This window comes from Octopus bimaculoides, chromosome 7 (assembly GCF_046866305.1).
Source record: "Octopus bimaculoides isolate indiv1 chromosome 7, ASM4686630v1, whole genome shotgun sequence".
NCBI lineage: Eukaryota > Metazoa > Mollusca > Cephalopoda > Octopoda > Octopodidae > Octopus > Octopus bimaculoides.
Genome location: NC_142934.1, coordinates 35,675,344 through 35,780,343, shown reverse-complemented (window position 1 = coordinate 35,780,343; position 105,000 = coordinate 35,675,344). Strand labels below are relative to the sequence as shown.

Sequence of the window (105,000 nt, the reverse complement as noted above, 5' to 3'; positions counted from 1 at the left end):
GTTACCAGCGTAGCACTAAAAGAAATGTTTCTACCACGAAGGCTTTGATATGACGTAATGCAATTCTATTGGTTGATGGTCTTGTTGTACAGGTTTATTTACAGCCAACGGCTGCACGTTAATGTTGTAAGGTGACGAGGGCTGTCACACCCAATAATTTAGGCACGTTCCGCTGACACCTTCAGTATTCCTTTCGTTTGACGTCCTAAATCAGGCGTTTAAATCTACGTTGTTTTTTTCTGCCTGTTCCCATTAGCTGTGTTGAAATAAATCCATTGAAAATTTTTCGAAGGAAGTTAGTTCTGAAATAGGCTAGCGTCCTGTGCAGTGGATAGGTGAACTGACGACTAGTTGAAATCGATGGAACCTTTCAAACAAAAGATCTTCAAGCAAAGCAATATCTAACAGCTACAAGTGCAAAGGGAAGTGACACCTGTCACATGAAATATTTTCCTATTTGAACCAAAAACAAAATTTAAAGATCTCAGATGTATGAGAGTTAACCTTGAGTATAATTCTCAGTTCTCTCCTACTCATCATTCCAGTTCAGGCTATAACAGAGGAATTCAAGACTCGGAACTGCTATATGCTGATGATCTGGCTCTCTTTCCTGATTCTGTTACAGAACTAGAAAAATTCCTGGTGTGGAAGCAAAACCTGGAAGTAAAGAGCCTTAAGGTTAACTTAGCAATCAATAAGGTTCAAGTACGTAGACCCTAGCCCCATCAGGTAAATGGCCCAGCTTGATATATAGGAAAGGGCTATGCAAGAATTTTATATGGCGCATCAAGTGTGAGCTATGGACACACAAGAGGTGCAGTGGCGTAATAGGAAAGTTATCAGAAAAAGTAGTGTATGTAGAAGATACACAGGATCCATAATGACTACAGATACTAAGATAACTGATTTCTTAAAGTGCTCCAGAGTCTCTTTAAAGAGAGAGTGGATAATTTCAGCTACCTAGGGGACTAATTAGCTGTGGCAAAGGATATACAGAAAGTGTAATTGTTAGAATAGAATGGAGGAAGATCAGAAAGTTTTCACCTCCAGTGACAACAAAAAGTCCCTGTATCTCTCTCTCTCTCTGAGTGAAAGGAAGATTGTATGATGCTTGTGTGTGAACAGCAATGCAACATGGTTGTGAGGAATGAAGCTAGTAAGCTCTGCTGGATGTGCAATGTCAGTGTACATGTGCGGTAGAGTGCTAGTGTATTGCAAGAAAAGTTAGGCACAACACGAATGAATGCAATGTGCAAAAGAGAAGACTGCACTGGTTTAGGCATGTAGTGCATATTAATACGGATAGTTGCATAAAGAAGTGTTGATCATTTAAAGTAGAAGGAAGTTGTTGAAGAGGGAGACTCAGGAAGACATGGGACAAAGTACTGAAGGCCAATCTCAAGACACTGAGCTTTAGAAAAGAGATGACAAAGGACTGAGATATCTGGTGCCTTGCTGTACTAAAAAAGAACTGTCCATCACAGCAGAATTGATATCCTAAACCACCTTGGTTAATGCTTGGATGTGCGGGGTTCTGTTCTATGCTCACCTGCATCATCTCTATCCTGTCAACCTTCCCCACCACACATATACCTTTTATCCCCAAACACTCATCACCTATCTATCACCTGAGAGCAGAATAGATGCATACTACTTCCCCCCTACTTCTTTAGTTACTTCCTTCCCCACCCCCACCACAAACTACTTTCGTTTCCTGTTATTCCCCCCTGTCCCCACCTACTGTCTCTACCAATCACCTCCTCTCTATGACCTTTGTCCTCTGTGTTGTTCTCCATCATTAGCACCTCACTTATTCTGCTATCACCCTCAATGCTCTCAAATACCTACCACAACCCCCGCTCTTGGGACTCTCCTATATTTCACTCCATCATTTGACTCAGTCACCTCAACCCTGCCAACCCACCCAGTCCAGACCTCTGTATCACTCCACTTATTCTCACCACATCCAATGTCCCTTGAAAACATGTCCCAACACATTGTCACCACCTTCATCTTTCTCACTGTTGCTCTCATTATCTTACTCTAACACACCCTCTCACTTTATCCTACTCTCTAACTCATTCTCCTTTCTTTTTCAACTGGAGTATTCATGTATCTACTCTACAGCAGGACAATTACCTCTGTTCCTCTTTACCTCTAGTCTCTCATCAACTGACACAATGCCACCACACCCTCACTACAACTCCCTCCTCCCTGCTAAGCAGATTTTTGTCTTGTAAGTTACTCAGTGACCCTGTCATATACAGAGATTTATAATAGTGTAAAATACAATTATGGGCACAGAGGCTTCTGTGCTGAAGAAAGATATGCTGGTTCCACATAAAAAGTACTGGTGCTGGTACCAGGTCAACATCACCAGGGCTGATTCCATGTAAAAAGCACTAGTGCTGATGCCACATAAAAAAAACACTGGTGCTAGTGCCTCATAAAAAGCACCCAATACACTCTGTAAAGTGGTTGCTTTAGGAAGGGCATCCAGTGATAGAAACCATACCAAAACAGACAATGGAGCCTGGTATGACCCCCAGCCTTACCAACCCTTGTCAAAGCATCCAACCCATGCCAGCATGGAAAGCAGACGTTAAATGATGATGAGGATGATGGCGATGATGAAGGTTATAAATATATATATATATATATATATATATATATATATATTAGAAATATCACATTTCTAAATCTCTCAGAGAGATTCAAGCAGTAGTGATGCGATAAAGTTGTAGTATATTGTCAACTTAATGTGACAATCCCAATAAGGGAATATACTACTGCTGTTTAGCCCTAGGAAGCTGGACCACTTCCTGTCGGCCTTGACACAATTACTGTGTCCTTATGTTTGCGAGGAGGAGACAAACTCCTCCACCCAGCCTAGCCAGCATTCAGGGACATGTTTCTGAGTCTTTGCTCGTCATCAGCCTGAAGTAGCATGACCAGCTGGTTGATAAATTTTTATTATGATCACTAAGGATCGAATACAAAGATGGGTACAATACAGAACAAACAAATAAACAAAATGTATGAGTTTGTATGATCAGTTAAATATTAATAATTGTCTTTATATTTACAATTCATATGTTCGTTGACCTTTTTTTTTCCCCCTTTCAATTATACAGACATACATATGCATACACACACACACCTATATATATATATATATATATATATATACACACATATACACATATATACATACATACACACACACATACATACACACACATACACACACATACATACATACACACACATGTATATATATTTTATAATAAAAAGATTGGGTTTTTCAACCCGGCAGCCTATAAGGCCCAGCAGCTCACCTTTTATTTTTTTGATGATTAGTTTGGGTGACACCTACCTTTTTCACCACTTCCTTCCATCTCTGTTCATATACTCTAGCTGACAGGGTTCTCTTTTCCAGCCCTATCTTGCTCTTCAGATGGTATTTGAAGTAAGTCAGCAATCCAGGGCCGGGCATGTAGTACCCTGTCACCAAACCTTCCATTCTTGTCCTCCATATGCACTCTTTCAACACTGCTACCGTACAGAAAAAGCAAGCCTCACCTTCCTTTGAGAGTCCAGTTGGCGGTATCATCTTTATCATAGACCCAGCCGACAGCTGTACTCGTCCCAGATGCGACAACACGTGTTCTACATAAATTATCAAGCTGGAGAGCTGCCGACAATGTACAAAAGCATGTAGGACAGTTTCACTGTCCTGCTCGCATCTTGGACATGTCGGTGACACTGCTAAACCGTGCCTGGATAACTTCTCGCGAACAGGTAGAGCATTTCTGTAACACTGCCAAGTCAGAGATTTTTGGAAATTATCCAAGTACTCCGACTTGAAGGTTTTGCAAAACAGCTTGTTAAGTTGGTTCTCGTCGAACCCCAGAGCCTCTCCTAGGACGTCATCATTTTTCCCCTCCACTAGCCCTCTGTAGAATACCGAGGTGGTATTCCCGCAGCCAGCCTTGCCCGTCTTGTAGATAAGCCAGAGTGCCTGACGGCACTCCTTCTGCCATAAAGTCAGATTACGTCCTCTAATGAGACCAGGTTTAAATCTTTCAAGCGAGGCCGGTCGCGGTAAGAACTCCTCCGCCAACGGACTCCACACCTTATCACCCTCCAGGTGGCAACAGAGATGTCTCAGCCTCAACGCATGTCTGCGCATCATTAGCCAGGGCATCCCCAAACCACCCTTTAGCGGTTCCTAGCAGCAAACGGAGCACCTCACAAGTGGCTTTCCCCCCCTCCACAAAAAGCAGAAGAGGAGTCGTACCAGCTTGCTTAGCCAAAAATCGGGGCAAGGCACCACGGACAGGCGGTAGGTGATTACAGATGCTATAAACACCTGCACCACCTCCACTCTACCCTTCAAGGACAGAAACTTTTCGGACCACTTCCGTACTATGGCTTCCACCTTGTTCACTACCTCGCTCCAATTCTTCTCTGTCTGGGAGTCTGAACCAAACCAAACTCCAAGCAACTTAACAGGACCATCTGTCCAGTGTCCAACGACACTGGACGATAACGGCTTGTTCCTCCAGGTGCCGAGGCGCAAACTGATGGACTTGTCCTTGTTAACTTTTGCTCCTGCCACCGCTTCGTATCTTCGGAGAGCCTCTTCTACACGAGGTAGTTGTGCTTCTTTAGACACGATGAGAGTAACGTCATCAGCATAAGCAGAAGTGAACTTACCGCATCCAATCTCATTAGGGATGTTGCCCAACTTCTCCAGCCTCCGCAGCAATGACTCCAGGGCCAAGACGTACAGGACCGGGGACAAGGGACACCCTTGATGAACAGACCGCTTGATCGAAAACGGCTCCGTTAGGTAACCGTTTATCTGGATGGTGGACTTGATGCCGCTGTACATAGCGGAGATCCACCCACGAAAGCCTGGGCCCAGCCCAGCCGCTTCGAGGACGGCCACCAGGTACCGATGGTCTACCCTATCGAATGCTTTACTTTGGTCTAAGTGGACCAATGCCCCTCCTTTGCCGGTTAATTTCCCAACCCTGTCTAAGGTGTAGCGGAGAAGGTGAAGGTTGTCCTGGATTTACCTGCCTGGGATTGCACAGGTTTGTGTCTTCCCGACAAGCTTCTCCATGACAGCCGTCAACCTTTTAGCTAACACCTTGGCCAAAATCTTTAACTCTACGTTTAGTAGAGTTATGGGCCTGTAATTACTAATGCTATCCCCCTTGCTTGGGTCCTTCTGGATCAGCGTCACAACTCCCCGGCTTACAGAACTGGGAATTCTCCCATTCTGCTGCCAGTTTGCATAGACGCTTGCCAGGACATCCCCAAACAAGTCCGGCATTAAACGATAAAACTCGTAGGGCAGACCATCCAGTCCCGGAGACTTTTCCCCAGCGCACTCAGCCAGCACCCTTCTTACCTCCGCGGGAGTGATCGGGCCCTCACAGCATTCCGCCTCACGTGCCGAGAGTCGAGGCCCGCCAGCTAGGAAGTCCCTTAAGGGCTCCCCGCGCTCAAGCGGACTGCTCTCCCCGAACACCCGAGCGAAATGCTGGTGAAAGGCCTTTTGCATCTCCTCCTGTCCATAGATCCTGCGTCCCTGCTCGTCAGTTAAAGACTTAATGCAGGACTTCTTGCCCTTCTGACTCTCCACACGACGAGCCCATCTGGCTACGTTGATACCTTCTCGTTTCCCAGCGCGTAACTTAGCTCTGACTCAGCACCCTTCGTGTTTGGCATTGAGGTGACGGTACAAGACCATTCTCGCCGCCGTCACTTTGGATGCGGAGCCAGATTCCATTGCCTCATCTAGACTCTTGACTAAGTCACCCTCTATTCTAGTCCTATCTAAACTTAGCTGATTGCTAAATCTAATGGACTCAAGACAGATGGCTCTCTTGAGGGCGTGCCACCATCTATTATTAATGATGGTGCCACATAATGCCCTCTGCACTAACTCCTTAATCCGGGTACGGAAAGCTACACAAGTCAAAATAGACTTGTTCATTTTCCAATACCCAGGTCCCTGTCTATGGCACTTATCTATATGCACCTCACACGTCACAAGTTTATGATCCGAGTAAGGCAGAATACAAAAATGTGGACAGCTAAAGCTATGCTTATCTCTTTCTTTAACAAAAATTCTGTCTATGTACGATCTGAGTGAGCCATCGTTATTACTCCACGTCCACTGTGGAACGCTTGGCTCATCCAGTCGGTAGTGGTCTACTAGATTGAAACTCTCTAGTAGACCCTTGAGGCAAGGATTCCCTTTCCTATCGGTGGAGCCTAGACTATCGACGCGCGCATCGAGAATAGTGTTGAAGTCCCCTAGCAAAATTATGGTTTCAGACGTCAATAAAAAGTACTCCAGGTTCCGAAAAAAATCCGACTGCCCCTGTCCGTTAGGAGCGTAGGCAGCCACCATTCTGAAGGACTGCTTACTTTCATGTGTCACATCTAGGACGACCAGCCTACCTTCTGGGTCCAGAAAGACAGTATGTATCTGTAACTCCAAGTTTTTCTTGATAAGGACTGCCACGCCTGCACCTCCCCTCCGGCTCGGAGAAATAAATTTCTCGTAACCATTGAGGAGGGGTGAGAACGCTTCAGGTCCCTTCATCTTGGACTCGGTGATCACAGCCACATCTGTTCTATGTGAAATGAGGTCGTGCAGAAAACAAGCTTGTTTCCATTTCGACCTCATTCCACGCACATTTAAACTACCCAACTTAATCATTGGAAAAAATAAAGGTAAAAATAAGCACTTACGGTTGTGAGAGGGAGCATGGCACTTTTTGTTTGCCAACCTCCCCTACTCCTCCCGCTTCTACTGGGCCCTTTCTCGGGGTTGCCACCAAGCTCTGGGTTGGGGTAGCTGCCGGGCTGACAATCAATTTGCCTTCCTTGACGTTGTTGGAGACGTCTATTATTAGTTTATTTGTGACATGGTCTTGAAAGAGTCTTTCTCTGTAGTCCTCTTCGCAGACCTTCGCGTAGCGGTATTGATCGTCCTCCGTGCCACTATCCTGTCTGTTTTTTTTAAGCCTTTCAATGCAGGGTGAGGGGGGTCTTGAAATTCTGCCCTATGAGCGTTGTACCAGCGGGATAGGAGTGGGAAGTTTTTTTTTCTTCTGTCTGTAGGTTTGTTGATGATGCTGATTTTTTTTTTTTTGTGTTTGGGGAGGGGAATCTGGTGTGTGTTGTTTCTTCCTTTTGTTTGTAACTGTTTTAAATCCCATTTGTGTTGGTTCACTTTCTACCTCTGCAACTATTTTCTCAGTCATCCTCACATTTTCTTGTTCTTGTTTTTTTTTTCTTCAGTCTTCTTACTTTCAACTGCAACAGTGACTGTTGTTTCTTTGCTTTCCTCGTCCGCTTTCGAAGGAGGGGCGTCACTTGCTTTAGCAGTGTTTTGTTTTTTTGTGCAGGTCGAGCGAACGTGACCCTTTTGTCCACACTTAAAACATCTGGGTCGACGTCCCTTCACTGACACGCGAATGGTATGCCCCTCCCCCACAGACACCCTGTCGGGCAAATTTTCGTAGGTATTATTTTCCGCTTGGACTACAATCTCAAGCGACTGACCTCGCCAACCGGTTGCTTCCTTTCTCCTCGTGCTCAGAATCTCGATATTTTCCTCAACATCGAAAATTACGGCTGCTGCCGCCCATATTACATCATATCCAAATGGTATATCCTCCACTGTCACACGTGCTGTTCGTTTTCCCATGCAAGTGGGCAGCAACATAATTATTTCAGTTTTCAAAGTTTCTGTTGAAACTTCTTTCGCCACTTCAGCCGAGTCGAAGTGAACTTCAATTGTTGCACTTCTTACACCGCGGTTGACGTGGCGAATTTTTGACCAAATTGGTGCCAAACACATCTCTACAAGTTCGTTATGAGCCTCTGCAATTTTTTTTTCCTTTATATTATAAACTTTATAGACCACAATTTTTTCTTTTATTGCGTTGACTGTCTCGGCGGGTGGAATCAGCTTTGTTTCACCATCCACCTTCTGAATATACTTTCTAAATGCGTATAAACTTTCCTTAGACATTTTCCTCTCGATGGTATTTCCTCCAACAGCCTGTGAGAAACTTGGTTTTCCTTTTTGAATACGTCCTCCCTCCATGGGAAGGTCACCTTCAGCTGACAATATGGTAGCCATACTTGTCACAAGGACAAGAAAAAAACAACAAAAAATTTTACAGGTAATTTTCAGCCCCGTAGGGCGAAAATAGCTGTATACAAACAGTTAATAAAATTACAGTTATAATACACTGAAGAAACAAACGGAAACGAACTCACACAGTAGCAGCAACAAAAATGTTGATTCAAAAATCAAAATATTCTCTCTAGCACAAGGAAAAAATGACCAGCTGGTTGAAGAAGTCTGTCAAGCTCTTGCAATATATTCACTGGTTACCAAAATTAGAAATATCACATTTCTAAATCTCTCAGAGAGATTTAAGCAGTAGTGATGCGATAAAGTTGTTGTATATTGTCAACTTAATGTGACAATCCCAATAAGGGATATAATCAATCAGGCATTCATAACTCTGAAAAAAACACACTCCTAAAAAATTTTTGGTGCTGTAATATCTAAGGTGGTGAACTGACAGAATCGTTAGCACATCAGGCAAAATGCTTTGCAGTATTTCATCTGCCACTACATTCTGAGTTCAAATTCCGCTAAGGTTGACTTTTCAGGGTCGATTAAAGAAGTACCAGTTACACACTGGAGTCGATGTAATCAACTTAATCCCTTTGTCTGTCCTTGTTTGTCCCCTCTATGTTTAACCTCCTGTGGACAATAAAGAAATAAATATTTAATGTAGTCATTGGTTATGGCTGGTGAGAAAGTTACCACTAGTTTCACATCTAACATTCTCTTAGCAATGGAGGCAAACACATCAGACCTTCTGGCCAGAAGTACATAACCTCTTAAATAATGGAGATAAGACTACACTCTTGGTCAACCAGGGTTGTGAAAAACGCCCTAAAAACGGAAGATTCTTGAACCACCTGGACCGCAACTCAACAGGAGCAGATTATACAAACTTTGCTTGGCTGAGAGTGCAAGGATCCTAAAAAAATTCACTTGACCCAAAGGTCTTCTTAAATTCCAGAAGTGGGATGTTTAGTTGATGACTTCATGAGAGAAAATTTTCATTGAAGACATGGAATTCTCTGCTTGTGAACTATTGAACGGATATCATACATAAACTGACCTTTTCCAGTCACAACTGGAATTGGTCATAGGAAGATAACTCCATCTTGTCCACAAAGGGTTTTCACTTCAAAGAATTTCATTTCAGGATGTTTTTTTCACAACTCTAGTTGACCAAGACTGTTTTCTTACCTCCATCAGTAATGAGGTTTTGTACCTCCAGCCAGCAGGTCTGATGAGTCTATATTGCTAAGAGTATAATAAATGTAAAACCAATAAAAACTTTTGGACTCTCCGTAACCAACAACTACATGAAATATATATTTACATATCATGGGACAGTACAGCACCCACATCAGTGGCAGACCATAAAAGGGAAATCACCTATTCCATCCATAGACTGGAGTGGCACCTTGGGCGAGTGCTAACAACCCTTTAGCCTCTCATGCCAGGAATACAGTGAAGATGTCAGTTGTACTGCCCACCCTGGAAGAGGAAGCCCCTAGAAAAGATGGGGTAAAGAAACAAAACCTCAGAACAAAACCTGGCTGGTTCACATAGGCCAATAGGACTTCACTCCAGTGGTAGAAATTAGAAGAAAATGAAGACGACTGTAGCAACATCAAACATGTGCACTATGCTTGACAGAGACTCCATGCCTGAATAGAGGACAGCCCTACTTGCAAAACAATTGTACCAGTAAAATGTAAACATTGCAACACTCCAAGAAACCAGGATCAAAGAGCAGGGCCAACTGCAAGAGAAGGGTTACACCTTCTTCTGGAAAGAAAAGACACAATCATAGATTTTGCTATCAATAACAAGACCACCAAAGGCTACCTTTTCTCCCATTAGCTGTCTGAGAGAGGATGACAACCCTGCAGACACCAATTATGAATAACTGACACCTGACCCTCGTCAACAAGTATGCTCCAAAATAACCTACCCAGAGGAGGAGAAAGAGGCATTCTACCAAGAGCTGACAAGAATTGTAAGCAAGGTTCCTCACCAATACAAGTTGCTGATTATAGGTTACTTCAATGTTAGGGTGGGAGCAATGGACAATTGCAAATGAGAATGCAGGTATACCCATATCATGTGATTTCAATCCCTGAAATATTCCTCTTAGATCTCCTCAGTGGGTATTGCTGCCTGTAACAATGCACTGCAGAAATGACAGGTTTCTACTCATGGTTATAAGACTATTGTAGATAGTGGAACATTGTGTTTCGTTCTTGAGCATAAATTCATGTGGAATCCAAATTCCCTCTTTGAATGTTTTCACAATTTGCTTGAGATGTTCATGGATAGTGGAACATGACACATTAAATTTTTGCACCAAATTTCTAGTGCTTTGATGTGGATCTGATGCAATAGTCTCATTCAAAAGGTTAGCATTCAGATTAGGTCATCTTCCAGCATGAGGCTTTTTGGATATGTCACAATTACCATCTTTAAACCTTTTAAACCACAGCTGACATGTATGAGCTTTCACTGCAACCAGATACATTTCACAAATGCATTTCATTGCAATGGTGAATATTTACTTATAAGTAAGTAAATAAATACTTATATCTGTCACATACCTGTGATAAATGTAAGACAGAAATAGACAAAATAAATAAATAAAACTATATAAAAGGCATGGATACGAAGGGCATGGATATGAAGCGAACCCATACATACACACATGAAACTTCATGGATGGCCATAACAATGTCAACAACACAACTAACACGGTCAGCAGCAGCGGTGCTAGCGATGGCATTAACAACAACTACCACCATGATGACAACTTTGCGGGCAAACACACATACACAAAGAAATACAGGAACTGTACCATTTTTTAAAATTCAGGTCTTAGAACAGCAGCAGCACAATGGGGTGGAAGGATGGGGCTGAAGGGAAGGCCACATTGCTGCTAAAAACTATGACACACAAACAAGGACACAAACACATACACACATAAGGATATACATCTTAGAAGAACAGAATAGAATAAATGGAACAAGAACACACACACAAAAGAAAAGTGTCGCTGAAGAGGTCACAGATATGTGACGAAAGATTTCTGGACAATGAACATGAGTTAAAATAATAAAATAAGAATAGTAATAAACAAGTGAAGAAAAAATTATGTAGTGTGTATGTTTATTTGGAAAATGAAAAAAAAAAAACCATCCCAAAATACAACAATAATATACATTATTTACATTTGACGGATATTTGTTCTCATCTTGTTTGTTATTAACACAACGTTTCAACTGACATACCCTCCAGCCTTCTTCAGGTGTCTTGGGAAAATTTCGAACCTGGGTTCTCATTCCTAAGGTATTTTTCAATGTTATTATTATTATTATCATTATTATTATTATTATTCAGGTCACTGCCTGGAATCAAACTTGGAATCTTGGGGTTAGTAGCCTGCACTCTTAACCACTACGCCATTATGCCCGTGGGCAATTATGGAGTGAATTTTTAGGGCTTATAACTCTAATATTTTAACAAACAAGATGAGGACAAATATCCGTCAAATGTAAATAATGTAAATAATGTACATAATTCCTCATCTCTTAAATATAGAACTGTAGAACAATAATATAGTTGGCAAAAAAACCAAAAGGCAAATATATAAATAAGGAAGAGAAAGTAGGAGACAGCAAGAGTAAGAGCAGGAGAGGGATGGCAGGTATACTCGCAAGGATTGGCGATCAGGGCATAGCTAGGATGGTCGAGTAAGGAAGACAGAGATGAATGGTGACAGGTGCTGGAGGAGTATTGCCAAGAAGTTACGAACAGATAGTGGAGGCGGGGAATACTGTGACTGGTGAGAATCTAGGTATATAGAGGGTGAGGGGTGGGGGAAGCCAAGATACAGTGAGCAGGATAGTGAGGACTGGATTGGGGAGTGGGAGATAATCCTAGTGTACGAAGAGGAAATGTGAGGAAGAGAATGGAAACAGTTTGCGAAAGGATGTAGTTTGGTTTGTTGGGTAGGGTGTGTGAAAATGTTATTATGTGTGGGTGGAACGCTTCTAGAACTCAGGTTTGCTGACGTGGGTAGGTTTTCTCTAGATGCAGAATAAACAACCCACCTTCTTACTTCCCATTCTTACCTATTAGATGTTCTATCTACAATAGTTTCATCTTCATCTCATCAAAATTACATCACCAAACTAACAAGATATTGGCCTGTTGGGATATGACTGAAAACTACCTGGAATTTCTTCTCCAATTTTGCTACAGATTCTGCAATAAGAGTGAGGTCATCAGCATATAGTAGTTCCCATGGGCACCAGTTTTGAATTCCTCTGTTATGGCCTGGAGGACTATGATGAATAGGAGTAGTGATGAATAGCCCTAGTGAACCCCTACCTGCATGCTAAATAAAGCCAAAAAGTTTTCTGTCATATCCCAACAAGCCAAAATCTTGTTAGTTTGGTGATGTAATTTTGAGATGAAGATGAAAGTATTACAGATAGAGCATCTAATAGGTAAGAATGGGAAGTAAGAAGGAGGGTTGTTTATTCTGCAGGGATCAGATGGTTTCTATATTTGTATAAACAGCAAACACACTTGTATTAAGCAAGACAATACAGTTGTGGAAGGGATACATGTGAAGGAAGAAGCAAAATAAAAGATTCCATTGAATGTGCAACGTTAACATGCAATTCAATTTCATGCAAGGAAGATGGTGAACCTGTAATATAAATGAATGAGGAAGTGTTGTGTGCCAAGGAATACGTGAGAAGTGGCAAAATCATGTCTAAGAATTTCGATTTAAAAAATGAGATGACACAGGATTAACACAAGTAATGATGTACTTTATTGCACTGATGATGATGATGATGAGGAGGAGGAGGAGGAGGAGAAGGAGGAGGAGGAGGAGGAGGAGGAGGAGGAGGAGGAGGGAAGAGCTTGTCTTTGCAAAAAGAGAGTGAAAGAGTTTGTTTCTTTATAGTTGAATATTGGTAGATAATGAACGAAATACTGAAGAAACATGTAATTCCAAATATTGGGAGAATTCAGAGAGTGAGTGTAGGAAGATGACATTGGTTAACTTTGTACCCCTGACCCCACCTCTCGTCTATTTGTTAATTATCTTCCCGCTTCCATCCATTCCCCCATTCACTTTAGCCATCTCGGATCTTTTCCCTTTGAATGGCAGATCAAGAAATTAATTTTTTGTAACTAAGCACTTTCAAACTTCAGACACTAGTAGAATGTGTCATATAAAACATCTTTTACTCTTAGTGTTGTTGAGAAAAGTTTATATTTTTAAAGTTATTTCATGTTAAAGTAGTCATGTTTCAGTAATTTCAACCAAGCAATGACATGTATTCAGCTGAACAAAATTACTGCGGTTGTTTGTCAACAACAACTATTGGCAGTGTATATTTTGTTTGTCACTGTTATTTATGACATTGTGCATTTGTACTGGTTTTAGCTTTAGGGTGTTAGGGTTAGGGTTAGGGTTTTAGAGTTAGGGTTAGGGTTAAGATTTAGGGTTAGGGTTTTAAGGTTAGGGTTAGGGTTAAGGTTTTTAGGGTTATGGTTAGGATTGGGGTTTTAGTCTGTGTGCACGTACAAGTGTGAGAAGCTACTCTTGAGTGCTACTGCTAACATGTAACTCAGTACATCGTGTTGCATGATTGGGTTGTTGGGGATGAAGCTGACATTACCAAGCATGTATGGTAAGTAAGGTGGCTTTTGGATACCCTGTGGGATGAAAGACAAGACCAGTAAAAGGGCAGATGAACTTAGGAGAGTCAACAGTCATCCAATTAAAATCATCAGGAGTGACTTGTAGCTGTTGTTACAGTATCCTTCTAGGAGAGGGAAACACAGCTGTAAAATCTGATTTAATGCAATTACTGATCATCTTGCTTTGGCCTGTCACTGGGTACCAATCAGAGACTCAGTCAGCAGTGCTCGTTTTGTGCAAGCATTTATCACTTTAATCCAATGACGTACAGATGTCTCTTTATGGTGACCTCATTTGTCATTTGACATTCCATCTATTGGAAATCCTATGGTGATGGAAGAGTGGTGATGTGTGGAACCTAACCAGTTGGAAGTGCAGATACAAATCTGTACATAGATAACAAGTTTTATCCTAACGTTGTTGTGTCTTCCTGCAATGGGGACCAAGTCCTGTGGACCTTCTTGTAATTGAGCACCCTTTTTTTTAGGAAGGTGCTAGAAAAGGTGCACTAAACACTGCCTGTCACATTGATGCTGGTTAGCTTCCTGCAATTAGAGGTAGTTCATTTAAGCAGGAACAGGAAAAATGTAAAACATACTAAAATATTTGCAAAAGACTCAGTTAAACTCAATATTTGTTCCTGGAATGTTAGATCCACCTGAACCAAATGTCATCTAATTGTCCTGAATGAAGATCAGTACTTGCACATAGGTATTGCAGCTTTGTCTGAAAAATGTCTCTCCAAGGAAGATTAACTTACTGAAGTATCATCAGGCTACACACTCTTCTGGGTTGGCAAATTAAAAAGTAAACAGAGAGTGTGGTGTCAGTTCTGTGATCAGAATAACTTTGGTAGAGCATTTAAAGTGTCCTTTTAGAATCACTGGTTGCATAATAAAGCTTTGCTTTCCTTTTTCCTGGAGACAGTATGTGACAATCTTGTCAGTTTATGCTCCAACTCTCCAAGCCAATGAAGAAACTATCTTGACTTAGTACAAAATCTTCATACTGCTATTATATCTACACTGGTTGATGAAAAATTGATCGTTCTTGGCAGTTTCAATGAATGAGCTCATAAAGTCTATAAAACAAGGGATGTATTTGGCTATCATGGTGTCATTAAAGTGAATGCTAATGGTTTGAAGTTACTTAGATTTTGTCATTTGCATAGAAAAACTTCATCAAAAATTTTAGCTCAGGATTACATGGACTCAACTGAGATCTAAGAATGGCCACATAATTTTTGTTATCATTCAGAAATGTGACCATAGCAATCTATGTAATGTGCAAATGATGCAAAACACAAAATGTGACACAGATCATAGGATAGTGTGAAGAAAGTTTAAATTTGAATCTGTAAAACAAATTCATGTTAGTGGGGTGCAGACTTCAAAGTACATTGATATTACAAAATTGAAACTGACAGAGATGTATGTGAAACCTTAAACAAACAACTAGATAGTCTTGACTTTGATAGAATATGCAAGAACTTTAAAAGTCAAGTGTACTCATTGGGAACCAATGTACAGGATGGTATCAAAAAGTCCCTGGACTAATTATGTTTAATAAAAAATAACTTATTCACCTGAATTTTAACATCATCTCCTTCAAAACAGTCACCTTGTGCAGCAATACACTGGTCCCGGCTTTCTTGCTGCTTTTGGAATCCAACCTGGAAGTCGTTTTCTGTTAGTGAATCATGGACCTTCTGCAATTCACTCTTCATCACAATAATGGTGTTAAAACAGTGACCTTTGAGCTACATTTTTTCATCTTGGGGAAGAGTGGGAAGTCCACAGGTACTAAATCTAGCAAATAGGGCAGGTGCAGAAGCGATACCATATTGTTTTTGGTGAGAAACTCATGAGTGAAGAGAGCTCAGTGACAGAGTACTTTGTTGTCACGAAGAATCCAATTCTTCATGCTCCACAGATCTGGTCACTTTCACCAAATGTCCTCTGTTGAACACTTCAAAATGTTGCAGTAAAAATCTCAGTTGATGGTCTGGCCCTGCACAATACTATGGATGTCGAAAAAAGATGATGAGCATGCTCTTGATTGAGCTGCAGCTCTGTTGTACCTGCTTCGGTCATGGAGATGAAGGGCCCTTCCGTTGTGACAACTGCTGCTTCATCTCAGGGTTGTATCCGTAGACCCAACTCTTGTTACTGTTGATCATTCTTGACATGAAGGATGGGTCATCAGTGGCACACTGACAGAGATCTTGACAGACTTTGATGTGATGTTCTTTCTGCTCAATGGTCAGGAGGTGAGGGACAAACTTTTTTTTTTAATTAACTTTTTATTTCCAGTTTTCCCTGTTATAATATGAAACAGCATGGCCAGGGGACCATGAAGTTTTGTATAAAACAAATGGAGAACAGGACTTCTTTTTTTTTTTTTTGTAAGAGAAAGAAAAAGATAAAGAAACAAAAAAAACCTAATAAATAAGATAAAAAGAAAACAAATCAAGAGAAGAGAGAACAGAATGAATAAAAAATAAATAAATAGAAGAAAATAAAATAGACTACACGCTTAATTATCAATCACTCATAAAATCTTATTACAGTTCTACAAGAAGTAATACTAGAGGACTACCATGTGTTTACAAACTCAAGGTAGAGCCTCCATTTTTTATAAAATTCATCTTGCTTGTTTTCTTTGTATGATCTGTTTCTTTCAATTAGATTCTGTCATGCACAAAGTTTCTAAAATGTTTGAAGGTGAGAATGGTTTTTGACACTTTGCTTTTAAATATAAAAAATTTTGCTAATAATTGTGGGTCAAGCTTCATGTTGCGAACATGTATGCACTTTTCATACAGCAAATCTAAGAAGCGTTGCCAGAAGACTTGTACACATTCACAATACCAGAAAAGGTGTGACACCATCTCCACCTCATGTTGACAAAAAGTGCACAGGTTGCTTTTGGCAAGTTTAATCTTGAATAATAGGGAATTAGTTGCTAAAATATTGTGTATAATTCTAAACTGGAACCATCGTAACTTAGTATCTGTTGTTGTCTTAATAGGTAGTAAAAATATTTTTTCCCCATTCCAGTTCAGCAAGTATACACTCTTCCCATTTGTGTTTGAATAGTAAACAAGTTTCAATATTGTTTAAAACATAGTAGTATCGTTTGGCTCCTTTCCTAAAAGACATGAGCTTTTGAATAGCTGTATTATCCTCTAAATGTTGGAAAGCAGTAGGTTTGCTTATTTTAAACTTTTTTTGGTAGCTTTTAATCACCCTGATAAGCCCATTATACTGGAGAAAATTTGTATCTTGTTAAAATAAATTCTGGAATTCTTCCAGGGTACGGTAAGATCCATCTAAATTGATAAAGTCACGAATCTTGCTAACACTTCTCTCAAACCACGCAGGAAAGAAGATTGCCTCTTTACCGACCCTTAAGTTTTATTAAAGTAAATTGGTTCTGTTATGAATTCATCAAATGAATTAGGTTCCATCGTATTTGTAAACTTGTCAAAGGCAGAAATATAATCATGCCAAAAATCATTCCTGATAGAGTTAGCTAGTTTGCTCAGGAAAACGTTACCAAATACAGCTAAATTTTTCAGTTTTGTGGAGGAAGCATGGCATAAGAGTTTCCATTTGGATTCATAGGGAATGTCCATCAACTTTCTCATCCAGGATAGTTTTAAAGAGTTGACATAAACAAAAGCTTCTACCATACCATACTTTAACAGGCTTACAAGCAACAGCTCTCTTAATTTTTTCTGGTTTCCCACTCCAGAGAAATTTAAATAATATTTTATTTAGTTCCTGAAGAAATTTACCCAGTGGATTTAGTAGAGTAAGAAAGAGGCAGTTCAATTTTGAAATGAGTAGTGATTTTATAACCGCTATTCTACCCATTGGTATAATTATTCTTTTGATCCATCTGTTTCAAATAACTTATTTTCAAAATTCTTTTTGGCCATGTCCTTTAAATCTATTGAGAATATTACACATAGAAGCTTGAAGTGATTTGGGTTCCATTTTATATTTAAATTAGGTAAGTATCTGACTACACTACCCCTTCTTGAACCTATCCATATCACCTGAGACTTATCATAGTTAATTTTAAGTCCGGATATATCAGCGAAGAAATTCAAGGTGTCTGCTATAGCTTCAAAAACTCTTGTGAACCGTCTCAAATGAACTCTGTATTGTCAACATATTGCATTAACAAATATTCCCCCCTCATCAACTGTAATTCCTTTAATATCTTGGGTTTTTCTTATTAGACCAGCCAAGACCTCAACACATAGGATAAAAATATATGGAGAGAGGATCACTCTGTCTACATCCCCGCTCAACAGGGAACCAAGGAAACAATGTACCATTAATTAATAGGCAAGATCTAGCTCCATTGTACAGAATATTGAACCATTTACAGATGTCATCACCAAAGCTAAAAAAAGCTAGTGTCTTGTTTATAAATGACCATGAAACAGAATCGAATGCCTTCTCAAAATCTATTAAAAACAACATTCCCAGTATGATTCTGTGTAGTTCATCAGATCATATATCAATCTTACATTGTCCCCAATGTATCTATTAGATATGAATCCTGTTTGAACAGTACTAATCAACTTTGGAAGGATACTTTTAAACCTCTCAGCAATAACAGATGAAAGTAGTTTGTAAGCAGTATTGAGAAGTGAAATAGGTCTCCAGTTCTTCAAAAAAACACTTGGGCTTATCTCCTTTTGGAATATAGGTAATAATACCTTACTTCTGTGTCACTAACAGATAACCCTTAGCAAAGCTATAGTTGAATGACCTCAACAAAAACAGAGATAAATCCTTCCAAAAGAATTTATTAAAATCATAGGTGAACCCATCCGAACCTGGACTTTTATTGTTCTTTGTCTTTTTCAAACATTTCAAAAGTTCATCATGAGTTATTGGGCCTCCCAAGGAGTTAGAATCTCCTTTACTAAGCCTATATAAGTCCCCTTCAGAAAAAGTTCAAGATCACAATCTTTTAACACATGTTCCTTAGAAGAATACAATCTTTCATAAAATGATGTTGCTTCAAGAACAATATCCTTTGTATTTTCTATAGTAGATCCATTATCTAACTCTAATTGGGCCATGCCTTTACTTACAAAATTCTTGTTTTCTAGATTGCAAAAACAACGGCTAACCTTCTCCCCTTCATCTATCCACTTGGCCTTTAATCAACACCCTTGATTTTGTCTTTAAGAATCTCTCTCCTAATTCTTTTCTTTTTTCTTCAAGTTTTTCAATTTCTACCAAATTGGTTCTCAGTTGCTTGATATCATCTAGTAGATTTTGTTCTTTTACTCTAAATTTTTTAAAGAATGAGGTGTATGAAATAGTTTTCCCTCTGATTTCCATTAACAGAGTTTCCAAAAACAAGTAATCATCTATAATAAATTCAATCTCAGATATATTAACTGAACTAGTATCTCTGTCTAGATCTAAAGCAGGGGCGTATTGCTTAACCACACTGCTGATGGTTTCCTTCACCACTGACATGTATTTGGGATCTCTTAAAAGGGAGTTATTAAATTTCCAATATGTAGTTTTACAGTCTTCTTTGAAAAATTTTATTTTGATGTCTATAATAGAATGGTCTAATCTGTACCCAACCTTTATAGAGGATTGGCAAATGAATGAATACAAATTCTGTGACACCAGGAAGAAATCTAGCCTTGCTTGTCTAATAGGCTTTGAACGTCTCCATGTATAGCCTTGTGTTTCTGAATTATGATCTCTCCAAATATCTACAAGGTCAAGGTCCCCTATCATATCTACCACTTGCTTTCTAGCTTTAGGATTATTTATATGCTGATAATTGGAAGTATCTATAGACTGTTGCAAACAGAGATTAAAATCCCCAGCTATAACACAATGAGAGTTTCCAAAGGGCTTAATTCTATCCATCACCATAGCATAAAACTGTGGATCATCTATATTTGGACCATATAAGGTTACTAGAATTATTTTTCTCTCACAAAAAGCTATGCTTAACATCAAGAGATTGCCTTTGTCATCCCTGAAACTGTCGTATACCTTATAATCAATACTATTAGAAAATAAGATGGCTACTCCCCTTGACTGTTCTTTATTACTATTAATTATTGCCTCAGCACCTCATTCACTTCTAATGACAGGTTCTTTTTCTTTCAAAAAGTGGGTATCTTGCAAGAAGTATATTTTATAGTCTTTCCCACTCAGAAAATACAAAACATACTTTCTTTTTTTATGATCATTAAGGCCCTTACAGTTGACGGAACATATGGTTATATTTTGGTCATCCGTTTAGTATAAAAAATAAATAAATACTGATGCTTGAACAGAGATGTGTCGATATCTGCTGCCTCCAAGAAGTAAGGTGGAGAGGAGGTTCCGCTAGGTTCCTCACAGGCAAAGAACACAAGTACAAAATTTTCTGAGCAGGGAACACAGATGGGATCGGGGGGCGTGGGTATACTTCTTGCAGAAAAATGGGTTGATAAGGTAATCGAGATAGCCAGAGTATACGACAGAATACTTCAGATTAGATTAGTCCTTCACCATGGGTTAGCAACCATTATCTTGGCCTATGCCCCTCAGCCTGGGCTACCCGATGGACAGAAAGACCGATTTTATGAAACCCTCTAGCAGACTACCTTGTCGACGAATGACAGGGACCTTCTCTTTGTGGCTGGTGACTTCAATGGTCATGTTGGTCAACATTCAGGGGGCTTCCATGGCATACATGGAGGCTATGGTTTTGGTTCCCGCAATGAGGAGGGAACCAGGCTGCTGGAGTTCTGTGATGCAAACGATCTTATGGTTTGCAATACTAACTTCAAGAAACCTGCCAGTTACCTAGTTACCTACTGTTCTGGCAGTTACCTAGTTACCTACTGTTCTTGACTAAATCCTCATCAGGAAAAGGGAAAGATAGCTGCTTGTAAATGCCAAAACCTTCCCAGGCAAAGAATGTACCCCACAACATAGACTAGTAGTTAGTGACTTCAGGATCAGGGCTAAGTGGTTGCCCAGAAGACGACCAGCATGGAGGAGAAGGGTCTGGAAGCTCAAAGATCCTGCGAATGGACAGAGATTTAGAGACTTATTACTCAAAGCCTTTGACGAAATAGAGGGGGATATAGCTTCACACCATGTAGAAGACAACTGGAGATTTCTACGGGACAACCTGCTGAGGGCCAGTGACCAGATCTGTGGATAGTGCAAAGTCCCCTCTCAACCCAAAATAACGTGGTGGTGGAACAATGTTGTTGACAGGGCTATTAGACAAAAGAAACAGGCTTCGAAAGACTGGAAGAACGGTGGTAGCAGGGAATTGTATCAGACTGCCAGAAGGGAAGCTAGGCGACAGGTTTATTTAGCCAGAGGGGAAGCAGATAAGAGGCTGCAAAGAAAGAGGTTTGGAGACACCACTACGAAAGATTGCTCAATAAAGAGAAAGAATGGGAGAAAGAGAGTCTGCCGAATGTCGACCCAACAGAGGGACCAGCTATCTGAGTTGACAGTACCATGGTAGATAAAGCAATTAAGAATATGAAGACAGGGAAAGCCCCCGGTCCATCAGGAATCACTGCAGAGATGCTCAAAATATCTGGCAGTGCTGGCTATAGCCTAATCACCCGTATTGTTAACCAGGTAATACATGAAGGAGTCATACTCAATGACTGGTGTAGCAGCACCATAGTCAACTGCTACAAAGGTAAAGGTGATACTTTAGATACGAATAATTACAGAGGTATCAGGTTGTTAGATCAGGTAATGAAAGTCACAGAGAGGGTCATAGCCCAACGAATTAGGGAGAGAGTCAGTTTAGATGAGATGCAGTTTGGGTTTGTGCCAGAGAAAAGCACTACTAATGCTATATTTCTGGTAAGACAGCAGCAGGAGAAATACCTAGCCAAAGATAAACCTCTGTACCTGGCTTTCGTTGACATGGAGAAAGCCTCTGACAGGGTCCCCCGATCCCTTATCTGGTGGTCAATGAGGAAACTAGCGATAGAAGAATGGTTAGTGAGAGCTGTGCGAGCCATGTACAGAGATGCTGTCAGTAAGGTGAGGGCTGGCAACGAGTACAGTGAAGAATTCCGGGTAGAGGTAGGGGTCCACCAAGGTTCTGTCCTCAGCCTCCTCCTATTTATCATAGTCCTCCAGGTGATAACAGAGGAATTCAAGATGGGATGTACCTGGGAGCTCCTCTATGCTGATGACCTTGCACTAATTGCTGAGTCACTATCAGAACTAGAGGAGAAGTTTCAGGTGTAGAAGCAAGGACTAGAATCGAAGAGCCTTAGAGTCAACCTAGCTAAAACCAAAGTCCTAATAAGTAGGAAGGTAGACAAAAGACAAACCCCTTCAGGTAGATGGCCCTGCTCGATCTGTAGAAAAGGTGTAGGTAGAAACTCTACAAGATGTACCCAGTGCAAGCTATGGACACATAAGAGGTGCAGCAATATCAAAGGAAGGTTAACTAGGAAGTTAGTTTTTGTATGTAGCAGATGTTTAGGAGCAATAAACACTGTAAATGCGCAGAAAACAACTTCTGCCACATTCTAGGGAGAAAAACTAGACGTAGTCAATAGCTTCCGCTATCTAGGTGACCAAGTTAGTAGTGGGGAAGGGTGTGCTGAAAGTGTAGCTGCTAGAATAAGAATAGCCTGGGCAAAGTTCATAGACCTCCTACCTCTGCTGGTGACAAAGGCCTCTCACTCAGAGTAAAAGGCAAACTGTATGACGCATGTGTATGAACAGCCATGCTACATGGCAGTAAAACATGGGCCGTGACTGATGATGACATGCGTAAGCTCGCAAGGAATGAAGCCAGTATGCTCCGATGGATGTGTAATGTCAGTGTGCATGCTCGACAGAGTGTAAGTACCTTGAGAGAAAAGTTGGACCTAAGAAGCATCAGTTGTGGTGTGCAAGAGAGACGATTGTGCTGGTATGGTCATGTGGTGAGAATGGATGAAGATAGCTGTGTGAAAAAGTGCCACACCCTAGCGGTTGAGGGAACCTGTGGAAGAGGTAGGCCCAGGAAGACCTGGGATGAGGTGGTGAAGCACGACCTTCGAACATTAGGCCTCACCGAGGCAATGACTTCTGACCGAGACCTTTAGAAATATGTTGTACGTGAGAAGGCTCGGTAAGCCAAGTGAGACCAAAATCCAAGGCCTCTGCCAGGGATGTAGCCAGCCCACTTATGCGTAACATTCCTTCTTTGGACACTAAACTCCGCTTGTGAAGACCTGTTGAGGCAAGTGAAATTGAAATCGAACTAAATTCGACGACTGGCACCCATGCCAATGTCATCTCCTTCATTGGACACTAAACTTGGCTTGCGAAGATCTTTTGGGGCAAGCGAAAGCAAAATCGTGATGGCACCTGTACCAGTGGAGTGCTAAGAGCACCGTTTGAGCATGATCGTTGCCAGAGCAGCTGTCTGGTTTCTGTGCCAGTGGCATGTAAATAGCACCATTTGAGCGTGATCATTACCAGCATTGCCTTCCTGGCACTTGTGCTGGTAGCACATGAAAAGACATTCGAGCGAGATCGTTGCCAGTGCCCCTGGACTGGCTCTTGTGTGGGTGCCACATAAAATACACCATTTTGAGTGTGGCCATTGCCAGTACTGCCGGACTGGCCTTCGTGCCGGTGGCACGTAAAAGCACCTGCTACACTCTTAGAGTGGTTGGTGTTAGGAAGGGCATCCAGCTGTAGAAACTCTGCCAAATCAGATTGGAGCCTGGTGTAGCCATCTTGTTCTCCAGTCCTCAGTCAAATCATCCAACCCATGCTAGCATGGAAAGCAGATGTTAAACAATGATGATGGCCTAACTTCCATCAAGCCTTCTAGTCCACAATACCCTATTCTTAGAAAATATTTTAACCAGAGCATTATTTTTCTTCATGACACATAACAACTTGTTTAAGTACCATTGAATAGTATTCAAGATATGAAAATGATAATCTGACCTTATTCTTAAGAAAAATATAACAAATGACAGTTCCCAAGTTCAAAGCTTCCTTTTCAAAAGAGATGTGTATCAATAATGTACGTTTTATCTAGGGAGGTTTTTTCTGGGTGTTGTGCCTTGTGAGGTATTTCTATTGAAATAAGTATAGAGATGTTTCGTAAAAGTTCTCTGTAATGGTCCTATGTCATTTGGATGTCTTTCTTTTAAATCTATGTATGACATGTTGTCTATGTATATAAATTTTATATTTTCCGGTATGTTTGGGAGTGTTGGGGCTTCACATGGAGATATGTTTTTATTTTTGCTTATCGTTTGTACTAAGTAAGTGTTGTTTGTATTGAATGCATTTATGTTTATAACTGTATCTGCGGGTAGCGGGTTGGGCCTTTGAGTTTTGTGTGTGTGGGATGTGCATGTAGGTGTTTCAGTACTTTGTGTGGTGGAGTGTGTGGGAGAGTTGTTCATCCTCTTGTGTCTTTTTTTAACCTCCCTTCATTCATTCTCCACTTCTTCAGATGTTGTTGAAGTTGTTTTCTCAGGGACATCTCCTTTTAGTTGTTTTATAACAGTATTGATCGTCTCTTTTGGGGTATCTATGTCTTCTTCAGTTTTTGGGGGATCACTGTTTGTAAAGGATTCTGTTGGAACTGTGTCTTGTGTGCATTCAGTTTTGATATGTCCTTTCATGCCGCACAGGTAGCATCTTGGCTTTCGCCCATCCACTAATACTTTTAGAGCAGTTTTGTCTGGTAGGAAAATTTGATCTGGCAGTTCATCTAAATCTTGCTGAGTGGCCTGAATTACGAGTTCTAGGCCTTAGCCCCACCAATCCTGCTGGCGCAGCTTGGTGGCTTGAAGGATGGTAATTTTATCCTTCAAATTCATTAATACAGCTGCCATCAGCCACATCATGTCAATTTCCGGCAGTATCTTCCCTATTTTAACTTCTGACGTCCTCTTGCCTAAATATGTTGGCAGCAGCACTAATTCAGTTGATTTTGAGGGAGATGTTGAATGCATCTTCTCTTCATCCTCAGAAGCGAATTTTACTTCAACAATTCCGGAGCGCTTTCCTCTGTTTAAGTACGTTATCTTATTCCTTATCAGCTGTAGGCATTTTTCTATTGACTCCATTTGTAGCTTTATCAATTTTTTTTGTTTTAAGAGACCAAGTTTTGTATACAATTGTTTGATTCTTCGTAATGTGAATTACATCACTAGGCGGGTTGAGACTTACATTTGTTCCTTCCTTTTTGCTTATACACATATATTTTTCCAGAACGTCTGGGCCGACCTGCAGAATTTCACACTAATACTGGCTACAGATGCAAAGTTAGCATTGTTATTATCAGTTTCCGAGTTGGCTTCTTTTTGCATTTCTTTTTCATGTATATTCTCCCTTTCCCTCGCTACACAACCTGGGAGAGACAGGGTACATTTCCAGATATAGCTTGTCTGCTTGCATCTTGTTTTCTTGTTCAGTATTCATTTGTAGAAAAAAAAAACATCCCTTTAACAGAGGAAAAAAAACATGACCCTGCTTACTTAGGTAGTATGTCGAAAAAGACACTGCAAACAGTAAATAATGGTAACAAATCAACAATTCTTAACAGAGCAGCAGAAAAACATGTCCACTGGTATAGCCGTTACGTCCATGTTCCAGTGGGGGACAAACTTGGCAGAGACACACCACATGTTTACTTCAGACATTAGGATTGCCTGCCAGGACCCATATATGATAAGACCAACATCAGCAATGTTGTTGATTGCCCTTCAATGTTCCTCATGCACAAGCTGATGAAGTTTCTCCACTTTTCACTCATCATCTTTCAGGGATGTTCTTCTGCTTTTGAAGTGCCTGTGCCACTCAAAACATTGCGTATAACCAATTGCCTCATCACAGTAAGCTTGCTGAAGCATGTTCAATGTCTCTGTAGCAGATTTCCTATGTTTAGCACAAAATTGCATGTTGATTTTTCGTTCCAACTTCCTGTCCATGACAAAATTGCAGACTACAGCATACATGTGATCACTAAAGCAAATTTCACAACTTGTGAAGTAATCACAGCAATGCCACTTGGCACACTGCCTCATGAAGGTGACTGCTAGCTCTCACTGCACAGACAACTATGTGCTGCCATCTGTTGGCATGCTACAGAACTAGTCCAGGAATTTTGTGATATCACCTCATATTTGGTATTAGAATAAAGAAGTATAAGGACTGGTTTGATGATTATGATGCGACTATCAACCAGCTACTGAAAAACCAAGCAAGCTCTTCAAGAAAAGATTTTGAAATAGTGCCCTTTGGTACAGCCTATTGCAGAGAAGACTTTTAAGGGGAACAAAGCAATGATACAATGGGACCTATGAAGAGCTAAAATGAGTGGTGCTCAAAGTCCTTTTCAGAGATTCAAACAGTCTATGATGCAAAGGATTTGAAGCTGTTCTATGGTGTTCTACATGAAGTGTTTGGTCCATCAATTTCTATCGTAGTACTTCTGAAGTTCAAGGGCAACACTACTTTCATCAAAGAACAAGCAAAAATCCTGCATGAACACTTCACTGATTTAGACTACCCATCAGTAGTCAATGATAATGTTATAGATGCAGAAATACATCAACGGATTTAGACAGCTTCTATAGCCTTTGGCCAAGACCAAACTAAGCATTTACAAGACATCCATACTAATGGCCCTATTATAATAGCAGAATGAGGTGAAAAGAAAGATAAAAGCAAAATGAGAACAGTTTGATTATTTGAACATGAAGATTTGATGTAAGATGAAACTTTATTTATTAATAAAGTAAAAATGAAAAGATGTAATCATAAAAAACAGTTGGCTTTTTTTTTCCATGATAGGTAAACTGGAAAATAATTTCTTTATCCTGTTTCCTTTCCATTATTTTGAGTTCTTCAACACAAAGACTTTACAAACAGTAAGAATCTACATTTAGTGTTTAGGCAATCCCATAAGGAAGATTCAGTGGCTTCAGTATCAAACATTAAATTGTTTCCTTCAAAGGGCTGCAAAAACAAAGAAGCCCCAGGGTTCAGCTTGTATATGCTAAATTTACAGCCAAAGTTGAAAATTTTATCACAGAATTTAAACAAATTGAAGAAATGTTGTGTAGTTGGAAATAACATTTTCTTGTTGCTAAAAATTTTTTTTTTTTTTTAAATATAAATTTCTTCTTAGCCTCTTCCTTTTTACTTATTGGGCCTCTTGAAATATCAGCAACTTAATATATGCAATGGACTTTATCAAACTGAGGTACCATAAAAGTAAATGGAAAGCACATCTCAGAATAAACATAGAATGTTCCTTAAGCAGTAAAACTTTCTGTGGAGCTGTCAACAGATGTTATATATTTCTGTGTAATATCAAGTTAGTCTGTAAATGCTGAGTTTGAGTTCTTACCACCCCCTTTCTGCTCATAAAGTTTAAAAAGCAAGTCTCGATATATTGACTAATTATGACAATAATATCTTAGTTTCCAAATTCCTGACTAATAAAAGATGTTGATAATTCATTTCTTAGTTGTCTTTGGCATTTTCCGAGGAGGCTCCCATCTCAGACAAGAAGGATCAACCATCAACACAGGTTTACGATACTGTGCACTTTTCAAATGTTCCTCAACTAATTTAGGAGTGACACAAATCACATGCTGTCCTTTCCAATATTTCACCATGTTTAATGACTGTAAAGTACTGATTATATCATTCTGTGTTATACTTGTCATTTGACTGCAATAGGAACAAAAAAGAACATTATACAACAAAGACAAAGAAGAGATAATATAGTGAAGGTAAAGGCTGAAGTAAGATAAATCAAGAAAACATTCTTCTAATTATTATCCATATTATCAGATTAATAATAACTTTCTAAGAGTTTTTCCACTGTTGTTACTGACATTTAAAATTCTACAGTGTGTCCATTTTCTTGCCATTTTTGTGAAAGAACAAATGAAGTTGGTCTTACTGCATCAATTATTTTCTATGCCCAGATGTCTTTTCCTTTTCTTAATTATTCAATCACAGCCTTTTACAGATGGAACTTATTACTAGTTCTTGCTCTACATGATCTAAGTTTGAACATGAAAATTTACATTGAAAATATTAAAAATTCCTAGTTGGACTTGCTCAACAAAGCATGTAAGACGATATTGGAAAAAAAAAAAACAACATAGAAATCAATATTCAGACTGCATCCTTCATGTTTTTGTTTTGATTAATAAATCTTTTACTATCTTCACATTTCCTTTCATTGCTTTTGAGTACAAGATGTTATTTCTAATGAAAAGTTTCTATATTTTTAAACACAGTGCTTCTATTCTATGACATTAGAAATAAATATTCTGATTTCAAACCTAGCTTAGGGAATTGTATATAAGTAGGTTGCTTGAGATTGGACTGATTAAAAGCCAAAGACAAGTAAAGGTTAACAAATTTTAGAAATTTTAAAATTACTATTAATATTTTAATTATACAATGAGCATTATTTTTTCAGCAATCACATTAAATTTTACCTGAGATCTTTAATTGATAAAGTCCCACGAAAATCTCGTAAGTTTTCAAGAAGGACCCATGACCAGTAACTTCGATAACTCAGTTTTCCAAGGTCTGACAATGGTTTTTCAGGTGACCCAACTGTCATCTCAAGCTTGGATAATTCATAACCTAGAAATACAAAGAGTAATTTTAAAAACTTAGCAATATTTGACACAGCTTAAGTTGTTAGCTACCTATGCATTCCAACTAGCACTGTGATTTCACTGCAGGTTAGGTATGTGGCAGATAGGTAAGTTAAACTGAATCACTAGATGCATGTAAAAAGGGAAGACCTTGTGTAGTTGTTTGACCTGTTACCATTAGCAGTCAAATCTCTCTCAAATCACACTTAATCATTTAAAAAAAGACTGACACATTAGAGAATATTCCTAGATACACTATGAATGAAAACCACACAGGATAGTCATGGCCAGAGTGCCTTCAATCCTATATTTGCTCAATCAAGGCTGATCAGACATTAAAGAACACATTTGCAACACACAGGGACCTACTCTTCAGTTGTTTGACAAGGTAGAAATATAGAAAGTGTCCTCTCTGTTGGCTTGTTTCATTATTTTTATATAAGCATATACTCATATAAAATACTTACCATATTATATATCATGTATAGTATTATATCATGTCATATCATCATACTCATACTTAAATACTGTTTATATCGGGAATAAGTACTTATCCATTCTCACAACATAAATTCAACTTACAATTTGTTTTTGAACTGTCTGGAATCCTTTCCTTTAACCACATATTTACATCATATTTTCAACAATCAGCATCCACCTTTCCAACATAGTTTCTATTCTATTCTATCTCTAAACTCACTATCTTACATTCTGAAATAGTTTATCTTTTTTGATTCTTTTTAAAGCAACCATTGCAGCACTTACATCCATCCACTACCTCATTCTTTTTATTTCCTTCCTTTACCTCTTCTTCCATTCACTGTCTCTTATTCTTTCTATTTCCTTCCTGCTCTCTTTTTATTATTTGCTGATTTGTCTTTTCCCGCAACAAAAAACTAAACCAAATTCCTGTTTTCATTGTTGCATGTCAACATAATGCTATTTATTTTCATTGCTACATGTCAAATATACATTAACAATGAAATGTGCTAAACTAAACAGTACTGAAGTACCATATGTTTTAAGTCATAAATCTTAATTCAACAAACCTCACAATTACATGAAACAGTTTCTACATACAGCCACCCATTAAACACTTCATTCAATTAACTCCTTTCATGCAAAAAAAGTGAAAGAGAGAGAGAAGGGGCCCCAGAGGGTATATAGGTGGTGAAATCCCCCAGTTGGGAAAAGGAAGTTCAATAGCACACTACCATACATCACCATGGATTGGGTTCTTTATTGATTAGTAGCATTAGAACATCTTGGTCTTTCAGTGGATAGAGTAAGATACCTATTTTGTTGTTTATTAAAGATGCTCTTGACATTGGTCAAAATAATTTCTAATCCTTCCCTTGTGCATAAACCACACAGTTGCCCACCACCCTGAGATGGTACTGCATGCCCAAATACTGACCAAAATAAGGCACAACTAACTGTACTATCTTTTAGTTCATGGGCATATTCCATTAGTGAGGTAAAATGCTTAAGTCTTGAATTGGAGAAGGAATGTTAATGCATCGAAATTGACAGCATTGATAGTGGCCCCTAAGCAAAACCCATTACTATTATGCATAACTACTTGACCAGCAGTTACAACCGGGCAAAGGGGACAGGGGTTCAGTTGTCCATTGTGGGGCAGTTGTGATGATGAGACTTGGTTCCACCTCCATTTATGTTTGGGCTTTCATGGCTGCATGCACATATATATATATTTATGTACATTTGCACACACATATGCATTTATGTGTATATATGTTTTTATGTATTCTTTGTGTGTTTAGTCCTGTTTGTGTAGGCATGTACATATGTACACCTTAATGTATTTTGTATTTTTGTTTTCTTTCCTTTTACACTGTACATTTTACTCATTTATTTATTCTTTTAACCATTTTTGTGTATGTGTGTGTATGTATTTGTATATGTGTGCATATATGCATATGCACACCTATATATATATATATATATATATATATATATATATATATATATAAGGTTGAGGAGGGTATTGGATTTAACCAAACCCAAGAGGATACAGGTAATACCGAGTAAGTGCTGTATACCGACTAGTTTGCCCCAGTCGTATGAACAGGATTGGGTATTATAAGCCGTGTGTATATGTAAATATATAAAAATAAAAAGATAAAGAGAGCAATGGTAAGGTTGGAGAAGTATTTTATGGATAGAGTCTTACAGCTGTTTCTGGGAAGATCCAGTACTTCCCTTCATCGGAGACAGAAAAAAATAAAGTAATCTATTATTATATCCATAGGCGGATATTTTTAGTATGAAGTGGTAAAGAGTGTGATGTGCTGAAAAAAGAGAAAACAGTACTTGAAGTGTACTGGAATGAAACACTTCAAGTACTGTTTTCTCTTTTTTCAGCACATCACACTCTTTACCACTTCATACTAAAAATATCCGCCTATGGATATAATAATAGATTACTTTATTTTTTCTGTCTCCGATGAAGGGAAGTACTGGATCTTCCCAGAAACAGCTGTAAGACTCTATCCATAAAATACTTCTCCAACCTTACCATTGCTCTCTTTATCTTTTTATTTTTATATATTTACATATATATATATATATATATATATATATATTTATAAACAAAATTAAGGGTTCACCGATAATGGTGCTTACATACCGAAGGGCTTGGTAAAAATTATTAATTATTAATTTATTAATAAATTGATAACCCTTTACCCTTTTAATTGTAATAATATGTATATATATATATGTATATTAATCAAAGGACATACTGAGTATGTCTACCTGCTGGAAATAACAGTCAAAACTCTTATTTAAACCGCTTATATTATTAATTCTATAATCAATGTAATTATTTTTTTCTCCTGAATTATTTGCTCCGTATTGAATATATCATATATATATATATATATATATATATATATATATATATTTAAAATTATAATACAGGGTATCAAGAGATAACACCACGCTGAAAAAATAGCAGTCAAATCCTGACTCCAAAACCACAATAAATGTCCGCAAGGCACGATTAGCGAAGACGAAGACCAAATAAACCAGTAAAAATAATAAGATAATTTCAAATCCTGGATTTCTGGCTTTGCATAAATGCTCTGCCTTCATCAGTGAAATATACTCAAGTACATAAATACAAATACATGTATATAAACAGTATACTTACATATACGGACGTATACATACATATATATGCACGTATGCACACGACTAGCTTAAATAGCCCGCCTAAACAACTTCTCGTGCGATCCCGGACAGGATATCAGCGCAGTAAATACACTGACAAAACTAATTTATATAAATAAGGATAAGATCGGTATTTAAAATATTGATCTTATCAAGTGGTCAGCATGGGAATAAAAACTTTCAAAGGTAATAATTATTTAAAATTATAATACAGGGTATCAATTTAAATAATTATTACCTTTGAAGGTTTTTATTCCCATGCTGACCACTTGATAAGATCAATATTTTAAATACCGATCTTATCCTTATTTATATTTATATATATATATATATATATATATATATATATATATATATATAAATATATATATATATGTGTGTGTGTGTGTATTTATAGATTTATACCAAAATTTGGCAAAAATGTTGTATCTGTTATCAAGCGTAGCAAATTACTCACAAGTGAGTTTTTGTATTTATATCGATTTAAACAAGAGCTAAAATCTGATCCATTGAAAATAATTTATATATATATATATATATGTATATATATATATATATATATATATATATATATATATATATATGTATATATATATATAGATAGATAGACAGCTGCAGGAGAAATATCTAGCCAAGGATAAACCTCTGTACCTGGCCTTCGTTGACATGGAGAAAGCCTCTGACAGGGTCCCCCGATCCCTTATCTGGTGGTCAATGAGGAAACTTGGGATAGAAGAATGGTTAGTGAGAGCTGTGCGAGCCATGTACAGAGATGCTGTCAGTAAGGTGAGGGTTGGAAATGAGTACAGTAATGAATTCCGGGTAGAGGTAGGGGTCCACCAAGGTTCCGTCCTCAGCCCCCTCCTATTTATCATAGTCCTCCAGGCGATCACAGAGGAATTCAAGACAGGTTGCCCCTGGGAGCTCCTCTATGCTGATGACCTTGCACTAATTGCGCAGTCACTATCAGAACTAGAGGAGAAGTTTAAGGTGTGGAAGCAAGGACTAGAATCGAAGGGCCTTAGAGTCAACCTAGCAAAAACCAAAATCCTAATAAGTAGGAAGGTAGATAAAACACAAACCCCTTCAGGTAGATGGCCCTGCTCAGTATGCAGTAAAGGAGTAGGTAGTAACTCTATAAGATGTACCCAGTGCAAGCTATGGACACATAAGAGGTGCAGCAATATCAAAGGCAGATTAACTACGAAGTTAGTTTTTGTATGTGGCAGATGTTCAGGTGCAATAAACACTGTAAACAAATAGGAAACAACTTCTATCTCATTCCAGGGAGAAAAACTAGAGGTAGTCGATAGCTTCCGCTATCTGGGTGACCAAGTTAGTAGTGGGGGTGGGTGCGCTGAAAGTGTAACTGCTAGAATAAGAATAGCCTGGGCCAAGTTTAGAGAGCTCTTACCTCTGCTGGCGACAAAGGGACTCTCACTCAGAGTAAAAGGCAGACTGTATGACGCATGTGTACGAACAGCCATGCTACATGGCAGTGAAACATGGGCTGTGACTGCTGAGGACATGCGTAAGCTCGCAAGGAATGAAGCCAGTATGCTCTGCTGGATGTGTAATGTAAATGTGCATACCTGTCAGAGTGTAAGTATCTTGAGAGAAAAGCTGAACATAAGAAGCATCAGTAGTGGTGTGCAAGAGAGACGATTGCGCTGGTTTGGACATGTGGTGAGAATGAATGAGGATAGCTGTGTGAAAAAGTGCCACTCCCTAACAGTTGAGGGAACCCGTGGAAGAGGTAGGCCCAGGAAGACCTGGGCTGAGGTGGTGAGGCAAGACCTTCGAACATTGGGCCTCACCGAGGCGATGACTACTGACCGAGACCTTTGGAAATGTGCTGTGCGTGAGAAGACCCGGCAAGCCAAGTGAGATCGTTGCCAGGGCCCCTGGACTGGCTCTTGTGCGGGTGGCACATAAGATGTACCATCCTGAGCGTGACCGTTGCCAGTACCGCCTGACTGGCCGTGTAGGGTTTTCGAGCGAGATCGTTGCCAGTGCCCCTGGACTGGCTCTTGTGTGGGTGGCACATAAAAGACACCATTTCGAGCGTAGCTGTTTTCGTGCGGGTGACACGTAAAAGCAGCTACTACACTCTCTGAGTGGTTGGCGTTAGGAAGGGCATCCAGCTGTAGAAACTCTGCCAAATTAGATTGGAGCCTGGTGTTGCCATCCGGTTTCACCAGTCCTCAGTCAAATCGTCCAACCCATGCTAGCATGGAAAGCGGACATTAAACGATGATGATGATGATGATGATATACACACATGCGTATGTATATTTGTTAGTAAATAAATATATATATGTGTCTGTGTGTGTGGTTGTGTATATATCAGTACATAGATGTATATATGTGTATACTTATATGTATGTATAGACACATATATCGGTATGTGTGTGTGTATATATGTATGTGTATCGTTGCCAGTGCCCCTGGACTGGCTCTTGTGTGGGTGGCACATAAAATACACCATTTTGAGCGTGGCCGTTGCCAGTACCGCCTGACTGGCCTTCGTGCCGGTGGCATGTAAAGGCACCCACTACACTCTCTGAGTGGTTGGCGTTAGGAAGGGCATCCAGCTGTAGAAACTCTGCCAAATCAGATTGGAGCCTGGTGTAGCCATCTGGTTTCACCAGTCCTCAGTCAAATCGTCCAACCCATGCTAGCATGGAAAGCGGACGTTAAACGACGATGATGTCGATGATGATGATATCATCATCGTTTAACGTCAGCATGAAAAGCGGATGTTAAACAATGATGATATATATATATATATATATATATATATATATATATATATATATATATATATATATATATATATATAAGTAGACGAGTATGTGTGTGTCTGTGTGTGCATACTTGCATGTGTGTCTGTATATGGTTTACGTCCTTTGTATTGGACATGTATTTATGTCTAATTGGCTACCTCTGTCTAGTTCATGGCCTAATGACCTCTCCCTAACAGCCCCTTGGCCATGACAATTTGCTAGATCCTGTCTTTCTTTTTTATTTTTGTCTCTTTTTTTCCTTTTCTATTTCTCTCTTACTTCCTGGTTTTGACACAGGCATGGCATCATTCTGACTTCCTTGAAGTGGTGCTTTGTCTATTTATGTGACCTGCAATTTGACCATTTACATAACAGAGAAAATATATATTCAGAGATTCAACATATTTGGACAGTATACTGATGAGGTGTGAAAGGCATGATTACATAACGCCTCTACTTGTTATGTAATTATTTCCCCATTTTGCTGAAAAGTGTGTGTGTTCTATATAGCTTTGAATATCACACAAGTTTTCTGCTTATTTCTTTCTATATATATGTATAAGTATACTTACATGTTCATATAGTGATGAAGAAATGTATTTCTATGGTGATTTAACCAAAGAAACTATAAAAAGAGAATCAGTTTGGTAAATGTAGTAGACTGAATACAACTACAAATGTGTCATCTACCAACACTGAATAGACCCACTATAAACAACCTTAGATCAACCATGATAAAATAATGTAAAAGCTTAAAAAGAAGAAATTACTGAATGCTATTAAGAATTTGCCATAGCCTTTCCGTTGAAATGGTGGTAATGTCAAGATGCAAGCTACATTGTTTCCATCAGGGCTCTCTTTTTCCTGTAAGAACAAAAAATAATTCAATCAATTAATAAACAAATTCTATTCAATAAAATCATCATCATCATTCAACATCCTTGTTCTATGCTGGCATGGAAAATCAAATACCAGACACCTAAACTGGGATAGAGTTCCTGTATTAAAGAGAAGGTTGCATATGGTTTTAGGTTCAGTCCCACTACATGATACTCTTGGCAAGTATCATCTATAGCCCTGGATTGTATGTGGATTTGGTAGACAGAAACTGAAAGAAAAATAAACCTATCATATATATGTGTGTGTGTTGTCTTGACATTGTGTGATAGTTGTAAATGAGCATCACTATCATACAAGCAGTGTCATTCATTTCCAAAAGTCTTTAAAAACATGTCTTGTGATGGGAAAATATAACCTTGCTTAGAAAAAGGTAAGAGCTGGCAATATAGGAAGGGGCAGCCAGCCATAGAAAATTTGCCTCAATAAACTCCATCTGATTCAGGAATCATAGAAAAGTGGGGAAACTGGTGATATGATGATGATTTCCTAAACTTCCAGTTGCAGTATCCTTTAAAGTAATACGGGAATGTTTGTTTACTCATGTCATGGGATGATTGCCAGCAGTAGTAGATTTGAAAAATTTTATAAATGTCGAATCAATTTCCTTTATAGTTAATTTTAGCCAGTCTATTTTTGATAGAAATTTATTGAGCTCTCACTTTATACATATTTAGTTACTTGGATTATTTGACCAACCTTTAGGGCACATAGGGTTGATATTTGATTCTGTTTTTTATAGCATTAAAACACTCAACAGATAAATATCTATGAATCAAAAACTAATTTGATTGTTTTAGATATTAAGAGTACAAAACCCTCATATCTAAACCAATTTGATATTAAGAGAATAACATTCTCATATCTACAACAATAAAAAAAGAGTATTTCATTATTCTATATTATATGTTACGATATTGAGGAACTCTCTTAAATGTTCTGGCACCTATTCTCAAAAAAGAAAATGTAAATTGAAGCAAATAGAATAAAGTGCCATGACCAGAAATACTTTGAAGAAAAATAATTATCCCCTCCGCCTTCCATAATATATCCAGTCAGATATTTTGGTTCTAGATATATCAGAAAATCTATGTACAATCACTTACAACTAACTGCAGAAGGATTAATAATTTATATTTGTCTTCTGACCCTAGATTAATATATTCCATGCCACAGCTACTTATTTTGAACCCTTATTCCCTCAGTTAATCAGGCTGAAAATAGTATTTTTAATTACACACTTAAGTTACAACTTATATACAGCTATTATTCAAATTACATTCAACTACAATGTAAATACCATACAAATATCATGCAAATTACATAAAACCCTAAATATCTAAACCAATCAATTCCAACTCAGAAAAACAAAAAGGATGTGATTGAAATTTATCTCAAAACACATTTACATGCAATGTTCCTGAAAAATATTAGTACACTCTTTGTTAACTAAATGTAACTGTCACTTCTTCATTAAATGTCCACTTTTCCATGCTTGCATGGGTCAGACAGAATTTGTTGAGGCAGATTTTCTGAAGCCAAATGTCCTCTATCACCAACTCTCATCTGTTTTCAAGCAAGATAATATCTCCCTTAGGCCAGGCATGCTTTCCTCAGAAGACTTCTGATATTCTGAGCAAGATAGGGGTTTCAGATTACTGATGTCAATTTTAAGAGTGGATATACCATAGCCATACAGCTTTAAAAAAGATAGCTGGAGAGCAGCTGACAAAGGTCAGTCAGTTATCCATTGATGCATTGTATCCAGGTCTGATTGAAGGAAAGATTTATAATGTATAGAATCTGCTCTTTTTATCTCAAAGTACAGCTTGGTGTCATTAGCATATTTCAATACTAAAATTTTTCAAGCTAGCATCTATGTCATTAAGATACACAAGTAGTAGGGGTCCAAGAACAGATCCCAGATATCATCTCATAGGGTCAGAATGCTGTGCTAAAAACATGACTACCTTTTTTCAACTAAGAATGATGAACTTAAACCAGTTATAAAGATCATCTCTTACACCCATTACAGAGAGTTTTGTCATAAGTTTTTATGTGGTGCAGATTTAAAGGCTTTAGTAAGGTCATGATAGATAACATCTACCAATGAGCTGTCATCAGTGATTCGGGTGATATCTTCAAGAAACTTGACGAGTTGACCACAACAGCTGCAGTTAGGGATAAATCCAAATTGTGAGGGTCAAATAAAACAGGGTTCCACAAGTTCCAAAGAGTTTCTCTGGCATAGGACTCCCTTGGTTTGGCAATGTAACTCGTAAGACTGATTAAACAGTAATAGCCAGGTGATGTGCAATCATCCTTTTTGAACAAGAGAATGACGCTAGCAATTTTCCACTGCTCTGGAGTGACATAGTTATTAAGGCAGAATTGAAAGAAGAATAAAAGCTGGTGCTAAAGAAAGAACCCGCCACATTTGAAAAGCAGATATGTTAACACCATCAAGACCAGAAGAGGCACAGTTGCACTTATTCTTGAGAAGATATTGCAGTATTGCAGGTGTAAACCAAAGATGCGGGAGTGGCTGTGTGGTAAGTAGCTTGCTTACCAACCACATGGTTCTGGGTTCAGTCCCACTGCGTGGCACCTTGGGCAAGTGTCTTCTACTATAGCCTCGGGCCGACCAAAGCCTTGTGAGTGGATTTGGTAGACGGAAACTGAAAGAAGCTCGTCGTATATATATATATGTATGTATGTGTATATGTTTGTGTGTCTGTGTTTGTCTCCCCAACATCGCTTGACAACCGATGCTGGTGTGTTTATGTCCCCATAACTTAGCGGTTCAGCAAAAGAGACCGATAGAATAAGTACTAAGCTTCCAAAGAATAAGTCCTGGGGTCGATTTGCTCGACTAAAGGCGGTGCTCACAGTCAAATGACTGAAACAAGTAAAAGAGTAAAGTGTAATTTGATGTCAGAGGTGGAAAAAATGGTACAATGGGATTTTCAACAGCAAAAATGCCAACATAGCATTCAGCAATAAGTTCTGCACACTCTTTGGGATCATCAGTAATCTGACCTGTGTGAGGATTGCAAAGAGGACCAACCGGAGAACGAATTTCTGCTTCAAATGTACATATTTCCAGAACACTTTGCTAACAGAGTTGGTTGCTACACATTGTTCAAACTCAAGCACTGCCTTTTTAGTCACCTACTTGAGATAACTAGATGATCTATTGCATTATTGTGTTCCATGTCGTCTGTATTCCTGTTCAGCATCACAATGTTCTTTACTGGTAAGTCAGACTGCTGCAGTTTCCTAAATTGCATGCTTGGGATTTTTAATGCACTTATGTGGTGTTTCAAGCACAGCCCAGATTAAGTTCAGGATGTTCTGAAGTACAGTAGTGACATCTCCAGAATCATAAAATACAAGCCTGATTGAGCATTGTAACTTGGTGCAGCAGGAGTTCCAGTCAAAGTGAGCAGTTTAGAGGTAGTGATAATTTTTGCTTATGTGAATAAGAACCAAATTGGCAATGATCATAGCATGATCAGAGTCACCTAAAGGTTCCTCTGCAGCAACACCGTAAACTATTTCAGAAATAGTAGTAAAGAGTAGACCTAAAGTGTGGTTGCCTCTAGTGTAGGAAGTGACTACTTGGGACCAGCTCATTATCCGGTACTAAATCAAAGAAATCATTTACACTTTGCAGCCAACAAAAGGTTTCCCAACCAATCACTAGCAATGAAAACATAAGTGGCTGTTCTCTTAGATGCTGTTCTGAGGATGTCAAAAAGCTGTGTGTCTTGATGGTAGTTGGGGGTGGGGAGGAGAGACTCCGAGTAGAAGTGTTGACATGTTTATATATATATATTCACAGAAAAATACGTTATGATTTGTTCAGATCATCACAAGGAATTGGTAAAAAGTTTGAACAAACACCCCCAGAACAATGCAGTTCTTGTGAAACAAGTAGCTAGCCAAGCTAAAAACACCATTGTGCCCTTATTTCTGTGACTGTAATGGAATCGAGGTTAATACCTTTGATGTAAGAGTCAAAAAGGTGGATCAGATAGCATAAACTTCAGGCATTTAAGGACAGTAATTTGTATCTGGATTTAAGCCGATCATGATGATATACAGGGGATGACGCATTGTTTTTGTTTAGTTTCCCAGAACTTTTCCATTACCATTATGGGCATACTATCCTCAGACCAGCTGGTATCCTTTTTCCATGTCTCACCAGACTTAACAAATTTCCATATTTGTCATCGCATAGGCTAAAACTTTCATACAGTGCTGAGTCACAATGCAAAGAAGCTACAGCAAGTAGCTTTAAGTGTATATTAGGTAGTAAGCCAGGATGAGTTCAAAAGGTAATCCAATTTTCACGCTAAGCCTTGTCCAAGACTAAATGCTTTGGTAGAGCTTGAGAATATCAACTTGATCAGTCTAGACTTGGATCCTGGTGGACCAAGGTAGAGAACATTATTTGGAGAAATGCAGTCTAAGTCCTTGGACAAGTTTGGTTATTTCTTCAGATATGCCAACGGCAGTTACATCATGTGGATTTGGCAAGAACTGTAGGCAGATTTCCAATACAATCCCTCACTGTGAGGTTCTGTACAAAATTTTGTTTTAATATTCATTATTTCTAGGTTTAGATAAAAAATTCAGTTGTCGAATTTCCATAATTTCCATATAGATTTCTGCAACTTCCATACTGACAGTTGTTTTCTTTTCAGTGAAAGAGTCTGGAAAAACATTCTCTATAAAGACTTTAAGGAATTTTATCATGCTGGTTATTTTGTCTCCTACCTCAATGTTTTATAACATCCTGTGGAACTCATTTCATATGTAGGCTGTCTTAGTTTTGATGGGTAGGGGTGAATTATAATGCACAAATAGGCTCCTGTGTGGCATTTCTGTAAAAGTTAGTGGGGATGGATACCTTCTCTGCAATTCTGAGTTCAAAATCAAGTAACAAACTATCAACTTGTATTATTTCATATAACTCTAAAAATATTATAAAAAGACACACACACACACGTATATATATATATATATATATATATATATATATATATATATATATATATATAAGAATGTACGAAAAAAAACAACAACAGACGAGGACAGGTGGTGTAAACAACAAAAGGATGTATTAGTATGACGCTCGGGAATACGGAAAGTCTTTAACGTTTCGAGCTACGCTCTTCAACAGAAAGAATATGGAGAAAACAAGGAGAAAAAAAATTGAATGGTGTTTGGTCAATGATCTATCATTGCTTCTGCTGACCGGAAGTTTGGAAAGTTTACACAGGAGAGCTAAGAAAAGAGGGAGATAACAAAGGGGGAGAAAGAACGGTGATCGAAGAATGAGGAACTGTGTGTGAGAGAGAGAAGGCTGGTGATCATGACGTATGCATGTGTGAAAATGGGGAGGGGAGAAAGGAGTTGGTCAGTTGTAGTGTGTGCATGGTGTGATGTGAGGGTGTTGGAAGGTGGGGAAGGCATGGGTGGAGAGTGGGTTAGGCTGAGGGTGGGGGTAGAGGTAGGGGTATGTGGGTGTAAGGAATTGGATGGGGTGGAGTGGGAAGGTAGAGTAGGAGTGTGTTGGGTGGGGTGGGATGAGCTTATGAGGGAAGGTTGATGATGAAGGGGAAAGGAGAAGGTGGATATAAGAGAGGGGAAGGTGGGTATGGGAAGAGGAAGAAAGAGAGGAAGAGAAAGAGAGTGAGAGAGAGTATGAGAGAGAAAGAGAGAGAGTAAGAGAGAAGAGAGTAAGAGTGAGAGAGAATAAGAGAGTAAGAGTGAGAGAGAGTAAGAGAGAGGAGAGAAAGAGTAGGGGTGAAGAGAAGTGGGAGTGAAGAGAAGTAGGAGTGAAGAGAAGTAGGAGTGAAGAGAGGTAGGAGTGAAGAGAAGTAGGAGTGAAGAGAAGTAGGAGTGAAGAGAGGTGATGAGACATACAGAGAAGTAGGAGTCGGAGGAGGGGAGGTGGGTGGGAGGAGAGGGGAGAGATGGGTGGTAGGAGGGAGGGTGGGGAGAGAGACAGGGGAGGGGGGTTAGATGAAAAGGGGAGGGGAGTTGAGCCCATGTGGCGCAAAGGAGCGAAAAGAGAAGATTAATCCTGTTCACGGCGCAAACGGGAGTCCAGATGGCCCCTGTGCATGGACAATCCAAACACGGACAGGTGTTGCTGCAAGGAGTGACCGGCAGAACGGAAATGGCATGACACCGGGGTGTCATTGCCAACATTGATGTCTCAGAGGTGTTCCGCGAATCAGTCGGCCAGGCGGCGCCCCGTTTGTCCGATGTACAGAGAATGGCAGAGAGAGCAGGAGATACAATAGATAATGTTAGTGGAAGTGCAGGTGAAGGAGTCGGTGATGCGATAGGGTCGGTGATGGGTGCTGGTGAGGAGGATGGTGTTGGAGAGGTAAGGGCAAGTGCGGCAGCGTGGGCGGGAGCAAGGGAACGAGCCAGGTTGAGAGGTTGGGTTGGGGAAGAAGCTGTGGACCAAGAGGTCTCGTAGGTTATGGGCTCGTTTGAAGGAGGGGAGGGGTCGATTAGGGAAGATGTGGGAGGTGGAGGGGTCGGACTGGAGGCGCCGGAAAGCTCGGAGAATGGTGCATTGGAGGGGTAGGGTGGTGGGATGGTAGGTGAGGGGAAAAGGGAGGCGGGAAACGGCAGGGCGGGTTCGGGGGGAGAGAGCAGATGCACGGTCCACGGAAGTGCTCTGGCAAGGGCGGTGTAGATGGTGGTGGGTGGATATCCACACAGGCTAAAGTGGCGAGCCATGAGTTGAGACTGAGTCTCAAAGTCATGGCTGTCACTACAAAGTCTGCATAGACGGAGGAATTGGGAATAGGGGATGGAAAGTTTTGTGTGTCTAGGGTGGGAGGAGGAGAAGTTGAGATAGGAGTGTGAGTCTGTGTGTTTGTAGTGGATGGAGGTGCTAAGAGTGGATTGAAGGATGCTGACCGAAATGTCGAGAAAGAGGACAGAGGTGTCAGAGATAGTACAGGAGAAGTGGACTGCAGGATGAAAGGATTGAACGAAAGAGAGGAACGAGTCAAGATGTTCGAGGGAGAGTGAGGTAGCACCGATACAGTCGTCGATATAACAACCGTATAGTTCGGGAGTAGGACCAGTGAAACTTGAGAATATTTGGGCCTCAACATAACCAACGAACAGGTTCGTGTAGTTGGGGCCCATTCTCGTCCCCATGGCCACTCCCGAGCTCTGCTGGTAGATATCCCCCGCGAACGAGAAGCAGTTAAGAGATAGGACAAGTTCGGCCAGACGAATGAGTGTGGAGGTGTCAGGTTGTGGGTTGGGGCGTTGGTCTAGGAAATACTTAAGGGCACGCAGCCCCTCATCGTGGGGGATCACCGTATAGAGGCTCTGAATGTCTAGAGTGAAGAGAAGCTTAGAAGGGCCAGGAGGGAAGGAGAAAGAGTTGAAAAAACGAAGCGCGTGGTTAGTGTCATGAATTTGGGAAGGGAGAGAAGCCACTAGGGGGGGGGGGGGCGAGGAGACGGTCTAGGTATTTTGAGATAAGCTCGGTGGGGCAGTTGCAGGCAGAGACGATGGGGCGGCCAGGGTTGTTCAGTTTATGGATCTTGGGGAGGAAGTAAATGGTGGGGATGCGTGGGGTGCGAACAATAAGGTTGGAGGCCGTGGCGGAGAGACGGGAGGAGAGGATGAGGTCATGGATAGTAGAGGACACAGTCTGTTGGTAGCTGGGCGTGGGGTCAGAGGGCAGAGGGCGGTAGAATGAGGTATCTCAAAGTTGGCGGAGAGCTTCGGCCTTGTAGAGGTCTGCGCGCCATACCACCACGGCTCCACCTTTATCAGCCGGTTTTATGATGATGTCCGTGCGGCGTCGGAGGGATCGATTGGGTCATCCCATAAATAATGTGGTTTTTCCAATTGCATGAACTAAAAGTCGGAGGGAGATGGGATAAACTACCTGCATCAACTTGCTATAAAAGCAGGTAGTAATTTTACCTTGTACTTATTCTTAGTGCAGGTTTTGAAAAGTGCTGTTTGATTTTGACAGTTATATTTTCAAAGCTATAATGGAAGTGACAAAGGAGCATATTCAGCATATTTTGAATACGAGTTCAATAACAGCAACAACACAATGGAAAGTGTGAGGAATATTAATGCAGTATATGGGAATTGGACAATAAGCGTAAGCCAGTTTCAATGGTGGTTCCAGAAATTCTGAGTCGGAAACTACAGTCTAGAAGACGAGCCTTGTTTTGGAAGATCTGTAGAGCTCTACAAGGATGCCCTGCAAACCCTGGTGGAACAAAATCCCATCATAACTGTTGAGGAAATAACAGAGAAGCTTGGATTTGGTCATTCAACGATTCATCGACACCTGCACTTGAAGAAAAATGACCATCGTTGATTTCAAGATGAAAGGTGTTCTTTCATAAGGATAATGCTCAGCCACATACGGCGAGGATGACATTCCACAGGCTGGAGGAGTTTGAATGGGAAACAATGCCCCACCCACCATATGCGCTGGACATTATCCCATCTGATAATCATTTATTTAGCAGTCTTCAAAATCATTTCGACGGAAAAAATATGAATTCTGTAGACACAGTCAAAACAGTGCTGGAGGAATATTTTTCATCATGGATAAGTGAACTTAGGAAGAGGGACCTTGCAAGTCAACCAGATAGATGGAAGAGCATTGTAGAAAATCAAGGAGCATTTATTTTAGATTAAAAAATAACTTTGTTTATCATAATTTTGAAAAATAAAAGTATAAAAAAACTGTATTATTTATGGATGACCCAATAGAACATAACTTTAGGGTCCTTCTTACACATCTTACCAATGTAAAATGACATCTTATCTTATAAGACATCCAATAATATGTAATTAGTAAACGATTAATGCTAAATGAAGACTCCTAGAATATTTAAATATTTATCAGGTAAAATGGCAACCATGATAAAGAAGTAAACAAAAAAGACTATTTCACACCATAAATTGCTTTACTCTTAGCCTTAGCTAACGATGGTAGTTAGTGTTGTTAAGTTGTTCTTTATGGTGTGAAATAATTTTTTTGTTTACTTGACAGTGTTAATTGTATACAAATCATTTATAAGATAAGTTGTCATTTTACATAGGTAAAACACATAAGAAGGACCCTAAAGTTAAATTCTTGTACTCTTTTCTTTATATGTAATTTCAATAGCTATACTCTTACTCTCAGCTTTAGCTAATGATGGTAGTTCATGTTAAGATATCTATGGTGTGAAGTAGTTTTTTGTTTACTGTTTGATAATCTCTTCTGACACAGAGGATCGGGAGCCTTTTTGGGTGTTCTATTTTCCTTGCTGGAAGGGCTCCCAACCCATGGGCCAAGGGAGAGTTAGATGATAGGTGCGATGGTTTCAAAAGGGCCAGCATGTGCAATCTGATCACCTCTGCCGGTCAAACTACCAACCCATGGGTTACCATTGCGGCACTGATTCTACAGAACTGGGTTGGGTGAACTTTAAAGTATAAATATAGATTTTTTTAATCAGCAATGTTGTGTTCGGTTAAGTCCTATTTGGGGTGAAAAATCAATAAAATGATTCCTTATGGGGTTTTCCATTCAATCAGGATGAAAAATCGATAAACTGATTTCTTATAGGATTTCTCTCATTAAAATTGGCTACACCCCCATTTTCAACCATAACTTTTACCAATTTTGATGTATTTTGTTCAAACTTGATGCCAGCGTTACTTAGGACTCATGAGATCTTTGAATGCTTTAAGTTCTCCAAAATAAAAAAAAATAAAAAACAATCGATGAGTGGAAAAAATCAATAAACCGATTCCTTATGGGATTTCCCAATCAAACTGTCTGCAACCCATTTTCAGTCAAACGTTTACCAATTTCAACGGATTTCGCTCAAATTTGACATCGGTGTTACTTAGTTTGGTTTGAAACATAGCACTGCTAGTAATTGTTAAGCCCTGGATAGACACTGTATGCAATGGAAGGACATATGTGTTTCAGTAAGACTTTGCACTATCACACATGGCTCTAGTAAAACAGGAATGGATGGCTGAACATTTTCATGATCACATAACCCCTAACATTTGGCCTCCTAATCCCTGAGATCTCAATCCATTGTGGAGCGTTTTGAGAGAGAGGTCAATGAACACACCCATAACACCAAAGATTCTTTGAAAGCTGCTATAGTCAGAGTAAAGTCCAAAATGAACCAGGACCACTTGATTCGAGCATGTAGATGATTTAGATCTCGTATATAAGCAGTTGTTGAAAATGAAGGTGGCTTTATTGAATAGCATTATAGAAAAGAAGGTTTATTTTTATCCTCATAGCATTTTTTTGATAAACATAAATCTGTCCTCAAATATCTTATGCACCCTGTGTGTGTGTGTGTGTGTGTGTGTGTGTGTGTGTGTGTGTGTGTATTGAATTGAAAACCCTGTTGGATAGAAAATGATGAAGGCTGTTTGTGGGACTTGAACCCACATTTCCTGTAGACATGACAGGCATTATACTACTGTACCAATGAAATCCTTTGAATTTTTCTATTCATTTATAAACTTTAATTCTTACCAGTGAGAATTGTATGTTGCTGACATAAGAATTTTATAAACTTTTGTGAGAACATAAACTAATTCAGTTTTGGAATTCCATAAATAATACCATGTAAATATTGGGTTCAAAAACTCTTTGGGGATAGAAAATAAGGTGAAGGCTACCCATCAACAACATACAATTTGTTGCTGGTCAGAATAATGTTTCTAAAATGAAAGAAAAATTGAAGAATTGCTTGGTATAATGGTAGAACATGTGTCATGTCTACAAGAAATGTGAATTGAAGTCTTATGGGGAGCCCTCAACTTCTTCTATCCAAAGTGGTTTTACAGCGCAATATATACATGCTTTTATTCAAAGCTTTATATGGGCTTTGAGATTTCAATAAAAAAATCATTTCATATTCTCTTGAAAGTTTATAAGTATGGATTCTAATGTTGGAGATGATTCTAACTTCAAATTCCAAAAGACTGGATCAAGTTCAGATGGTTAAACAGCAAAAGTTTCCATACAGAGTACAAGCTTTGTCACTAGGTAGGGACAGGGTTTCTTTTGAATTGTTGGTAATGAACAATTCGATACTACAATGGTAACACAACCGAAGAGAGATAAATAGGCAGTGATACATATATTCTCTGAAGTATTTCAGTTGACCTCAAATTATAATTGTTGAGGGGTAACTTTCTGGACATCTTTTTCAACTGCAAGAACTCAGAGACTATTTGTTAGAATCTACTTAAGTTGTTTGAGGATGTTACATGAAGCATTTTATACTAAATATACAGACATACATCCAAATATAGCCATGTGGTGATGTCGCTTCACAATCAAGTGATTACAAGTTTCATGCCACTATATGGCACCTTGGATACATGTCTTCTACTGTAACCTAAGGTTGACTAATTCTTTGTGAGTGAAATTTGGTAGGCGGAAACAGTGCAGAAGGTCGTTGTGTGCACGTGTGTATACTGGTGTAAACTGATATGTCAAATTACATCTCTTTCCAATTAAAAGGTAAAACTTGGTTATATGATAAATAAAAGTCGCTAAAATAAATGCCCGAATGAAGTAAAAGTGGGCGGGGAGGGATAATATAATTAAGGAAAACTACAGCAAACATTCTTTGTTTCAGATTGTTGTGAAAGGATTCCAACCATGTCAGAAATACTTCAGAAGTCTGAAAATATTTCAGGTTTGTACTCACCAGACAGCGTAGCAAACTCAATTGGAGAATTCAAATATAACCCAGAAGAAGATATTACCTTCTCTGGATATTTTTGTAGACATGAAGAAATCTTTAATGAAGAGTGTAAAAGTTGGTCCGACAAGAAAAAAATATCGATTACTTTTAAGAACACGAAAAATATAGTAATTATATTCTGCCAAAGAAGCCAAGTGGGATTTGTTTCGATGAAACAATATTGTATCGAAAATTTTCAGTGAAAGAAGTTCTCTGTTCAATAATTGCTGGCGATGGTTAAATTTGGTCAAAAAAGATGAAGATTTCGTCACCTATGTCAGAGTGATTAACGGAGAGTGAGAAATTCAAATAGAATGACTTAACCCTGGATGTGTTCAAGTCTTTAATTTTTGTTCAAGGGCTTACTGCAAACAAAGATGTAGAAATATGTTCCTGGATATTAACAAAATTAGAATAGGACCAAAATTTAACTGTACAGGCAGTAACAAAAGAATGTCAGAGGATTATTAATCTACAACATGATGCAAATAAAATTGAAGAGAAAGATTGCTCTCAGATTCAAGCATGTCAACCAGTAATGAATAAGAAACAAGAGAAAAAATGTCGAGACTGAATCTATGCTATAGGTGCAGTGGTCTACATTTTAAAAATAACTGTGTTTCCATCCATCCATCATTTTGAATCCGGGTTTTGTCCCTGTTAACAGGGGTGGCCAGATCTACCTCAATGCTATTGCAACTGCCCTCACACCATCTCCCCATCTTGCCCGGTTTTGGGCGTCCTCCCTTCTCAAACCAACCTTCCCAATCTCCTCCTCCACCTGTCCCTTCCACATTTTCCTTGGTCTACCTCATTTTCGCTGTCCATTTACCTCAAACTCTAGTACCCTATTCAGAACATGCTTCTCATCCCTCCTCAACACATGCTCATACCACTGCATTCCATTCGCCCTTGCCAGCCATTCCACTGATTCCTTCAACCCCAGCATCCCCATTAAGTCCTCAGACCTCCTCTTATCAAACAGTCCTACGTCACACATTTCTCTCACCATTGCTCTCTCAGTCCTTCTCAAAATTGCCATCTCTCTCTCTCAAACACCATGTCTCACTCCCATACAGCATTGCAGCTCTCACACAACTCCTATAGACCCTTCCTTTCATCTTCAATGAGAACTTTTACCCATATAATAATGCTCTGCATTTCCTGAACTTCACTCAGCCAAGTCTCGCTCTTGCTGTCACAGCTGCTTCACATCCACTCTATTTCCCAAATAACAAAACGGTTTCACTGTCTCCACCTCATCACATAGTGTTTCCACTGACTTCGCCAGCCCTCCAGCTCCTTTCTCACATCTTCCACAAACAAACTCTCTTGAAAGTCTTGGGGTCACCTTCTTCATTTTCATACATCTACCATGAATCCATTTCTCACATCTTGTACACAACACTGCATTTGCCATTACCCTCCTCCTACATACACTACATGGATCCACCTTACTCACTAACACTTCTCTCCTTCCACCCACTCACCACCACCATTGTCTTCCTGAGGTTTACCTTCAAACCCTTGCTTTCAAACGCCTCCATCCATTTCCGAAACTTCTCCCTCAATCCCTCCATCATCTCACTCATCAGAACAAGATCATCTACATACAGTATCTCCATTAACAGTCCCTCTCTTGCACTCCCCGTCACCACATCAACCACTATTGCAAACAACAATGGTAACAACACAGACCCCTGATGCACACCAACTTTCACCGCAAACTCCTCCGACAGCTCTGATCCAACTCTTACTCTTGTCTTTACCCCTTCATACAAACTCATCGCTGCTCTCACTATTACCTCTAGTACATCTCTCTTCCTCAATGCCCACTCAATCACCTTCCATGGAACCCAATCAAATGCCTTCTCCAGATCAACAAAGCACAAGTACAACTCCTTCCCTTTATCTCAGTATTCCTCTTGCAATCTCCTTACAATGAACACTGCATCTATTGTCCCCCTTCCTGGCATAAAACCAAATTGCATCTCATCCACATCCGCCCCTTTCCGAATTCTCCTCTCCAACACTCTTTCCACTATCTTCATTGCATGCTCCAATAACTTTACTCCTCTTGCACCCCCCCTCCCTTTGAAGATCAGTACCACCACACTTAGTGCCCAATCATCTGGCAATCCTCTTCCATCCAGCACGCCCTGGCAGAGCTCCATCATCACAGCAATCCCTATCTCCTTACTTCTAATGGACCAGCTGCCTTTCCTGTTTTCCTTTCCTTCATTGCCTCCACTACTTCTTCCTGACTAACCCTCTTCACCACAGCAACTTCCACCTTCTGATCCCATTCATAATTCCTTCTATATGCTCCTTCCAAACTCTACCCCTGTCCTTCTCACTAAAATTCAACCTTCCATGACTCCTCCTTAAACATCTTCCTCCCTCAACATCTCTTCCATCACTTTTCATTGATTTAATAAACCAAAACACTATCTGGGTTCTTATCCAGCCTGCTCAACCTCCTTCCTCATAGATCTCGCAACCACCCTCTTTGCATGATTCTTCATGTTATTATACCTGGCTTTCATTTGCTCAGTCCTATTATTACATAAAGCTTTGTGCGCCTCCTTCTTCCTTGCTATCACATCCCTTACCTCCTCGTTCTACCACCACATATTTCCTTGATCTCTCCTACCCTTCATCCTTCCACACACTTTGTCACATACCTTTAGTACTCCTTCTTTAAAAGACTTCCACAAATCTGGTGCATCAATGCTTACCAACTCCCCAACTCTCTCCTCAAACCTTGCTCTTGTTTCTTCTTCCTTCAGTTTCCACACCTTCCTCTTCTCAACGGTTCTCTTTCTCACACACTTTATAACTTTCCTCTTCTCCAAGTCAGCAACCACCAACCTGTGCTGCAACACCCCTGGTATTGTCTTCACATTTCTCTGACATTTTCTGTTTTACCTGCCAACCAACACAAAATCAATCTGTCTCATTCCCTCCTGCACTGAAAGTCACCTTCCTTTTCTGTTTTCCTAAACCACGTATGTGCCACATACAACTCTTTTTCATCACAAAACTCCAACAGCATCCTTCCTTCCAAATTTCTCTCCCCAATTCCATTTCCCTCATGCACACCCTCAAAGCCCTGGATCCATTTCCCAACATGTCCATTAAAATCACCCATGCCCAAAACCAATTCATCAACCTTTTGTAAGTTCCACTCATTTGCCATTTCATCAAAGAACTGCTCTTTCTTGGCGATCCCTCTTCCACTTTGCTGACCATACCCACAAATCACCCTCACCACTTCTTCCTCAAATGCTAACACTCCTGTCATCACTCTGTCACTCTTTCTCCTGACCTCCACTACCTTCTCACAGATTTCTTCCTTCTTTTGTGTTAAATAATACAACAAACTTGTTCGGTACTGACTGGATGGAACTGTTTAATTTATGGAACCTCCCAATAAATCTTTTCTGTAAAAATGAAAATGGTTTTTCCTCCAGTACAGATAAGTTGTCAGATGAATTGAAAAAAAAAAATGAAAAAATAATTTTCTTGAAGTTCTGTCTGATAAATTAGGTCTGTGTACCAAAACAAAGGCACAGTTTTAAATACAGGATAACGCCATACTAGTATTTAAATTAAAATGAACTGTACTGTTCACAGCATTAGAACAGATAAACTTAGACTTATCCAAAAAGTGAAATATTCTAAATAGGCAGCACCAACTGTGTACATTAAGAAAAAGAATGATAAAATCAGAGTGTGTGCTGCTTTTTCCACTAGTTTAAACAAATGTCTTAAAATGTGCCACTATTTGCTACCTACTCCGGATGATATTTTTGTGAAATTAAATGGAAAGATATTTTCTAAATTGGATCTCTCTGACACGTACCTACAAATTAGAGTAGATGATGAATGCTCTAAATATCTAACGCACATAAAGGACTGTATAAATACATCAGGTTACCATTTGGCTTAAAAGTTGCACCAGCAATTTTTCAACAGATTATGGATGCAATGTTAGCAGACTGTGAATTTACAATTCTATATCTGGATGATATACTCATTAAAAGTGAATGCAGGGATCAACACAAAGAGCACATAAAATATGTATTAGAAAACAATTAGGGATTATGGCTTTACTTTGAGTGAAGAAAAGTGTGAATTTTTCTTACCAAAAATAAGATATTTAGGACAAATCATTGACAGAATGGACATCGACCAGACTTGTCAAGGGCAACACAATTAAAAATATGCCCTCTCTGATTAATATAGTGACCTTACAAGCATATTTAGGATTGGTAAATTATTACCAAAATTATATTCAAAATGTGCATAAGATGTGGGCACCACTGAATAATTTGCTGAAAAAGATATGAAATGGAATTGGTCGGAAAACTGTCAAAAGGCATTTGATGAAATAAAAAAATTCTAACATCTGATTTGTTGTTGGCACACTTTCATCTTGCAGCAGAGATTGTTGTAGCTTCAGACGCTTCTGAGTATGGTATAGGAGCAGTAATGCTACATAAATATAAAAATTAGAACATGAAGGCAGTGGTTCATGTCTCACATTCTCTGATAGCAGCAGAGAAAAATTATAGTCAAATCAAAAAAGAAGCTTTAGCAGTTTTCACACATTTTTATATGGTAAAAGTTTTCGTCTACAGACTGATCACCATCTATTATTATTGATATTTGGATCAAAAAAAGAAATTCCTACCCATACTGCTAATAGATTACAACAATGGGCTATGATATTATTAAACTATGATTTCAAGATGGAGTATATACCATCCAAGAAGCTAGGTCATGCAGACTGTCTATCAAAACTGATTTTGAAAAATGCAGAACCATTTGAAGATACTGTTATTGCTGCTTTGCAAGCAGAAAATGAAATTTAAAATGTTTTGTGTAATGTCATTCATGAACTGCCAGTTACTTTACAAGTCATAAAATTGAAATCAAAAAATGATAAATTTATTATCAAAATGAAAATAATACTGAAGGCTAAAAGAGATAAAAATATGCACAATACAAATGCAAACCATTTCTCATTGTGTGACAATGTGTTGATGTATGCACAAAGAGTCGTAGTGCTTGCCACACTACAAAAGCAATTATTAACGGAATTTCATATGGGTCACCCAAGGATTTCAAGAATGAAATCATTAGTGAGAAGTTATGTATATTGGCCAGCAATGGGCTGTGACATTGAAGAATCAGTGAAAGCATGCAGAGGGTATGCTTTAGCTGAAAAATCACCTACCACTAAATGGCAACCGTGGCCAAAAACAGATGTGTTCCATGGGCCAGACTGCATATTGATTATGCAGGTCCCCTTAAGGGTTCATATTACCTTGTCATGGTGGATATTTTTTCAAAGTAGCTGGAAGTGCATAAATGTAAAAAGCCAACATCTGCGATTACAATAAGTTTTTTTACATAAATTGTTCACCTGGTATGGTATTCCAGATACCATTGTGTCAGATAATAGAACTCAATTTATGTCAGACAAGTTCAGAAAATTTTGTAAAATATTTGTTATCATACATGTCACCACTCTGCTCTGTCATCCTTGGTCAAATGGACAAGCAGAGCATTTTGTTGACATTTCAAGAGGGTATTGAAAAAGGTGAACAATGAAGTGATGGACGATTTTGCACTCCAATAATTTCTAAGAGTGTACCAAGTAACTCCTAATCCGAATACACCATCAGGCATGTGACCCACAGAACTGATGTTTGCTAGAAAGGTCAGATCTGTTTTTGATAAGCTAATACCAAGTGAAAAAAAAAAAAAACACAAACAACAAAAATACTTCAAAATTCTTCAAGTTAGGTGACAAAGTTTTTTTTTAAATCTATAGATATGGTAAAGAAAGCTGGGAGGACGGTATGATAATTAAACAAATTGGAAAATGATATTCCTGGTAAAAGGAAAGAAGACTGAATACAAAAGACTTTAACCAGCTTAAGAAAAGATTCACAGAAAATACAGTCATGAGAAATGAAATCCCTATGGAAGTATTGTATGACACGTTTGAGGTACCAACACCCAAACAATTTGAAACTATACGTTATAGCACTAGAAAACGGAAAAGAATGGAAACACTGGAATTGAACCCTAAATGTAAGTGATATTAAAACTCAAAGTGGAGTTCAATTCTCAAAAGGGGAGATAAGGGAAACTGATTCTAAAAAGGGGAGACGTTGTGGAAGGATTCCAACCAACCTTTAAGTGTGAGTGATTGGCAGTTCATGTAACTAGCAGTTCACTGTGAACATTTGATATAGGAATAGTGATGCGTCGTGTACATACTTTCTTCTCCACTACTTTGTTATATTATATATCCAATACAACGATATAAAAATTACAAATTGTGACATGTAAGGATAGATTTTTTTTTTTTTAATTGCCAGACTTAACAGTCACAACATAACAATGATAATCAGAAGAATTAAGAGAAAAGCTGAACATCTTACTTTTGAGAAGTAACCAACTAAATGGCAACCTTGTCTATCAACTTCAGTGAGAATATAAAAAAGAAATGGTTCCACATCAAAGTATAAGGTTTTGTGATCAAGAAACAATTTTGCTAGAAGACATAAGTTCTGACAGTAGATCTAAAAAAGAAAAAAATAGGTAAAATATTAGAACAAGCAAAGTAATCAGCTTTCATATAGAATAGCATTCACTATAGTAACAATAAAAATACTGTATTGGAAGAAAGAACATGATAAAATATCTATAATAAAACTTAGGTTTACTTTACTATCTTTTCCATCCACTTCAAAAACAGATATAGTTCCTTTCCGGTAAATCTCTTTTCCTGGAGGATAGCGCCATGTGCACTGACTCTGCAATAAGAAAATAAATACAGTTTTATACAAAATCAAACAAGAGGAGAGAGAAAGATCAGGCTGGTCTTACTGGATGGTGTGAACAAGTTTTCCACTTTACCTGATGATATCGATAAGATTTTTCCAAACGCATGTATTTTAAACAATATTCACAAATCCATAATTTGGGTTGTTTTCCATACTCTTCAGGGTAAGGTGAAAAATACCAGGCATCTATTTCATATTTTCCAATCTGTATTTTGTCAATATACTTGACTTTTGTGATCTATAACAAAAAAAAGATGAAATATGAAAGAAAGCTTCCAAAATGTTTACCAAAATTCTCAAGTTAATAGTTTAGTTTTATATTTCAAAAATATCCTTAATCTATCAAGAACTACCAATGGATAATATTGATAATGATTAATCCTGGGATTTTCTTTACAAGCTACAATAGCATGCTGAATCAATCTCTCTCTCTCTATATATTTTTTTTATTCTGTAGTGATAAACTACTCCAAAATAATATCTAAACACTGCCTGATACTCTCATAACAAACATTTAGCGTTACATAAAATTTAGATCTACATACTTTGGTTGTAAATTTTGTTTTATTCATTCCTGCTGACAACAAAAGACACTAAGAAAAGCAAATAGTTTATTTGTAATTCTAACTAGAATTTCATTCTTAAGTAAATCTTGTCTGAATAAAAAAAGTTTTCAATTATGAAACAACAAATGAAATTAGTGAACCTTATAGCATTCAGACAAAGTCTTACTGAAATATTCTTGTAGTTACATATATCACACACTGACATCTAAATAAACAGTACTATTGAAAGGAATAAGCATTATATAGAGAAATAAATTACTCATTAATCAAGAAAATTAACTTGAGACTTAAGTATCAGCAATAACTAAAGAAATCAGAAATATATTTTCATCTAACCGCTTCATGTTCCTTTTCAAGAGCTGCAGTTGTTGGGTCCATCTCAGCATATGTCTAAAAAAATTTTTTAAATTCAGATTTTAGAACAATGTAAACAAAAATATAATGAAATGACAAAAATATCTTGGACAATGTTCTTCCTAATTTTTTGCTGTGAGTGGGAGTGTGCAGAAATTTACTTGTGTGCAAATTTTCTCTTTCTTTGCAAAGTTATGTGCACATCTAAGTGAAAAATCATCTTCAATTAAAAAAATTTAATTTCTTGAAAATGTGTGCATACTTTTTCCTTTGTGCACTAGTTTTAAAACATGTGCATTTGTACAAGCACACAATGTAGGGGAGACTTTAATCTTAGAATTCCTCCAGTCATCAACATAAAAATTTAACAAATATATATACAAGCCAACAAAGGAGCCAATGTTGAACAGGAATTCACAGAAACTTCAACCGAAGAACTTAACAAGGGAAATTATTCAGGTGAAAACAATTAATTAGTTGAATAATAAATTTTAGAATTATTAGAAGAAAAAATTTTAAACACTCTACTGATGTTATTGAATAGTTCTAGATCTATTATGGCACATAATAGTTAACCAACTCACTAGTTTTAATTCACAGAACATTGCACCACAAATACCATGGTCCCACCCTAGTTGGAGGACCACTAAGCTCATTCCATAATTTTGTACTTAATTGTATATTATACGGTTTAACAATCTGGATAGTTTGTTACACAGACTAACAGGGGAGTTGGCCAGAGCATGACAGTTGCAGTTCCTTCATATTTGTTACTGAGCTACAGAGGGCGCATCTCAGCAATGTTAGAGGACAGGAAGCTTATTGATCATTATTATCATTGTTCTAACATCTACTTTTCCATGCTTGCATATTTAGGCAAATGTCACCTCTCCTGTTTCTAATTAAAGTAATATTTCTCCAAGGCAAGATATGATTTCATAGAATATTGGATATATATAACATTAATTCTATGACAGTGACACTCACTTAGAACTATCATGTAATATTAAGACAAGGAGACACTAACACACGCATATCACAACTAGATTGAGGAGATCAGCAAAATATTTTCTCCCCTACCCTGAGGACACTCTTCTCTATAGAAAGAACCTCAGTAGAGTTCTTAAATAGCAGGTGTGGAAGAGGGTTTTTTGTTATAAAGTCGGAGGATGGTCTTCAGAATACTTCTTTGGCCAATCTAAAGTCTGAGTCCAGCTTCACCCTAAAGTTCTCCGATGACTCAGCTACAGACATTTTTACAGGCTCTGTGGCAACTTTTTGTGCTTCAGTGTACCACCTATGTAAAAGAGGAGATTAGTTTCCTAACCAAGCTATGTAAGCCTTCTTCTTTGCTCAGGTGGTGTTTCTAACTTCCTGGTTAAATCAGGGGATTCTTTTGCACCTAGCACCACACTAAGTCACTTTTGTCCACAGCATTTTATAGCCAAAGATGAAATTACTGAACAAAATAATTTCCACTGCATTTTGGATTAATGGACACTTTTTGGTTGCCATGAAGTCCCTTTACAAATGCCCAGGTGTCTCTATTCAAGTAAATGGTACTATGTAGAAACCTTTCAATATGGATGTTGGACTCTGGCAGGGATGTATCTTATCACCTCTCCTTTTTTGTAGTTTCTGTGAATTGGATTGACATGCAGGGCCATTGTGGAAGTGATATCAAAATCAGTGGGTGTAGGATCTGTCAGCTGATATCTGCAGACAACATGGTGTTACTTTGTGCATAAGAAAGTGATCTCCAGCATGCACTGAATGGGTTCACTGCTAAATGCTGCAAGGGAGAGATAACAATTTTTGTTGTAACGATTGTGATATTGGTCCTATCAAGAAACACGTCCCAGTGCACTCTGCATGTTAGCAGAATATCACTGGGAGAAGTGAAGAAGTATCTTAGGGCTGTATTCACAAGTGATGGAAGGTAGGAGGTTGAACTGGATGCTTGAGTTGCAGGTGATAGCATAGTAATGCAACAGCTCCAGCATTTGATCCTCAAAAGGGAGTAAAAAAGCCAAACTTGCAATCTTCAATGTAGTTTTAGTGCCTATCGCCACCCATGGTCATGAATATTGGGTAATGACTGAAAGAGTACGATTGTAAATACAAGTAGCTGAAAAGGAGTTTCTCTGAAGAGTCTCTGGTGTAACAGTACGCAAAAAGAGTGTGTAGCTCAGAGATCAGGGAGTCTCCTCAGTTCAAACTGCTATTTCTCTACATTATGAGGTCACAGATCTGGTGCTACAGTCATGTGATTAAAATGTTACAAGAAAGAACTGCAGGACAGACTCTTCAAGCCAAGCCAACCAACAGGAAATCTAGGGGTAGACCAAAACTGAGATGATTGGATAATATCCAAAGTCTCAGTTGGTTGCACTTAGGAATACAGCCTGAAAATCTAATGATGGTTGCTTCTGATAGGACCCTATGGAGATGATGCCTGAGGACTCTACTCCCATGACCCTCCCAAGAATCATGGGCAGAGAAGATGGATGGATATACACACATATATACAGTCATAAAATGAGGTACTTTTAATTTCTGTCTATCAAATCCACATGTACAGCTTTGGTCTGCTTGGTGCTATAGTAGAATACAATTGCCTAAGGTGTTGAGTAGAGGGACTGAACCCAAAACCATGTAGCTGTGAAGCAAACTTAACCACATAGCCATGTGTGTACTAGTTCATATTGTTAGATTTTTATACATAATATAGTATTTATGTTTATATTTATTTAAGTGGGGTAACATTTCAAGAATGATGTGGTAGTAGTATTCTGAGATGTCTAAGGGGAATAGGTCACTGTGCAGTCATTTGATTTCTTACAAATAACATCTCCTTCAAACTCCACCTTTTCATCTTAAAACACTGATGATATGAAAAATAATGTTTTACAACCAGGTCAGCAGTTACAAGGTTTGTTTATCAGAAGTAAAAAGTGGTAAGTTCTTTTACAAATATGCAATAAAAAAAGGTTGAAATCTGAAACGCAAAACTCAATCATCATTATCATCATCATTTAAAATCTGCTTTCCATACTGGCATGGGTTCAACAGTTTGACAGGAGCTGGTTAGGCAGAAGACTGCACCAGGCTTCAGTGTCTGTTTTGGCATGGTTTTTACAGCTGGATGCCCTTCTTAACACCAACCACCTCACAGAGTAGACTGAGTGCTTTTTACAAGGCATCAGCACAGGCAAGGTTTTTACAGATGGATGCCCTTCCAAATGTCAACCACTTTACAGTGTGGACTGGATGCTTTTTACATGGCACCAGCACTGGTAGGGTCAACAAATAATTTACAAGACAAAGATCTTTTGAGAGGGGAGGGGGCATTGGAGGAGGTGATCTTGTGTCGGATGATGAAAGGCTAGAGTGTGACAGAGAGACAGAAACAGGTACCTTGCTGTAGAGATATATGGTTACCGAGTCAGAAAGAGAGAGAGTGTGTGTGATCAAGAAGAATCATCATCATCATCATCATCATCGTTTAACGTCCGCTTTCCATGCTAGCATGGGTTGGACGATTTGACTGAGGACTGGTGAAACCAGATGGCTACACCAGACTCCAATCTGATTTGGCAGAGTTTCTACAGCTAGATGCCCTTCCTAACGCCAACCACTCAGAGAGTGTAGTGGGTGCCTTTACGTGTCACCCGCACAAAGGCCAGTCAGGTGGTACTGGCAACGGCCACGCTCAAAATGGTGTATTTTATGTGCCATCCGCACAAGAGCCAGTCCAGGGGCACTGGCGACGATCTCGCTCGAAAATTCTTACACATGTCACGGGCACAAGTGCCAGAAAAGCGATGCTGGGCACAGGTGCCATCCCGATTTCGCTTTCGCTTGCCCCAATAAGTCTTCACAAGTTTCGTGTCCAATGAAGGAGACAGCGTTGGCATGGGTGCCAGTCGTCGAATTTAGTTGTCGAACTTTTAGATATTGAAATCACATTGCCAGCTTTTGAAAAATCCTTAAACAGCATGCAACATTACTGGCCAATTTCATCCTGCAACTCAAAGAAGAGAAGGAAAAATACGACCTGACCTGGTCAATAATTAGACACTCGAGTCCCTATAATACACTATCCCAGAAATGCCAGCTATGTTCCAAGGAATCGCTGTCTATACAGTTGACGAAAGAGATTATATAGAGATTAGCAAAATGCCTGCCCAGATGATTGCATGCACTTTCACAAAATACGATGGGAACCACACCTAACCAGTACAACTAAATACAAAAGTATAACCCTAACCATTTGAATTCACCACTCAACCCCACTGAATTACAACCACATGAACAACAACCATGGAACCTATACCAAGGAAGAACCACATGGGAATGCTACATGTATTTAGGTACATTCATATAGGACAGGTGAAGAATGCAACCATAGGTCACTAGAGTATAGTTTAAAAAAAAAACATAATACGTGGGCTGATCAATAAGTATCTGAACTGTTGCCACAGTAACGAAGCCAAAGCATGCAGAGTGAAGCCATTTGACACAGATTGACCTTGAACTCCGCTGTGCATGTACACTAAGTTCCAGCATTCTAGCTCACTTCCACTGTTTATAGCAGTAATTGGAAGGAATGTGTGTAGCATATGATCATCGCATTGACTATGACAGAGAAAGTTGAGCAGAGAATTTACATCAAATTTTGCCAAAAGCTTGGTGATACCTGTTCAGAGGCCTACACAAAGTTTTCATCATTCTCAACACAATCAAGGAGATCTTGTGCAACAGAAACCAGAGTGTCTTTTTGGTTAGCTGAAAGCAGTTCAGGGATAATGGACTAAACTCAACCTAATCTGCACATCCTCTGGTAACTATGGATGGTGATCCAACAATTTCCCCTCATAGCTGCATGCACATCGGTGATGTTTTTCTCAGTTCTGTTGGTTGCAGGTCTCCCAGAATGCTCATCAGTATTGACATATTTTTGGCCATCTTGGAAACGTCTGAACCACTCATACACTTGTGTGCAACTCATACACTCATCTCCATACACTTTCTGCAACCTTGCATAGGCCTCTGAGCAGGTATCGCCATCACAACTTTCTCTGTCATGGTCAATGCGATGATCACACACTATCCACCTTCCTTCCAAGCATTGCTGCAAACAGCAGAAGGGAGTTAGAATGCTAAAACTTAGCGCATATGCACAGCAGAGTTCAAGGTCAATCCTTGCCAAGTGGCTTCACTCTGTGTGCTCTAGCTTCGTTACTATGGCAACAGTCCGGATACTTATTGATCACACCTCATAAACAGATTAACTAAAGTGACAAAAATATGTTTTATCATGTTTATATACAGTCACATATATTCATATGCGAAACTTTTGAATACAACTGTATGTCACTAAAATATGCTAACAAAAAGTTATTAGAGTATAGTCTTTTTAAAAAAAACATAATTAACTAAAAGCGCAAAAATATGTATAGTCTTTTTAAAAAAAACATAATTAACTAAAAGCGCAAAAATATGTTTCTATACAGTTATGTTCACATATGATACTTGGAATGCAACCGGATGTCACTAAAATATACTAACAAAAAGTTACTGCTTGAAAAAACTAACAAGGCAACAAAAATACATAGATCTACATGTGTGTGTGTGTGTGTGTACACATGAGCGTGTGTGTGCACAGGGCCTTGCAGATAAATTGAGACCAATTTTAAGCAGTTGGCTTAATGGGTTTAACATTTCATTTTTTGATGTTGCTTGCTAGAAAATCTAATCCTCCTCTTTATTTTTCAGGTAAATAGCAAACTAATTCAACAACAGAAAGTCATGGAACAACAGAATCATTCTGCCGTTGTTGTTTTGGCACGTGCCAGACACACTGCCAAAAAATTGCTAAGTTGACGAAACTTCCAAAAGCAACAGTTTATCATGTGTACAAACAATTTAAAGAAGGAAAAATTGATAGAAAAGGACACAAAACTCAAGCTGATTCCAAGCGCAATCCAAATTTTCTCACTCACCTCCAACACTCAACTGAAGCCAACCTATCCACATCCATGACAACTCTTGCAAAGAAATGTAATATGACCCTTTCCATAGTGTATAGAGCTGTGAACTGGAACCTTGGCATGACTAGCTATGTTCGATGATGCTGTCACCTCATAACAGCAAGGCCAAAGCAATCAGAGCCAAGAGATACCCAAAGCTTCTGTCATTCATCAAGCATCAAGGTGCAGGAAAGATTCATGTATTTGTGAACGAAAAGAAGTTCACTGTGGATGCTGAGGTGAATCACAGAAATTCTCATGTGATTGCATACAACCCTTCTGACATCCCCTGCATTTGAGACTAAGAATCCTGCCTCTATGATGGTATTTGAAGCTGTGGTGAGTAATGGAAGCGTCATGGATCCACACTTCATTGAGTCTGGCTTGAAGATTGGCACAAAGAAGTATCTAGACATCTTTTAGAACTCTCTGCTACTTTGGATGGAGTAGAAATTTGGGCTTGACAATGTGGTGCTTATCCAGGATTCTGCACCATGCCACAGGCTTTCTTTGGTGAGAAAGTGCCATTTTTTGTGAGGGCCAACATCTGGCCTAGTAATAACCCAGATCTCAACCTTTTCAATTACTTTTTATGTGGCATACTTCAAGCAAGGACCAATGCTTCACCACACTCGAGTTTGAAGACCTGCATCATGCTTGCAACACACAAAATCAAAAAACAAAGGTTGCAGCAGGTGCAAAAAAAATTTAATTCATGTGTGGAGGCAGTAATTGCCTAAAAGGACAGCCATCTTGAGTGATAAATGTTTTTGTTGTAATAAATGTTACATTAAAATCATATCTGTCTGCTTCCATTATTTTAGTATTTATAACCAGTTTTATGTATCATAAAAATTGTCTCAATTTATCTGTAAGATCCTGTATGTGTACATACGTGTGTGTGTGTGTGTGTGTGTGTGTGTGTGTGTATATATATATATATATATATATATATACACACACATACATATATATATAAAATGTATATGTGCATGTACGTATATGTATTTATATAAGTATATATGTATACGTGTGTACCTAATCGTCTGCCTTTGTTGTTGAATGAGTCGTTGACCCTACATGACATAGATATAGAATGCATCAAACTGTCTACACCATAGCTTCCTAAAGTGGGTGATTTCAACTTACAGGTGAGCGATGGGTGATTTGAGATTTTGGTTGGCGATATGAACATTTTGTGGGTGACAATGAATTTTTAGAAATTAAGTCTGCATTTACTAGGCATGCCTAGAATAAGGATGCACTTTTATCGATTTGACTAATCGCATGACTTGTTTATCAATTGAATATTTTTGTCATAGTCATTGAGATGGTTGTCATGCATGCTAAATATAGCAGCCAAATAGGCCTAGGCCTTAAATCATACTCCACTACAATTTTTTTTTTTTTTTTGCATAATTGTATGAAGTCCCGAGTATAGAATTCAAATTCGCAAACATTTTCTGAAAATTCCGAAAAATAAAAACAGTTACGAGGGGTTATAGTTGTGCATAATTCCATGGTTTCATATCAAAACACAAGTGCCGTGCCATTTTTAGGATGCTGATAAAATGTTTAGTCACGCACAAAATGACAGCTTTGATAGCATGTTTCTTGACTGGGTGAAAATGATCAGACTTTAAACCTCTATAACGTTTTAAAATCATTTTCTGGAAAAAGTTGAATAACTCCAGCAATTTAGCTTGGAAAGGTACATTAATGTGCCAAATTCTAAAATTTTCGATAAACGTTAATTTTTGAAATGCTGGTAGCCAAACGAACTAGATCCATAATTGCTCCATTGAAGACGTGTCATCCAACTCTGCTCTAGTGACTTCTTCTCTTTGAGAATACCATACTGCCTTTCTGATGCCATCTGTAGATATTTGTTTTCACATTTTCACTTTACTGATGCCTCCAGTCAAGAAAATTTGTCGACAGGACAGTAGTGATTATTTATTGTTTGGATTTATTCCCTCTCCTCAGAACTGTCAGTTACCAATGTGCCTTCTTTGCTTTATATATATTTAGGTAGTAGGAATTAGGTTTACGTTTATTAAAAGAGGTAACAATAGATTCTATATTGAGTGAAGATGAGTAGGATAATTTAAGGGTAGATCTATTAAAGATTGAATGGTATTTATGATGACGTGGGAAGTTAGAGTCTACTATTTGAAAGAAGGTTTTGGCTAAGCCCCTAATGTTTAAAGCGAATGGGGGTGTAAACAAGCGAATCGATCTAGCCCCGCTGTTGTTAGGCAATATAGGGGAAGTATAATCTATAGTATTTGTTAGATGAGAGTTATGGGATTCATTGTTGTTTATCAGTTTGAGTTTCAATAATGTATTATATGGGTGAACATAGGGCAGACGGGAGTGTCTCACCCAAGGTCCTTCCAGGTTTCTGGCAGGGGTTTTAGTTTGTCTAGCTATAGAGGAAGAGTTAATCTGTCTCGCAGTGGGACATGTCCCACAGGGACTGAGTTTAGTGATGTGTTTTTTAAGTTTAGTGTTTGCCATGAATTTAATTTTCTGGAAGAAGCCACTAGCAGTTAGTGCCTGGTTGTAATATGTAGTGTGGTTATTGAAGATTTCCTCTGCGGCTGAGAGATCAGATATCTGAATAGATATGCCTTTGATTACACTATTGAAGGTAGATTTATGGTGATTAGAGTCTATGCTAATGTATCTGAGGTACTGTAGGTTTATGGTAGTGGGAATATGGCAAAGATTTTAAATCTAAAATAACAGCTAGAAAGTTAGCTTTTTTTGTAAGTGTTTTCAAAGGAGATAGATAAATTAAAATTAGCAAAGCATTTAGTGTATATACATGTGTAAAAGTCGAATTTTTTAGACCATTTTTTAAGGTCAAATTTATGGGGCCAACTATTATATGGATACTACTTTTGAGGGGCTGAAATTCAAGCTAGAATCCAAAGTACCATATCAGCAGCAAAAGCCCAACTGATCTCTAAGCGAATAAAAACAAAAAGACAATGAATTACAGTAATAACACCAATTCTATGCATTAAAACATGTGTCCTAGTAAATAACAAAACCCATAAACAAGACCACATAGCTCTCATGTGCAGTTACCAGTAAATGTCCATAATGTGGTGTAGAATTGTTAATCTGGAGCAGGGGTTCCCAAAATGTGTTCTGCAAAACCCCAGGGTTCCCTGAAAGTTATCAGGGGTTCCACGTTTTTAAAAATAATTTTGAAGGATTCAAGAATGAGGACAGAAACAGGTATGTTGCTATAGAGATACATGGTTAAACCAGTCAGAGGGAGAAAGCAAGAGAAAGAAAGTGGAAGAGAGCAAGAATGCAAGAGAGAGAGCAGGAGAGAGATGATGGCAAAGTGTCAGGGCATACTCACAAGGAATGGAGATCAGAATATAAATGAGATGATAGAGTAGAGCAAGAGAGAGATAGATGGTGCTGCAGTGCCAGTGCATACCCTCAATGTATGGTGTTGAGAATATAAATTGCACGAGTAGGGAGTAGAATGCAAAGAGTGCGGGGGTAGGGAATGCAGTGACTGGTGAAACCTGGATATGTATAGAGGGGGTGGGAGAAAACAGGATAGCAATGATACAGTGAGCAGGGCAGTGAGGAATAGATTGGGGAGCAAAAGAGAAACATATGCATAGTGCATGAAAAAAGAGTCAAAGGGAGGCAGAAAAGAGATGTAGTTTGGTTTGTTGGGCTAGGGTGAGTGAGAAGTTTTATTACATGTGGGTGGAACCCACAGAGCTTCTAGAACTCAGTTTCACTGAAGTGGGTGGGTCTTCTCAAGAACCTCCTATCACCATACATCTCAGTCCATTGTCATCTCCTCCATGATGCCCAACATCCAGAGATCAGTCATCACCACTTCATCCCATGTCTGCATGAGTCTCCCTCTTCCACAGGTACCACCCACTTTCAGTTACTGGCACTGCTTTATACAGCTGTCCTCATTCATACACATTACATGTCCAAACCAACATAGTCATTCTACTGCATGCTGCATTTAATTCCTCTTATGCCAAACTTTTCTTTTCACACATTTGCATTTGGTCGTACATGAACACTGATGTTGCACATCCAAAGAAGCATACTACCTTCATTCCTCTCTAGTCTATGCATGTTTTCTGCATTCAGAGCATATGTCTCACTGCCATGGAATATAGCTGTTCATACACAGGCAACATACAATCTACCTTTCACTCAGAGAGTTCTTTTGTTGCCAACAGAGGTAAGAGCTCTCTGAACTTCCTCCATCCTATTCTTATTCTAGAAACAATACTTTCAGAACATCCTCTACCATTGCTAATTTGGTCACCTACGTAACAAAAACTATCTACCACCTCAAGAGAACCTCCTGGGCATTTGAGAGAGCCTAATTATTGTATGTCCTTTGTGTTTATTGTTCAATTACTTTCAATTCCTTTTCTACATATTGAGCAGGGTCATTTACCTGTCGGAAAGAGACTCTTATCCAATTTCTTGGTAACAGCAACTTTGGTCTTTGGGTTAACTTTAAGGCCTTTTTGTTCCAGGTTTTGCTTCCATACCTGAAATTTCTTCTTGAATTCCAATACAGATTTTGCTATAAGAACAAGGTCCATATACTAGTTACCACAAGCATTCTGTTTTGAATTCCTCTGTTATGGTCTGGAGGACTATGATAAATAAGAGTGAACTGAAAACTGAGCCCTGGTAAATCCCTAGTTGTACACTAATTTCAACACTGTATTCATGACCAACTCCCACCCTAATGACAGTACTGTTGTACATGGCTTGTACAGCTCTAACAAGTCACTCGTCTACTCTTAACTTCCTTAGAGACCACCAGATAACAGAGTGAAGGATGCTGTCAAAAGCTTTCTCCAAGTCAACAAAAGCCAAATATAATGGCTTACTTTTGGCCAAATACTTTTCCCAGGCACAAAATCAAACTGCATCTCATCTACTTTAATTCTATTCCTAATCAATTGAGCTACAACTTTCTCCGTAACTTTCATGACCTGATCCAGCAGTTTAATACCTCTGTAGTTTGCTAGCACCAGCTCACCAAGTTATCATGGGGATGGATATACATCGATGTAACAGCTCTGACAACTTTCTATATCTTGATGTAATAGCTGCAACAAGTCTCATCGTGATGGCTAAACATTCAAATAACAGCTCAGAAACGTCATCATGATAGGAATACATTGATGAAACAGTTCTAAAATATTATCAGTGATGATGATACATTAATGTATCAACTCTCAGAAGTAATCATACAAGTCATCAAGATGGCTATAGATTGATCTAATACCATTAACAAGTTGTCATGGTGATGGCTATATATTGATGAAAGTTTTAACAAGACATCATGATAATGGACATGCATTGATATAACAGTCTAACAAGGTCATCATGATGGCTATATGTTAATGTAACAGAGCTAACAAGTCATCCTCATTATGGCTGTACCTTGCGTAAGAGCTCAAACAAGTCATTGTCATACTGGTAATACATTGATGTAAATGCTCTAACATGTCAGCATGGTGATGCCTATACACTGATGTAACAGCTCTAACATGTCATCATGATGACATGTTAGACTCTACCAAGTCGTCCTGATAGCTGTACATTCGTATGAAAGCTATAACAAGTCATATACATTGATATAACAGCTGTAAGCAGTCACCACAGTGGCTAAACATTGCTGTAACAGCTCTACAAAGTCATCATGATAAATATACACTTATATAACAGCTCTAACAAGAAATCACAGTGAATAGTGGTGGATACACATTAATGTAGCAGCTCTAAGAAATCATCACAGTGTTGGTGATACATTGATGTAACGGATCTAACAAGTCATGTTGATGGCTATGCATTGAGATAAGAAATTAGCAGCATGGTTATACATTAATGTAAAAGTGCTAACAAGTCACCATAGTTATTGCTATAAACTGAGTAAGAGCTCAAAGAAATCATCATGATGGTTATACATTGATGTAAATGTTCTAACAAGTCATCACATTGGCTAAACATTAATGTAACAGTTCTAACCACTCATCATAGTGATAGCTACACATTGATGTCGCCAACAAGTGACATCCAATGTCAAGACAATGCTGATTTGTTTCATCGATGCAAAAGGAATTGCTCACACAGAATTTATTCTTCCAGGTCAAACTGTTAACCAGACATTTTACTTCGCAGTTCTGAAATTTTTGTGAGATGTAGTGAGAGGAAAACGCCTCAACCTGTGGCAAAGTGGAGAGTGGTGGTTTCATCATGACAATGTGCCTGCATACACCGCCTTGAGTATGAGATGGTTTCTGACCAAAAATGGCATGACCCCACTTACCCACCCTCCCTAATCACCCGATCTTGCTCCCTGAACATCTGCCACATACAAAAACTAACTTCCTAGTTAACCTGCCTTTGATATTGCTGCACCTCTTATGTGTCCATAGCTTGCACAGGGTACATCTTATAGAGTTTCTACCTACGCCTTTTCTACAGATCGAGCAGAGCCATCTACCTGAAGGGGTTTGTGTTTTGTCTACCTTCCTACTTATTAGGACTTTGGTTTTAGCTAGGTTGACTTTAAGGCCCTTCGATCCTAGTCCCTGCTTCCACACCTGAAACTTCTCCTCTAGTTCTGATAGTAACTCAGCAATTAGTGCAAGGTCATCAGCATAGAGGAGCTCCCAGGGGCATCCTGTCTTGAATTCCTCTGTTATTGCCTGGAGGACTATGATAAATAGGAGGGGGCTGAGGATAGAACATTGGTGGACTCCTACCTCTACCTAGAATTCTTCACTGTACTCATTGCCAACCCTCACCTTACTGACAGCGTCTCTGTACATGGCTCGCACAGCTCTCACTAACCATTCTTCTATCCCTAGTTTCCTCATTGACCACCAGATAAGGGATTGGGGGACCCTGTCAAAGGCTTTCTCCATGTCAACGAAAGCCAGGTACAGAGGTTTATCCTTGGCTAGGTATTTCTCCTGCAGCTGTCTTACCAGAAATATAGCATCAGTGGTGCTTTTCCTTGGCACGAACCCCAACTGCATCTCATCTAAACTGACTCACTCCCTAATTAGTTGGACTATGACCCTCTCCGTGACTTTCATTACCTAATCTAAAAGCTTGATACCTCTGTAATTACTTGTATCTAAAGCGTCACCTTTACCTTTGTAGCAGTTGACTATGGTGCTGCTACACCAGTCATTGGGCATGGCTTCTTCGTGTATCACCTGGTTGGCAATACGGGTGACTAGGCTATAGCCGACACTGCCAGATATTTTGAGCATCTCTGCAGTGATTCTCGAAGGGCCGGGGGCTTTCCCTGTCTTCATACTCTTAATTGCTTTATCTACCATGGTACTGTCAACTCGGATAGCTGGTCCCTCTACTGGGTCGACATTCGGCAGACTCTCTTTCTTCCATTCATTCTCTTTATTGAGCAATCTTTTGTAGTGGCGTCTCCAAACCTCTTTCTTTGTAGTCTCGTTTAGTGCAAGTGTACCATCATCCATGCGAACACATTTCTCTCCTACGACATCACAATTCTCTCTCACACACTGTCTTGCAACATGAAATACTTCAAGTCTTTGGTCCTCATGGCACAGAACATTGGCAAATTTTTTCTTATCTGCTTCCTCTCTGGCTAAATAAACCTGTTGCCTAGCTTCCCTTCTGGCAGTCTGATACAATTCCCTGCTACCACCGTTCTTCCAGTCCTTCTAAGCCTGTTTCTTTTGTCTAATAGCCCTGTCTACCTCCTTGTTCCACCACCACGTTACTTTGGGTCAAGAGGGGACTTTACACCAGCCACAGATCTGGTCGTGGCTCTCAGCAGGTTGTCCCGCAGAAAACTCCAATTTTCTTCCACGTTGTATGATGCTATATCCTCTTCTATTTCGTCAAATGCTTCAAGTAACATGTCTCTAAATCTTTGTCCATTTGCAGGACCTTTAAGCTTCCACACCCTTCTCCTCCAAGCCAGTCTACTTCTGGGCACCCATTTTGCCTTGATCCCCGAAGTCGCTAACTACTAATCTGTGTTGAGGGGTACATTCTTCGCCAGGGAAGGTTTTGGTATTTATAAGCCGCCCTCTTTCCCTATTTCTGGTGAGGATGTAGTCGATTTCGCTAGGGTGTCTGCCGGAACAGTAGGTGACTAGGTGACAGGCAGGTTTCCTGAAGTTGGTATTGCAAACCATAAGATCGTTTGCATCACAGAACTCTAGTAGTCTGGTTCCCTCCTCATTGCGGGAACCGAAGCCATAGCCTCCATGTACGCCATGGAAGCCCCTTGCATGACGTCCAACATGACCATTGAAACCACCAGCCACAAAGAGAAGGTCCCTGTCATTCGTCAATGAGGTAGTTTGCAAGAGGGTGTCGTAGAATTGGTCTTTCAGCCAATCCAGTAGCCCCGGTTGAGGGGCATAGGCCAAGATGACGGTAGCTAACCTATGATGAAGCACTAGTCTAATCTTAAGTACTCTGTAACACTCTGACTACCTCGATTACCTTATCAACCCATTTCTCTGCTAGAACTATTCCCATGCCCCCAACCCCGTCAGTGTTCCCTGCCCAGAAAATCTTGTACTTGTGTTCTTTGCCTGTGAGGAACCTAGCGGAATCTCCTCTCCACCTTACTTCTTGGAGGCAGCAGATATCGACACATCTCCGGTGGGAGGGCGGGTGGACCAACAGCCAAGAGAACTTCGTCGTAATTCTGTCAGCAGAGAGATTGGAAGACGATTAGGAGAAACTGCTTATATAGAGCTAGGGTCCCGTAGGAATCGAGGATAGAGAGGGGGAGAGAGGAGTGATTCAGAGAGAGAGAGAGAGAGAGAGAGAGAGGCAGAGAGAGAGAGAGAGAGAGAGAGAGAGAGGCAGAGAGAGAGCGAGAGGCAGAGAGAGAGAGAGAGGCAGAGAGAGAGAGAGAGGCAGAGAGAGAGGCAGAGAGAGAGAGAGAGGCAGAGAGAAAGAGAGAGGCAGAGAGAGAGAGAGGCAGAGAGAGAGCGAGAGGCAGAGAGAGAGAGAGAGGCAGAGAGAGAGAGGCAGAGAGAAAGAGAGAGGCAGAGAGAGAGAGAGGCAGAGAAAGAGAGGCAGAGAGAAAGAGAGAGGCAGAGAGAAAGAGAGAGGCAGAGAGAGAGAGAGAAGCAGAGAGAGAGAGAGAGAAGCAGAGAGAGAGAGGCAGAGAGAGAGAAAGGCAGAGAGAGAGAGAGGCGAGAGAGAGAGAGAGAGGCAGAGAGAGAGAGAGAGGCAGAGAGAGAGAGAGAGAGAGGCAGAGAGAGAGAGAGGCAGAGAGAGAGAGAGGCAGAGAGAGAGAGAGGAAGGGAGAGAGGCAGAGAGAGAGAGAGGCAGGGAGAGAGACAGGCACAGAGAGAGAGGGGGGGGGCAGGCAACTAGTACATCACGCAGGAATAATTCTTTGGGCTTTTTTAGAACAAAATTGAAGACAGCAGTGCTTAATCGTGAGTTTTAAATGCTTAAATCAGTAACATAGTTAAAAGAGACTGCAATGCTTAAATCGTAATTTTAAAGGAAGAGAAGGAGCGATCAGTAACATAGTTGAAACAGACAGCAAACGCTTAAATCGTAATTTTAAAGGAAGGAGCGATAAACTTGAATAATGTAAAGAAAATAAATAAGCATGAATTTAAGACAAAACAGAGATTGAGTGTTGTTACATGGAGAGAAATAATCACCAGTTTAAATGCTTAAATCAGTGACATAGTTAAAAGAGACAGCAAATGCTTAAATCGTAATTTTAGAGGAAGGAGCAATAAACTTGAATAAAGTAAAGAAAATAAATAAGCACTTATGTAAGACAAAACAGAGTTCGAGTAATGTTTACATGGAAAGAAAGATAGATAATGAAGAATTGGTCGGGGTGGGGAGCGCCAAGATGGATAATATGGAGGGTGGAAGTAAAAAAAAATTGTTAGCTGTTCATATTTTGGAGAACGTCGTCGTAATTCTGTCAACACACACATATATATAAATATATATAAACGTATATATATTTCATGTGTGTTGCGAGTGTGTATGTGTTTGTGTGCGTGTATATATATATATATATATATATATATATATATATATTATATATATATATATATACATACATACATACATACATACATACATACACGTGTATATATATATATATATATATATATATATATATATATATATACATACATAGTCTTTTACTATATTGTAGGGTTGAGCAAAGCCTTGAGTAGATTTACTAGATGGAAACTGGAAGACCTCCATATATATATACGTGTGTGTGTGCACATATTTTTTATTTAAAGGTCACAATACATGTACTAAAGCACTACTAATAGTTTCATATCTTGAAAAAACTCAAACATATTCTTTAGGCACAAACCACATATCATAACGAACTAAAGAAATTAAATCATAGAAGAAAAGCGAAAAAAAAATGAGAAGGCAGCATATAAAAAATGCAGACAGTAAACAATGGAAAATGGAAAACAGAAAATGAAAAACAAACTAAAATATAGAAAAATAAAAGTAAAAAGGTAAAAGATCCATCCTCCTTAGACCTTAAATAATAAAGTTGGAAGGATACCAAGTCAGTCAGGAATAGGCAGAATTTTACAATTCTTCAAACTATATTTATATATATATGCATGCAACCATTGAAAATATCTGACCTGGAGCACAATAGAGAGTTAGGGATCTTAGATCTGAACAGGAGCTGCGCTTTTTCAGCCAAACAAAGTCTACATTTATTCAATCCATTCACATAAGGTACAAATTTCTCAATTACTTTCCATTTAATCACATGCAGTGTTTCATTATCTTTCACAGTCCATACAAAGCTAGCCAACTTAGTAGCTTTATTTTTGTCCCTATGTTGGAAAGAGGCTATGTGATTGGCATCGTGATTTTTAAATTCACCTTCGCATAATCCAATATAAGTCTTATCAGCTGTATTATTATTTAGGGTTGCAGTAACTTCTGCCTCGTATACGATGGATTTAGTCTACTTTTTAATTTTTACATTTTAGTTTCTGTTTTGCATTGTTTACTATCTGTGTTTTCTATATTCTGCCTTCTCAGTTTTTACGCATTTCTTCTATTATTCAATTTCTTTATTTCGTTATATATGAAGAATATGTTTGAGTTTTCTCAACATATGAAACTATTAGTAGTGCTTTAATACATGTATTGTGACCTTTAAATAAATTATATTAATCTCTCACCAGATGGAGTACTGTTTTTGTTGAATTTTCTATTACGGATCAGTACATGATAAATATCTTTTATAATATATAAAATAAAGATATGTGCATATTCACTGTTCACACGAAAATGGCTTCACCAATTGCTTTCATACTTGTAATGCATGAATAATTTGACCTCAGACAAATAATAGGCAGTTCATTTGATTTTTTATTAAAAATTATCAAAAGTAAAAAATACAGTCATGCCTTTGAAAGTTTTTACAATATTTACATCCAGTTTTCTAGCGCCAGTGATGTAACATATCTCTTTATGTATATCTCTCTATCTCTGTCTCTCTATCCATATCACTTGTCTTCACTTTCATTTCTCAGCTGCTATTCTTTGCACTTTCAATTTTCATACACCATTGTTTAACTTCCATGTTATTGGTTTCACTGTAAGTCTAAGTTTATAATCGCTATTTACAAACAACAAATTATTGACAGTAAGAAGTTCACAATTACTGATGTAAGTTATTTCATAATTTACAGACATAAATATCTTCATAAATTTCACTTAAATCCATACAGTTTTGTCTTATTCTGTTGATGACGGTTTCTTTCTGGTTCCTTCGATACTGGCATTTTGGTTCACTGAGTAACAAATTTTGCTTCAATCTGTACAATACTTTATTTTCCGTTAAAATTTCTTATTTACTTTCTGCCCGTCGTATTAAGAAACATAATTTCTGTTACCAAGTTATTTTCATTGTTTACTATCTTCTGCACTATTTCGTGTATTTCTATATACATATGTAACTTTGACTAGAAGGAAAGTGTCAAATTTGTTGGCAGAACTATAGATTTCTGCTCCACCCCCACTCCAATTTCGATGATCATAACTTTCAGAAAAATGGATATTTTTAATGAAATTTTCTACAAATATGTGTTATATCATGTAGATTCTGAATATACAAAAATTTTTAGGGAAAGTGTTTTAGGAGAGGGTTGGGTGGGGAATTTCTGAAAATTCACCAGAGTCCACTTCGATTCATCTTAACTTTCAAGAAAATGGATATTTTTTTTAATGAAATTCTCTACAAATATACCTCAGACTATGTAAATTCCAAGGACTTAGGAATTTGGAGGGAAAACAATTGGGGGTTACTTTTGAGAACTGTTCCCCACTTAGGGGTGTTTCGGAACAAGTCATCCATATTTGTTTCGTTTTCTCCATTTTGTGTGTTTGTGCATCCATAGATTTCTACTGAAGAAACAAAAAGGCAATGAAGGCAAATGAAGCCCTCAGCAGAAAACTCGTTATGCTAAAACTAACATCCGGGACATAGAAATATGTTATTAAGACTACTTATTTGTTGCATACAATTTTTTTTTTACTTTAAGTAAATTCCCAAGTAAATGTTTCTAATAGAAAGGCAGAAGACACCAGAAGCAAAAATAAGGAATGTACATGCACAGTTGAATATAGAAGTGTGAAGTATAATTTGTTACATAATCTCTATAATAAGCATAATATTGAATGGAATAAGTCCTTGTTTGAACTTTTTAAATTACATTTGTGTGTAATTACAAAATGGATAAAATGAAGCAAATATGGACAGCTTGTTCTGAAACACCCCCAAGTGGGGAACACTTCTCAAAAATAACCCCCAATTGTTTCCCCCCAAAATTGCTATGTCCTCGGAATCTACATGGTCCAAGGTATATTTGTAGAGAATTTCATTAAAAAATATCCATTTTCTTGAAAGTGAAGACGAATTGAAGTGGACTCCGGTAAATTTTCAGAAATTCCCCACCCATGATATAACATATTCGTAGAAAATGTCATTAAAAAAATATCCATTTTTCTGAAAGTTATGATCATCCAAAGTCCGGGGGTGCACAGAAATCTGTAGTTATGCCAAGTTGTCTACAATATCAAGTTCAGTCAAAAGAATGTCTCTGTCCAGGGAAAGAGAGATAGCTGCAGAAAGGGAAGATGCCAAGAAACAAACAGACTGTGTACTATAAAATCAGAACATCTCAAAGTGATGAACAGAGGTTATGCATGACTGACAAAGAATAGTATCTCCACTGCAGAACGAAGAGCAGTTGCAACAGCTCAGAGAAGCAACTTCTACAAAAAAACTTTCAATTATGATCCAGCAGTACATTATGCAGATGACACTAGAGTTTCCATTGGTGCAATGACAACTGAGTGCATACATTGTAAAGCAAAGAAGTAGTCTGGAGAGACACCTGCACTGTGCTGCTGTGGTGGAAAGGTTAAACTCCCTGCAATCACCCAACCTCCAGAACCATTGAAGAAACTGTTGTCATCAACTGACCAAGAATTCAAGCACTTCCAAAACAAAATTAGACAGTACAATGCTGCACTACAGATGACATCATTTGGATCCACAAGAGATATAACTGAGCCAGGATTCATGCGAACTTTCAAGGTCCAAGGTCAGGTTATCATCGGATTGGCTCTCTACTCCCTCTGTGAAATGAATCACCAAAATTCCTTCAAATATATTTTCTGGGTGATTCTCGATAAGAAGGGCAAGAGAGGTGCAAGAACATTTCCGGCATCAGGATGAATATTGTAGTGTCTCTGCAAAAGATGCTGCATGACAACAACAACCTGATCAGAAGCTTCAAGACTGCACTTGAAACAATTCCACCTAACTCCAAGGTAGTTATCAGATCAGACAAGAAACCATCTGGTCAAAATGGATGTGCCAACAGCAAATGAAATAGCTGTGCTTCTGGTTGGGCAAGAACATGACAAGCATGACATTGCCTTCCATCTCAGAGACAGCACATTGACACAGTCCAACTAAAAATGGAAGCTCCCAAAAATACCACACTCACAGCATTCTTCCAGCTCTGTCAAGATGATGGATTTACTACAAGAGTGTTATACAATGAAGTTCTACAATTTTATACCTGGTACCAAAACAAATGGAAAAGACGTGCACTTGGAGCACCCACATCATTTACAGCCTTATGTACAGTTGACAACACAATATGTCAAACATATCGCCAGGCTTGCCATCTCAGAGGTCTTCTGGAAGATGATGCACACTGGGATGCCACTCTGACAGAGGCACAAATGTGCAAGTCTCCTATGCAGCTGAGAAACCTCTTCTCCATCATGGCAACATGATAGGTAAGAATGTCTTCATTCCAAGGATACTGGTCATCTCAAATGATCTCCCTTTTCATTACAAGAGACTGCAGTTTCCTGTCAAACTTAGTTTTGTAATGTCTATCAACAAAGCAAAAGGTCAATCTCTAAAGGTGGTGAGACTTAACCTCCTTTAACCTTGCTTTTCAAATGGTCAGCTGTATGTTGGATGTTCTAGAGTTGGAGATGAAAAGAACCTCTACATTCTCAGTGATAAACATGGCAAGACAGAAAACACTGTATATGTAGAAGCACTTACATGAATAGTAGGTCCATGTCATATACAGAAGTGTAAAACCATTGAGTGTTAAAGCATTACTATTACACTTTCACTTTTCAACTGACATGCATGAATGTATATCTGTGTATAAAAGTGAAACAGTAACATGATATATTCGCTGTCTGTTTGTTTGTGTGTGTGTGTGTGTGTACTCTACGCACGGCCTACCATTGTTTATAATCCGTACCTGTTTTTGGTTACGAAATAAGATAGACAAACGTGTAATTACTTTATATACATATATGGGTCGAAAACTTTCTTTTCACATTTCACTTAATGTCTATGTTCCATGTTGGGATGGGTTGCAGAGTTACGTTCAAAGTTGGTATCTCAACTACTAGCAGTTGAGACCTGCGTAATCTACAGGGTATCCACAAAGTCTGGGTACATGGGGATTAACACATACTTTAAGAAATTATTATTTCTTATATTTAATTGTTTATGTTATGATTTTATTTACTCCATATACCCACATGGGGATTAACACATACTTTAAGAAATTATTATTTCTTATATCTAATTATGTTATGATTTTATTTACTCTATGTATCCAGACCTTGTGGACACTCTGTAGACAGCAACTTTGAATTTCATGGCATCACTGGATATTTCTGCTAGTATATATATATAAAGATTACATGTTGACCTCTCTCTTTATACCAGCAAACTTTGGTATGAAAGTAATCTCTCAATGTATATTTTCCCTGATGATATTTTGCTCATATCTTATAAATGCAATTTATTTAATGATGATGATGATATATATATATATATATATATACATATCAATAGCAATTGCAGCTTCAAAGATATTTGTTAGCCATTCAAGGAAAACAAAAAAACCATTAGATTCACTTCAACATTTAATTTTCAAAAACAATTGCAACATGGAAGATGTTTGTAAGCCATTTAAGAACACACAAAAAAACCATATCTACAGATTTCTGTCCCTTCACCGACTTTAGATGATCATAACTTTCAGAAAAATGGATATTTTTTTAATGAAATCTTCTACAAATATGTGTTATATCATGTAGATTCCGAATATACAATATTTTTTAGGGAAAGTGTTTTAGGAGAGGGCTGGGTGGGGAATTTCGGAAAATTTACCGGAGTTCAATTTGTCTTAACTTTCAAGAAAATGAATATTTTTTTTATGAAATCCTCTACAAATATACCTCAGACTATGTAGATTCCAAGGACTTAGGAATTTAGGGGGTTACTTTTGAGAACTGTTCCCTACTCAGGTGTGTTTTGAAACAAGTTGTCCATATTTGTTTCACTTTCTCCATTTTGTGTGTTAGTGCATCCATAAATTTCAACAAACAGGCAATGAAGGCAAATGAAGCCCTCAGCAGAAAACTCGTTAGACTAAAAATAACAGCTAAAGGTCTGGTACACAGAAATATGCTATTAAGACAACTTATCCGTTACATACGACTTTTTTTTTCATCATCATCATCATCATAATCGTTTAACATTCGCTTTCCATGCTAACATGGGTTAGACGATTTGATTGAGGACTGGCAAGCCAGAAGGCTGCACCAGGCTCCAATCTGATCTGGCAGAGTTTCTACAGCTGGATGCCCTTCCTAAGGCCAACCACTCCGAAAGTGTAGTGGGTGCTTTTACATGCCACCGGCACAAGGGCCAGTCTCACGGTACTGGCAACGGTCTCACTCAAAAGGTGTTTTTTACGTGCCACCTGCACAGGAGACAGTCCAGCGGCACTGGCAACGACCTTGCTCAAATGATTTTCTAACGTGCCATCAGTACAAGTGCTAGAAGGCGACGTTCATAACGATTACGCTCTAATAGTGCTATTTACAGGCCACAAGCACGGAAGCCAGACAGCTGCTCTGGCAATGAACACGCTTGGACAGTGCTGTTAGTGCTCCACTGGCGCAGGTGCCAGTCATCGGATATATTTTGATTTTACTTGCCCCAACATGTCTTCACAAGCAGAGTTTAGTGCCCAATGAAGGAGAGGTTGGCATGGGTGCCAGTCGTCGGATTCGGTTCGATTTCAATTTCAGATTTCAAATTTACTTACCTCAACAGGTCTTTGAAAGCAGAGTTTAGTGTCCAATGAAGTAAAGATATGGATAAGTGAGCAGGCCACACTTCTGGCAGAGGTCCCAGCTTATGCTCTCACTTGGTTTGCCGGGTCTTCTCACATACTGCATATTTCCAAAGGTCCCAGTTACTAGTCATTGCCTCGGTGAGGCCTAAAGTTAGAAGGTTGTGCTTCACCACTTCATCCCAGGTCTTCCTGAGTCTACATCTTCCACAGGTTCCCTCAACCGCTAGGGTGTGGCACTTTTTCACACAGCTATCCTCATCCATTCTTGCCACGTGACCATACCAGCGCAGTCGTCTATCTTGCACACCACAATTGATACTTCTTAGGTCTAACTTTTCTCTCAAGGTACTTACACTCTCTCGAGTATGCACACTGACATTACACATCCATTGGAGCATACTGGCTTCTTTTCTTGCGAGCTTACGCATGTCCTCAGCAGTCATGGCCCATGTTTCACTGCCATGTAGCATGGCTGTTTGTACACATGCGTCATACAGTCTGCCTTTTACTCTGAGTGAGAGACCCTTTTTCACCAGCAGAGGTAAGAGCTCTCTAAACTTTGCCTATTTTCTGCACATTTACAGTGTTTATTGCTCCTGAACATCTGCCACATACAAAAACTAACTTCTTTGTTAACCTTCTTTTGATATTGCTGCACCTCTTATGTGTCTATAGCTTGCACTGGGTACATCTTATAGAGTTTCTACCTACACCTTTTCTACAGATCGAGCAGGGCCATCTAATTGAAATGGTTTGTGATTTATCTACCTTCCTACTTATTAGGACTTTTTTTTTACCATGTTGACTCTAAGGCCCTTCGATTCTAGTCCTTGCTTCCACACCTGAAACTTCTCCTCTAGTTCTGATAGTAACTCAGCAATTAGTGCAAGGTCATCAGCATAGAGGAGCTCCCAGGGGCATCCCGTCTTGAATTCCTGTGTTATTGCTTGGAGGACTATGATAAATAGGAGGGGGCTGAGGATAGAACATTGGTGGACCCCTACCTCTACCTGGAATTCTTCACTGTACTCGTTGCCAACCCTCACCTTACTGACAGCATTCCTGTACATGGCTTGCAAAGCTCTCACTAACCACTCATCTATCCCCAGTTTCCTCATTGACCACCAGATAAGGGAGCGGGGGACCCTGCCAAAGGCTTTCTCCATGTCAACGAAAGTCAGGTACAGAGGTTTATCTTTGACTAGGTATTTCTCCTGCTGCTGTTTTACCAGAAATATAGCATCGGTGGTGCTTTTCTCTGGAATGAACCCAAACTGCATCTCATCTAAACTGACTTTCTCCCTAATTTGTTGGGCTATGACTCTCTCGGTGACATTCATTAACTGGTCCAACAACTTGATACCTCTGTAATTGTTTGTGTCTAAAGCATCACATTTACCTTTGTAGCTGTTGACTATGGTGCTGCTACACCAGTCATTGGGTATGACTCCTTCGTGAATCACCTGATTAACTATACGGGTGACTACGCTACAGCCAACACTGCCAGATATTTTGAGCATCTCTGCAGTGATTCCTGATGGGCCGGGGGCTTTCCCAGTCTTCAACAGAAAGGCAGAAGAAACCAGAAGCAAATATAAGGAATATACACACACAGTTGAATATAGAAGTGTAAAGTATAATTTGTTACATAATCCCTATAATAAACATGATATTGAATGAAATAATTCCTCGTTTGAACTTTTTTTATTACATATATGTGTGTGTGTGTGTGTGTGTGTATGTGTAGAAATGTAGGGATGCACAAATTCCCAAAACAAAGAAAATGAAACAAATATGGACTTGTTCCGAAACACCCCCAACTGGGAAACAGTTCTCAAAAATAACTCTCAATTGTTTTTCCCCAAAATTCCTATGTCCTCGAAATCTACATAGTCTGAATTTACATAGTCTGAAGTATATTTGTAGAGAATTTCATTAAAAAATATCCATTTTCTTGAAAGTGAAGACGAATTGAAGTGGACTCTGGTGAATTTTCCAAAATTCCCCACCCAGCCAATTCCTAAAACACTTTCCCCAAAAACTTTTGTACATTCAGAATCTACATGATATAACACATACTCATAAAAATTTCATTAAAAGATCCATTTTTCTGAAAGTTATGATCATCCAAACTCAGGAGGGAGGGAAGCAGAAATCTGTAGTTATGCTAGATTCCCTGAAACTGCGACCTGTTCACTGACAAAACTTTGTGCTGCATAGATGCAGCATGAAGTTTTGTCAGTGAACAGGTCGTGGTTTCAGAGTCACGAAAATATTTTGACACAAATTAAATTTAAATGATGAAGTGAATCTAATAGTTTTTTTGTGTGTTCTTAAATGGTTTACAATCATCTTCCATGATGCAATTGTTTTTGTTTCAGCACACGATTTCAGATCAAGTCACTTGCTATGCAAGTACAACTCCATAATTTTATTTACATTCGTGTCAGAATTTTCGTTGCTTGACCAGTATCACAGACAAACTTTATCCAGTACAGACATCAGCTGACAGAATATTTAATATGAAACTAAGGGATGTCTTGCATGATATTTCGGAGGAAAATATTTTGGGAGAGGTTGCAGGGTTGATGCGGACTATAGAGTTTCAAAAGCATGGACTACCCCATTGTCATATGTTGTTCATATTAAAAAAAAAAATCCAGAACATTATGATAAATTTGTTTATGCAGAACTACCAAATCCACAAACACAACCAATTCTGTTTCAACATGTCACCAAAAGCATGCTACATGGTCCATGTGGAAGAGATAAACCCAATGTAACATGTATGGTTGATGGAAAATGTAAAAAACATTTCCCTAGACACTTTCAGGAAAATACATTACACAGTTATAATGGCTATCCACCTTACCAACATTGAAATAATAATTTTACATTTACAAAGTCTAATGTTGAATTAGATAATCATTCAGTAGTACCATATTCCCCCTTCTTTTTAGTCAAATATGGAGGTTATTGTAATGTAGAGACATGTGCATCTGTAAAATCAGTTAAATATATTAGCAAATACATTCATGAAGGTCATGATTGGGTGACAGTCAATATTAGTGGACAAACCAATGTACGACAAATACACAAAGATAAAATTGAAAATTATATCAATGGCTGCTATGCATCCTCATCAGAGATAGTCTGGAGGATTTTAGGGTTCAAATTACACGGTTCATATCCTGCAGTAAAACAGCTTACAGTTCACTTACCCCAACAGCAATACATTTACTTTAATGACGATGATGATATTGAACACGTTATCCACACACAACAAGCCCACTCTCACTGAATGGATGCGAGTTAACCGGAAATCACTAGCTGACTCATTTGCATGTACATTACACTATACTGATTTCCCTGAATTTTACACATGGAATAATAGACAATTTTCTGGCATCTCAGAAAAAATAATACACACTCAATTGGGGATATATACTTTGTTTCACTAAAGGAACATGATGACCATGAATACTATCGGACTATGGAGTTTGCAAATATTTCAGCTACTCCATATCAGATGCAAAGACTTTTCAGCTCCATATATTACACAAAAATATGATACAATGTAAAATATCTTAAAGATAGCGTGTTCACACTAGTACATTATATATATATAAATTGTTGAGATGCTTGAACGGAGATGCGTAGATATGTGCTGCATCCAGGAAGTAAGATGGAGAGGAGGTTCTGCAAGGTTCCTCACAGGCAAAGAACACAGGTACAAGATTTTCTGGGCAGGGAACACTGACGGGGTCGGGGGCGTAGGAATACTTCTAGCGGAGAAATGGGTGGATAAGGTAATCGAGGTCGTTAGAGTAAGTGACAGAGTACTTAAGATCAGACTAGTGCTTCATCATAGATTAGCTACTGTCATCTCAGCCTATGCACCTCAACCTGGGCTACCAGATGGTCTGAAAGACCAATTCTATGACACCCTCTTGCAAACTACCTCGTCGACGAGTGACAGGGACCTTCTCTTTGTGGCTGGAGACTTCAACGGTCATGTCGGACGTCGTGCTGGGGGCTTCCATGGCATACATGGAGGCTATGGCTTCGGTTCCCGCAACGAGGAGGGAACCAGACTGCTGGAGTTCTGTGATGCAACCAATCTTATGGTCTGCAATACCAACTTCAGGAAACCTGCCAGTCACCTAGTCACCTACCGCTCCGGCAGACACTCTAGCCAAATCGACTACATCCTCGCCAGAAATAGGGAAAGAGGGCGGCTTATAAATGCCAAAACCTACCCTGGCGAAGAATGTACCCCACAACATAGATTAGTAGTTAGCGACTTTGGGATCAAGGCAAAATGGGTGCCCAGAATTAGACAGGCTTGGAGAAGAAGGGTGTGGAAGCTTAAAGACCCTGCAAACGGACAGAGACTTAGAGACAAGTTACTTGAAGCATTTAACGAAATAGAAGGGGATATAGCATCATACAACGTGGAAGACAATTGGAGATTTCTGCGGGACAACCTGTTGAAAGCCACCGACCAGATTTGTGGGTGGTGTAAGGTCCCCTCCCAACCCAGAGTAACGTGGTGGTGGAACAAGGAGGTAGACAGGGCTATTAGACAAAAGAAACAAGCTTGGAAGGACTGGAAGAACGGTGGTAGCAGGGAATTGTACCAATGTGCCAGAAGGGAGGCTAGGCGACAGGTTTATTTAGCCAGAGGGGAAGCAGATAAGGAAAGATTTGCCAATGTTCTGCGCCGTGAGGACCAAAGACTCGAGGTATTTCGGGTTGCAAGACAGTGTAGGAGAGAGAATAGTGATGTTGTAGGAGAGAAATGTGTTCGCATGGATGATGGTACGCTTGCATTAAATGAGGATGCAAAGAAAGAGGTCTGGAGATGCCACTACGATAGATTGCTTAATAAAGAGAATGAATGGGAGAAAGAGAGCCTGCCTTATGTCGACCCAATAGAGGGACCAGCTATCCGAGTTGATAGTACCAGGGTAGATAAAGCAATTAAGAGTATGAAGACCGGGAAAGCCCCCGGCCCATCAGGAATCACTGCAGAGATGCTCAAAATATCTGGCAGTGTTGGCTATAGCCTAGTCACCCGTATTACGAACCAGGTGATACACGAAGGAGTCATACCCTATGACTGGTGTAGCAGCATCATAGTCAACTGCTACAAAGGTAAAGGGGACGCTTTAGATACAAATAATTACAGAGGCATCAAGCTGTTAGATCAGGTTATGAAAGTTACAGAGAGGGTCATAGCCCAACTAATTAGGGAGCGAATCAATTTAGATGAGATGCAGTTTGGGTTCGTGCCAGGTAAAAGCACTACTGATGCCTTATTTCTAGTGAGACAGTTGCAAGAGAAATACCTAGCCAAGGATAAACCTCTGTACCTGGCTTTCGTTGACATGGAGAAAGCCTTTGACAGGGTCCCCCGATCCCTTATCTGGTGGTCAATGAGGAAACTTGGGATAGAAGAATGGCTAGTGAGAGCTGTGCGAGCCATGTACAGAGATGCGGCCAGTAAGGTGAGGGTTGGAAATGAGTACAGCAATGAATTCCGGGTAGAGGTAGGGGTCCACCAAGGTTCCGTCCTCAGCCCCCTATTATTTACCATAGTCCTCCAGGCAATCACAGAGGAGTTCAAGACAGGTTGCCCCTGGGAGCTCCTCTATGCTGATGACCTTGCCCTAATTGCGGAGTCACTATCAGAACTAGAGGAGAAGTTTCAGGTGTGGAAGCAAGGTCTAGAACTGAAGGGCCTTAGAGTCAACCTAGCTAAAACCAAAATCCTAATAAGTAGGAAGGTAGATAAAACACAAACCCCTTCAGGTAGATGGCCCTGCTCAGTATGTAGAAAAGGAGTAGGTAGTAACTCTATAAGATGTACCCGGTGCAAGCTATGGACACATAAGAGGTGCAGCAACATCAAAGGCAGGTTAACTAGCAAGTTAGTTTTTGTTTGTGGCAGATGTTCAGGTGCAATAAAGACTGCAAACAAACAGGAAACAACTTCTATCTCATTCCAGGGTGAAAAACTAGAGGTAGTCGATAGCTTCCGCTATCTGGGCGACCAAGTTAGTAGTGGGGGTGGGTGCGCTGAAAGTGTAGCTGCTAGAATAAGAATAGCCTGGGCAAAGTTTAGAGAGCTCTTACCCCTGCTGGCGACAAAGGGACTCTCACTCAGAGTAAAAGGCAGACTGTATGACGCATGCGTACGAACAACCATGCTACATGGCAGTGAAACATGGGCTGTAACTGCTGAGGACATACGTAAGCTCGCAAGGAATGAAGCCAGTATGCTCCGTTGGATGTGTAATGTCAATGTGAATACCCGTCAGAGTGTAAGTATCTTGAGAGAAAAGCTGAACATTAGAAGCATCAGTTGTGGCGTGCAAGAGAGACGATTGCGCTGGTATGGACATGTGGTGAGAATGGAGGAGGATAGCTGCGTGAAAAAGTGCCACACCCTAACAGTTGAGGGAACCCGTGGAAGAGGTAGGCCCAGGAAGACCTGGGCTGAGGTGGTGAGGCAAGACCTTCGTACATTGGGCCTCACCGAGGCGATGACTACGGACCGAGACCTTTGGAAATGGGCTGTGCGTGAGAAGACCCGGCAAGCCAAGTAAGATCGTTGCCAGTGCCCCTGGACTGGTTCTTGTGCGGGTGGCACATGAGATGCACCATTTTGAGCGTGGCCGTTGCCAGTACCGCCTGACTGGCTCCTGTAGGATTTTCGAGCGAGATCGTTGCCAGTGCCCCTGGACTGGCTTGTGCGGGTGGCACATAAAAGACACCATTTCGAGCGTGGCCGTTTTCGTGCGGGTGACACGTAAAAGCACCCACTACACTCTCTGAGTGGTTGGCGTTAGGAAGGGCATCCAGCTGTAGAAACTCTGCCAAATCAGACTGGAGCCTGGTGTTGCCATCCGGTTTCACCAGTCCTCAGTCAAATCGTCCAACCCATGCTAGCATGGAAAGCGGACGTTAAACGATGATGATGATGATATATATATATATATATATATATATATATATATATATATATACACACACACATATATACAGCAGGTTTCTTTTAGTTTCCTTCTACCTAGTCGATCTAAGGGGAAAGAAGACACTTGCCTACGGTGCAAAGACTGAACTGAAACCATGTGGTTGGGAAGCAAATGTCTTAACTACACATCATGCCTATGTCCCTGAATCAAAATAAAAAGATTGGGTCAGATATAAAATGGAACACCAAAAGATAAATTCCAACTCACTTTCTGGACATGATTTATTTCATCATGTTTACGTTTCTGGTTCCGTGTGATTTTACGGTCAGTACCATCACTAAGATCTGTGAGAGTAATTGATAAATCTTTGCCTTTGTTCTGCTGGTCTTCAAGTTTGGTCTGGAGATCAAATCGATCAACATTAACCCATTCATCCAATCGACGATTAACTGCAAATAGGAATATCATTCCTAGAGTGATACAGCAACAATCAATGGAAATATGTATTAGTTTTAACTACACGTTTTCAAAAGTAATGAAAAATAAAAGTATTCTTAATGCATTCTAGTTTCATTATTTACATAAAAGAAATTTTCAGAGTTCCTCTGACTGAAACAAAACTGTAACCCAAGACATTTTCTAAAAAAACTGAAGCAGTTATGAACCTCTTGTAATATTTAGATCATTTAAATAACTAAAAATCACATGTTTAAATGTTATAAATGCTGTTTAAAAGTTTGAGGTTTTCTTTGTAATAGAATTTATCAAAATTAACAATGACTTTAATAGCTAACATTTGGAAGAACAAGTATCTAACAGATTAGGAACTAAAAACGATAGTATTATGAACAGTTAAAGAAAAGGGATAAAGAAAGGATGACCAAATATGGTCCCTATAAAAGGCAAGTCATCAATAAATGTAGAGATCAAAGAAAGGGAAATATTTTGTCTTCAGATAAAAATAGACCCAACAGAGGAACCAGCTATCTTGAATCAATAGAAGCTTAGTAGATAAAGCAATTAAGGATATGAAGACAGGGAAAGCCCCTGGCCCATCAGGAATCACCAGAGATGCTTAAAATATCTGGCAGAGTAAGATATGGCCAAGTCACCTGTATAGTAAGTCAGGCTGTCCATGAGGGAGTCATACCAAACAATTGGTGTAGCAACATTATAGTCAGCTGCTACAAAGGCAAAGGTGATGCCTGAAACAGAAACAATTACAGAGGCATCAAATTGCTGGAACAGAAGATAGAAGTCACAAAAAGGATCATAGCTCAATTAATTAGGAAGAGAGTTAGTGTAGATGAGATGCAGTTTGGATTTGTGCCAGGTAGAAGCACAACTGATACTATATTCCTGGTTAGGCAATTGCAGAGAAGTATTTAGCCAAAAATAAACCTCTGTACTTGGTTTTTGCTGACACAGAGAAAGCTTTTGACAGGGTACCCCGCTCTCTTATCTGGTGGTCAATGCAGATAGCTATACAAACCATGTACAGGGATATTGTAAGGTGAGGGTTGGCAATGAGTATAGCAATGAATTCAGTGTACAAGTAGGAGTTCACAAAGGATTAGTCCTCAGGCCCATTGTTTACCTTAGTCTTCCAGGCCTTAACAGAGGAATTCAAGAGCAGCTGCTACTGGGAGCTCCGCTACACTGATGACCTTGTTCTTATAGCTGAATCACTACCTGACTTAGAGGGGTTTAGTATTAATTTAGCGAAAATCAAATTCCTAGTAAGTAGGAAAACAGACAAATCACAAATCCCTTCAAAGAAATGGCCTTGCATGATATCTAAGAAGAGTGTTGGTAGAAACTCCATACGTTGTACCCAGTGCAAGCTTTGGACAGATAAGAGGTGTAGTGGTATCAAAGGAAGGTTAACAGAGAAAATAGTCTTCGTGTATGACAAATGTGTAGGTATAGTAAGCACTAAAAATGCACAGACAATACATTCTCTCAAATGCTTGGGGAGAGCATTAGAAGTGGTAGATAACTTCTGTTACCTAGGAAACAAAGTTAGCAGTGGAGGAGGAAGTTCTGAAAGTGTAGTTGCTAGAATAAGAACAGGCTAGGTAAAAGTTCAGAGAGCTTCTACCTTTGTTGGTAACTAAGGGCCTCTCACTCAGAGTGAAAGGCAGATTGTATGATGCTTGTGTATGTACAGTTATGCTACATAGCAGTGAAACATGGGCTTTGACTACAAAGGACTTGCAAAGGCTTGAAAGAAATAAAGCTAGCATGCTCCACTGGATGGGTAATGTCAGTGTGCATGCATGACAGAGTGTAAACGATTCAAGAGGAAAACTGAGTATAAGAGGCATCAGATGTTGTGCACAAGAGAGAAGACTGCGCTGGTTCGGTCATGTGATGTGTATAGATGAGGACAGCCGCATAAAGAAGTGCCAAGCCCTAATTGTGGAGGAAAGCTGTGGAATGGGTAGACCCAGGAAGACATGGGATGAAGTGGTGAGAAAGGATCTTCGTACGCTGGGCCTCGCTAAGGAAATGACAAGGGACCAGGATTTGTGGCAATTTGCTGTAATTGAGAAGATGCATCAAGCTAAGTAAAATTGCTGTCATCCACACATAGTCTTGTCCTTTGCAGGTGCCAGTGCCACATAAAATGCACTCATGTTGGTGCTGCATAAACATACACATGCCAGTGGCACGTAAAAAGCACCCAGTACACTCTGTAAAGTCATTGGCATTAGGAATGGGGATCCAGCCATAAAATCCATGCCACAACAGACAATTAGAGTATGGACAGCTCCCCGGCTGATCAGCTCCATGTCACTGTCCAACCCATGCCAGCATAGAAAATGAACGTTAACTGAGATGATAATGAAGAAACGATTTGATGAAATTTTCAAGTAACATCTCTGTAATTACTTTCATTACTAGTGGCAGAAAAACAAATATTAAAACATCGATAACAATGATCCATGCTACTAAACTATGTAACTTACATCCTTCATAGTGAACATAATATTCATGTCTTCCTGCATTCTCATTGCTTCGAGTTTGAATAATTTCAGCTGCATCTGATATATAAAACGAAACAATAAATAATATTTATACATCTAAAATCAGTTTTATGTGGATAATCAACTGAAGTTCATGTATGATGACTAATCTAAGACTCAATATACAACACATATTAATTATTTTAAAACAAAATGGGCATATAAACACAAGAAACTGAGTACTAAGTTTTTTTTCACTTTCAAGTGTCATTTGGGTCTTAAATCACACTTAGTTTTAAAATGTTTTAATATATATATGTGGATGAGAAGCTTGCTTCCCAACCATGTAATCTTGGGTTCAGTCTCACTGCATGGCACCTTGAGCTTTGTCTTCTACTATAGCCCCAAGCTGATCAAATAGATTTGATAGTTAGAAACTGAAAGAAGCCCATAACACACACACATATATAGACACATATATGTTTGTTTTTGTGTGTACCCTTGTCTAGACATCATGTGATGGTTGTAATTGAGCATCACCATCACACAGATGAGGTTGTTCATTTCCAGTCTTCAATGAAAAATGTGTCTGGCCGTGGGGAAATATCACCTTGCTTGGAAACAGGTGAAGGTTGGCAATAGGAAGTGCATCAACTTGTAGAAAATCTGCCTCAGAAAATTCCATCTGACCCATTCAAGCTTGAAAAAGTGAATATAAAATGATTTTATACATACACACAATAGAGACAGACAAAAGAATGATAAAAAGAGGATTAAAATGAAAGCAGAATAAGGTATTTCAGCTGCTCTGTCTTAACACTGAAATGCTCTCTAAATTTTCTCTGCAAGATATCCATTAAGTTCATTTTTATTACAACCCGTCACTTCAAGGGGGGGAAAAAAACTAATAGGTGGAAGGAAGATAATTTCATTAACCCCAAATCAGCTTTTAAAATCTTGTGAACTACTTTCTATGGGGGGAACTGATACCATGAAATCGTTTTCAAATTTTTGTAGTGACTCAATATCAAATTTCATATTGCTTCTAGAATTAATACTGAAGTACTGAACTAGCCTTACTTCATTCAACACTATTAGCTTCGACTATGACTATCAATCATATCTAAACACGTTAGAGGCGGTTATGTCCCCTTATTACTATCAATGGTTAATATGCTTGAAATGATTCTGAGTAGGGATCAGAAAAGCAAATGAAACATGCAAATATATTAAACAAATAGGTAAAATATATACTAATATTGAAAAATTAATCAACAATATTGAAAAGTATTTCTAAAAATTACCAAATGTTAAAGAGGTTACAACAATACTAACAAACTGATTGTAATATTTTTTTCAATATTTTCTATAGAAAACTAAAATATACTCCTGTATTAGGTTGAACTTTTAGCGTAGCATCAATTTTTGTAATATTGTAAATACGATTTCAAGGGAGCTTATAAATATCACATATCTATATTGTCAACAAACAAAAGGTTAATTTACTTTTTATCTTCCCTCCTTTATTTTTTTTTTACAATAATACCATTAAGACTATACCATTTGAATTGGCTTAAAAAAGGGAGAACGTAACTAAGTTACATGTAATCAGTTTTATGTATAAAACTGACAAAAAATATAGTGATTTAGTCATGCTAAATATATGAAAACAAGCTGAGGGTTAAACATAAAGAAATTGCTAGATTTAAAAGTTAAGGAATCTCGTTCCTGAAGCACATGTTTTCATAACAAATGTATATGGGATATAGTATGACATTTCTAACTCAAAAGATATCATTAATGGAGTAAGGTTATCAATTAAAGAAAAATGTGTAAAAAGTATGAGCAAAGCTATATACAAATGAAGTAACTATAAAATAAGTGTAACATTTCAGAGATAAACGAAAAATAAACGCGGTAAACTACATACAACTCGATTTATAAACTACATTACGAAAATTAAAAGATTTATATTTGCAAATATTGGAAGAATTGATATCTTGTATTGAGAAGACTTAGACTTTAAATGACGAATTATATCTATTAATCTAATAAATTATTTTAATATGGAAAATATTGCGTTATGAAAGACCGTACGCCATGTATTGTCTGGACGCATAACAAGATAATAATCTCCAATTCCAGGATAGACTTCAGATTCATTGTTTTCTTCTTTTTTATCCTCTTCTTTGGGTGGATGCTCCTGCATAATAACCGTATTTTCAGAGCCACTCAGAACTGTACTCTGTGAACTTGAATCTGACATGGAAGGAGTTTTCTTGTCGCAGTCCGCCATTTCTAAGTTACGATATATTATTAAATTATAAGCCAACGTTTCGTAATCTGTTTCCTAAATTTCGAATCTAAAATATAGATTTTTTGAAAATTTTATGCTCTTGAATTTTTTATTGAAACAATTAAACTGAATAATTAGTTAGACTAATTACTTTATTTTAATTTATTCCTTAAAAAATAATTCCTTAAGCGTTTTGCTGAGAGTTTTAGTTGTTAACATATTTAATGCAGGTCATATTAAAAATACAACTAGAAATAAATATGCGTCAAGGAAAACACAGTAACAGTCAATCTATTGGTAATTGTTCAGTTTAGGTATATTAAAAAAGTAAATAAAAATTGAGGGGGAGATAACTAGTATTGGTAATTCAGTTTAGGGATATTAAAAAAGTAAATAAAAATTAAAGGTGAGATAACTAGTAAATAGCAAATCAACATTCTTTTTCTTTCTTTTTCTCAACTTACTGTTAAACAATAAATACTGCAGTAAGGTAACATGGTGAATTACAATTTTCGCACATGTATAAAATCATATTTAGTCGACGCTGTGCCAACCACTGAAAAATCTCGTCTCGTGATTCGGCTAATTGGGTGACATTCCAATATTGATTCACAGTTGACGATTTGAATTTCAGGAACAATGAATTGTAGTCCCGCTGGTCTTCCATGTGCCATTCTGATCAATTCCAAAGTAAATAATATCCAGAGGGATGTCAGGGAATTATTAATCTACAACATGACAAATAAAATCGAAGAAAAGGATTACTTTCACATACATGTGTGTCGACTTGTAAAAGATAAGGAAAAAGAAAAACAAAGATCAAGACACAATCCTTGCTATGGGTGTGGAGGTCTATATTTTAAAAATAACTGTCCATTTAAAAATTTTAAATGTTTTAACTGTCAAAAAATCGGACATAAAAGCTCACATTGCAAAGTAAAGAAAAGGTTGAAAGGAAAACAATTCTGGAAAGGTTTTCTCAACAGAAAATCTAAGTGAGGCTCACAAAAGAAAGTTTGTGTACATAGAAATTAATTATGTGAATGTGAAACTACAGCTACATACAGGCAGTGACATTACAATTATTAACACTGACACAAGTAAAAAAAATAGGAAAGCCTACATTAATGGAAATTTTTTAAATTGAAAAAGGTGTCTCAGGAAAATAATTACATTTTTGGGGTAAAATGATAACTGTGGTTACATTTTGGGGTAAAACCTTGAAAGCAAAAGTTTTTATGTTAAATAATGCAGCAAACTTTTTCAGTACTGACTGGATGGAATTGTTTAATTTATGGGACCTCCCCATAAATCTGTTCTGTAAAACTATAAATGGTTTTTCCTCTAGTAAAAATAAGTTGTTAGAGTAAAAAGTAAAAAATATTTTTTCTGAAGTTCTATCCTATAAATTAAGTCTGTGTACCAAGACAAAGGGATGTTTTCAAACAAAGAAAAACACTATACTAGCATTTAAGCCAAAACAAATGGTACCCTTCGCAGCAACGAAGCAAGTCAATGAAGAACTAGAGAGACTAGAAGAAATTGGAATTATCCAAAAAGTGGAATATTCTAAATGGGTAGCACCAAGAAAAAGAATAATAAAATCAGAGAGTGTGCTGATTTTTCCACTGATTTAAACAAATGTCTTAAAACGTGCTACCATTCACTACCTACTCCAGAGGATATTTTTGCAAAATTAAATGGTCAAAAGATATTTTCTAAATTGGATCTCTCTGATGCATATTTATGAATTAGAGTAGACAATGAATGCTCGAAATACCTAACATTTAACACACATAAAGGACTGTATAAGTACAACAGATTACCATTTGGTTTAAAAGTCGCATCAGCAATTTTTCCAACAGATTATGGAAGCAATGTGAGCAGATGGTGAATTTGAAATTCCATATCTGGATGATATACTCGTTAAAAGTGAATCCAGGGATCAACATGTAGAGCATGTAAAAAATGTATTTGAAAAAATTAAGGATTATGGCTTTACCATGAGTGAAGAAAAGTGTGAAGTTTTCTTACCAGAAATAAGATACTTAGTGCAAATTATTGACAGAAATGGATGATAACCTGACCCACTGAGGACAGACACAATATGCCACTTCTGACTAATATAGTGACCTTACAAGCATTTTTAGAACTGGTAAATTATTACCAAAATTATATCCCAAATATGCATAAGATTGGGGCTCCACTGAATAATTTACTGAAATAGATATGAAATAGAATTGGTTAGAAAATTGCCAAAAAGCATTTAACAAAATTAAAAAAAGTATTAATATCTGATTTATCGTTTAGCTCACTTCAATTCTGTAGCAGAGATTGTTGTAGCTTCAGACACTTCAGATTATGGTATAGGAGCAGTAATGCTACATAAATATAAAGATGGTAACATGAAGGCAGTGGTTCACGCCTCAAGTCCTCTGATAGCAGTAGAGAAAAATTATAGTAAAATCGAACAAGAAGCTGTAGCGATCATTTTTGCCATGAAATATTTCACAGATTTTTGCACAGTAGAAGTTAACAGCTATAGACTGATCACTGACCATTATTATCGATATTTGGGTTGAATAAAAAAAGAATTCTTACCTATACTGCTAATAGGTTACAACGCTGGGCTACGATATTACTAAAACTACGATTTCAAGATGGAGTATACTCCATCCAAGGAATTAGGCCATGCAGATTGTCTATCAAGACTGATTTTGGAAAATGCAGAACCATTTGAAGATATTGTGATTGCCACTTTGCGAGTGGAAAATAAAATTTTAAATGTTTTGTGTAACATCATTCATGAACTGCCAGTTACATTATCAGACATAAAATCAAAATCAGAGAATGATAAATTCATTATAAAAATGAAAGAAATACTGAAGGCTAAAGAAAATATGTGCAACACAAATGCGAACCACTCTCACTGTGACAATGTGCTGGTGTATGCACAAAGAGTCATAGTGCCAGCTGCACTACAAAAGTATTTATTAAAGAAATTTCATATTGGTCACCCAGAGATTTCAAGAATGAAATCACTAATGAGAAGTTATGTATATTGGCCTACGATGGACCGTGACATTGAAGAGTCAGTGAAATCCTGCAACACTTGTGCACTTGCAGCCAAGTCACCATCAGTGAAATTCTAACTGTGGCCTAAAACTGACAGTCCATGGACCAGGCTTCATATAGATTTTGCTGGATGCCTAGAAATATGTAGATGTAGGAAACAAACCTTCATGGTAACAATAGAATTTCTTCTTGAACTCTTTGCAAGATATGGTGTCCTGGATATCATAGTATCTGATAACGGTATGCAGTTTACGGCCTATGAGTTTAAAACTTTTTGCTCAATGTACATAACTGAACACATCTGTAATCCACCATACTACCCAAGATCAAACAGGCAAGTGGAACATTTAAAAGATACATTTAAAAGAGCATTAAAGAAATCAAGAAATGAGCTAGTCGATGATGCAGCATTGATGCAATTCTTGAGGATTCAGGCAAGTTGCCCGCAGAACTAATGTTAGCTTGAAAAATAAAGTCAAATTTTTATAAGCTGTTACCAGTAAGAAAAACAAATAGGGAAAACACAAAAAATACAACAAAGTATTTTAATATTGGTGACAAAGTGTTTTCCAAAGTATATGAAATGGAAGAGAAGGGTGGGAAGAGGAAGTAGTAAAAAAACAATTAGGCAAAATGGTGTATGTGATTAGAGGTGAAAAATGGGAACACAAGAGACATTTAAACCAGTTAAAAAATAGATATATGGAAAAATAAAAGAGACACCCATGGAAATGTTCTAAGACACCTTTGATGTTCCAACGCCACATGAAGTCAAACCTAAGCATAGCAGCACAAGAAACAGGAAACAAGAACAGTTGGAAGTAGTGCCTAAACAGAAGAAATATTAAACTTTCCTAGGAAGTAAAACTCAAAGGGGGAGATGTTGTGGCAAAAGTCATTGACACCCCTGTGGGATTGGAAGAATGGACTAACTGAACTCTTATAAAGAATAGTGTATTGGTTGAGATGGCAGAAGTTGAAGGAGTTGTGATAGCAGAAGTTGAAGGAGTTGTTGAGATGGCAGAAGTCAAAGGAGTTGTTGAAAGTTTGTGGAAGTTGTTGAGATCATTTGAGAGTTGTATTTATTGGAGCATCGAGTTTAGCGGAGTAATTTGAAGTATGTCGTGAGAAGACAGTTGTGTCTATTCCTGCTTTGTGAAATCTGTATATCCAGCGTATAGAAGGATATAAAAAAGGGTGAAGAACTTATCCAAAGTTGTTTGCTATTTATGATGTATCATTCCTTTGTACAGCTCAATATAGGAACTGAACTCATTGTAAATTCCTCTTGCAATTTTTACATTATGTTCATAATAAGGATCATTATCAGCAAAATCCTGCAGACCTTCCTCTATAAGCACTGACCCTTTAGCAATAATTTTTGTAGTCAATTCAAGTGTCTCATCTGTATTTTCAGTTCTTTTTCTAACAGCACCAGCTCTTCATAAGATAAACTTTCTCTCTGGAACACTAGCAACTCAATTACATCATTCTCTATGACTTCTTCAAATTCTACATCCTTTGCAAGTGTCACAATATCTTTCTGAATTTGATGCAGACTTTCTACTTGAGGAAAACTTTTAATGTCATGGATAGTCTTGCCATATACTTTTCCAGCCACTTTTCCAAGTTGAAGGTTTCACTTCATCCCATGACTCAGCTATATTATTATCTACAGTAGCCATTATGTTGAATTTCTTCCAGAAATCCCTAACTGTTGATTTATCCTCAATCGCTTTCATAAATTGTATGAAAGCTATTCTCATATGATATGCATTGAGGTTAACCACCATACCTTGATCCATTGGCTGGAGCAAAGAAGTTGTTCTTGACGATATTCTAAACTCACATTATCAGAAAGGTCATCTTAGTTTACTGGGTGGCTCAGTGCACGGTCTAAAAGAAGTAATGCTTTGTTGGACATATGTCTGGCACTGTACTTTTTTCTACTGCAGGACAAAAAATGTTTGTTAACCACTCTTTGAAAAGGCTCTTACTCATCTATACCTTCTTATTTGAATGCCAAATATGAGGTGGATTAAACTTTGTGTAACCCTTGAAAACCCTTAGATTTTCAGAGTGATACACATGTAGAGGTTTTTATTTTATATCACCAGCAGCATTTCCTCCCAAAAGAAGTGTCAGATAAGTCTTAGAAGCTTTAAATCCTGTTATTGATTTAGGCATGTGCTTCCAGAAAAGTGCAGTCTCATCAACATTGCATACTTTGGTGTGTATCACACTTCAAGAGTCATTTTCTTCAACTGCTTAAGATAATTAGTAGCAGCTTCTGTATCAGAACTCAGTTTCAGAAGTCATTTTTATGTTGTACAACAACTTCATATGTTTCTTTCAAACTAGCAAAAGAGGGCTTTTCATTAGAAGTTTCACTGTTTTTTTTGTTTTTCTTTGCAAATTGTAATATAAACTTTTACAATCTTTTTTTAATTACCATTGTGTTTATCTACACGTTATGCTGATTGTATTTCTTAATCTATATACTCAAAAGTTGTTCCATTTTAAGCATTACATTAGATCTATGGAAAAATAGTTCTACATAGTTAATGGGGTGGCTTCTTGAACACTTGACATAATTTTCTCTCTGATGTTATATATTGTTCCTACTGTAGAAGCTACAAGATTTAATGATTTGGCAATATAACTTACTTTTACTTCTGCATCAAGTCTTTTTAAAAGATCAAGTTTAATGTCCAGTGTAATCCCGTTACTGTTCCTTTTTATACTACTGCCTTCAAGTCCATTTGATAGTTTCTTTCCAGATATCTATAACTATAAAAGAGAGTTTGTGTGTGTGTTCCTTATGCATTCCAAAACTGAGGTGCCAATTTTGATGTATGGGGTATCAGATTCAGTACTATTTTGGCTACCAATTAAACTTTATTTTCATTGACATATTTGCATTACAAAACTTTAAAATTATAATGTTTTCCATAAGTCAACTATTGTAAACATTTTATACGACGACGACATCACATTTTCTATATAAGTGTGTACTTTAAAAGACATCCATCATCATGACATACACTTTCACTCACTTCACTCACTCACTCAATCTCTCTCACACACACACGGAAAAGACAGAGACAAGAGAAAGAAACAGAAACAGAAAACAAGTTTCTATAGGAGAAGTTGAAGGATAGATTGTGGGTGAGAGACAGACGCTGATGTTTCATACCCTGTTTATGTTCTACAGTTGAAAGTGAAAAAACAGAGGGGGAAAGCAGGAGAAGGGGACGTTGAGAATCCCAGAACTGAAGTTGTGTCGTACAAATTTTCACATCATTTTCAGGTCATTTTCACTTTCATTCCATGTTTCACGCATGCATAGAATTAGGCATTATCTCTCTCTTTCAATTTCTGATTATAATGTACAGAGACCTCATGCTATCAACAAGTTGCAACTTCCACCGATTAATTGGAATTAAGAAAGATAAGCAAAAATAACTTCCTTCAGTGCACTCACACACACACACACACACAGTTACAGTCCCCCTCCCACCTTATTTCTTACCTCAGTTTACTCACATTTCTATGTTTTCCATACAGGACATTTGCATTTCGCCCCAAAGTGGGTAGCTGGTGGGTGGCTGAGGTAGGGGAAGGGACATTCAGTATTTCTTTCAGAAAAATTAAACTTTCAAAATCAAATTATATTTCCCACATTCATAATCTCGATTTTTCCACGTGGATAGCAAACAAAATTTGAAAAACAGTTAAGAATTAGGAAATCTCGGTGGGGAGCGGGGAAATTATAATTTTGAAAACGTGATTTCTGGACAAAATCATATTAACCACTTTTTTTACTTTTTTTCAAAATTTCATTTTTTTCTAGGTGGAAAAATATGGAGATTAAGAATATGGGGGGAAAAAAATTTTAATTTCAAATTTTTAATGAAAAACTCCAAAATTGATTCACACCCCATCCTGCTGTCAGTTTCCGCATGCATAGATCTATAGTAAAAGAGCAAAAGGACCACGGCATGTGAAGCCCTCACCATGAAACTTGATATGCTAAAAATAAAAGTTAAATGTCCAGAGAACTTTTGTGCTTGTGGGTACACGCACGCAACAATTTCTACAGTTTATCCAAATGAACAGAGAAAGAAGTACACAAAATATATTTTACATATCTGTCATGTACATTGGTTTGTTTTTTCACTTCAAAAGTAAACAATTCTGACGGAAACATTTATTTTGCTGTCAATTTATTGGATTAATCCCCACAAAACACTACAAGTTTAGTCACTGGTTCAGCACCTATGTTTGTGTTCTTCATTCCAAAATAATAAAATCTTTAATATACTTCCAATCCATGTGTATCTGTGTATATATATGTACATGTGGGTGGGGTGACAGCAAAATGATTGCTTCTATCAGAATCATTTACCTTTAAAGCGAAAGAACAATACTGATGTATACGACAGGTATGTCAAATATATTTTGTGTACTTCTTTCTCTGTTCATTTGGATAAGTTGTGGAAACTGTTGCATGTATGCACACCCACAAGCACAAAAATTCTATGGACATTTAGCTGTTATTTATAGCATATCGAGTTTCGTGGTGAGGGCTTCACATGCCATGGTCCTTTTGCTCTTTCACTATAAATCTACACATGCGGAAACTGACAAAACAGCCGTTCATTTTCATTTTTAGACAGGATGGGGTGTGGATCAATTTTGGAGTTTTACATTAAAAATTTGAAATCAAAATTTGTTTTTTTTTCCTCCATATTCTTAATCTCAGTATTTTTCCATGTAGAAAGAAAAAAAAAAATCGGAAAACAGTTAATAATTAAAAATTGGTGGGGTAATTAAAAATTCTGAAAATGTGGTGTCTTGCATATTTGGAATCTCCATCATCGAAAACAAAGGAATCTGATGAAAAAAAAAATTGGTAAGGTCAGTTTGGGGGTGGGGTATGCAATGTACAAAAGATGCAAACCAGGAGACGGTGGATTCCATTTCACTCTTCAGCCACAGCAAAGTCCAGTCATCATAGTCAACAGATGGATCGTCCTATATAGTCCTCTATTGCTATGAGTTTTCAAGGCACACATTAACATGGAATTTTGCAGTTCTGTTCATTCCATCAAGTATGTATGCAAATATATAAACAAAGAGTCTGGCATGACTGTCTTTGGCCTTTCAGATGCTGATAGGGCCAATGAAGTACACCAATATCTAATGGGCCATTATGTAAGCAGTAATGAAGCCACTTGGAGACTCCTTCATTTCCCCATCCATGAAAGATATCCCACAGTTGTCTACCTCTCTGTTCATTTACAAAATGGCCAAAGAGTTTGTTTTGATCCATTGAATCCTGAAATAGTTAGAGGACAAATATATGCGCCACAGGTGATGACACTTACAGCATTCTTTGACCTGTGCAGATGTGATGTATTCGCCACGACCATCTTCTACCCAGATGTACCAAAGTATTACACCTGGAATAACCATGTTAAGAATTGGAAGAGGAGAAAACTTGGTGTTATCATCGAAGGGCATCCACACATAAAAAAAGTAATGCTCTAGGTCGAGTTTATACAGTTCACCCCAAAAACTCCGAATGCTTCTGTCTCCGGATGCTCCTCCACAAAATTCCTGGACCGATGTCATTCAAAGACATTAAAATAGTAATCTCCTTCATTTGCGAAACATTTTGACAAGCCTGCCAACTTCTTGAAGATGGCAGACACTGGAGTTTAGCTCTTTCTGATGCAGCACAGCTTACCAACTAAGAAGATTCTTCACGATCATGTTGTACCATTGTGATTTACTGAATCCACTACAACTTTGGGAAAACCACAAAGACAGTCTATCTGATGACATCCTTCATGAAACTTGACGGATGCATAGGCCAAGTGTGTCCTACTTGGATGTTATATACACTGAAGCTTTACAGCATTTAGGGGACATGCTTAGTTCCATTGGAGGCAAAAGCCTATCTGACTATAGCATTCCAACAACTTCAGCTGAACATCATGGTCTTTCAAGAGAAGTAATTCAAGAAAGAGCATATGACTTGGATGCCCTGAAAAGGCAACTTGATGAAATTGAACCATTATTGCAAGCTGAGAAAAGGTCTGTTTACAATGAAATAGTAGTATCTACCTTGCAAGGAGAAGGACGTCTTTTCTTCATTGATGCACCAGGAGGAAGGGGGAAAACGTTTCTACTTAACCTACTTCTGGTAAAAATAAGGCAGATGGGAAACATAGCGATTGCAGTCGCATCATTAGGGATAGTGGCAACTTTGTTAACAGGTGGACGAACAGCTCATTCAACATTCAAATTACCTTTCAATTTGACTTCAACAGATGCCCAAATGTGCAATATTTCAAAACAATCACTGACTGTGAAAGTTCTGCTCCAAACTACACTTATTGTCTGGAATGAATGCATGATGGCATACAGTGGTGCACTAGAAGCCCTAGATAGGCCACTAAGGGATATTAGAAACAATACTGCCATTATGGGGGGGGGGGGTTTAACTGTTGTCCATGCAGGGGATTTCTGTCAAATATTACCAGTCATACCACGGGGTATGCAAGCTAATGAGATCTATGCATGTCTGAAGTCCTCACCTCTGTGGAGCTTTGTTTGCTTAATAAGCAAGAATATGCAAACTCATCACTCAGCTGAGGAATTCTCTCATCAACTTCTACAAATTGGAAATAGCACCTTACTGTTGAATAACACCCTGCAGCAGCAGGTACTGCAATGTGGGCACATGGTGTCTACACTGGCCAAGCTTAAAGAAAAGGTATTTCCCACATTGCAAGACAACTTTAAAAACATAACATGGTTTGCAGAGAGAGCTATTTTAGCACCTCGGAATGAAAGCATTGATAAAGTAAGCCATGAACTCCTCCACATTCTACCTGGAGATGCTTCAACATTTGTCTTCATTGATATTACCATTGACAAACATGCCACTGTTGAGTATCCAGTTGAATTTCTCAACTCTCTACAACACACAAGACTGCCACCACATAAGTTGTTCTTGAAGAAAGGTGCACCTATCATGCTCTTGAGAAATTTTGAACCACCACGGCTATGCAATGGTACAAGATTGATTATAACTACAATGATAAGTCATGTCCTAGAAGCAACCATTATTGCTGGCTGCCATCAAAGAGAGATCGTATACATTCCACGCATGCCCCTTATTCTCTCAAATGTGCCATTCAAGCGTTTCCAGTTCCCAGTGCAATTGTGCTTCACTATGGCAATCAACAAAACCCAGGGTCAAACTTCAAAAATTGTGGGTCTCAATTTGCAACTACCCTGCTTTTCTCATGTTGCATGCTCTTGAATCAGCAGTGCAGATGACTTGTATATTTATTCTACCAACACTGGACTTAGGCAAAACAGTTCATCCAGAAGCATTGTCGGCTTCACTTAACATATGTTGAAGTGTGCAGTCTGCCTAAACATTACAGAGATGGTGCTTTTCACAATGAAAAGTTCTTTGCTTCACGCTTCTCGTGTACCATTTCTACCCATAAGAAAGAAACAATACAAGGTGGCTGTAGGTTATAACACCAGGGCAACGCTGGGATGCATGTTAGTTTTAAATAAAAGGTAAAATCCAGTAGCTATTAATTATCCACAACAAATATGTTGGAAAAAGAATTGTTGCAGGATAGATTTACTTTGCGAGAGCAGAAGATTGTCTTATTCCTCTGATATAATAATGAAAATGAGATGAAAAGGTGAAAGACTGAGGACGAGAAAGATTATAGTTAGCTGAAATGTATTGAGATTTTATAGGCAGTTTGCCCCTTACACTTCTGACTTAAGACATAAACACACACACACACACATGCATGTATGCATGCGCGCATGAACGTGTTTGCATATATACACACATACACTCACATTCATGCACACATGTGTTGGCATGCATGCTGATATCTGATGTCAATTGGATTCAAAAGTTGGTTAGTTGATAGTGGTGGTGATGTGGGTAGCATTGGTTTAGATGTTTGTGATGGTGGGTGGGTATTGTTAGTGGTGTGTGGTCATATTGTTCTTGCTAATTGTATTGTTGTGACTGTTTAGTTTGAAGTCCATCATCACAGCTCTAAAATCAAAGACATTTCCTTCAACTTTTAGAATACACTAGGATACCACATTATATGTTTTTATTTGAAATGGATTTGCTTATCTATTTCATACTTCATATTACTGTTGCTGTTTGTTGGTGTTGATGATAGTGTAGCATTGGTTATGACAAAGACTTTGTGTCAGTTGCATATACATAATTTATTGCTACCTTTTTTTTTTATAGAAAACTTCATGATATACAAAAAGAGTTGTCACCAAAAACATATGAACATTGTGTTTCACAGGTGTTGGATATCTTTGACAGATAATTGATGATAAGGCTGATTTTTCACATCACTGCAGTTTTGTATAGCCATGTTGATACTTCATCCATCTCCATGTTGGGTATAGAGTTGTAAAAATAGCTCTGAGAGAGAGGAATTCACCAGGGAACAGTGGCGGTTCATGTATAGGTACTGCGGAACTACAGCACCCCCTATTTCCACTCAATATTATCGATAACATTCAATATAATCAGTCCTTTTTTCTTTAATTCTTTCTTCATACTTGTACATTATATAATCCTTAAGCTTTATGTCAGTAACCATCCCCCAGTTTATGAAAAAAAATACAAAATCGTTGTATAGAACTGTGTGCTTCACAGTTCCAGTAACATGGTGTTTGGTTGTTGTGTGATGCTCCTGTGTCCGAGGGAGAGAGAGCACTGTGTGAACAACAGTAGCACTATGTGAACGACAGTACCAACCCCGGTGTTCCGGTGGAAGGTAGTGTTTCTTTTTGACTCGGTGTGTGTTGAGCTAAAAAAATGTGTTTATATTCTTGAATATGATAAATTAAACACACTACCCGGCAGTGGCTAAAGCGCGAACTGATCAAGTTTATGTATAAATTTTCTTTTTATGTGTTTGTTTCCTTTTACACAATATTAAAACAACAGCTAAAAATTTTCTGAAGCAGCACCCCGACTAATTTTATCTACGAGCCGCCACTGCTGGGGACTGTAACAAATGGAGTTCCAATTCCCTCTGCCTTCTCACTCCAAAAGTCTTTGTTGAAAGAAAATTTTAGTGCTTATGTAAACTGTAAGTTCTGATTGGCAGAAATGAGGTCAGCATGCATGATAAACTCATGAATTTACACATGATCAGAAATGGTTTTGAAAAACAACTTCCACATTAGTCCCTTTTTCAGTCAAGTTTGTAGGAATAACAAAGGAGATGAAAAAAAATAAACAATAAGGAAAAGAGAAAAAAATGAACAACAGAAGAAGCACAAATACAAAATGCACATGCCACTGATGTTAAAAAATTGTCCATAGAAGAAAAAGTTCACATGTAGCATAAAATTCAGCTTATCTTACATTTGTTTATGCATTATTAAAAGTAATAGGTGTGTTTATATATTGAAGGAAACCATAAAACAGATGCTGAATGCACTGAGCCATTCAAACTTATTGCCATATTCAACACAACTGTAGTGAGCTCTATAGAGGAAAGTAGCTGGCTGGAAGAAAGGTGCAGGAAAACATGGCTTGTGATCCTTTTATGTAAAAATGACAAGAGAACATGGTGTGTAAGTTATTGGAAGTATGTATGCACATTATTTACATTAATGAGTAAGGTGCAGCAAATTTAGTATCGAGAAAACTGCAAACATTTATGAAGACATAAAGCTCAGCCATTGCAAGAGAACTTAGAAATGTTGTAAATGTTAGGCCAGAGTATAATTATAAAAATACTAGGAAAGAAGATTTGATGAGGATGCATATATGTACATGAGCCAAGTGCAGTCAAGTGTGGAACTAAGTCAGTCAGTGAGTGATTCATACATAATCATGTGCCGGCACAGTGAGCCAATATTGTATTTTGAACCTATTCAGCTATTTCTGAGCTTGGGAATATAAGCAGCTGAAATAGGGTAGTGTTTTCTATCCAAAATATTTTTATGTCTACTGCAGGGAATGGATGTGTTTGCTAAGTGTCTATGTGCATGTTAGATGTGAATACATGTATGTCAATTGTGTCCAATATAGATATGTTGAGATGTATGTGTGTATGAAGAGAAAGAGAAAACAGTCTTTTGAACCGCACCATAAAAATACTTTGGCATTGTTCATGTGAACTTGCAAAGTGTTGATAGCAGTGGTGTTCTACAGATGGAGTTGAATATCAAGAACATCTGACAAAGATTTAGTTACATTCAATCTCTGGTGATTTGGTTTTCCTGGCATTTTTGGAATGGAAAATCATCTATTTGTATGTGTACAGCTACAGGACTTCACATGCAGATGATATTTTGAGAATTCCAAACATTGGAGCTTGTCTATGACAGCCTGTAATTTGTCATCAGTTGCCTTGTGAAATAAAGCTATATTTGAAGATATCAAGGAAATAATTGCTGTATTTTTAGAGGATCAGTGTCCCCTGAAGAAATTGAAATGATGGAGTAAAAGCCAAGAAAATTATGGTAAGATATGATAAAAGTTAAACAAAATGAAAGGTATCTATATTTAAATATAAAGAAAAAAAAAAGAAGATAATCATTGAAAGGCAATTAGAAAAATTGTTTTGAGCTGAAAGGGAGGAAAAAATTTTTTTTATTAGACTGGCAAACAGATTTAACTGCTATTTTGAGTGAACTGGAGATTCAGCATGTTGAGCATGTGGTGGGAAGTCAGTCATGTTTGTGAGTAAAAGTCGCCTCATGCACAATGTGTTTAATATAATTTTTATGTTTGTATGTAGTCTCTTTGAGAATTTTTTTGAATGAAATTGTCTGTATGTAGCCAGTTCCAAGTCAAACGGAATTCATGTGTACCTGGATTTCATCTAATTCATCAAGGGTTGGGATGGCTAAATGCAGCAAATAGGATCTTTTTAGTTTGTCAGCAGTCACCAATTTAAATGGAGACTGCTATATATATATATATATATATATATATATATATATATAATTTATTGTGACATTCTTTACAAGGCTTCATGAAATACAGAGTCAATCTTATATGAACACTGTGTTTCACAGGTGTTGGAAATCTTTGACAGATAGTTGATCATAAGACTGATTTTTCACATCACTGTAGTTTTGTAAGGCTATGTTGATACTTCATCCATCTCCAAGTTGGGTAAAGAGCTGTGAAAATAGCTTTTAGATGAATTGTACTGGTTTGAGTATGACACTGTGAAAACAGCTTTGAGAGAGGAATTCACTAGGGACTGTAATAAATGAGGTCCTAATCTCTTCTGCCTTCTTGCTCCAAAAGCTTCTGTATTTAAGACCTTCATTGAAAGAAAATTCTAGAACTTATCATATGAACAAGAAGTTCTGATTGGCTAAAATGGAGTCTGTACACATGATAAATTTGCAATTTAAATGTGATCAGAAATGACATTGGGAAAACAAGTGCCATAATAAAAACCCACACATACACATAACATACATATGCACACATTCATATATGTATATATATATATATATATATATATATTCATATTATGTTCATTATATATACATGTGTGTGTGCGCATGTATTTGTAACAGGATGATAGTTTTTCAAATCATTGACAATATATTTTGAGCTTGATTAAAACAAAAGTGGGCATTGAGTTAAGAAGACTGTAATTTTAAAGATTTATTGGGCAATTTAAAATCACAGATTGTATGATGAAATTATTTGTAGTACTTTACAATTTCCGTAAGCGTGAAATCCCGTAACCTGAGGTAGCCATAACGCGGGGGGATGCCTCTATTCTCTATTTCCCGCTCTTCTGTATATAGCTCTGCC

At 38.3% G+C, this 105,000-nt stretch overlaps 1 protein-coding gene across 2 annotated transcripts; it reads right to left on the bottom strand.

Moving 5' to 3' along the window:
• Window positions 1–26,635: 26,635 nt before the first annotated feature.
• Window positions 26,636–90,096, bottom strand: LOC106873138 (histone acetyltransferase KAT8). Of its 2 annotated transcripts, XM_052969537.2 has the most exons (11): window positions 89,852–90,096; window positions 87,758–87,832; window positions 85,898–85,990; window positions 85,053–85,234; window positions 54,993–55,046; window positions 54,164–54,328; window positions 53,971–54,060; window positions 53,686–53,826; window positions 35,309–35,402; window positions 28,393–28,543; window positions 26,636–27,610 (listed from the first exon to the last, which is right to left on the bottom strand). In XM_052969537.2, exons 1-11 carry the CDS (start codon window positions 90,048–90,050, stop codon window positions 27,394–27,396), a joined length of 1,461 nt encoding a protein of 486 aa, XP_052825497.1. In that variant the 5' UTR covers window positions 90,051–90,096; the 3' UTR covers window positions 26,636–27,393. The 2 variants fall into 2 exon arrangements, with proteins under 2 accessions (XP_052825497.1, XP_052825499.1); XM_052969539.2 differs by lacking the exon at window positions 85,898–85,990 and having other exon boundaries at window positions 89,852–90,095.
• Between the last annotated feature and the right edge of the window lie 14,904 nt (window positions 90,097–105,000).

Bases quoted from the DNA above. Each gene is read 5' to 3' on its own strand.
- LOC106873138 (XM_052969537.2), bottom strand. From the start codon at position 90,050: ATGGCGGACTGCGACAAGAAAACTCCTTCCATGTCAGATTCAAGTTCA. The intron at 85,235-85,897 runs GTGACTTGGCCA...TCCTATTTGCAG, and splicing joins CAGCCTGACTTACTATACAG to TTAATCGTCGATTGGATGAA. The intron at 27,611-28,392 runs GTAAAATTTAAT...TTCCTATTGCAG, and splicing joins TTATCAATTAAAGATCTCAG to TCAAATGACAAGTATAACAC.